The 105,792-nt window shown below is 44.3% G+C and overlaps 1 protein-coding gene across 1 annotated transcript; it reads left to right on the forward strand.

Annotated features, from left to right (window-relative positions):
• Positions 1-22,283: 22,283 nt before the first annotated feature.
• Positions 22,284-97,735, forward strand: GALNT10 (polypeptide N-acetylgalactosaminyltransferase 10). Its single transcript, XM_021552285.4, has 12 exons — positions 22,284-22,574; positions 59,760-59,862; positions 60,746-60,884; positions 63,969-64,135; positions 80,191-80,376; positions 81,856-82,039; positions 82,917-83,034; positions 91,053-91,160; positions 92,936-93,157; positions 94,393-94,509; positions 96,222-96,371; positions 97,077-97,735. Exons 1-12 carry the CDS (start codon positions 22,401-22,403, stop codon positions 97,242-97,244), a joined length of 1,836 nt encoding a protein of 611 aa, XP_021407960.1. The 5' UTR covers positions 22,284-22,400; the 3' UTR covers positions 97,245-97,735.
• Positions 97,736-105,792: the final 8,057 nt, after the last annotated feature.

Consider the following 105,792-nt stretch of genomic DNA (forward strand, 5'->3'; position numbering starts at 1 on the left):
TGTGCAGGAGGGGGTAACCCTGCTGCTATGGAGTTTACCAGCTTTTTATGGTGTCTGATTTTTGTCATCTGCAAAGCTATCTGCTGAAAACGTCAAATTAGTGCTGTTAGTCCACTGCACAGCTCTTATCTGCGTCTCTCAGGATGGAAGACACTTCAAGATGATTATTGTTCCCCACTGCTCCTGAAATGAAATTGGCCCTCCCAGAGTGCTAAAAGGGAACCGAGAAATTGTTTGCCTGAATTTGCATGAAAAGCCCTGGAGACGTAATGAAAGCGGGTGACAATCCCAGTGTCACCTTCTGCCAGCCGAATGACAGAGGGAAAATTTCCTTTGTGTTTCTGCTTCACTTCAGGGCCTTGATTCCCTCTCCTGTCCTTTCCCCTGGCCTGTCCCTGAGCCCCTGAGCCCTTTGCATTCACCTGGCTCACATGGGGCTGCTCTTTTGGAGCCTGGGGGATATTTTGCCACCTGAGGAAGGATGGTCTGTCCTACAGGGAGATCTGGACCCTATTCCCAGCACAACAACAGCATCTGTGTGCCCAGAGCACGGCTCCCCCACCTTCACCCCACGCACAGAGTGGGTCCCCCCCTATTCTGGAACATCCCACCCTGCTGTAGCTTTCCCCCACTTTAGGAAGTCCTGCACACTGCAAAGAGGAGCAGTGACACAACTTTGAGTCCCAGCCATTACAGCTGGATATTTTCCTTTTGCCCCACCTAGTTGGCTGTGAGTAAGCAAAGTAACATGGTCCCCCAGGACAGACTGTGTGTTTCCAGAGTTCCTCCTGACTGCCACAGGACCATCAGCCCAAACCTGCTGCACCCTGGATGGGGCAGGAGCATAACGATGGGGCTTTGCTGGTAAAAAACCCACAGCATCAGGCAAGGCAGGGCTGGGCTCAGGGCAGCATTTCAGCAGCCAGCTCAACTCCTGCAGTGCCCAGATGGGGCTCCAGATCCAAGCTTGGCCCAAGCAAGCTCATACTTTTGTGTGTGTGCCTGCCCAGGCTGGGCAGACAGCTGGCTCAGGGGGAGCTGCAGCCAATTTCCAGCAGGGAATTTGCTCACAAGTCACAGTTTGTGAAATTGCTAATTCCCACCAGCCTTGTGATGTCTGCTGCCTTTTCCCTCCAGGGCTGGCTGTTCCTTGCTTTGTGGCTTTCCTTTGTACCAGGAACACCTTTTGAGATTTCGTACACCAGGAGGGGACCTGCAAATAATGATGCAAACAGGCACGAAAGCTCAGAAACCCAAAGGAGAACACTGAGATGACAGAAAACGTGAATAAATGTAGAAAGTCTTGGTGTGTCCAGTTTGGGTTTGCTTTGTCAGGGCAGTGCTGAGCCATCTCCACCCTGAGAACTATGGAAGTTTTCTGAGGAGCTTCATTGGCTTCTCTGCTCCCAAAACTTCATCCCACATGGCTTTTCCCTCTTGTGCCTCCAGCCAAAGGGCTGCTCCAGCACAAGCATCTGCATGGGTGGAAATGCCTGGGGGTTCAGGGACGAGCTCAACTGCAGAGACCTTAATCCACTTTGTTTCTCTTTTAATCCTTATACAAGGAAATGTCCTGGAGGCAGCACCAGTTTAGCTGGGACCTCCTCCTGAGTTTTCTTCCCCTCCCGAGTTTTCTTCCCCTCCCATCAGCAGGGGAAGGCAGACATAAGCCCCTGCTCAGCAGATGGGTGGAGATAACTATTTCAGAGATGGAAAGTCCAGCACTGAACCCCAAAACTGGTGCCAGGGCAATAGTGGGACAGTCCCAGAGGATCTGATACAGGGCTGCCACCACGGGGACCGAGTGGGACGTCACCATACCCATTAGTGTCACACATCTGCCCCAGCAGAGCAGCCCCATCCCCTTTCCAAGGTGACATCTCCCAGGTGGAACTGCAGCAGCCACGAGTCCCACGGGCTGTTTCCCCCAGGGCTCTGTCTGCAGCAGGTCCTGCACATCCCTCCCTGCCCTGCGCTTGGGGCTCCTCACAGGGGAGGGAGCACAGCCAGAGCCTCCTCTGTCCTCCTGCTGAGCCTGGAGAAGCCGTGCTGACACATTTTCCCTCTTCCCCATCCTCCCACCTCCAGCAGTGGGAGTTTTCTCGCTGCTTCACCTCCCACAGCCGAGCGAAGGTGGATGTTGCGTAACAGGAGTCCTCGGGAAGGGAAACTGAGTCACAGCAGGGCGGGCTGGGGGGTAAGGGAGGGCAGTGAGTGAGTCCAGCTCACCTGGGATCCATGTCCAGAGGAGCCCTCTTGGGATGGGGGCTCAGGCACAGCAGGAGCATCCCTGCAGCAGAACTCGTTGCCATGGAGGGGAATAAACGTGCCCGGGGCGAGGCAGGAGGATCTGTAAACAGCCAGCACCGCCCTGGGAAGGCTCCTGTGCCTGGCTGGCTGCGAGGGGAAAAAAAATCAGATGGAAAAATACACAGCTGGGAATTAGGAGGGATTTTTCAGAGTCAACAAGGACTGGTTACAAGGTCAGAGAAGGAAGCTTGTGGGTCAGTGGTGAAATGAAAGCAGCGATTGCAATGGGAAAATGTACATATGTATATATGGCCAAGGAAAAGCAAAGAGTGGTTCTTATGTTATAGAAGATATAAGATGCTAAGAATTCAGAAAACAATGAAAATACCAGGGGAAAAGCATACCCAGAAGGGCTAAGGGCAATAAGAACAGTTTTTTAAATTGCATTTGTATTGTTACAGACAAATGCTTAATAGAGATGGCAAAATTGCTAATGATACATAACAGGCAGAAACAGGCAGCAAATATTTCTGTTTGGTACTTGGAAATGAGCAGGCAGCTATATTTGTCTCACATCAAGCTGCTGAAGCACTTTCTAGTTCATTAATTATGTGGCCTTATTAAATATCATCTGCCAGGAATAAACACTGCAGAAGTGGTAGGCCAGGGTGCCTCAGCTCCATGCCCTGCCTGAGCCAGATCCTGGAGCGAAGCCCAGAGCCAGGGATGCTGCAGGAGGTAAAGGTGAGCTGGAGAGAAAACAGGGGATGACCCAGATCAGTGCTGCCTGCTCAGCCTGGCTTTAATCCTATGCAAGTAAAAGACAAGCTGATGTAAGATTCAATTAATAGAGAATTAAAGGATAGAAATCTAATTAATGCCAGTCCACATGGTTTATGGAAAATAATGTCTTGTCAAACAAAGCTGGCTCGTTCCCTGGTGGGGTGATGTTGAGTGAACAGAGGTGACTGCAATGCTGCACCAACCCACAATTCGTGGGGTCTGGCTTTGGACTGGAGGGTGCCTGGTCCCCCAAAACTGAGGTTGGCAGACTGTCAGCAAAGGGTGTGCATTTGGGGTGAAATGTGGGGCTCACAGCTCGCAGTATTGCAGGGCTCTCCCCCTGCACAGGCTCCCCTGGCAGACTGGGGCTGTGGTGACACCCTCAGGGACCCTGCTGCCACCCCCTCAGCTCCCAGTGGCTGGAGTTTCCCCCGTTAACTGAGGCAGGAGAAGGCTTTTGGTGGCTGCCCCTCCTGCAGGAGGTACTCTGCCTGTCCCCCTTGACAATGTGTGAGCTGAAACAACCTCACCTCCACTCCTGATCTTTGCACAGTCAGCCCACCAGCTGTTTTCCCCCTTTTGGAGGCAAACTAGACCCACAAACAAGGCACAAGGAAGGGGACAGGCACCTGTGTCACGTCCAATAGTGTCCTGCACATCTGGTAATTTGCCTTCACCCCCAGAGCAGTGCCAAGGGCTGTGACAGGTACTGGGCAGGCATCCCCCACATGCCAGGAACAGGGGTTTATCATTCATATTTCTCCCATGCTGCACATCACTCTGCTTTCACTCCTGAGGAGGAATGATCCATAGAAGAAACGCAAAGATGTCCTACAAAGGCAGGTCCCCAAGTACCTGTCACGTCACCTTGAGGTGCAGCACCAGAGGGGGACTGCGAGAGCTGCTTGCAGGGAAGGCTTGGAAAGTCTCTTTTACCAACGAGAAGGAGATGGAGAGAACAGCTTCTGTTCCAGAGAGAAGAGGGAAAGCTCGTGGACATCCCAGCAGCCTGGTGCCGCGTCCCTGTGCAGCTGTCCCCTCCCCGGGCACTGTCCCCAGGTGAGGGGCTCAGAGGTGGCTCTGTGCCGGTTTTATCGGCGCTCCGAGGCTCAGCCCTCGCAGCCTCATTGCGATGCCGCGTCCCCGCGGCGTCTCCTGACACTGGATCATTTACAATGCCCAGGAGGCAAATACAATGACTCATTATTATTAGTTAATGAAGCATCCAAGCACTAAACCCACAGTCTGCCGAACGGATAAAGAGCTCAGGCTGAATCCGATTTAGCTCGCATCTCGCCGGCTCCTCCGGCAGCGATGGAGCTGCAGCCCCTGGCCCCTTCCCAGCCCTGCGGGCAGCGGCCAGGAGCTGGCAGGGAGCGGGGAACTTCCATCTCCTGTCAGAGCCGGGAGCATCCATCCCCTGCCAGAGCCTGGAGCATCCATTCCCTGCCAGAGCCGGGAGCATCCATTCCCTGCCAGAGCCGGGAGCGTCCATCCCCCTGTCAGAGCCTGGAGCATCCATGGCCCTGCCAGAGCCTGGAGCGTCCATCCCCCTGTCAGAGCCTGGAGCATCCATCTCCTGGCAGAGTCTGGAGCATCCATGGCCCTGCCAGAGCCAGGAGCATCCGTCCCCTTCCAGAGCCGGGAGTGTCCTTCCCCCTGGCAGAGCCTGGGGTGCTGCCGGCTGCTCCCGCTGAGCAGAGACCCCAGTGAGGCACTGGGATCCCGCATCCTGCAGGAGCAAATCCCCAGCACTGAGCTGGCTTCAAAGCCACCAGCCACCTTGTCCCCAGGGGACAAGGGATCGTGCTCTGCATTTCAAGCCTGCACCGAGGGGTCAAGGTGGGGTAAGGGCATGAAGGATGTGCCACGTCCTTGGCTGGCAGCATGGATAATGCAGAATTTCTCAGGCTGCATCTCCCTTCCCAGAAGAATAAATATTTGATAACAAATTACTTTGAAGATAATCCACTTAATCCTTTGCCATGTCTCCAGGTTTCAGCTGCAGGGGATGGGCTCAGCCCATGACAGGGATGATGGGGTCCTACCAAAATCACTGCTGGTGGCCAAGTAAAGTCCAAAACTGGGCTTACACACATCCTGCATGGCTCAAAACACCAGCCTTGGAGTGAGGACAGTCAAGCCAGATGTGCTTCTGGCACTGGGAAGGGCTGACACAGGATGCACTTCCCAGGAGCAGCTCACACAGATGTATCCCTGGACTGGGAAGGGGTTTTCAACCCCATATCAGCTTCCTTCCAATTCTCCAGCAGCCTCTCACTTTCATTAGCCTTCGTCCCCCACTCAGGGCTGCTGATGTCCCTCTGGTACCCCAGTTTCAGGCTGTGGTCTGCAGTGCTGGTAAGATGCTCTTCTGCATCTCCCAAGAGCCGATACAGCTCCAAATCAGGACTTTCAGATCCTCAGCCCCTTAACCCCACCTCCATAGAGGCAAAAATACATTATAGTGGTATCCTGGCAGGGATACACACGTGACAGTGCAGAACTGTGTGGGCTGGAGAGCAGCACAGAGGGGAGATGTGTGGGCTGTGCCCTGCTGATGGAGTGGGATCACCTTTCCACTCCTCAAGCACTGAAACCAGGGTTGAGTCAGTTGATTAAAAATAGAGAGTGAGGGGAGGTGTGAAAGCTATGGGGGAAAAAAAGGAGGAAAATAAAGAAAAGCCAACCAACCTAAGACAATCTGCATTTGCCTCCCGAAGGTCCTGGAGCTGGGAGGTGGGGGCCTGGCACTTGGGGCATTTCAGAGCTGAGATACCTCCAGGGAGCCATGGTGACATCTCCCTGGTGCTCCAAGATGTGGCAGCACTGTCCCCATGGGGATGGTGGCAGCCCTGTGGTCACACCTCACAGCACACAGCGAGGGAACTGAGGGATGGGTGGGGGGTGCTGGCAGCAGGTGACACTGCTGGAGCTGGAGGACAGGACCCTCCCCCTGCTCCTCATGCCCCAGCACAGCTACCAGGGACTCAGATGTGCAGAAACACCACGAGGTGCATCCTTCATTCCCAGCAGTGTGCCTTACCCTGGAGCTGTTTGCAGCAAACCTCAGCTGGATTTTCTGGATTTTGCTGGTCAGTGTTGGATGAAGTTCCCTACAGACCATCACCACAATGTATCTGGGGCAGCACAGGCAGAGCTTGTCCCAGCCACAGGGACAAGGTGTGGCTGTGTCCCCTACCATCAGGGAGGAGCAGAGGAGAGGAAAGAGGCAGCCCTGGCTGCTGACACTCAGATATTCCACTTCCCTTGTGGCAAAGCAGCTTTCCCAGCCAGCACTGGGAGGATGGATGCAGCTCTGCTCTTGGTCCTGCACAACTGGTGCCACCACTTTGCCACCCCCAGGGGGTTCCTCAGTTCCGTGCCAGCTCCTTTCAGGGCTGGGTGCCCTGAGGAGTTCCCAGCTCCAGCACAGGCTGAGGGCAGACAGATGAGCAGCCACAGTGGTAGAGCTGGACTGGGGTTCTGGCAGGAGATGATGCTGCCTGGGCACACTGCAGCACACCATGGGCAGGAAGCCTTGGTGCCAGGCGAGCCGAGCTGCCCGTGCCAGCCAGGGAATGTCACGCTTTGCCTGCACCTAACGAGGAGATGGATCCTGGCTAAAATTAACACTGTGCTTTCACTGCTCCTGTCCTGGCAGGGCTTTCCTCGTTGTGTGCCCTAGGATAGTTGTGTCTTCAGGTCAATCCTGTTAAGAGAAGATTTGGAGCTCAGGACCATTCATCATGAAGTTCAAAACTCCCTTAGCTGAGGGTGCGTGGGAGAGCAGCACGGAGCTGTGCTTATCAGACAGTTCAGCCCAATCAATGTTGGCTCTAAGGACACTGATAAAGCTGCAGTATTCAGAATATGAGGTCTAGCTATTGAATGTCAATAGCTGGCCAGTGCTTTTCAGCATCAAACACTGCAGGCATCTCTCTACAAGCCAGGATGCTGCCTGGAGCTGCTTCTGCAGCAGCACACGGGCAGGGACATGAAAATCTGCTGAAGAGAAGGAGCCAGGTGTCGAAGCCTGCCAAACTGTCAATGGAAAAAGAGTTACACTGCTGAAGGATCAGAGATTCAACAGAGATGGCAGTTTCATTGCTGGGATGAATCACAGAGCCGTGGCAGCCGTGGTGGGGGAACTCTGCCCGGCAGAGGCTGTGCAGCCATCAGGGTCCGTGCTGCTGGAAGCTTTTAGTGTCATGCTGGGCACCTAGAGCAGGGTGGGTTTCTGACAAAATACCAGCATTTTTTACATCACATGCTGCAGGGTTTACATTAAATGATAATGATAATGATAAGGAATAAAACTCAGCACATTCCAAATTTTTCTCTCGCAGGTGCTCAGCAGAGTGCAGCCTGCAAGGCAATAGAGCTCTGCTCCTTGTACTTTGCTTTTGCTGTACCCCAGGGTAGCCCCGAGGAAGAGAAGAAACAATTGCTTTCACAAGCTTTCCTCCCTACCTCTTTCCTCCTTCTATTTTCCCCATTGAATTCGGACTCCCAAACAAAACTAGGCAAAGAAGAGGTATTTAGGAGCATCCTTCTGGCCTTTCTCTCTCCTGTTACAGGATCTGGACAGCCATAGTGCTAAAGACCAGTGGTAAAGGGGTTGAAATCAGCCTCAATCAGCACCTCCAAAATCCACTTGGCAGTGCAGGAACCCCAAAGTGCCTTCCCTGGCTGTCCCTCCCCACTGCCTCTGAGCCCTGGGATGCCCCTGAGGGCTGTGCCCACACTGTGGCACGTAAGGGTTCAGCTGGGGCAATGCCAGCAGGCAAGTTTTGTATTTATTTCCCTTGAAAATATGTCCTTAACAGGCAGTTAACATTATGCTTAAGTGACAACGAATTACACATTTCATTTAAGAGCAGGCACAAGGAACAGTGTAATTCCCTATAGACTAATGGTGCATTTCTCCTCACAGACAGTCAATTAAATATTTAATCAGCACAATAGCCAGTTAAGTATTGTATATGGCCATAAATACAACCCAATACATTTCCATGCCACATTAAGCTGAAGCTTGTAGACACTTGTCTCCCCAGCATCAGGCACGACAGCTCGGTCAATGCATCCTTCGAAAGCAGATTCTATTTATTTTCTGTCATATTAAGGAGGCATCATTTCTGCCCTGTCCCAGCCAAGTGTATTCACTCCTCAGCAGCACCATGTGAATAATTTGCATCAAATTGTGGACTAGGAGAACATTCCTGCCTTCCTGCTCAGCAGCTGTTTGTGAGGTGACAGCAAATTTATTGGAATAATTTCTCTTCGGGTCACATGCTGGAGCTGCAGCAGTGGCTGGAGGGCCACTGCTCTCTGTGCTCCTCAGATGCTTTAGAAGAGATGAAAGATTCAGCAATTAAAAACACAAACTACAAAAAGAAAGGCAAAGAAAAGAATTCTGCTTCTCCTCATTTAATAGAGAGGGTTGAGGTTGGAAAAGCATTAAAATTTAGGTTTGAAGACAGAGCACTGCCAAAAGGAGGGAGGGAGGGATGGGGTTTATGAAACCCTCCAAGGACACAGCAGAGCATTGGTTGTGGGTTCTTGGGGGGCACTACGTCCCCCATGGACAAGTGGAGCTGGCCCCAAAGGAGAGCAGTGCTGGATCTGGGCATGCAGGGCCATTCCAGTGCAGTGTCCAGAGAGAGAAACATGAATTCCTCTTTCCCACCATCTGGGAGATGTGTTCATTCTACCAGTGTCTCCTTTCAGCCTTGATTTCTGCTCTGCTTGCTCTCAGTCCTCACTCCCCAAGCTCTTATCGACTCAACTATAACCATAAGAATAAATGTATTTATGGTGCCTTGATGCAAAATGAACCAATAAACCCGATGCAAGCACAAGGCCAAATCCTCAACATCCTGAATGGTTCTGTGTCAGCTGCAGCAGGGGCTGCCTCCCACATCCCCCCTGAGTCTCCCAGGTGAGTGGTGTTTGAAAGCACAGGGGGTCACTCCTGGGACAGAAACTTAAGCATACAGATTATTGACAGATTATTTTCTTTTCTGGCTTCTGAGCAACTTCAGATGCAACTCAAAATCCTCTTTTTAGTTTTGGTAGTCACAGTGATCAGTGCTGGTAAAGCAACAGGAGGAATATGAACCCTTGCTTGTGGGGATAAGCTGTGCTTGGAGAAGGGGTCTTTGCTTGATTTCAAGATTTCAAGCACATATCAAGTGCATAGTGCCTGAATATGTCTCCCAAAAATTTGGGACCATGAAACCAGAGGGATGTACCAGAGTAAATCCTAACAAATGCCACTGTAAATGGCTTTTCAAAGGTTGTGAGCTCAAGACTGTGAAAAGGTGGTGTGTAAGGAAGGGTCAAACTATGGGAGGGACACCAGATTTTGGTCCATTTTGCCTGTTTTAGAATAGTTTCTGGAGAAATCTGTTATATTGAACAAGGATTTGGGAAAGTAAAGACTGTGTAACTCTCTGGAGGCCAATGCACAGACAGGGCACCCCAGGCTGAGTGGCTTTGTGTGGTGGAAAAGTCTCTCCTCCAACCCGTGCTTCCAAAGAAAGGCTCAGCAGTCTCTTGTTGTCCAGTCTCAAGGTTGTTTATTGCAAGTTATCTGAAAGATTTTCTTCTGGGGCTGCTGTGGTTTGCTCACAGCTCAGGCAGAGGCACACACACACCCTGACATCCTCTCTGACTCCAACTGCTTCTTCTCTCCCTGCCCAGGGCTGCTGCTCTCTTTTATATGGTACATTACTTGTTACATATTTACAGTTTTTCTCCAATGCCTATTCCTATATTAAATGGTGCTTTTCTATCTTTTATATGGTACATTACGTGTTACATGGTTACAGTCTTTCCCCAATACCTACTGCCTATATTAAATGGTGCTTTTCTACTCTAAACCAATCTGTGAGTGCCAACATCACCAAGAACATGGAGGTGAGGAAGAAGAAAGAGGGAGGACAGGACAGGCCCAAATCCCTCCATCTTAAAACCTCTGACCCCCATGTACAAAACCAAAACCCCCCTGTAAAGCACTCAAAAATTCTTCCCTTTACTTTGTGACTACTTCTACTCTAATATCTAAGCTTTTGTGACTTCTTGTCCTTCCTGCAAGGTTGGTAACTCATTCCATGGTTCAAACCCAAAATCACAGCTGTTTCCAGCTGCCTGCCAGGGTCTCAAATGCTTCTGACCTGGTCCCGGAACATCCAAAAATGTCTGAGGGACATTTTGAGTTCTGACAAGTGGGTTCACACTTTCCCAGGGAGCTGTGGTGGCCAGCCAGGGCTGTGACAAGCAGCTTCATGATCTCCCAGAGCTTCATTCTGACACACCATTCCAGCCTCAGCCCAGGCACCAGCGTGCTATTGCTGACTGCATCATTGGCTGAAGCACAGTAAGGCTTTAAGCCACAGGAGTGCCCTCAGTTCTGTGCCCCTTGCCTTAATTACAGCCTGAATTTCATCAGAAGTCAGTTTGATCCTAGGCACGGGGAGAAATGGAGCTGGGAACTTGCCCACAGCCACCCCCAGCCACCCCCACAGGCTTCCTACCAATAAATCCCCTTCCCATAGGAAACAGCAGGCAAGCACCAAAGGGTGCTTTACACTTTTCTGTCTCTGTTGTTCTTAGTTCAACCTCTGCAACAGCTGCCAGGAGCCATAAATCACCAAGCACAGTCCTGGAGCTGGGGATCACTGTCTTGTAAAACAAACATCTTCCAGATTTTGTAGCACCTGACGGTGGTTACAAACTATTGGTTGTCAAATTCTTCCTCTCCCATTTATTTCCCAGCCCCTCATCTCTGCTACTCCTTCTCTGCTATATATCTTCTGTTTATTGTTATTTCTTTCCCCCCTTTGTTTTAATAACTCTTTTACTGTGGATTCTTGTAAAAACAGCTGCTCCAGCCGGTAAAAGAAAAAGAAAAAAAAAGAATATCTAGAAACAGATGCCCTGGCATTGCTTCAGCTGTAATCTGTTAGATTTATAATTCCTCTTCAGTTCAATATTGATTCAGAATAAAGCAACTCAAAACACACTGGCAGCTCACATCTTTTTGTAGCCTTCTCCAGTCTTTCTTCTTCTCTGCCACAACATTTCTTTTCTTTTCATCCACGCAACTAAAATATGCAGAGGAGCAATGCAATCCAAGCTGATGAGATATACCCAGGTGACTCTAGAGCAGAGGGTTTATGTCTGTGGAAGCTCAGAGGAATGATGTCAGCTCATTTTTTATTGTTTTTAATTTCTTTCCTCTGGTCCAGCCTCCTGCCAGTACTCCCCTTAAGTCACTGCCCTGTGTTTCAGGGACACCAGAGGACACAGCTGGGGCCATTCCCCTTGGGCTGTGGGTGCAGGAGCCCAGGGATGGGCACTGAGGCTCCTCTCCAGCCTGTCTGCCACTGAACAGCTCCACAGGGATTAGTGAGACCCCTTGGCACCACACTGGGAAGGAAACATTAGAATTTCCCTTCCATAAAGTGCCTTGAGAGCCCCCACAGGACAGGAGAAAGCTGTTAGCACACATCTCAGGTCTGTGGAGGAAAAAGCCCATTTAGGATGCGTGTGTCAGGTAGAAGGCACCAGATGTCCCTGCAGCCTGGCTGTAAGTGGCTCGAGGGCCACACCACCCACCCACCAGCACACAGATTCCTTCTGACTGACCCCACAGCAGTGAGGCTCCACCTAAGTGCTGAGTGGAAGGGTTATCTGAAGCCTAAAAGAGGAATCTGCTCTTTTGAACATTTTCCCACACTTTAGACAATGACACCTTCCTCTTATATCTCAGTTTCTGTCAGGACTGTTTGCTTTGAACATTGGGACTATTTATAACTGGCCAAGTCCAGGGTTCCTTCCTCATTCCTGAGAAAGCTCTGCCAGTCCCACAAGTTGTGTCTTCCCCATGGAGCTCTCATTTGGGTACTGTAAATATATTCATTTCTTCTTTAGGAGAAGTGGCCTGAGCTCTAATTAGATTGCAAAACCTCCACCCAGATATGATACCAGACACATTCTCCAAGCCCAGCAGTTCCCCTTGGGTTTCCCCTCACATTCTCCCTGGTGTTCTCTTCTCCTCTGGCTTTTTTTTCCTTTTCTCTCTGAGGAAATTGGCCCAGCTCAAGGGCAGCACACGAAGCTCAGCAGCCACTCATGTCTGCACTTACCTAAAGCCAGGCTCTAAGAAGCACAAATTTAGGAAGTATCAGTCCTATGATAAGGTAGAAAATGACACTTCTAGCAAAGCCAAGCTGCTGCAGGGAATTTGATTTGGGGAAACAACTCCCAGTCCTCCCAGCCCACAGCCAGGCTGTCTCAGTTGGGAAAGAAGTTCAGTGATTCCCCTGGCTCTGTCACACGTCAGCCCAGAGCTGAGAAACCCTCCAGCAATCATTTGCATCCCTGTGCCTGGAATGGCAGAATGCTTCTAGAAATGCTCCCAGAGGCTCTGCCTCAGCTGAAGAGCTGCTCTCCACGCTGGAGTGTCCTGTTCTCCCCAGCATGGAGCCTCGTGTCAGGGTGGGTGATTTCTCCAGGAAGGGTGGGAAGGCACTTGTTTTTAGCAAGCTCAAAATCCATCTTCACCATGTTGGCCCAACCTGAAACATGTGCTGACCAGGGAAAATGCCAGGCAGGAGCAGCTTTCTGTGCTGAGAGTCCCTGTGGTCCCCAGCTCGATGTCAGGCACAGCCTGCTGCAACCAGACAATGTCCCCTGCACTCTGCTCAGTCTGCATCCCAGCAGAGCACACAGACAATTCTGGAAAGTCACCAGGGAATGGCAACAGTGGAATAACTGCGTGCTTCCAGCACAACAACTTGGAATAATTGTGGGTGGCTGTGGGTCTGGGGGTGCACCAGTGTCAGCACATCCTGAGCAGGTCAGCAGGTGACAGACACCAGGAATGCCTCCCTGCCTCTGTGTTCAGCTCTCCACAGCAGGGGTGGGGTTTGCAGCTTCAGTGGGTCACATTTCCTGTGCTGTTTCCTCCTTCCCATAGGAACAGCACCAGGAATGAGCCCTCATGTGAGATCTCAGGTGTCAGCTGGAGAGCTGGGGCCTGTGACCTGCTGTGAGGTTTGTCACAGCATCCTTGAAGTCTGCTGGTGCAAAACAACTGGGATTTAACAAATTGGCAGTCTCCGAGGGGGGAAAAAAACCCTGTTCTGTTGAAGCATTTCCAAGCAGCTCTGTGGTCACTGTATTTTTCTTTCAGGAACTGATGAGCTGGCAGAGATGCACAACCCACACACAGTCCCCAGGGTGGTCTCTCCCTGCCTTGCACCTCCTGCCTCTCCAGCTCATTTCCAGCACACTCCCCAGTGCTGTCCATCACCACTGTTAGTTACTCTGGCACTCAGCACTTCCAGGAATGTGCAAGTGCACAGCCTTTCCCACTCAGGCACTGGTACCCACGCAGGGACTGGTCCTGTCCAAGCCCAGGAAGGACAGGGTCCCGTGGGCAGCAGGCAGAAACAATAAAAACAATTAAAATTCCTCCCCAGGAGTGGGGAGGGCTTGCTTGCCCTGACAGCCACAGTGCCAGGGGCTGGCAGAGCCATCGCCAGCCAATCTGGGATTGTCCTAATTTGATTATTTGTTGGCTGCCTTCAGGGTGCTAGAGGACAATGCACACAGCCAGGACACGCCCGTGGGTTGGAGATGGAGATTCATTAGGCTTATTGCATACCCCATTACACAGTTATGAGACTCTCTGTGGCTCTGACGCAGCTCTCCAGAAGATTTGCAGTCATACTGCTCTTCCCTGGTCTGTCTGCATTTATGTCAGGGAGGGAAGGGGGAGCTAGGCATGATGGTGGCTGGAGAAACAGCCATGTGAAACTATTCCCATAGGAGAGTCCACACTTTTGCAATCTCTGTGCAAGGAGCAGGGAAATGTGATTTTCCAGATGAGAGCATCTCTTCTCCAGTGCTGGATACATTTACTGTGTTTTCCTTCCCTTCTCCCTCCTCAGACAGCCCAGCAGCAAAGCAAGATGTTGCTCTCTCAACTCTGGTTCACCCAGTTCCTCCCTTGCTTGCTTTCCTGGGCAGATCCATGCGTCAGCTTCAGGCTGAAATCCAAGAGTCCCAGAACTGACTTTGCTGCTTAGTTTCCAACAAATTAAGCAAGCAAACACCAAAAGTGCACAGGAATGTTCTGGGACACAGAAGAACATGAGCCCCTTCCCTTTGTCTCTGCCCTGGTAACAGGGGGACCCCCGATACCACCCCTGTGACCCTCCAACCCCACAGCTCAGCTCAAGGGACTTTCCTGCCTGCTATTTCCCCTCTGTGATGTGGACTGGGTTCAGCCTGAGGTCTTCCTTGGGTGGATGAATTTTCCTGTCTCCTCTGAAACTTTTTGATGTGTTTCCCAGGAGGGAAAGTCTGGGGGAATCCTGTGGGAAGTGCTTTGTCTTACAGAGCTGTGTACTGCAAGATGATGGTTATTAGCACGCTCAAAGCAGCTGTCACTTATCTTTCATCCTGCTGCAGCCCCTGGGAATAAGGCAGAAAGCTCTGCACAGGGCTTTGCTCAGTAGGCTCAAGTCTTTAACACAGGGCTGCTGAATTAACAATCCTCAGCAACAGCAATGGGATGTGACAGCCACAGCCTGGGCTGTCTCTGCTGGCCCTGCAGACTCACCTGCTAAGCAACACGGACGTGGGACATGTGGGATTTTCCTTCCCAGGCTTCCTCCAAAGGCAGCAGCATCCCTCCTCTGCTCCTGCTCCCACCCCAGCCCAACGCTGGTCCTGCCACGTGGTTCTCCCTGCAGAAGGAGCCCAGGGAGCACTGAGAGCCCGTCACAGTGAGTGCTCCTGATGGTCTCAGGTTAATCACTGCCTCTCACACACACAGACACTTAAAGCTGTTGTTTGCTGCCCCAGGAGACTCATTACTGGCTGCCTCACAGGGCAGGAGGAGAGGATGGAGGAGGATGGGAGAGATGAACTGCAGACTACAGAGGGAGGAAAAGAAAGGACATTTGGGATCTTCAGGATGAAGGCAGCACTGAATTTCACCTCTCCAAGTGCAAATATTTGGTCCAAGTAATTCACTGTAGCATCTTCCCAGCCAAAGAAGGGGAAAATTCCTCCAAAGGAGAGGCTGCCTGTTAGAAAGGCCTGTTGGGACAGGGCCTTCCAGGAGAAAACTGCCTCTTCATTGACCTCCAGATAATCTCTGTGTACTTCTGTATATCAGAGTTAAAATATAACAGAATTTTGGTTGAATTACAAGATTCAGCTGATGGGAGCTGTACAATTCAATTCCTTCCACAATGTCTTTGTGTGTCTCAGAGGCCAGAAGCTTTATCAGGCTCTGAAGAAATAGAAAGAACAAGAGCAACCCTGGGGATGTGAATAAGAAAACATGAGGGATCCAAACCTCTGATGTTGAGATACGAATTCATCTCTAAAAGATAAAAAACTGGCAAAATACACTGAGCAGCTGAGCAGCTCCATCCCTGGCTGATGTCTACCTGCAGCCACAGGGCAGCCTGGAGGAGTGAGGCTCCCTGAAGATGCAGAGAGCAGTGACTTTGAGGCACAGCTGAAGGTCTGAGCTGACCCAGTAGGGCCCAAGCAGCGAGCTCCTGGTGCCACAGAGCTGCTGGCTCTCCCTCTTCATCACCAGGATCAACACCACCACTCCAGGGAGCACCTGCCCTCCCAGCCTCATCCTCTCATCCCATCCCACACCATGCCTTCCTTCTCTTCTTCTCAAATGCAGCTTTTTCTGCCTTTCTTTGTAGAGATGGAATATAAAGGACAGAGGTCCTGGTTTCCTTCTAGCTCTTGAACACAAGAGCCCTTGGAGAGGATCTATTTTAAGAGAGGAGAGCCTTCCCACTGCTGGAAAAGCAGCCCAGCAAGGGCAGGCTCAGTGCTGTGCCCTCCAGTCGGGCTCTTGAGACACCTGCTAACAGCCACTCCAGCTGCCAAATGCTCCTCCAGCATGGCAGAAATCAGTGCCTCCACAACAAGCCCTGGCAGGATCCATGGGGAAGAGGGGGGGAAGGTGAAGCCCTCACTGCTCATGGCATGGGTGGCAGCAATGCCACCTTTTCCCTGGAGTGGGCAAAAGCACCTGCTGGGTGGCTCAGGACCCCTCCAAGGCTGAACATGTTCTGCTTTCAATCCAAAGGGCTGGAAAAGCAAGAGGCTCCCATGGGAAGAGCTGCCCAGGCTCCCCTTGCTGAGGGCAATCTTTTTTTCCCCAATATAAAAAATCCTGAAGCTGATTTTGTGTCAGATGCACACAGCAGGGGAAGATCCCACAGAAGCCGGTTGGCACATTTTGTTCTGTGCTTGGAATCATAGAAGCCTTTAGGTTGGAGGAGACCTTTAGGATGATGGGGTCCAACTGTTAACCCAGCACTGCCAAGCCCACCACCAAAGCAGCCCCACGCTTGTGCTCCAGGGTCACATCTCATCTTGGAAAGCCCCAGTGTGCCCATTCCAGCCTTTCCTGGTAGGTAATTCTCTGCTTTTTTGATTCTTCACTTGGGAAGGTGCTTCTTGACATCTGTTCTGAATTTGATTCTCCTCTATTTAGGTTTTATAGCCCTTTTTCCTCTCCTGTTGGTAATTCAGATGATATTATCCATATCACTTGAGTTTTTAATCACTTCACCTAAATTTTCTTATAATCAGCTTTATTTTTCCCTTTCCATATTTTCTTAGTGGTGGGTTAAACACCTTTATCCTGATTTCCCCTTTCTACATGGTTATTTTTTAGTGGTGCAAACAGAATTTATCACACTTAGCAAATAATCTGTTAAAAGATAGTTTTAGCATATAAGCATTCTGATCCAATATAGATCCACCCTAAAGAAGACTTTGGACCCCAGTGATGTTCCTCTCACCCCAGAATGCATCCAGCAAGCTGGAAGAAGAACAGACCTATCCTCCAGGTTCAGCTCAGTGATGTAGAAATTAATCCTGCTCACAGAAAAGCTGCAAACCTCCATTGAAATCAGCTCTTTGTTGCTCTCACATATGCATTGGAGAGTGTCTTTAAATTCCTCCTTGTCAAAACCATGCAAGCCCTTGGCGTGCCCAATTTAAGAGCTGGTACCTGTTCCAAGCTCTAATGGCTGCTTCAGGGAACAGAAAAGCGAGGCTGAAGGCTACGATGTTCAAAACTGCCTTAATTATTAGAGCGTGAGCTTCCAAATCCCTTGAGAAGCACAGGGAGTGTTGGCCTCAAAATTCACGGCGTGCTCAGAGAAGCCAGGGATCCAGGGAGTTTTGGGGACATCTTGACTGCAGTCTGTCTGCCTGGCTCCACCGGCCTTGGAATGAGTCCGATTCATTGCAGCAGCTCTGAATTCAGAGCAGAGGGAGCAGACAAGGCTCATTGCCTATTCCAGCCAGAGAGACTGCAACAACATTTGTGGTTTTCGTTTTTTTCTTTAAAATAAGGTTGCTTGAGTAGACAGCCAGGAATAGACACTCTGTCTCCTCGTTCCTATACTGAGCCCCGCTGATTATTATGCACAAACTGTCAGGGCTGCTTTGGAAAAGCAGTTCTAGGACTAAAGCAGCCTGACATGCAGAGCTCTGCCTGGAGAAGTGGTGTCCTCGATGACCACCAAAGTCCAGCAGGGAGAGCTGGGACTATTCAGACCCTGCACAGTGCAAAAACAACTTTTTCTCTCGGCCACTCATGTTCCTGAAGGTTGGACAGCCTGGCCAAGAGGGGCATGGATTCATATTGCTCATGAGGAAAAATATATTCCTGTGCAAAGGAAATCTCTGGATGTGTAGCTGCATCTGTTTGCAATGTGGAATGTGTGAGGCTCCCTCCTTGCTTCATACTCTGCTCTGGTATTTATCCTCCCAGCAAGCCATCACTGCCTCATCTTCCAGGACTGTGCTTCAGCTTAGACATCAGCAATTTCCCCTGTCACAGGCAATCAGTGAAATTACCTGATTTAAGGCCAGAGGAGTCAAAAATGTTACACTTTGGGAAACTCTTTCCACAGCTTCATTGCTTTTGCACGTCTCCAAGCTGCAGATGGACCCAGTCACTTCTTCCATTTTGCACCAGACTGGAGGAGTGACCACTGGTGATGGCACCACTTTCCCTGGACCCTGATGCAGGACCCTGAGCATCTTCCCCCAGCATCCAGCTTCAGCCACCCTCTCCTGACCTGCACTGCCAGGCTCTGTTTGTCCAAAGTAAATTCAGGCAGATTTCCCTGTTGACCATGGGGATTTTGCTTGCTCAGGTGGATCACCATTTTTATTTTATTTATTTTTCTGCTGAAAGTCTGTTTTATGCCAATAAAACCCCAGGTCAGTCACACCACAGGTAAGTCCCAACCAGGGCACAAGGATTCATGGATGTTGGTGCTGTCTCTTCATTTCTTGGGAGGGATGGGGAGAGGGTTGGATGCTCTCCCGCAGTGACAAGGTTTGCAATTTCTTTCTAAAAGCCTGTAATCATCTCAATTCTGTGAGCTATTCAGGCATTTACATTGTTTTTCAGCATCTTGAGTGCTGGCTGGAAGCAGCTCCAGGGTTTGGGGAGTGCAGCAGGATTGCTGTGGGGGGCTGTGCTGACAGGCACCCCCATACTGAGCAGAAGAGGGCTGTGCTCCTGCCCACAGGTGAGCAGGTTCCTCAGCATTGTCTTTTATCAGGAAAGAAAAAAGGGGGGAAAAAACCCCAACAAATCAATTCTGTTCACATGAAATATGAGCTGAACTTGAACTAATAAACACCGAAGGATAAAGAAATGCCACGAAAACAAAAGTCCTGTTGTGACACAGCCACGGCTGAAGTTCATTCATTTTTTAGAGATTGTTTTTTCTTTTCTCCTCCTGCCTAAAAATGAGATTTTCAGAAGAGAGAAAGCATCACCAGCATACAAACACATCAAAAAAGGAGCTGACTTTCCCTACGGATGCAGCCATCTGACACAGGACACAGTGTGGACACAGAGACCAGGATGGGAGCTCCCTAACTCCATCCCCCATAATGGCAATGTGTATCTGCAGCATCTGGGAACCCCAGGAAAAAAACCTAATAGGCTCTTGGGTGATATTTTTCCCCATTTCCTCCTTGACGATATGCCATCCTCTGGCAGTGTTTTCTCCCCCTAACCCATGCTGGCACAGCAGTGGGAGCATGGAAAGTGTGAGACTGGCACAGCAGTGGGAACATGGAAAGCCAACTCTTGTCTCACTCATGACCACTTAGCAGGAGAGGAGGTATCCCATTGTGGTATTCACATACCCTCTGAACAGAGAGAGACTTGGCTTTCTCAGAATTTCTCCTGAGAGAAGCTGTGAGAGAAGCAGAGAAAAGAGAATCAAAACAATTCTTATCTCACTTGCTGTTCCTGGTTATTGTGCACACTAGAATGTGTTACAGAGATTGTTTACAGAAGGTGATTGCTTGATTGGATTCTGATGATGATGTTTTGGATTGACCAATTAGGTCACAGCTAATTGTGAAAGAGTTGGGCAGAGAGTCATGAGTTTTCCTAGTTAGTGATATTTCTTGTTAGTGTAATATAGTTATAGTATAATATAGTATAATGAAGTAATTAATTTGCCTTCTGATATCATTGGAGTCAGAGCTCATTCTTCCCACCAGTTGGACACAGCATTTTTCTATATCCCATAACCATTCACCTCACTTACAGGCATCAAAGGACTCCCTGCTTCCCATCAGCCAGCCCTACAGAAGTTGCAAGGTTGAGATGCAGCCCTTCACAGGAGTCAGCCCTTGCCCTGAGGAGCTGCAGTCGGAGGAGAGCAGAAGGCAGGAGAACACTGATTCCCTCAGTCCATCAGTGCCATCTCATCTCCATCCTGTCATGCCATCTGTGGGCTTTATCCCAGGAACTCCTGTCACATCCACTCCCATTAGCATTTTTCAATGCTCTCCTGCCCTTTCCCAGCATCTGCTGACCAAGTCCCTCTGGTCAGCCCTGCTCATCACCCTTCATCAAGGCTTTTCATTTTCATGATGCTGTTACCCACTTTTGCTGCACTCTGCCCTGCAGCAGCTCAGCACATGAGCTGCAAACCAGGCAACCCAGCTCGCTAGCAAAGAGAGCTTCCAGAGAGGGATTGAGCTGCTATTAATTTATCCTATATTTGTTTTGAAAAGATGCCTGGGGAAGGTACACCATTTCCCTTTCCAGTTAGAGCTTAACAGCCACAGGCTTTCTCCTTTCTCAGAAATGTAAATCCATGTTTATTTTGCATGTACTCGATCAATCCCCAAGGCATTGCATCCAACAGGCCAAAATCAGAGCTCTGTCTCCACCAAAACACTTCAGGAGAAAGAGGAGAGGGAGACATGCTCTACCTTTACTAGAAGAAACATCTATTTATTTGGGACCAAGGCAGCTGCATGGAGTATAAATTATTTTAATTGGTAAGCCCAACAGGACTCAGTCTCTCTTAAAGCATAGGGAAGACCTGGAACATCCATTTCCAGAGTGATCACTGAGGAGCAGCCAGACTTCAATTCCTACGAGGCTCTTCAGAGGGTTTGATCATTCAGGATGGTCTCACATATACAAAATACTAATCTACCTGCAGCACCAGCCATAATCTGCTCTCAGTTAAAACTTGTGCAACTCAACTGAAGTCAATTTGTGAAGCAAACATTTAATTTAGCGAGCAGGCTCACAATCCTAAATTTAAACATATGTCAAGCCAGCTAGTGGCTTTGTTTTAATTAACTCTCAAACTTTGTGGCTGTCATTTCTTTATATAAATGAGGATGTTCTGCCAAGGGCAGCCTGTGAGCCTGTGTGCATCCCTACGAAACCTCCTGCTATTTCACAGCCACTTATCAAAGAGCTCTTGCAGAGGTAAGGGGATGTGGATGTTATTATAAGGGTCCATATGGCAGTACACTGGCACTGCAGCATTAAATCAGAGGTATTGTAGCTTTCCCGCCTGGATTCTCGCAGTACCAGGTAATGTATATGTAGCTTTATTGTTGTACAATTTTAGTGGCTATGCATTATTCAGGAGCAGCCTAAGTCTCTGCACTGCCGGAGGTGATTCAGCGATGATAAAGGGAATACGCTTTGCTCTAAAGGCAGGAGTGAAGGGATTTCACGGGTCGCTATCTCCTCCACCCACGGAGAAACAATGGAAGCGTTAACACTTCTGGTAAAGAAATCAGCTGGCGACAAATTCTCATCGATAATTAAAATGAAAGTGCAAGCTGCCTTAACATGTAGTTAGACTTAGGAACTCTAACCTGTTCTCTAAATTAAATGCTTTCCTTGATAATTTGCCTCTCGCAGCAGGCACTGAAATCTGCTAGAAGATGCCATCTAGTGGGTTATGGAAGTTTACTTAAGTTTAAATCCACTTGCTGTGTGGGGCGAGGATGGCAAGAGCTGCAGATGCTGGGGTGCGGAATGGTTCCGGTAGACTTTTTGTTGTCGCTCCAGGAAATTTCCCTGCGGGGGTTTGCATTGGAAGAGAACTAATATTTATTTTACCAGCGCCCAGCAGGGCAGCGGGTTGTCGCAGCTTTGCTGTTGACACAGCCGAGCCTCACGGCTGCTGTGCTGGCAGAGCATCTTCCGAGCGCCGGGGCTGCGGGCTCTTCATCGAGGAAACGGATCCGCTCCCCATCCTTGGGAAAGCTCTGCCGCCATTGCTTTTTTCCTAAAAAGACCCTTCCAACTCTATCCTGTGCCTCTAAATTATGTCGTTTTCGTTGTAGGTGAAGCTACTTAAATGCTGCCCGACTACACAGCGTGTTGTTTAACGCGAAGCGGGGATGGGGATGGATTTGGAGCGATGCTCTCTGTCGGTGTCCCGGCGATCCATCTCCATCCCTGCTGGACACCGGCTGGTCCCCGGGCCGATGCGTGCCCGTGGGGCGAACCCCAGCCCTTTGGGGGCCACCCGGACCCTTTGGGGGAGCATTTGCAGCCCTGAACCTTCAGGCAGCTGCCAACCCTTGTCCCCGCTCCCGTCTAAAGGGTCCCTCTCTGATTAAGGCGTTTTAAGCCAATTAACCACCGCGACTCCCCGCCACCGACGGCCGGCGCAAATCCCGCTCCGGCGGCGCCCGCCCGCACCCCCCGCCGTGCCGCGGCCTCCCCGGAGCGCCGTTCTTGGAGAGTCATTAGCGGGGAGTCATTAGCGCGGGGTCATTAGCGCGGGGTAATGAGCGGGGCTGTGGGCGGGCTGTGGGCGGGCTGTGGCGGCCCCGCCCCGCGCGAGCGGAGCGGAAGTGCCGGAGTTGCCGCCCGGCGCCGCCGCCGAGCGCGGGCCAAAGTTGCGCCGAGGGAGCGCGGCGGGGCGGCCGGAGCGCGCTCCCCCTGCTCACCGCCGGCCCCCCGGCCCCATCCGCTGCTCAGCCCGCGCCCGGCAGCCGCTCCCATGCGGCGGAAGCAGAAGCGGCTGCTGCAGGCGGTGGGGCTGGCGCTGGCCGCCCTCGTCTTCTTGCCCAACGTGGGGCTCTGGTCCCTGTACCGCGAGCGGCAGCTGGAGGGCGGCGGCGCGGCCGGCGGGGACGGGGCGGCCGCCGCGGGGGCAGCGGCCGGCGAGGCGCCGGTGAGTGAGGGGGCTGGGAGGGCTGAGCGGCCCCGGGTGTGCCGGGGAGGTCGGGGGGCTCCGGTGGGAGTCGGGGGGCTCCGGTGGCAGCCGCTGTCGCACGGGGCGTGTGCGGGGCTGGCGCGACCCCTCCCATCACGGAGAGGGGCGAGAAGCGGCAGCCGCCCCCATCAGAGGAGGGGGCGAGGGAGGGAAGCCGGGTGGGCTGCGGTGGTCCCCGGGAAGGAGCTGGTTTGCGTATCCTGTGCCTGCGGTGGAGCGGGAGCGCGAGTACTTTTTTGGCAGGGGACGGGAGGGTCTCCGTGCCTTTTTTTGTCAGAGCGTGGTAAGGGAATAAAGCAAGGTGTTTGCATCTTGCGCCAAAGAGTGAGGAAGGGGAGCTCGTCCCAGCCGCGCACAGGAAAGAACGGCAGCTCCGTTTCCCAAGGCTGTGCCTCCGTGCCATCTCCCTTTACCTGCCTTGGAAGGGTGCGGGAAGCAAACATCACCTGTTACTCTGCGTCCCCGCAGAGCTCCGGGCGAGGGCTCGCAGAGAGTACCAGGTGGAGCTTGAGGATTATGTCAGCGGAGTGATGCTCCTTTGGGAAAAGAGAAGCGGATAACTCGTCCCGAGAGGCAAGGGATGCCCGCCGGATATGTGGCCTGAGGATGTTGCAACACATGGCTGCATTCCTTTCTTGTCCCACGGGTGTAGTAGTAAATTTAACAGCCAAACCTGTCTGTCTAGTGTGTGAGTTAGGAAGGCTTGATCGCCCAAATTAGACGTTTGGAAGCACAGTTTAGCTGCACTTACTTTTGGCTGTGTAATAGCTTTGTCCCCTTCTGGGCTTAGCTTTGTGCCATTAAGAATGATTGGGACTTGAAAGCTTGAAATGTCATTGTGTAACTATCAGTTCAGCTGCCACTCTAAAAGGCTCCACTTGTTCAAAACCACTTAAAACTCTTAGTAGTCTAAATCTTTCCTTCCTTGGAGACTTCCTGCTGTAACTGCACCGTAAAGGTGGAGAAACCTGCTGTGACAATTTCTGCTCCGAGGGAGAGAAAGCTCTCAAAGAACTGTATTCAAACTGGGATTGAGCTCTTCTTTCCCCCAAGAAACGCTTTTTCAAACTCAAGCTTTTTTGTGTAAGTCTGGATAAAATCATGCTTGTATCCCATGCTGTTGGGGAAAGGGATCAGCTGTTTCCTGTCATAAAACATAAATTTGCAGCAGATCCTCAAATCTGTGCAGAAGTCCTTTTGACTTGATCACACAGTGATCATTACATGCCTGGAGTTCCTGATGTTACTGCCTTATGCTTGTATTGCTGTGGGATGCAGGGAATCTATTTTGCATGATTGGTAGAAATCAAGCCCTGCTCCATAGCTTCACATGTTAGAGCGAAATAAAGACCTTTGTAAAATCATGTGTCCTCCAGAGGAAACGAGGAGAAAGTTGGTCATTATTCTTAGGAGGTTTCAAAGTGGAAAGTTGGCTTTTGTGGTTTTGGTCTTCCAGAATTGCCCTTGTACTGTAGGCTTTGGGTAGGTGTAAGCCAGGCAGTATCTCTGCTGATTTCTGTGTCCTTGCAGTGTTCTCGGTGTTCAGCTATCCTGAGCTGCCCGTGTTGTACACAATGCCTGCTCCATTTTTCTTTATGTCTCTGTAAAGTATGGCAGCTGTCAGTGATTTGAGATCTGCTTTTGTTTTGATGGTGTGTGGAGCTGGGCAGGAAACGCCTGTGCAGCTTGCAGGAAAATTCACAGTAAAACCTCTCTGCGCTTGTGTAAATCAGAGTTGCTGGGTTTTAGGCTGAAGGCTTCATCTTCCAGTCTAATTACCATGGAGTTATGGGCTGCAGGGGGTCTGTGAGTGAAGATATATTTGTGTTATGTGCTTATTTTTTGAATGATTTGGCCCTGCAATGATAGCTCCAGTTACACTGAGCAGGGGAAAACATAGCCTTAAGGACAACAGGCTGTCTTGGTAAAAATAATTTCAGATGAAGCAGAATAAAAACAACTCAAATGTGATTTTGTTTTTCTGTTTAGTTGTGTGGTTTGTTTTACTGTTGTCATAGAGGTATCTGCCAGCTGACTGCAGAGAGTTGTTTGGGCATCCTCACAATCAATGGTTCCAGCCTCCCTTCCTTGGTCCCGACAAACATTCATGGGTTTTGTACTTAATAATCAACTTCAGCTTGAAAATGAATATGCTATTTGTCTGCTTGTTCCTGAAGCTGTTCGAAAGAGCTGACTTCTTAATACAAAAACTCCAGATGATAGGAGAGAATATAATGAAAAAATATATTCAGAGCAGTCAGAAAAGATTTTATTCTGTTTCTGGCTTTAATTTGCCTTTTTGTGCAGGCTAGTCTTTGAATTGAGGACATTTCCTATGTGCTTCAGAATTGAGCTTTTCAATGAAATCTCTGTCCAGGCTCATTCTTTCTCTTTAAATGGTGTCTGCTGTTTCAGTCAGTAGTTTTATCCCTCAGAGTAAAAGCAGAAGAAGGGGGAAGGTTTTAAGAAACAGCTGAATTAAAGCTGTAAAACAATTCCTAGAACCTTGTCTTATTGCTAAAATTATGAAGTTTGAAACCACCCAGGAGTTTTTGTTGTCTGTCTGTGCTGCGTGTTGCCTTCAGTAACATGGCAATATACATCACTATAGGTGATTTGGCTTTATTTAATCTTTCTAGAGCCCGAAACAAATGTGTCAGAAAATTAAGCAATCAGAAATGATGTAAATATATTCTAGGGAAGATTATTCTAAACGGTTTCTGCGGAAGTGCCTAGGCAGCTAATTGCTTCTGTATTTACATGTTCAGGGGAAACATTATGGTGGCTGAAAATAGTGTCTTGCTTTAATAAGGTGGGTGACTTATCTGCTCTTTCCTTCTGCTTTTGGGTTTGTTCTTTTGCAGCTCTGTGGGTGCTTCTCCCTCCACAGAGGAGAGATGGAGAGAAGTCATCAAGGTCTTGGCCTCAAGGTCATGCTGCAGATCTCCTTAGAAAAGCTGAAGCTCTGAGTTAGTCCTCACTTCACTGCTGTGTGCTCAGGAGTGGCCTCTGTCACTCTGTGCAGTGGCTCAGCAGAGGAGATGATCTGGGAAGTCCCTTTTTCCTGGGGTGTGTAACAGGTCTGGCATTAAATGGGGACGGTTGCATCGTGGTACTGAAGTGTTTCTGCTGACAGCTTAGAATCTGCTTTGACTTCGTGACTGTGCTGTTTGCTCATCACTACGCGTGTCTCAGTGTGCTCACGGAATGCAGATTGACTTTTCTGTAGATTCATCTTTTTCTTTTTTTAACAACTATTCAATAAGTAAAAACATACGATCTGTGGGTGTGGGGGTAGGCAGAAGCAAAAGGAATGCAGCTATTCTTTTGTCTCTTGGATCTCTGCTGTCTGCTTCAGAGGCTGCTGAGCATCCTCAGCCCAAATGTTTAATTGATGTGGAGGTAGCTTTGCAGTGTGTAAACCCTGGATGAGTTAGGCTGTGGGCTGGTGGCTTATGTTTGGGCTAATGCAAGTGTTTATGTGGCTTTCAATGCTCTGCAGAGCTGCTGCTCTGCTCTTCTGTGGTCAGGCTGGAGATCTGCACTGTGTGAAACCTGCTGTTCTGGGAATGTGGCTTTGAGCTCGGAGAGATACTGAGCTTAAAGGTTTTTCTTTGAATTGCTGGCTGAAAGCACTGTAGCAAATTAGCTGCCTTTCGTGGCAGTGCGTTTTTATCTGATATGATGAATGCTTTATGGAGTCGCCCTGTAGCTTGTTGTAGCAGTAATTTGTGCTCAATAAATTAACTCGGGAGCATGATGGAAGTGTATAAATCACATCGGTGATTGTGTGGTGCCCTCTGCTGCCGGCCGGCCAGAGTGATGTGGGGTACACCCTCCTGCTGCTTCCTTGGCAATGAGAAACCAACTGAGAATTTGGGATTGAAAAATGCCTTGGGATGGTGCTGCTGTTGGAAAGTTTGAGGTGATAAACTTTGGCTTTAGTGCCATTGAGCCTAAAGTTTCCAGCCAGCATGGCTGAAAATGCAGCCCTGGTGATGACTGAGTGGGGAGTGATGCTGCTCTGCCTTCCAGGGCTGGTGTCCTCCTCAGCTGAGCAAGGGGATGGGCTTTGCTCTTCTGACCTGGGGCAGCTGTGAGCTTGTCAAGGTTTGCCAGCATTGTGTGTGGTTGGCAAAAGCTAATAAGGAAGAGGGAGCCTGTTAAACCTGGGGAGGGAGGACAAGGGTTTGGGAAAAATTAGAGCAATGCCTGTTCTGCTCTCTGCCAGCCAGAAGGGAATTGGACAACCAGCTTGCTGTGCTTCACAGCTTCCTCTGGCAGGTAGACTGGTTGTGTCCTAAACCTTGCTGCTGCTCCTGTCTGAGGCTCTGCTGTGTTGGCAGCTGTGTTTGCCAGGCACTCACCGGCTGATGTAAAGGGAAACTTTGAAAAGCTTGTTTTTGTAAGTGTAGTGTAAAACAATTGGCGTCTAAGGACTGGAGTGTAAGTGCTACAGCTGAACAAGCCTGTTTTAATTTAAGAGTGACTGATTGAATGTGGGCTACTCTGAAGTTTATCGCTTCAATGAGTGCACTTGTGAAACAAGCAGGGTTTTCTGAGCTAGGTAAGCGTGTCCTGCAGTTGTGTTTGGCAAAGGGAGCTGAAGTGAAGTGTCTAAACCATCTCACAACTGTAAAGTGAGAAATAAAACTTGAAAATAAATTTGTAAAGAAACTGAAGCTTTCAGTGGCCTTCACTCAAGGTCTCGTTGTGGTGATCTTTGTTGTAATGGCAACACAGAGCTGAATGAACAAAATGGGCTGTATTGTAGGTCTTCATCATCAAGCAGGTCCTTCTGTTATTGGAAAAGTGGTTCTATTTCACTCTTCAAACATGCTCCATATGCACTTAATTGCTGCAATGGTGACCTTTCTTCATGCTAGGAAGATTTCTACTGCAAAACTTTTTGGCTGCTGGCATCTGGACTGTGCTTTAGGTGACTGGTGAAAACCAAAATCATGTGGTGATCTCCATAGCTGTGTGTTTTTCCTGAAAGAATATGAATCAAATTGCAAGAGACAACTGATGTAAGAGCAACCACAGTTACAGATTTCCTGGCAGATAACTACCAGGTATTTGACTTGCAAGGACTGAAAAACTAACAGCAAGTTACTTATTACCAGTGAGGAGGGTTGGTGAAATTAGGCAGAAAAATGTTATCAACCAGACTTTGTTATATAGTTCCACCTTTCACTCCCTGTTTGAATACAGGTGCAGACGTCACTAGAAGAAGATGAGCTGCAGTTTCCCTTCCTGTCACTCTGTATTTGCTTCCTTGTGGAGGCAGCTGTAACCTTGCTTACACTGTGCAGGAGCAGACCCTGTCTAACTCTGAGGAAATTGTATCCAGGTGTTAAAACAAATCTGCATGCTGCTCCTGTTTGTTGCAGCCTTTTCCAGTGCCAGGTGAAGGCAGGCAGCCTTCAGCTTCCTTCTGGGAAGTGCAGAGCTGGTGAGGCGCTTCGGAGATGGTAGGAGGGATTCTGCTGTCTGCTGGAAATATAAGTAGAAGAAAAATTGTGCTGCAGGAATTTGTTTTGATTGCCCATGAAAGCAGCTGTTTCAACCTGTGAGCTTGTTATCGGGTGGGTTTTAGTGGAGCTGTCAGTGGTAGGTTTTTCTGGAGTGCACCTCAACCAGAGTGCAGTGTGCTGAGTTCCCTGGTGCTTCAGCACGGTGTAAATGCTCCTGTAAACAAAGCTGCCATCGTATTTGCCATCTTTCTCTAGTGTCCATCCTGCTTCATGCTTCCATCCTGTTAACTCTGTGGAGTAACCCGAGTTAACAGTACTTCTGTTCAGTAGTAGCATGAATAATGCACAATTCTGTGTACACTCAGGGAGAGAGGTGGCTGCAGTGACTTTGTGCATCTGAAATTTTTTATTAGTAATAGGTCCCCTCAGGTCAAGTGACCTGAATGTGTGTGTAGATTTTTTTTTTTTTTTTTTCTGGATCACCGTGTATAGAAGACTGGAAAGGCTGAATAGATTAAAAACTGTCTGCTGTGATGGCAAACAGACATTAATAATTATTTTAGTACTCATTCATTAAAATATTTTTTAAATGTTGCTTAGTCAGACTGAGCTAGATTGGGAATAGTTACTTTCTGTTAATTTAATTTGCCCTCTGTTCTTATTCTGAAATCAAATCAGGAATAGCCTTTCTGCCTGACATTTGTACTTTGTCTTAACCTGATCTCCTCTCCCTGGACAGAAGGATTTTGGTCAGTCCTAATGCAGTTTGGCCACTTGGATATTCCTTCCAGAAGGATTCCTCTGCTTCTAGGGAGTTGTATAAATGACATTCTATCTTGCCTTCATGCCCCAGGTTGTTTGCAGAACCAAAAGCTGTCGGTGGGGATTTTTAGCAGTTCAGGGATAGTGTGAATCTGTTTATTGTGTTTCACAGACTCCTGAACAAATTCTGGTGCCTGAGTCACTTTCAAGAGTGCAACAGTGTGATGCTTAATTTCTAAATCCAGGGATAATAGTCCCCATTTTCTAATTTTAAAAATTCATGTTCTGCTTTCAGACTGCTTTTTGTCTTGGTGAAAAAACTTTCATATTCTCTGTTATCTCTTGAAGAGTGTGCTTGTGGTTTTCCCTTCAGGTCATGACTTCTTACAGCTCAGGGAGCCAGTAAGTGCTGCTGGTCCTGCTTTATTCCTCATGAAACCTGGCCTCTCAGTGGCAATGGTATCTTTTTTATCAGTGTAACCAACACCCGTGGTGGTATTTCCTGCATTTGTGTTATCCTGCATGGGTGATGGATAGGCAACAAGAAATGGAGTGTTTATCTACACAGCTTTGTTAAGAGTATAAGTAGTAGTGGATATCAAATTATGGCTGACTTGTCAGACTCTGCCTCTTTTGTTAGATTTACAAGGTCTGGCAAACGATTGGAGAAAGCTACAGATCAGTAAATCAATATGAGCACAAAGAGTTGCCAGGCAGCCCTCCTTTTCAAATGCCTGGGTAGAAGAGTAACTTCTACCGTGTCTGAGATCTGCTGGCAGCTCTGCACCCCCTAAAATACAAGAAATTAGTTGTTTGACATGTCTCCTTATTGTTCTTTGTATAAACTTGATAAAGCTTTAACTTGCAGCTTCAAAGAAGGGACGTCTACCATTTTTTGGTCCTTAAGTTTGCTTTTCTTTCTAAATAATTACCTCTCTTCCCTTTTGCAGTTCCTCCATTTTCTCTAATCTTAGCTCTAGGTTATAAGAGAGCTCCCTAGAGCATGTATCTATAATTAAGGCTTTTAAACCACAATTACAGTGGAGCATCAGCGGTGCTCTGGTGTGACCAATATCCAAGGGAGAAACTTGCTTCTGTAGAAAAGTTGTTGATTTCATTAGAAACAAAATCTCTCCCACTCACAGAGTTTCCTCTGATACTGCTTCATGCCTTTCCCACTTTGCCAAGTTACCTTCCTAAAGCTGCTGACCATTCATGGCATGTCTTCTGCAGCTCACAAGAATGAAAAGGTTTTATTTAGTCCCCCTGTCATTTGCTGGAAACACAGGCTGCCAGCTTTACTGCAAATCATGTCCCGCATGAGTACATTCAGAGGGTTTAAAATGGAAACCCTGTTTTAAGCAAACTCATGTAACTCATGTGGATATTTTGATTTTTTCTTTGGCCAGAAATAGAAAGCAAAGGAAGGGAAGGAAGATGGAGTCTGTGAAGGCTTGACTTGTGTTGTGCTGCCCAGCTTGGTGGAGAAGCTCACTCTTAATGCCACTAAATAAGATGACTGTGTCTTCCAGTCTCAACTTCTTATTAATTTTTCAGCTTTAATACCTTTTTCTTTCACAGTTAGCACAAGTAGCAGAAAGCAATTTCTAAAAACTGTCTTTCAAAACAGTGAATGCTGACATCCTTCCCTGTTAGGCTGCAAATTGCTTCTGCCCAGAGGTAACTAATTTCTGATCACAGCATCTCCCCTCACCACTAATGAGTATTTCTCATGTGTGTGCCATGTGTAGTTGATCCAGTGGTGACACCTTTCCCTGATGTAGCTTTCAAAGAAGAACTTGTCCTGGTCTTTGTGGTTGCAGATCACAAAGCATCTGCTGAAGTGGAACTTCCAAAAGGCACATCAAAATATATATTTTTTTAAATACACAGAAAATGCAGCTGTTTACTGAAATAATGGCCAGCAAAGGGGTTAAATTTCAAACAAAAAGAACTCGTGTCTTAAACTTGGATGCCTGTAAATGAATCCTGTTTTCCTGCTGCAGAACTATTTGGTCATAAAAATAAAACATTCACAGAATAACAGTAAATCAGTTTGTCTTCTGCAAGAATTTTAATTTTCTGGATGCGTGAAATTTCTTATTTGAATACTCTCCCTTCCAAAAACTCTGGTTAGATTTTGTCTTTGTTAGTCAAGGCCTTGTGATGTTTTGGGACTTCACCAGATCTTATCTGCAAACACTGTCAGCTGTCCCTCCTCCACACAGAGCTGCCTTGCTGCAGCCCTCCTGAACAACTGGGGTTTTTTACAAGCTTAAGTTCTATGAAAAGTTCTGCTCTGCTTGATCCCTAAAGCCTGAAATCCTTTGCTTGCAGCTATGTGTGCAAGCTAAGGTGACTTTTCAAAGGAAAGTAATTTTGTTCTCTCTCTGCTTATGACTATTCAGAAGATCTAATATTTTAAATCCCCTAGTAGCCAGTCTTGTTTTTTTCTCAGTGCAAGATCACATAGGCTTGTTTTTCTATAAGTTGCCTTTACTTGTGTTCAGATTCATTTGGGAGGTTACTTTTACCTATTGATCACACTAGCAAGGAAACCATTTTTCTCCATGATAGCAAAGAACTAGGGTTTTTTTCCCTTTCTTGAGCTTCTCTAATGTTTCCCAGGCTTCAGATGAAGTCCAAAGGAGAAATGTTCACAGGGATTAGTAAGCATGAGCTGTTTCTTAATAAATAAAACAGGTGAGACAGAGTTTGAGTGTTCTTAACACTTAGACCAAAGTTTTCAAAGATGTCTTAGAGTATGATGTGCCTTTGAAAAATAAGAGTCTTAGTGACTTTGATCTAGAGTATAGTATAAAAATAACCACAACCAGGACTGGCATCCCATAAGATTTCTTTTTGTTTGTTTTCTGGGGGTTTTAATAATATCTTTAAAAGAGTAAGCAGCTTCTTCACTTCTGGTCAGACTGACTTTAATCTTAACTCTGCTTCCTTGGAAGTGGCTCTCTTTAGAGACTGTAATTTCAGCTCAGATAAATACAAGCAAAATACATTCTATCACTGAAGAAAATCAGAACACCAAAAATGAGATAAATACAAACATAATGATGTTGTAAAAGGCTTTCATTGGGCAAGTAATTTTCTGTAACATTACAGAAGGTCACTTAAATTTAGCCTGTCCATCCATATTAGCCGCTGTGTAACAGGCTTATTCAGGATCTCAAAAAGAAGGGGACCTTGTGATTATCTTCTGTTTTCTCATTTATCTCCCTGGTGGCCTGTTGCCAGTGTTTTATGTGTGATAGCCAAGTAAGAAGGAATAACTCCTTTTTTCCACTCCTGCGCATGTTGGTTTTGCTGATCCACCAAATACACTCTGGGCTGTCACTTCCCTTTGATTCTCAGGCTGTGGCTTACTGTGTCAGAAATATTTAAAACTCCTATGGATATCTTGCTGTTGCATGCTTCCTGGTTTTTTTTTTTATGTGTGTGTTTTGGAAACTGATTCAAAGTACTAATTTAGAAAAAAAAGTCTCCCTTCAGAAAAGCAGCATCTGCTCACAGGTCTTATTTGCAGCAGTGAAGAAGTTATATTGGTACAGTTAAAGTGTTTGGAGTGAGATTTCTCAAGATTATTTTGCTTGCTTGGTACTGAGGGCATGGAAGTAAACTGCAAAAATATCTGCCAAGTATTGGAAGACCTGGGATTTTTATGTAGAAACTGGCAGAATTGTATCTGGTTATGTGTATGGAAACCAGAGAACTATTCAGGTTACCATTGTTGCTGTTGCAGTTGATTTTTGGAAATGTGATTCTTGACCCATTGTGCCCCAGATTGTTACTGATCATCAGATGTGAATTGTGTGCTCTGCTGATGGGGATGTGGAAGATGGGATAAGTCTCATCTGCAATGTATGAAGGTCCTACTTGTGTTGTCTTTGATTTTGACTGCTGCAGAGAATCTGTGTAAAATCTGTATAAAACATAACAAGTTTTCATTCATTGTACTGTCATATTTTCTGCAAATAGGAACTTGGGTCTGCTGATTACAGAAAGAGAGTCTTTGGCAAAGCAATTGCAAACTAACAAGAAAGTGTCTTGAACCTCAATCTGTGCCAACATCCTTTTTTGTGCATCTTGGCCAAAGCTGTTATCAGCATAAACTGATACTGGTCACCCTGGGTGAAAGGCCTAAGCTGTGGAAACAACTGATGGTTTATGGCTTTTCAAGTGCTGATATTTTTATAAGTGGCTGCTCCTGGTAGAAATGTATCTGAGAAGCTATGAATTGTCATGAATGCGTGAGCAGAGAGCACTGGCATTGCTGATAAATTAGCTGGGAATTGTCAGCTGTGTAGTGGAACTCAAATATTGGCTTAACCTGAAAATGTGAAATTAAATAGAAAAGAACAGATTTTCTCTCTGGATACTTGAAAACAATAACAAGTCATGTGAAAACTTGTTTTAGAAATTATTTCTAGAGGGTATGAGTTTTCAAGCCTAATGCAGTGAAGTCTATTTTTATAGTCCTTGAAAACAAAACCTGACAGACCATATTTGCCAGCACTTATATTGCTCTGGTGACAGTGCTTCTTTTTAGAGAATGCCAGAGGAAATACTCTGTACTGGAGCATATGTCAGTGATTAGTGGGACCAGTGCTGCAGGATGAAGTGGAAGAAATATGGTTGTGTGAAGAAAAAGCTGAATGGACAGAACGTGAGAAATGTAGCGGTTTATGGGTCAGGTTTAGGATTGGAATGGAAAATAGTTATTTTTAGGGATGTCTGTATGTAGCTGACATGCTGCCTTCCAAATCACTGAGGTTTAACTGAGAGGATGACTGCTGTCTTTCCCTGTGTGTTTCCCTTAATTTCTTCTTCATGTAGAAAACTGTTTTCCCTTTGAATTGATCACTGTTTGTGTTTTGCAGGTGTTACATAATGCAGGTATTTGTATGCTCAGGGTGAATTGAAAACCTCAGGAAGTGAGAGACTTTGGTACCCAACTGTTTTTGTGAATTTGTGGATTTAAGGGTGAGGCAGAGATTGATCCTCAGAAACCAGCGGAGTGTCTCCAGACCTGACATCCTGGGTCGAGAATTCTTGCCAGTCAAGCCCATGAGGTGTGTGCTCGTATTTGGGTTTGGGGTGGGATTTGTCAGCTCCTTCTCCCCCCAGAGCCATCCTTGGCATCGACCACCTTGTGAAGGATGCTGAGGTCAGAGCACAGCCCTCAGCCCCAAGCTGTGCCAGCCATGTGGGACTCTGGGCACTTGTGTTCCAGGCCCTGGGCTGGAGGGAAGAAGAGGAGGATGGATGGAACCCTGCTGCTCTTCTCCAGGATTTCTGACAGCTTTCACTCAAGTGCTGCAGTGCTGTAGCCACAGCCCTCAGTTGATTTTGCCTCCCTTCTTTGACCATCTAAAATAACAAATATCTTTGTTCTTTGCAGGCACCAAAGCATGCAAACAGGTACAAGTGATTTGTGTGCAATATAGAGGCACCACTGTACATAAGCCATGTACCAAAACCTGTAGAAACCAGGTGAAAAGCCTGTCACACCCATTTGTTTTAATTAGATCCTGAAAGTGCCCACAGACCCCACTGTGGGAGCACAAAGCTGGAAGCTGAGCTGCAAGATGCACAACCTTGTGACTTGCGAGTTTCTTGTATATTTAGCCCTTGACATCATGGGTTAGTCATCAGTCAAGCGCTGTAAAAATGTTCTGCTGCCTCACCCTGTTTTTCATATCTTGTCACTTACACTGGAGTGCTCCAAAATTTTTCTTATTCAACATAAATGGGAACAAAATGAAAATGGTCTTTTCCCTTTATCACAATTGATGCCTGTACTTGAACTTTGCCAGTATTTGTTTATGAAAACTGCTTGTTTTCCCCTCTGAAATGTATTTGTCAGAGCAGCTCAGTACAACTTGTATTAGGGGAAGTCAGAAGATGTTAGAGAAGCCCTGAAAACTAGAAAAAGGATAGATTAGATTGCTACATAGAATTACCTAACTGGTTTAAAAATTAGACTACTGCTGCAAATTAGACATTTGGCTATTAATATTTAAAGAAATAACGCAAGAAGCCAAGCAATATTCAGTTAAATGCAAGTTATAAAGTAACTGTCTTCAGCTTGCTATGCTTGTGATTTACCTGATTTAGACTTTTTTTGGCAGAGTTTTCCCTCATATTTAAGTGTTTTTAAAGCTATTTTAGGTTTGGTTTTTGCTATCCTATAAAGTTCTTGCTTTTGAATAATGATTGAGATAACTGGAAAAACAGAATTAAATTATTTGGGCCCTTTAGGGAAAAGTGAAGGCTTCATGAGATTTGATTTGTATTTCTATAGCACACAGGAGTCCTAGTCAGAAGTCTACAAGGAGAAAGTAAAACACCCAAAGGCAGACTGTTTCCCATAAGTAACCCAAACTGAATGTATATATTTATTTTCCTTTCCTAAATTTGCTCTGTAGAAAATATCTTAAAAATTGGATTGTTTGCTGGTACTTTTACCAAAAAAAAGGAGCTTCTCAGCAGTGCAATAATGAGATTTTGTACTGTGTCACCAGTACTGCATGGATTTCTGAAAGGGACATCTGGATTTACACTGGTGACTGAATCCAGTGTTTAAAGATCTTGGTGCTTTCAGTCTTATATGTGGGGTCTCTATGTTCTGTAATTGTTTCATTCTTGAATCTGCTGGCTCAGGCATGAGATTTATGGATCCTTTCCTCTTCCTTAGTTTGTCAGAGCTGCGAAAGGAACTGACTTTGAAGCCTTGATTATAGTTAATCTTTTTGCTTCCTAACAATTGTTAAAGGTCTAAACATTTAAGAAGAGCACCAGCTTACCTCATTTGGGAGTCACAGCTTCACAATGACGTGGTGTCTTCAGCAAAATGTTTTCAAGCTCGTGGAAGCAGGATCCATTTGAAATGGATTCTCATTGTGTCTGCAGAGACCGTCTGGGCTTTTTCTCTTCTGCTGGAGAGTGGTGAAAGCTGTAGGTCTTGGTGAAGTGTTGTGATATTATTGTGGACTTGTTCATCATCTGCAGTGATCTCTGCTCAGGAGGTAGAAGAGAATACCAAAGGAAATTTCCTTCCATCCTGCTTAGGAACTTTGTCAGCTTAACGTGATTGAGTTTGGGCTTGTGCTCAGTGCTGCTGGATTATGCAGTCAGGATTCTCTTCTGGCTTCCTAAACAAGAGCAGCATGTAACACATCACCATTCAGTGTGTGTGCAACCTGCTTTGGCTCTGTGCTGTGTGCAGTCAGCAAGAAGGGTCAGGATTTAAATAATGAGATCAGATCGTGCACCTGGATCTTGTTTGAAATCACAGGGTGAAAAGCTTCTAAAGCCTCTAAAACCTCTCAGCAGCTCCTCAGAAGAGGAGACTGGTGGGCAGACAAGACCTGAAAACTGATTGGTTATAGTGTACTCTTAAAATTTAATGACATTTAATCCAAGGTTTTAATTGTATGTCTGGGTTTATGCATTTAATGTTGACTTTAGCAATTCTGCTTAGTACCTAATGAGGCTGAACTCTTTGTGTAACAATGAACCTCTTCCAAAAGGTCTTAAGATTAAGAAATACTTGAAAAAGCAGGGAGGGAGAGACAGCAGTTGCAAAGATATCACCTAGTTTCTTGAAGCTCCTTGAGTTTTAAGTGTCCTTTGTGGTTCAAAGTAATCTTGGCTTCAGTTTGTTATGAAAATTTCCTCCTTGCTGGTCTGCAGAATGGCTTGGGTGATCCATGGCAAGTGTGTAAGATATTTCTGTGATCTGCAGCCAGAAGAGTGGAATCATCAAACAGGCTCTTTAGCAAACATACTGCAGAACAGCTTTCCAGAGGGATTTAGAAACATCCATTTCTTCATCTGCTCCTCAGGCAGCATCCTAATCCCAAACCCAGCAGACAGAGTGGGCTGCAATGGGCGAACACTTGGCTCTAACTCTAGGAAAGCTGATGGGCTGAGTGCTGGAATCTGGCATGCCATGGACCTGACACAGTGCATGACATAACTCCTAATCTGTGCTGATGGAATTGCCTGGGTGGCCTTATTTTTTTCCCTGTGGAGTCAGCAGGGGGGATGTTTCATGTCTGTGGGGTTGAATATTTGCTCCCAAGGCTCCCACGCAGCTTCAAGGTGGGAACTGCATTCTGGCTCAGCAGATCCGTGTGCAGCTGGTGCAGAAGGTGGCTGCACTAAAGCAGCACTCCGAGGTGATGATTGTGTGTCCTCTCTCTTACTTTCATGTGTCAGAATAGCTCTGCTTTCCCTCCTGGTCTGCAGCTTGAAAGGAAATGTCTGTCATGTAAACATTTTTGTGTATGTATAACAAACTGTAAACACTGAGGTGTTTTGGTATCTTTCAGTGTAAGGCATCATCTAGAAACAGTGGCATGGGTTGGATGGGCAGCTTTCAGAAAGAGGAAGGTGTCTCTGCTGTAGCTTTTGCTGCTCCATCTTTTTCTGTCATCATTTCTAGAAGAGGACTGGCTGTACTTTGGAAAGGTTATAGTTGGAAGAAGCTGCAAAACAGCACCCAGCAGTGTATAATCTCCTCTAAATAAGTACTTGATAAGGCATTTCGAGACATAAACCTTCTTTAAAGAGTAAATGAAAGTTCATTGGTATCCAAAGACCCTCTGGCCATCTGGACTTGACTTACTGTTGTCTGCTCTTGCTCATGGGTGAGGAAGTGCTGTCTGAGCTGTGGATATAAGGTGCTATGCAACACTTAAGCTCCCTTGACCTAATTCACTTGCTTTTTTACTGGAGCATGGATTAGCAGTGGCTTGCTGGTGTAAAAGTAAGCAGCAGTTAATTCTTGTAAGTCAAGTCCTGTGTGACTGTGATTTGGGTAATGCCATCTTTGTGGAAAAAGCAGGGCAAATTCCTCAAATGAAGTGATAAGAGTGGCAGGGGCGATTCTGGAGGCAAATACCAACACAACAGGTGAGCTGTGTGTTCAGGTTTGGATGATGCTGCCTGCTTCTGACTGCTGCTTTCCCTAAGTCATGACTGACTTCAGCTCAGGCAGAACAGGTTTCCGTGGAGGCCTTAACACATTCCACAGGATTCCAGATTGTTCTGAAAATGCTTTCTAAATGCTCTGTTAATTAAAGATTTCTCTAAGTCAGAATTAAGTTATTAAAATGTTCCAGGCATTTTGTAGAAGTCTTTTGAAAGCTGGCTGTACATTCCTTTCAAAGTTGATCTACTGCCTGTTACGAGTTACAAAGTAATATTGTTCTGCTTGTAGGTTACAGATAAGTTCAAATAAACAAATGGTTAGGGTTTTTTTGCAGTAGTTTGCCTTTTTGCAAACTGACGCTGCTACTGAGTGACTCTTCAGGATTTTGCAGTTGTGTAGTTGTGGTTCTTCAGCAGTAATGGGAGCAGATACTTCTAGGGCATTTCTAAAATCCCTGGGTATGTCAGAGCAGTAGTGCTGCATAGGACAATAGACTAACAGCCATCTAAAACGCTTTTGTTTTGTTTTGCAGAACCTGGGTCTGCTTCTCAAAGACTGGGCGATCAGAAATGATAGATTTTGTATCACACAGAAAAATTGCACTGTGTGACAAGCTTGCTCACTGAGCTGTGCTGCTGCAAGTATTCAGTGTGCCAACAAAGACAGAGAAGCTGTGCTGTCCTGGGTCTGTCCCTGCCAAGCTCTGTGAGAAGAGATGGTTCTCTGCCACCAAAATAGTGCTTAGAGCCCCAAAGCCAAACCCTGTCCTGACTTTGGATGTATGTACTGACAGGGATTGAGTGCTGTTCCTCTGGGTTTTAATCGGGCTTTTAGTGCTTTAAAGGCACACTGCAACCAGAAATACTTAGTATATCAAATTGAAAAGGCTGTGTATTGGAGGGAACTGAATTTCTGTAGCAGTAAAGTGAAGTTCTTAGCTTAAAATGCATGTTTGTACGGGAGTTTGTGAGCTCTGGTTCTGCTTCCTTTGCAAATCCAAGCAGAGATTATGTTCTTGCATTTTGCAGGTATTTTGGAGGAGCTTCAGTGGAGTTGTCACCTTTTCCTGGCTGGTGTAGTTGGCTTCTGCAGGAAAGTGATAATCGGTGTCCCCTTGACTCAGCCAGTGTTAGGAAACCTTGACTGCTGGTTCCAAGATAAAGTCAGTGCACTGGTGCCTTCCTGAGCTTGCCATTGGCTTTGGCATTTTGCTGCTCAGCTCTGTGAAGTTGCAAAAGGTTAAAAAAAAATGAATGAGAACCTTGTCAGTTTATGTTGCTTTTGCCGAGACCTGTGAGCAGCTGTGAGAGCTGATAAAGTTGATGTTCCAATTCTGACTGGAATTTGGAAGAGCATTTCAGGTTAGAACTTGGCCTGAAAACAAATTGTTATAGAGAGCACTGTTGTCATGTACATCATCTCAAAATCTTTTACAGTAAGTGAAATATTAACTGTTTTCTGTTTGCTCTGCAATCTTCTGGTGTATCAAAAGCTGTGTAATTATCTTTCCTTATTAAAAGTTCAGCAGTGGGAATAGATGACTGTGTCCATGTTTGCTGTGCAATTACAGTTAAGTAATGGGAAAGCCTGCTGAGGGGTCAGTCAGCAAAACCATTACTGGGAAACTGCATCTATGGAGCACGTGGGAGCAGAAGACATATCTTTAAATGTCTTTTGTGTTCTGAAAGAAGGATGGGAGGCAGCTCTTACAAACTTTGCACCGAGATCAGAGTCTAAGCAGTGAAGGCAGTGAGTCCATTAATCCATGGTGCTGAGAAAAAATGTTTCTTTTCCTAAGATAACAAAGTTTGACAGGGCTGTTTATCTCCCTTAAGTTTCACAGGAGGTAAGAAGTCAAAATACTTTGTGCTCAGTCTCTTCCATCACTGTGCTAGATAATTCCTTCGTAAAACATCTTGCCCAGAGAGGTCAGGTTTTTAGCATAAGCCTTGCTCCTCTGTTCCTGCTCTGGTTTTCAGAGTGTTTTGCAGATGTGCCTGGTTTGTGAGAGGTGCTTTTTTCAGGGCAGTAGAGGTAAAATGAAGTTTAGAGCTGCTTGCATTTAAAAGAAAAGGCAGCATCATGGCTGTGGGAATAGTTGCTGCTCTCTGACCCACAAAACAGCAATTATTGGGAAGATGGAATTTTTGGGGAAGGTTTACATAGTTTTCAGAACAGTTCTCTGCAATCTGGAGCACAAGTTGTATGTTTGTTTAGAGGATTTCCATTTGCAGTACGTCACTCTCCCAGTGCTCTTGGTCTGGATCTGGCTGGTGGGGTGTCCTTAGTGATGCTGAGCTGTGCACAGAGGCCACAAAATTGTGCTGAACATTTGCTATTTAAATTGAACATTTTTACCTATGTGTAGCACAAGTTTTTAAAGCTGACTTTAGCCTTTACATTCAGGAGTGCCTGTTTGGGCCATAGGAACAGCAGCTCAAGAAACTTTGCAGTAGGAAAATCCCATCACCTTGTTTGAATGGCTTTCATTCAGAGGGAATGGAAGACCTGGGTCAGCACTGAGTTCCTGATTGATTTAAAATCCCTGCTCTCATGTACTTCTTTTGAAGCAGTAAGCCACTATTTATTTGAGATGAAGTTTAAATTTAAAACCCACAATGTAAATTACTTGGGAAGGGATGTCATTTTGTGCACCCGTAATGGTGATAAGCTGAATAAAACAATTGCAGGAAACTTATTTCTGGGGGAGAAGCCAAGGGAGGTATTTTAGCCGTGGCACTTTTATGATAACTTCTGGAGCTTGCTCCTCTTACCAGAAAGATTATGGATGTTTGACTGGTACAATCAAAACCAGATGGATTTGGGGTATTTTAAGGAGTTGTTTTTTAAAGCATTTTTAGAAAAACCCAAGAAGTCCAATTAGTAGAATTCAATTCATAGGAGTTTAAAAATTAATGGTAACTTACCTTATGAAATATGGATCACTTGAGACTAAACTAAGAGCAGACATATGGTTTTGATTTTTTTTTTTCCTTTAAACATGGGCACGGTGCTAAGGCCAGACAACTTTATTTTCCTGATGCATTATAACCAGCTGCAGATGTTTTAGATGTTATCGCTTCTAAATGGGCTCTGACAAATGTCTCCTGGAAGCCAGCAGCTCTAAATATTACATATGCTGTATTCCGAGGAAATGTTGAAAATAAAGTTTTAGGAATTAAATGTTCAGTGTCTGAATCAAGAAAATTTACTTTCTGCCTTTCTCAGGGGGATTTGCTAGCTGAAAACATTCTTTTGTGAGACAGGCACAGATGTTAGTCAAGACGCACATGGAGACTGGAACAAATATTGCCACAGATGGTCTTGCATGGTGTTATTTACTGGCCCTCTACTGCTAATGCTATAAGGTGGACTCTTGAAAAGGCACCTTAACATATAACTAAATGCTGACCTGGAATTTGTAACAGGTGTACAGCTATTCAGCATCAAGGCAAAAAAAAAAAAATGGAAGTATTTATTAAAACATATGGAAGCGTGTTTTGTGCATCAGTGAGCAGGGCATAGCCCTCTGTTACAGAAACTTTTGTGATATTTCACTTACTCTGTTCAAGATTAAAGTAAATAGTTTTAACTAAAGGGGGTTTTTGGTGCTTTTTCTCTTTTCTGCTTAGCTTTGAATCCTTTGAATCACCCAGAAAGACATTTCCACATATACATGAGATGCAAAATGTTGCTTGTGTATCAGATGTGTGGCTTTGTGGGGGGAGAGGGACCACATGAATATTGACATGGGAATTGCATCTGATGTCCTTGACTTGCAAAATTCAGACAGCTTGATCCATCACTGCATAAAGCATTCACATTCATTTTTCCATATCCTGAGAGAGAGTGGGAAAATATCTGTGTTTTGCTGTAGACACCTCATTAACATGTGATTCCATATGCAGCTCTCAGAGTTCTCAGGTCAACAGGGGAGGAAGGAGGTGTCCTGAGGGGACAGGCTGAATGACTAAAGGCTGCAGGCTGAAAACTGGGTAGTGGAAATACCTCTTCAGTCAGGGATGTGCCAAACAGGCACTGCATCTGAGAGGTCTTGTTCATATCTTAGCAGTTCACTGAGTAATGGTGGTCCTGGAAATTTTGTTGGGAGTCTTGCCAAAAGTCTTTGTGGATTTTTAAAGGAAAATGGGGATTGCTGAAGTGTTATCAATAACTTTTTCTGTGTGTGTGTGTGTGAGAGCTGTTTTGGTAAAAAGGTATATCAGAACATGGTATGTACTTATTTTATGTATAAAAGGCTAATGTGGCATCTAGTTTGTACCACACAGGGTGACCAAAAGGCATCCCCTTGCTGTGTTACCCCTAAAGAGCCTTGCTCCAGCTTTGGTCTGGTTTAAATATAAGCCAGCTTGTGCTCACTGGAATCCCTGGAGTCTGCCTGGCACTGGGGAGCAATTCCCAGAGCAGATTAGGGCTGGAAGCATCAATGGGTAAGTGCTTGAGCAGGGACCTGCATGCTTTGCTGGGAGGGACGTGGCACAGTGCCCTGGGCAGGAGCAGAGCCCAGCAAATGCAGGTCTAATGATTTGGATTTTGCTATTTCACATTAGTGTTTAAAACTGCTTAGATATAATCCCCCCAGCAAATCTCTCCATGCTCTGGGATGGTGGACATTGGCTGCTGCACGCTGATTTTTAAGTATGAACTGGTTACACTGAATTCTTGTGCAGCTGAACAAAGGCTCTCTCTGGTGCCTGGCAAAGAGGAGAAGTTTTCATGTCTGATTCTGTTTGTACAGGAGCATAAAATGGGTCTTTGTGTAGACACGCTATAACAAATGAAACATTCAGGCAGAGGTTTGGTTTGATGCTTGCCAGTTGTGGGGTGGCTCTGGAAAAATCACAGAATGTATGTATAAAGTCTTGGCAAGGAGGAGAACTTCTACTGAGTTCCAGAGCTACTGGTTGCATGTGTTGAGTTGGATATTTTTTCTTGGCTTACAAATCATTACTAAGAAAGCTTAAAACTGAAGGTTGATGTTTGTAATATTAATATTTTCTTAGTGTTTGCTCACCTGAGCCTCCAGTCACCCAGGATATTTCCACTATCACTTGAGCTTGCTCTGGTGTCATGCCATAACTCCATCAGAAAAAAAATCTCAAGAGATAGTATGTGCTCCTCAGCTGCAGCTGTCTCAACATAATTATGCTCAGAGGTCCTTTTTCTCTACTGTGTATGGAACCTGAATCCCTCACATTCCAGATTAAAAGACAAGCCACAATTCATTTTCTGAAATATCAGTTAAAAGCACATGGTATTTTTATGCAGCTCTCAGAAGATTGATCTGAATACTCTGAAATCCATAGAAGCTATGAACTTTGCCTTGCATCTTCTTAAGGAAAAGAAAATGATCCTACCTTTGATGGAATCTAGCAGAAAGTTGGCTTCCATTTAACTTGAAGGAATTTGGGGTGGTTTCTCATCTCTGTGGTCTAAGTGGAATATCTTGGCTTGTTCGAAGAAACTGCTGCTTTTTAAAAATGCATTTAAAGGAATTTTGGAGGTTAAAGTATTTGATTTTCCCATGTCACTCATCATGTACTGTAGTTTCTTCAGACTTTCCCCCTCTTGGAGGACATGTTCAGCTTACTGCAGTGAGAACTCTGCTGCAGAATGAGTTCCAGTCAGTCAGGAGAGTTCTTACAGAAGAGAGGATTAAGTGATGAAAGCTTTTATAACTACATGAGCATTGGGTTGGTTTTGGTGTTTTGGGTTTGTTTTTTTGTTTTTGTTTTGTTCTTTTTTTTTATGCAAAGGTCTTTCTGAAGCTTGAAAAGAAGATTAAATAGAACTGTGGAGTTGTTGTTTAATCAGTCTCTTCTTTGGCTGTCACTGAGATTAAAATGCTAACAGGCTTGATGCAGTTCTAGAAACTAAAGCAAGTGCCTGTTTAAGGTTTCATATAGGGAAGGTGGCTTAAATTGCAGACTAATTAGATTCAGCTGTTTGGAGATATAAAAATAGGTGTACTAAGCAGACAAAAATGTGTTGAATTTCTCACCTACTAATAATTATTTATTGATTACTTTATGGCTGGCACTGAGGTTTCCCTTCTCTTTTGAGAAAAGCAACTTTCTGCTTGAAGAGGTTTTTAACCTCTTTGGTTTGATAAGCCTAAACTATAGGGGGAGGTGGACATTGATACATGTTCCTGTGTGAGGAAGCCTGAAAGAGTTTGACTTTTTTGGAGTGGTAGAGATGGCAGAAGAATAGTAAATTAATTGCCTGCTGCTCTGCTGCCTGAAAAATGAGGATCCAGTAACCAGGGCCTGTTAAGGAGGACTTTGACAGGGGTTGTCTCAGTAATAGAAGCAATTTGATGATCTTGCCCCCATCTTCCAGTTTACTTTCCCCTCCGCTGTGCTGGCATGGCTCTGGATGGGGACTGCAATCAGATCGATGAGAGAACCTGGATTTGAGACCAGAAAAAAACCTTTAAACTGAGCTCTGCTTCCAAAGATGATGAGTGTAGAACAGCAGTGTAATTCAGCAAACTGTTTCTGCTCAGCTGTGTAGAGTAAAAAGACTGTTGGTCTCACCCCTTCAAAGAATTTGCAAGGATTTACTTCAGACCATGGACAAAAGTGTCAGGATTTATCAATCTAAGATTAGCTTTACTTGAAAGTACAGAACAGCCTTGATTTTTGTTTTGTTATGCAAATTGGACACTAATTCCACTGAATTGCATGTACTAAGAATCTTCCTTTTTACTTTTTGGCAAAATTGACATCTCATCATTACAGTAAGTGTTATGGTCCTCCCTCCTCTTAATGTAATTTGTGAAAATCCAGCCCTACAACGGCTCTTCTGAGCAGCTGTCCTAAATGGGATTACTGAAACATAGACATTTATCTGAGCTTTATACTTTTATAATTCATAATAGTCAACTACTCTGGCTTAGGCTTTTTGGAATGGTGAACTTGTCTTGCCTCTTGCAGAGTGGTAAATTTATGGAAATACATAAATATTTCCTAATCTGGGAGTATCATGTGGGCACTTAAATCTTGAAGTCTCTTTGCTTACTTCAAGTTTCAGAAGCTGTTCTTAGAAATAAAAAAGACTAATTCACTTTATATGTGGCCTCTGGAGTGTTTTGTAACATGAGGCATGGGAAAATAGATCTGGTTGAAGTCATCTGTGAAGAAGTGGCACTTCTCTCTGAAGTAGATACCGAGGAGGGGTGAAAGTGTTTCCTTGCTCTGTCTGCATGGTGAAGTGAATTTAGATGCATCTGAAAGACCACTCTGGTTGGCATCTTGCTGTGAAATGCCAAGGCTGACTTTTAGTATGTGTTAGATATGAATTATGAAGTAATCTGGGTCCATATTCAGTGTGCATATTCAGTGTGCATCTCTTAATAGCATAAAATTATTCAAAGTTGACTTGTTTCCATGCATTAAATGTCTGGCATATTTATGATTCTCTTGCCTTTCTAGAAAAGGTAGCAACTTCCACGTTGAACATTTATCTTATGTTTTGGGAAGACAGTTGCTTTTCTTTCTTTCTTTCTTTCTTTCTTTTTTATATTACCTTAGAATATGCGGCTTTTCTCCCAATGGTCTTGCATGTGCTGACACCCAAAACTGGCACTGTATGATGGATTTGGGATTCAAACTAATGTTCTTGGGCAAAACACACTTGCAATGTAGCATCATTTTTCATGATCTCATGGGTAGAGACTGCTCACAGGATTAGGTGTGGCTGTTTGTGGTTTGGGCTAAATAATCTGCCTGCTTATTACTGCTAGTTTTGGTAACCAGTGTGGTGCATTTTTCCCCTGAAACTTGACAACCACCCATCCAGTTGCAGTTCCACCTTTACTTAAAAAGCCATCTTTCCTACCACAGCCTGTCTCATCCATGAATCCTTACCCTGAGAGCAGCACTGCAGAGGGGATGTTTTCCACAAGCGGTTAGTTGATTAAATGCTATGACAAATTATTACAGCTACTTGAAAGCAGTTGCTTCTGTCTTTAATTTTACAGTGTCAAGTTACTCTGTCTTAAGTGCCAACCCTTTCCAGCTGGCTTTTGTCAAGGTCATTGTACATGGCTCACCTGTAAGCATGTTCTCTTCTCTGGGAGGGGAGAACAGATGTTTCTGCCTCCAAAAGATGCTCCAGGCACTTGCTGCAGGAGATGGTCAGCAGGCTGTCAGAAGCAATCTTTATGGGCAGGCTGGTCTTTCACAAGGAGATGTGTTTACAGAGCATGAAATGAACATTTTTGCACAGGAGCAAATAATTGCTTACAACGGAGACTTTAGTAGCAGATTTGAAGCTTGAATGATCATTAGTAAGGTCAGCTGGAGCACATACGATGTCCATCTCCTGAGCAAAGTCATTCAGGACTTTTTAGCTGTTCTTTTGTGCTGAAAGGTTTTAAGACATTGTAATGTTCATGCCATGAACTTGTCACTTTTGATAAAAACTTGTGATAGGCTGTGTTGCTACATGTGTATATGTAATATAGTTTCTTCAAAATCATTCTTGGATGGAAAACTAATTTTTGACTTGCAGGAAGAGAGGAAGGAACCCCCATGCCCATTATCCTAGTCTTGAATTAATATTTAATAGTATTCCGGCATTGGCAGGGTTTTTAAGATTCTCTGCATGAAGTGTGTGTGAAACAGGCTGTTGTTGCAAGCAAAAGGGATCTCTGTGAAAGCTTTCTGTGGTCAGGAGATGGGCTGAAGGGCAACAGCTCTCAGGCAGTGTTGGCTGCCCCCAAATGCTTTGGTTAATGCTCTCACTCCTCAGGTCAGAGCTCTTTCTTGGGTAGTAATGAAAAATGGTTTCCGTAGAATGGCTATTGGCAAAATTAACCAGATTGATTCTTCACTTATGACACAGATCAAGTCTTGAACTTCAGTCTTCTATGGTAATAAGACCAGTTCATCATCAGTAATTGCATCTCTTTGTTCCCTGCAGTTTCTTCAGCCTCCTTACTCTCCTCCAAGGTCACTTCCTCACTCAACAGATGTGCAAGTCTGGCAGAGCATTTAACAGCCACAGAGCTTGAAGGAGATGAAGTTTTTGTTAAAGCAGTTCTGTTTGATTGCAGTTCACCACATCAGAGGATTGAGGAAGTCTGACTGATGTTAACTGTGAGTGCAGACAAACGTCAGAGCAGAGGGAGCCTCTCCTCTCTGCACACCACAGGCTTGGAGTGCTCCATTTTCAAAACATCTGCGCTGCTTCAGGGGGGAAAAAATTGCCAGTGTCACAAGGGCTGTTCTGAAAACCTTTTTAAAATGCTGTGTGCTGCACCCATGATCTTCCCATTGCTTTTCTGTAGGACATCATTCTCCAGAGGGCAGTGGCCCGTCTTCCTTCATTCACATTGCAGAACAGCATTAACCATAACCCCTTCCAGCAGAGTTATCCTTGTCTGTGCTGAAAGCCAATGAATGTGGCTCTTAAAAGGAACATCAGAGCATTGCCTGAATACTCCCAGAACAACTGTCCTTGAGTCCAGAGAACACACAAAATCTAGGATACAAGTTGTGTCTCACACCCTGTTCCCATTAAAAGGAGGCTTTAAAATCGTTTATGCTGCTCTGTACAAGGCTGAACAGAGATTCACCTTCAGAATTCCTCCAAAGAGCTGAAGTGGAGCTCCCTGTGTGAGCTGAGCAGCCAGCACTGTTTTGCCAGTGCTGTTTTTGCCATGAGGTGTTACACCATAAATTTTCAGAGGACTCCAGAGAGATGAACACACAATGAATTAGTCAGATGCTCTCTAACACGACCTGCTAATAGCCTGCCCTCTCTGAAACAGTCCCAGCAGGGGGAACTTAATTCTTTTTTCCTGTTTAATGAGACTTGGTAGAACAAACACCTAAGCAAATCTGAGGGGTTTGTTGCTGTCATTCTCTGCTGCATCTCATGTATAACCATGCGTTTTATCTCTTTATTGATTTTTTTTTTCCATTTTTATCGATACTTAAGCAGTATTCTTTCAATATGGAGCAAGACTCATAAAAATACCATCTATAACACATTTGAGTCAAATTGGGTGCTTCTTTATTCTGGTATGAGAAGCTACAAAAACTGTATTTCAGAGAATGTCCTGCTGTACAGCAATTTTTCTCAGTCCCATGGAGCTTCATTATAGCGAGGTCAGACTATGCCGTAGAGAAGAAAATTTATATTTTATCATAGGGCTAACTTCTGTGCTCTTGTAATGACCCTGAAGGACAGTAGATGCTCTAAATAATTCAGCTTTTTTGGAATTTAGTTCTACTGTGCTAAAGGAGCTAGAATAGTCTAGGAAAATAGAAAATATTGTGGTATGTTTTAATGTGATGCCTAAAGGATGCTTATGAGGATGTTTGGCTGCTATAACTCTATTCAGGAAGTGGGCATATAAAATTTTAGGAATTCAGTGTATTCTCAAGGGAAAGACCTCCCTTAAGGTCCTTGTGGTGAAATTAAACTCCTCAAGTCAAATTGCCTCTTGGCCCAGGATGGAATATATTAATTTCTCACATGGTTGAAAAGCCTCTTCCATAATTCCATGTGTGGTACTTCTAATTTCATGTCTTAGCCTTTTCTTTTTTGCAGCAGTGTGGAAAAGTATGAAGGCTGTTTGTAATGCATGCCTTTCCTTTTCTGCCCAGTCATCTCTGCCCTCATCAGCATCCATTATTTTGTATTTTTCTGCGTGTGATGTTTTTGTAAATATCTCAGGATGAAATTAGCTTTTTTCAAACAGCAGGACAGAGTTCCATACAGTCATGATGACAGAACAGCTGCTGAACAGCTGCATAAAAAATCATTGAAGTCTCACATTTGTGCAGCTAATGTCTTTTTTACCCTTTGAATTGTATCCTAAATTTTTGATGCTTTTTTTCTGTGGCCAGGACTGCTTTTGAATTTTAATCCCATTCTCCAGTTAGCGACATCAGCAGATTTAACAAGCCTGTTTTCCATTCCAGTATTGAAATCGATAGATAATTTTACAGGGTCTGGAAAGATTCTGGCAAAGATTGTTTTGACACATGACCTGAATGTTTGCATCAGAATGTGTAAGTTTTGATTAGATTTCAGTGAATTCCAATTTGGATATTAACAATAACAAGACTCAGTGTGCTCAGTTTTGCATCAGTGATGCCTCTCTTTTCTCTCCTGTCTGCCTGGTTGTTATGTGTCCCACAAAGAAGCTGCTTGTTTCTTCCTTTTTAATCCTGACACTGCTGTAGTTAGCAGCAGTTTGTCACTTTTAAGATGACATCCAAAAGTGATTTGTCACCTTTAAGACATATACAACGTTTTGGTGTCTGCATCCCCAGCCCTGCTCTTCCTCAATTCCCCAGAAGTGTTCAGCATCTTTCAGTTATTGAAAATGCTCTGCCTTCCACAGGCAGCCTAACACTGTCAACCAGCTTCTTCCCAGACCAAATTAATTTGTTGTTCCAGCCTCTATTTTCCCCTTGTGCACCCAAACCAGGCTCAGTGGTCACTACTGGAGGGCATCTCTAGAAGGGACTTGATCCTTTCCTGTCCTTGGGTCAGCCTCACCTCACCCCAGGGTGCAGGCGTGGACAGTAAAGTCTTGGGGTGGCATAAAGATGTTGTGATATTCACAATTCCATGTGCTGTTGGAAAGGGGGTGCAGGGAAGCCTCGTGAGCAGATTCAGGAGTGAGAGGAGTATGAAACTTGGGAAGTGTGAGGAGATGATGCACATACAGGAATGCTGCAGGGAGCTCAGCCAGTGCTTTCCCTGTGGAGGGAGGAGTGGGGAAAGGGTGCCAGACGCTCTCCCTGTGCTTGGCACCTCAGCTTTTAACTCCTGAGAGGCCTCTAAACATTACTGAAATGCAAGTTATTTTTAAGGTACACAGAACTCATCCATGGGATAACCTTCACTGAGTGGTTCCTGGTGGGTTTTTTAGTCCATAATGTGTGTTCTCTGAGTCACTTTTGCCACCCATCAGTGGTGACCTGGTCTCCTAGAAGAGGTTGATGACTGAATTTGGGATTTTTGTGCATTTGCTGGGTGCAACATGCTAGTTGTGTGAGCAACAGTTATTTAAGTTCTTGGGAAGAAGAGCCCTGTTAAATGTTTCTTTTCAGTGCTGGTGTTTCCAGTTTAAAACTGTCAAGAAGCATCAAGTTTGCCAGGAAGGTGGTATGGAATTCACTTTAAAATCTTTAAATAGCTAAAAGGGAAATAGGAATATTCTGTTGATGAGAGCCAGAAAATTGTGGTTTTTCTGCTTTGCTGCTAAGAAAAAGCTGTGCTGAGAGTGATGCTGTTGGTGAGAATCAGGCAGCAAAGCTGTTTTGGAGCACCACCTGAAGTAATAGTAAAAGTTTATTGGAAAAAATGATTTTTTTTTTTCCCTAAACTAAAGCTGTCAGAGTGGTTGTTGATTTCCCAATGTCTGCAAGGCAAGTGAGCAGTGTCAGCACTAAAGGTACTGCCAGAAGAGTGTGGAAAATAAAACTGAAAAATGCTTTTTGCTTCTTTTTGCTTTCCTGGAATTAGCAGGAACGATGTGGTTCAAGATTTGTGTGTTATGTAGGCAGGCTAATTCTTCCTGGCAGCAGGAGATAAATGGGGGAAGAGTGCACTCTGAAAATATCTGTAGGCCTCTTGATGCCTTAAGTTCTCCCTAAAATCCTTTTGGCCAAGTACTTATTGAGCCACCTGTCTGCATTTCCAGGGTGCTTTAGGGTTGAGCTGCAGTTGTGGTCTGCTGAGCAAGGTGAGCTGGCAGAGCAGGTCTGGGGGTCATTCCCTGTGTTGGTGGATGCTGTCCATAGAGGTTCTGCCATCCTCTGGTTTTGGGTCTGACTTTTCCACAGATGACAGTCAGATTGTGTCTCCTCTCAAATATCTGACTAGAGACACTTCATTAATTTTATATGTAACTCCTAATGATGGGTAAAGGCTCAAGGAAAAAAACCTAGAATACAGATATTTTTTTTTTTCTAGTAGCTTTCAAAATTCAGGAAAGAAACAGTTTCTAATCATGGTATGCAACTTGCTGTGGGAAGCACTGTGCTGACATAAAACACATTCTCAGTACCTGGCACACAGCAAAGTGGCAGCTACAGTTCTTATTCCAGTTTTTGAGTCATATCTGTCACGTAGGTTTTATATGGATTGAATATATTTTTCCTTAGTGCTGAACGTTGGGTCTTTTTTTTACCTTTTTGGAGATTTCAGAAGAGCAGTATTAACCTTTCTGAAGCCAGTGCACTGTGTGCTTGCTGCCAAATCTCTGCCCCTCACCAGGCATCAAACCTTCTATAACATGCCCTTGAATTTTGTTTGTGTAAGTTTGGCAGCAGCCCAATTTCCATGAGGAAAGGTAAATATCTGATCTACACTGTCAGCTCTTGCAGTCTGCAAGCAGCTCTTTCAGACTTATGGATGCCTTATGGTGCTCTTCCTGCTTTTTTGGGCAAAATCCTGAACATTTCTGTTTACTATTATGAACTATAACTGTTGGCAAGCTTTCAAACTGCCTCGCTCATCTTACCTCAGAAAACATGTTCTAGTGCAGTCTTGCTTGTGCCTTTATCACAAAGTGCAGAGTGTCCTGGTAGTATACTTTGCACATTGGTAAATCCCCAAAATTTAAATATTTTTCTCTTGAAATGTCTGTCTCTGTGGAAAGTACTTAGAATTTTTCTTTTGTCTGTCTAGCAGCTAGATTTTGTCTTGTCCTTGCTTCAGACATGAGTGGAACATTAACAGCTTATCTTTTTTTATCATTTGATTTCTGTTTTTGTAGCAGTTATGCCAGTTTATACCCAGACTTATACCAGGGTTTCCCAAGGACTCAATTCCACTGAATGAAAGGCACAAATTGCCATGTTTTATCATTCAAATATTTATAAATGCTGTATATTTTTTCCTGTAAACTGAACAAGTCAAATTTGCAGTCACACATTTGCCAGGTCCACCTACCTGCAGCTTCACCTGAGTTGTCATCTTGTATTGGTTGAATGCTGGGAAATTCACCTTTGTGTAGTATTTCTGTGTTGAGGGTATTCAGGATGCTCATTGTGATGTATTTTTAATGAGATTTCTGCTAATTTTATACAATGTTTGCTTCTATGCTTGTGTATAACATATTTGGAAGTTGTGTTCATCTGAGCAGTCCTCGATTGGCTTAACATTCCTATAATCTGATCTGCAGTTTATAGCTCGAATACAGGGATTTCACCAAAATGGTGGAATTAATAGGTTTTGTGTCCTGCATTTTTATTAAATCATAATACAGATCATTCAACTATTTTTGCATATACAGCATAATCTGTAAGTTTTACTGGAAAGTCAGATTTCAGAAACAGTGTTCCAGAGTTTACCCTTGTTGGAAGCCACTACACCTTGTGGGCTGTTCAGTTGAGTTAAATGGAGTGTGGGTATCTCCAGACACATGCCAGGTTCTGCTTTAAATGGTCACTTCTCAAGCTGATCTCCAAACCAGCTTGCTCCCTTCTGTGAACATAAGGCTGTATTTAAGACAGTTTCAGCTAGCACTAGATTCTGTGGAAAACAAAGTGCATCTCTCTGGATTACAGCTTCTGCCAGGAGTTGCAGTCCAAAACCAGCTCTTGGACGTGTGATAAAACACTAAATGTGCCCTGGTTCCTTGGGAAAGCTCATCTAGTTTTATGTTACTAGCAAGCTGTAAAGCAGAAAGGGAAGGTGGGAGGGGTGGGAAGTCTAATCTTATTTGGAATGGCAGTTCAGAGATTACTTTTGTCTGCATCTTCATTTTGTTTGTTGTCCGAGCCCCTCGTGGCCGTTGTAGCTCAGGCAGGGTGAGGAGGGGGTTGTCTCCATCTCAACCACAGGCTAGCCAGGGCATGAGATGTTCTTTGGGAATTTTATAGGGTGTTGCTGTATCTTAGAGCAAGGTCAAAGAAATGTTCCTATTGCTTGAGGGAAAAACAAGGTGGTTTACCCCAGCTAAATGCCTGCAGGAGCTTATTCCACGGTGTTCAGCCGATTCCTGAGACAGGCTCAGTGTGGGAGGTGGAGCAGTTCTGTAGATGGAAAGGGCTGTAAACATTTTAGTGAACAGAAAAGATGAGAAAGCTGTTGTGGGCAAATGAATTCTAAAACTAGGCCAGCTGGGGTTTTAGCAGCTGAAAGGAAAGTCTGAGAGTGAAACTGCTGTGCTATCAGAAGATGTGCTTAAATTCAGGGAGGAAAATGCTGCTGGGTGCTCTGTGCTGACCTTGGAAGGTGCTGTGTTTCTGCAGGCCTGGGCTGAATTAGTCAAACAGTAAGTTCAGAACATCACAAAACCATAATATTATATCTACAGGTAAGCAAAGAACAAATTGTGAGGTGTTTGGCAGCGATAGATGACTAAGCTGGATGTCTTGTCACTGTCCTCAGCTGATGTCTGCAGACTTTAATCCACTGGTGATCCAGGACTTTTTGCTAAATGAATATTTTTTTGTGCTAAGGGGTTTTCAGCAATTGATGTTGAATAAAACTTGTTAACTGAAGGAATTTAAGGGGTGGGGGTGGAAGTTTCATTTCAAACAAGTACTGTTCTAGCACTTGATCCAAAAAACTTACTGCATTAAAAAGCAGAGTCAGCTGAAAGCAGCAGGCTGTCCCATCCACCGAGGAGTTGGTGTTCTGCAAGGAACATATTCTTTAATAATTCTACAGCTCCCAAATGTTCTGCACAAAAGGCTCTGCTTTTTGCCTTTCTGCACTGATCCCTTCAGCTGGTTCTGGTCCAGCTGTGGTTTTATTCTCTGACACAGGGTAAGGACTGATCCAGGAGTGCCCACAGTTATCTGGGGCTCTACTGCTGAAGGAATCAGATAGGATATTTCCATGCTTCAAAGCCTGGCCTCCTCAAAAACAAAGGAGAAATCTGAATTTCAGTATTACTGGTGTTGCAGGTGGGAAAGAAAATTATGGCCAAGGTATAGCATTCTGCAGGAAAAATTAAAGTCTGGTTCAAACCTGTTGCTTGGATGTGAGTCCCAGCAAGCTGTAAAGATGAACTTGGCTTTTTTGTCTTTGAGAGCACTTAAAAATTCTGCATGATGGGGTACCATTTAGTCCTGCATTGCTTATAATAGTTCCTGAAATGTTGAAGGTATGAATTATGTTAATGTACCTTTTAAATTTTTTATGGACTGAAATAGCTTCAAAAATTAACCTTTTGAAAACACTTGGGTAGATCACACAACAGGCTTTTAGCAGCCTTTTTTTCCAGTAGTGTGCTGCCTCCTGTTCCAGTAATCGAGGAGCTTTGATTGACTGAGGTTGTGCTCAGCTTCCTGACCCAGGAGCAGCCTCCAGCTGATGTTGGTGATATTTTTATTTTTCATTAGCTCATCTGAAAGTCTCAGCTGTTTTTCTGCCAGTAAAAAGGATGGAGTCTGTTTGTGCTGCATGAGTGCTGCACCAGTTTGTTGTTCCACACTTGCTAATAGAGCTCTGACAAACCAAATAAGGAATTGCATTTCTTCATGGTGCAATAACACTTGCTATCTGTTTATTAATGAAAGGGTTACTTACATTTGGCATGGATGCTGCCACAATCATTAAAACCTGAGTTTGCTGCAGTGAGAGGGATTCTTCCTCCTGTTTTCTGCTAGACCTGGCTTCCCTCACATTTTGCTTCCTGAAACACCTCAGGTACTGCAGGTTTTGGAAGACTGGAAAGAATCTGCCTGTAAATGTTTTCTCTTTCTGCTTTGCCATGTCACACAATGTGACAACTGGGTTGTTCCCAAGTGTGTGCTCTTGAGTATTCCACCAAGTTCACCTCAGGTTGAAAATTCCTTTAATAAATAGAGGAAACGTTCTAATTTGCTGCTTTCCTTTTCCCTGTTGTTTTTCTTGAATTATTTTGGCATCTTCAACATCTTGTTGTAGGATATAAGTGCAAGACAGACTTGCTGAGGTGCTGGGATAAATGAAGAGGTCTGGAGTGAAGCAGATGCCCTGTTTGACACTATCTTCAAAAATCATGTGTCTGATTATGGCTCCTTGATTTGAAAGAAAATACTAAATCAGCAAAACAAATGTTTGAAGAGGGTTTGAGATCTGTACAGCATTATGGTTAACATATATGCTTCAGCAAATCCCCATGTGTAGAAAACTCTTGGCTTATGTCTCCATCTGCACTTTTTTTTTTATTTTGGCTGCAGCCAGGCACACTAAATAGTGATTAAACAAAAAATTAAAATTCTGTTTTTGTGCATTTGGCGTTTGAACGCTGATCAATTGCTTTGGCGGCGTGTTAAGTAACAGTGTGGTAGACAACAGAAGGGGCTTATTTACAGCAATCTGTCTAAATCCATTTTCAATGTATTGCTTAATATGCCTTTCTACTTTAGTTCATTTTCAGTTTTTTAAAAATGAAGGCTGGAAACAGGCAGGAGAACAGTTTAAGATATTGCTGGAGAAGTAATCACTCCTTAGTGGTAAACAACTTTCAGTTCTTAAGGGAAAGAAAATGTGCTTGAGCTGAAATAGGACTTATGGGCTTGTTGGAGGAGATACTGGATGGAATTCAATGGCTGGTGCACTTACATAGCCTGACTAGATAATCATAATGAAACCTTCACGCTTTGAAATCTGCTTTTTACGTGTTATTTACAAGTGACCATTTAAAAAAGCAGCTGTATTTTTGCAAAATGGGAAGCTAACACAGAGCAAAAGTGTGATTTCTATCCCTCTTTTGTAGGGATAGAAATCCACATCCATAATGTGAATTTACCCTAACCATGCAGAATTGACAGCTCCAGTGTTCAAACAATGGTCACTGCATTCCACAGTTAAAATGCACATAAGGGGGGAATAATGGTTCTACCTCCTGCTCTGCAGTTAGAGTTAATGAGAAATTAGGATGAGAGTGGAAATTGAGATGAAATACAGCATTACATGTATGACATAACTCTCCATAAATGAGATGCTTGTTTAAGAGTTAAAGAAAAAGTCAGTCCTAGGAAACTTGCTGTTTTGCAGATTGCTCTGATACCACAGTCTAGAGCATTTGTTGAAGGAGTAGCATCAACTTACATAATTTGCATAATTGAGTCAAATCCCATGCAGCATCCCTGAAGTAAACCACTAAAAAAAGCAACATTCTGGTCCTTGTATGCTGTGTCTGGATTTCTAGAGCCTCAGACATCTTTTACAAAGAAGGAGGGGAAAGCAAGAAAGAAGGAAAAGAGCTTCCAAAATTACATCAATGTCAGCAACCTGCCCATTTTCCCAGTGCAAGGGACTATGGGGACATATGTGCACATCCTTCCTCTGCCCCTGGTGGCATCGTGCCCGTAACCTTACACACAGCTCTTCTGGTAGTGATGGCATGAGATAAGAACTGCAGTCGAGGAGGGGGAAGGCAAATGTTTTATGGTTCACACTGATGTTTTTTGGTGGTCTGCTGAAATTAGCTTGGTGTTGAAAGTGTGGTTTTTAACCCAAAATATGACACTGATCAGGCTGCTGCAGCTGCACCTTCCCTCCAGGGCTGTGTGGATGGTGAGGGCTGGCAAGGTCACCGAGGCAAAGACACTGATATTCCTTTTCTAGCACTGAAAGTCACTTCAAAATTAATGTTTAGACACTGTTGACAGAACTTGTCAGTGACTCACAGCAGACTTTTCAGTTATGGTGTTTTAACAGCGACCTGCAAAACCAGTGTAAGCATTGTATGTTTGCTTGCAAGGGATACAGTAAGAAATATTCTAACCTCTTAACATTTACCCAAGTTGAATTAAATGTAATGGAGGACTCCAGTGTTGGATGAACTCTGCCAAAGACCAAAAAAAGCTCCAGAATGCAGCATGTCTGCCATGACCTGGAACTGTGTGAATCCTTCAGGATTCTAAAAGCCACTTGGTGGCTTATGTTGATCCAACAGAGGTTCATGTTGTGCTTGTCCTGTGTGAATAGAACAGTTTGGTGTTAGCTGTACAGGGCAGAAACACCATAAGCAGTGCAGAGGAGCTGCTAATGACTCACCCTGCCCAGTCCTCGTTTCATTTTGTCAGTGCCAACATGAAGAAGTGTTGATTCTTGTAAGTCTCCAGACTGAGAGCTGTGCAGAGCCTGTTCCCAGGACTTCAGGATCAATAACTCTCACTCTGTGCACCTCTCAAGTCCCACACTGCAGAGAGGTCTGAATAACTGATGCGTTTGCTTTATAGTTTTCCCTCTTGTTTAATTTAAAGTTTACAAATTACTGACATGTGTGGCCCTGACAGGGTTAGCTTAACCAGCTACAGATGCTTTTATGTGTAAATTTATCTGCGACTGAGAGAAATAAATCAGTGTGCTTGACTTTCTACTGTCCATGTGTCTGGTTGGTGCAGTGGGTAATGCAGTGGCATTCTCTGACTTGTTTTTTCTGTTTTTGTTTTCCTTTATTTTAACAGCATTGGAGGATGGTGTGCTGCTGCCTGCTTTCCCTCTATCTCAGGGTTTAAATTGCTTGCATTAGGTTGTTGCTTGCTCTGAGGATGTTTACATGCACATTGCTGACCCCTCTGAAGAATGGCTTGAAGCTGTGCAGAAAATTTACTTCCCTGTACACATTATCCTACACTGAGTTCACAAAGACAAGGATCAGCCCAGCCCAGAGCCTGGGGCTGCACACGCTGAGCAGGGATGGCACAAGTGCTTTTTAATGGCTTTTAGGCTGCTGTGTGGTGGGACAGCTGTGTAATGGTGAGAGATGCCCCTCCTGAACCAGCCCAGAGCTGTGGCTTCCCTCAGAGGGGTCTGGAGATGTTGGTGTGAATCTTTTGGGGTGTAGTTCAAATTTCTCTCCCGTCTCCCTGTTGTGGATGGAGGACAGCTCCAGATCCATCCCGTTTGTGCATTTCAGTGTGTTTGAGGAGGAATTTGTCCTGGTTGTGTCCCAGCTGGCAGCTCACCCCTGCCGTGGGGTGGGGGTGAGAATTGGCAGAGTTAGAAGTGAGAAAACTCATGGGTTGAGAGAAAGAGTTTAAAAAGTAAAGCAAAAACCCCACAAAGCAAAACAAGCCAGGGAATCCATTCCCTGCTTACCAAGGGCAGGCAGGTGTTCAGCCTTCTCCAGGAAAGCAGGGAAGAGAAATGTCATCACTCAAAATCCTGCTTCCTTCTCCTTCCCCAGCTCTATGTACTGAGCATGACACCACATGGTCTGGGATGTCCCTGGGCTCAGCTGTCCTGGCTGTGTCCCCTCCCAGCTTCCCATGCACCTTCCTCTCTGCGGGCAAAGCCAAAAAGCATTGACTGCCCAGCAGCAACAAAAACATCCCTGTTTTATCAACACTTTCCAGCTCAAAGCCAAGTCACAGCCCCATACCAGCTCCTGTGAAGAAAATTAACTCTACCCCAGCCAAAACCAGCACAGGGAGCAGTCCCCATGGGTACCTGCAGCAATGGACCACTGTTTGCCAAGGGTTGTTTTCAGAGGGAAGGGAGGTGCTTTTGCAGTTCTAGTTTTAAGTTGCCCAAGTCCCAGAAAGAGAGGAGATTTAAGCCCCCTTAGTAATGCTGTGTTAGACAGATTGGATGTCTGTTTGCTGGTTGGTCTGAGTTTTCCTGGTTTTCTCCATGTTGCCTGAATTCCCTGCTCACTGTGTATGGGTTTGGCTTGGGGTGCTGGGCTCCCACAAGCCCAGGGGGTGATGTGGGGTTCAGGGCTGCACTGTGTATTCTTCTTTCTGGATCAAGTCCCTGGACATTCTGGCCATGCTTTCCTCTGCAGTGGTGGGTGGGGTTTCCAGAGCAACTTCTTTTAAGGGATTTTCTTAGGTTTAATCCCAGCAAATGGCAGGAGGAACAGTGGCATTGTCAGATTCTCCTGGTGTGTGCATTCAGTCCTGAACACTATAAACAAGAGACAAAAGAGATCTGAAATACAGATATTTCAGACCTGCCAGTAGTTCCTGTGCCCATTATGATACTTATGCAGAAGGCTAGTGCTCAGAAAGTTGGCAAAATTCTCCTGGCAAGGAGGTGCTCTGCTCTGTGAGAGCTTTCCAGGACTTTTCCTGGCAGAGGAGGAGACTGGTCAGTGAGCTGGCCTGGCAAAGAATTGTTCTTGTAAAACGGAAGAAAAAGTTTCACAGGATGGTAGTGTGCTCTAATGTGGTTTATTTAGTGGGAATGATTAGAAGGGGTGGCATTATCACCAGGTAGGAATTTGCAGGTGCTGTTTAAGGACAGCTGGAAAACCACGAGGCAGGTTAAACAAATTAGTTTGATATTTATGTTTGGTGAGTTCAGGTGAGCCTTTTCATGACAGGAGTGTGTGGTTTTTCACCAGCTCAGCTCCTCTGGGGCTGCACTTGCCTTCTCCTGCATGACGTGAATCAATCAGGCTTTTGCAGCCTCTCATGACTCCTCTTTCCTTCAGAAATGTGAGTCTCCATCCAGTGGAGTCAGGGGTGAGCAGGAGACATTGGATTACTGGGGATTTTCATTTGCTGACTTGTTTTCAAAGCACCCGTGGCTTGAATTTCAGGAACAACATAATGAAATAGAATCTCTAATTGGGTTCAGCAGCAAGAGTCTTAATAAATGACCTTTTAAATCTTATTTTGATTTTATTCAGGTGTGGTAGTGTCTCATTAATAATGATCCTGCAGTAGGTCTTCCAGTACATCCTATTTAATTAACAAAAAGGCTGTAAGATGTATTGGATGTTTTCAAAATGAAAATGGGAGTTTTTAATAGATTCTCTGATTAAGAAATAATGTTCTGCATACGTGATGGTGCCCTGGAAAAATATCACTTAACAGACTCAGATAAAGTTCTGAAACAAGCAGAACTCACTTCCTCCCTCAGCCCTTTCGGGCTAAAAGCCATTTACTTGTGATGTCTTACCTTAAGGGAGATGTTTAATTTCCTCTTACAGGAAGGGGAGGCTGCTGAGGAAGGGTTTCATTTGTTGTGTATTTATTATATATCCAATTTTTTGTTTAAAAGGCACCATATGTGAGGCAAAAGAAAGACCCTTACTTTGCTGATGGACAAAGGAAAAAGGACTGGCATAACAAAGAAGCCATAAGGAGGGACTCTGAACGTGTAGGTATGTAAGATTGCTATAAAAATGGTTTAATACAGATTGTAACTTTGATTTTATTTGGTAGGCTGAATGTAGAACAACATGTTCAACATTAGGGTCAAGGTGATGTTCTTGACATGATGCAGCATTAAAGCCAGTTCATCTCTTAATCTTTCAACTGTGTTAATCCCACACAAATAAATCCCACAAAGTCAAATTCCTTTTTCGTCAACTCCACAATAACTATTTTGAGGTGCAAATGTATCACTTAGATCTTGGTGGTTTTATGACAGGTGTAAGATTGATTTTTAAAAAACTTACCCCCTCCCTCAAAAAAGTGTGCATGTACCTCTCCCAAAAATGGAAAATCCAGAAAAGAAGAATAAGAAAAATGTTCTGGACGGACTATAACATTCATGCAAGTCCATTCCATAATTCTGGGGTTTCTCTTGCATTGCAAATAAGGCCTATTTTGAATGTCACAGCTTTACACTGATGTGTTTGCAAGGGCTCTGCCCCTCAGTGCGAGAGCACAAATCCATCTGTGCTGAGAATTCCAACAGTGCTGAGATACTCAAACCACATTGATTCTTCCCACTGTGAAACAAAAGGCATTCTGTAGATCTTCCACAGCATTGCCAAAACCCTTTCATCTGTTTCTGGTGTTAAGAGGAAGATTTTTACCTTTGATTTGCACAGCTGAGTGGTTTGTAGCAAAACTGCTTATCAGATAAAATTGTTAAATTGACGTGGTTGACCTGGTGCTAAATGACACAGAGCACAAAACTCATAAAGGAATGTTCAAAGGACTATAAGGTGCTCTTTTCTCTGCTATATGGATTCGTTTCTGGCCCGTTAAGCAGTAATTAGCAGCAATGATCTGTATTTACTTTCTGTCTATCCACAGGAAATGGAGAACAGGGAAAACCTTACCCAATGACTGATGCAGAACGAGTGGACCAGGCATACAGGGAAAATGGCTTTAATATCTTTGTGAGTGATAAAATTTCTCTGAATCGTTCCCTTCCAGACATCAGGCATCCAAAGTGAGTATACAGTTTGCATTTCTAGGAGTGAAGGTTTGCAAGCCCTAAATTACCACCTCTACAGAAATATGTTCTTTTTTATTATGGACTCCTGTACCTTTGTTTATAAAATACAATCCTTGCACAGCTGGGTCCTGGTATTTCCTTAATAAAGGATGGTGTACAGTAATTTCAGTGGGAAATAGAAGAGGTAAAATCTGGGGGAAAAAATCATTTTTTGATTTCAAAAGACTTAAACTTGCAACCCTGCTCAGAAGAAATCTTTAATGTAACCCAGAGGTTCCACTTCTTATATTGGTCACTAGCTGAAATGACTGTGGTATGCTCAGGAGCAGAAAAAGATGTGAGTAGCTTCACTCAGCTATGTGTGAAGAGTTTTACCAGGTTTATGGATTATTTTTGTGGACATCTTCCTCATAAAAGCAGCCTCATCAGAGTTTACAGGTGGAAATGAGTTCCAGTGGAATGCTGATTTTAGGGTTCATCTGGTTTTGGACATTATGCTGTAAGATGCTGTTGAACTGGATTTTGATCAAGCCAGAAGTTTTTCTCATGCAAAGGTGCATCACTTAGGACTTAGCCCTTGTTTATAGAAAGCTGAGAGGTTTTTAAATACTATTTGTGAGGTTCTTAATCTGAAAGCATTGTTAGACATTTAAATCTGAGATTCTTTTGTGTAAAGCTGTATTTATCACAATTTAGTAAATTTGAATTCAACATCTACTTTATTCACAAGTTACAAGTTCCAGAAGTCAGGTTTTATAATTTGCTAACTGCACAAAAGATATTACCTCTTCAGCTGTCACAGCAAACTAATCAAACACACTGGCTTGACACCCTTTCTCAGTATAAACACATAAAAAAATAGTAGTGAGTGTAACACCAGAAATATTTTAGGCATGCAGCTGAAATGTTTAAACATAGAGATAAATCCGGTAACTGAAGATGTCTGTGCATCAGCCCATCCTCAAATTCTAGGAAATTACAGTTTGAGTTTACTAATCTAAATTCTACCTGACCTCCATTTACAGAGTCTGCCTTGGGTTCTGGGAACTTAAACATCAGATAATCAGATAACAAAACACCAGTATTTTGTTATCTGAGGGTTTAATGTGTTGCCTCACATGCTCCAGTGTTTCCCGAAATTGCGACTCGGTGTTCCTAATTCTGCTATTTTAACTTCTGTAAAATGTGAAACTTTTAACTCCAGCCCCAGATAAAGTTAATAAGTGAAGTGTCTGAGACACCAACGACTTAATCTGTGATTAATGGTGCTGCTGCAGTGGTTTTCTTGTTGCTTGACAAATCCTTTCCCCCAGCACAGCAAACTGTAATTGTGGGGGCCTCGAGCAGTGGATACAGAGCATGTGCCTAGTGGGTGCTGGGATTAGCAGGACAGGGAGCAGGGTTGCCCATAGTGGGGATGTGCAGAGAAGGAATTCACAACTGGAAAGATCTGCTTGCATTCTCTGTGCCCATTACAAAAGATATCCATGAAATGGTATGGTTTGTCTAACTGGAGAGGTTGATGAGGGCAGTTTATAACAAAGGTAGGCTGAGACCTAGTCATAAAGTTACAAGTCCATAAAGAGTATTCCAGAAAGAAGGGAGCTGTGTTTTAGAGCCCCTTAGATGCAGTGAGGCAATAGAGAGTTTGGAATCATGCCCACAGACAGCAGGGAGTGTGAGGAGAAGGTGTCCTGGGGAAAAATGCATTGTCTGCCTTGCCCTAAGCTGTGAGGCCACAGCTGGGCTTCTCCCCAGCAGCTGGGGAAGGGCAATGAGGCAGCTGATGTGTGAGATGGTTTGTGTGGACTTTAATGTACCAAACCATGTGTCACCTCTCCTTTCTGTTAATTGTGGGACTCGGGGAGCTGGGGCACAGCATGTACTGGCTCTGCCTGGTGCACACATACAATTGTTTGTTTCAACAGTCATGTCTTCCCCTGATAACATTTCCTTTAAGCGCCTCTAGGGTTTTTAATATTAAATACTAATTTTGCAGGACTTGTAAAGCAATTGTAGATACAGTAGCTGGAGGGAAGCAATTTCTCTCCACGCTTAATGGTTAAACTTAATAGCTAAAGTTTTCCACTTGTTAAAATTAGTCAGAAAATTAGACGATTCCAGTTTAAGAAGAGTTAGAAACAATTCAAGGGCTCTTAGTTCATACTGGAACAGAGCTGTAGCTAGTAGCTGTTGGAAAGGGTGGCAATGCCAAGGGCTGGATGAAAGCAGTCCCTGCAGCTTCAGTTTGCATCTTGCATCTGTGCATTGCAGCCACAGCCTGCAGGCTCTTGGCAGCACCCCAGGACAATTCATTACACCCAGAATAAGTTACTGTCCTCTCACACAGGCACCAGAGTAACTTCCTGTAGGCACAGATGTATTGAGCTTGTATAACATAGGTACATCCTTCTCCATGCCCTGGGAAAGGTACCAGGAAAAAGCTGCCACTGCCAGAGCTGCTTTCATTCCTGTCTGCCCTTCCGGGGGCCAGGGCATGGAATGAGTGCCTGTGTGCATGGAATTGTGCACAGAGTGACAGCCTCCCAGGTCCTGGCAGGGCACAGCAGCATGGGGGCTGTGCAAGGGACAGGGAGCAGCGTGGGACCTCCCTGCCCTGCTCCAGGGCACAGGGCAGCTTGTCCTGCTGGCATTGTCATTGTACTCTCCACACACCTCCATTCACACAGGTTTGTTCTGGACACAGGGGACTCCAGAGATGGAATAGATTTTTGACCCCTACTGAAGAGCTGCTGGGTGTTTTTTAACTACATTGGGTCGCTGTGTGGCCTCAGAGGTTACCTGTTTAACCAGGTGTAAAGTCCACTTATGGCCACACCTGCAGGAAAGTAAACACTGCACTTCATACTGCAGAATTTTATTAATGAAACTGCCCTACAAGGCAAGAGTTCATTACCCCTATTTCAAAAGTAAGAAAATCAATGCACTCTGCATCATTTTGAGGAGTAAAGAACGAACTAAGTTGCTTGCTTGTAATTAATACAGAAGTGCTGGTGTGTTTTTTGGTGTGACTGGTGTGTTCTGGCAGCACCTTCTGACTTGCTCTGTCTGTGCCAGCTGCAAGAACAAGCTGTACCTGGAGAAGCTCCCAAACACCAGCGTGATCATCCCGTTCCACAACGAAGGCTGGTCCTCCCTGCTGCGGACGGTGCACAGCGTCCTGAACCGCTCTCCGCCCGAGCTGGTGGCAGAGATTGTGCTGGTGGATGACTTCAGTGACAGAGGTAGGGGGCTTTCCCCACCAGCCTTCCCTGCCTAAGGGATCACTGCACTTGCAAATATGTGTATGATCACCTGAGGTTTTTTACTCGCCAGCAGCAGAGCTCAGAGCAATCTTGCTCCGGTACATTTGAAAGCAGAAAATTCATGTTTCATGTTCAGGGTGTGATGGTTTAGCTGCTGCTGACATGGACTGTCCTGTGTTCTGGGCAATAGCTGGTTTTAATATTCAGCTAAGGACCAGTGTAGCCCTTAATGTAAAATGCTAAATGTTGACTGTTGAAATAACAAAAAAAAAAAGCCAAGAGCTGGGAATAGATCACTCCTTGCATTCTACTTTTTACTTTTTTTCTTTCTTGCTGCAGAACATGTAAAAAAATCCTTGACAAAAGATTTCCATCCCTCAGATGGGGCTTCTGTCCCAGATGGGACTGTCCATGATTTGACTTGCCTTGCTCATGAATTTTGTGCTCCTGAAAAGTAAATGTGTAGCATCCAAACCTTTTCTCTCCCTTGCTGGGAACTTCCCTCAATATTCTGCACTGCACTACCCAGAGTAGTCACTTTGGATTGGGTTGAAGAGCTGTCTGCAGAGGTGTGGAGTCACTGGCACCGCGAATGGAAGAACCACTTCTCATTGCAGCAGCAATGTGTGCATGTAGCTGCTGAGATATTTTCCTCTGAGCCACTTAAATGGTACCTGATGCAAATTAAGCTGCCCTTTGCCTTGTGCTTTGCACCCTTGCTGTGGTGGAAAAGTCAAGTGAAGGAGGAATCAATGCCCCTGTGATGTAGACACTGCATAGATGGAGAAATCCCCTGGGAAGTCTTCTGACTCATTTTGAAGAGGGCACAGTGACTTTGGGGGTTATGATCAGATCTAGAAACTCTGTTTTCTCATTTAAAATTACTAAGAGTGTTTAGGTTTATGAGCTGCAGATTTCAAGACACTGGTATTACTCAAGTGAGGCAAAAGAGCTTTCTCTACAGCTCCTGAAGGATATATCTCCAGAAACCTGGCATCTATGAAGCTCCTAAATGATCTTGGAAACAAGCTTGTGAATATTTAGTGTTCTGACCTATACTGGCTTCCATATAGGCACTGCCCAGCAGCTGTAGTACTTGGTCTGAAGTTCGTCTCTCATTAGTTTGCAAGCAAGGCATGCTGCATTGAACAAATCAATGTTACATGAAATAAGCATTTCTTTAGAGAATTTTCAGGCTAAGGTGAGGAGAAGGAAAACCCACCTTCCTGACAAGGTCTTTTTATTGCTACTCAGTCTAGAAGCAAATTAGACAAGCTCATGCTGTAACCACAAGTGAATTGTACAAATGGGTTTGTTTTCAGAGAAGTGAAAGAAATGAAATCTAGTTTCCTGTGTATCTGTTTTCCTTGTTCTTTAGATGTGCTTCGACCAGGTGAAAGAGAACCCTCCTGGCTCCACCCCTGCTCCTCAGTCTGCACCTGTGCTGTTTGTCCAGCTTGCTCTTTGTTCCACCTGCCAAAAACAAAAGACAAACTCTTTTCTCCCTTGGTCATCCATCTTTCATACAAAGGTTGCAAGAAGTAGCTGGGATTCATTTGTGTGCAGCATCTATTTATAAATGGATATAAAAGATTCCAGGTGCTGGACAGTAGGCTAAATTGTCGAGGGAAGAGAATAACACTCAGTAAAGAGTGTGTTAATAAAAACTGGTGTGGGGGTTCTCTTTGGGGGGGACTTTTCTTGTTTGGATTTTTTTAAAAGCCAGTATTTTCCTGCTAGCACAGTTGATTTCTGCACACTGGGACAATTACTGGTTAGGATGAAACATCTTTCCTTCAGTGCTGTCAGTTCTGTATCCACACTTTTCTTCCTTAACCACACTGTGGTTGGCTTGCACATCCCTCAATGGGTTTAAATAGATCCTTAGTCTTAGGGGGCTCTTAAATCCTAATCACATGATCTTGACTTGAAAGGCTGATGGTTACAAATTTCTGGTAGTAATTTATCCATTGTTTAAAACAAACAAACAAATGAAAAAAAGCCACCAAAAACCTAAATGGCAAACAATTCAACCTAGTAACAGAACTGATAGTTTAATGCATCAAACTGAAATGTATGAAGGAGCAGAAGTTCCAGGAAAACTTTTACTTGTATGTTATATGTTTGAAAAGAGCATATTCTTGGATTTGGACTGTTAGGCATCTGCTCTGGTTATCTGTTTCTTATTATTAAATTGGGCAGATAATAAGAACTCCACATCCAAGCTGATCATCACAGCTGTGCCACAGAACTGGAGAGCAACAGAAAGAATGAGAAATTTCTTGATTTTTCTTTGCAAATCATAAATGATTGGTCCTCTGCATTGTCTGAAAAGTATTCTGTATTGTCCTCAAGAATTCTGTGCTTCTGTTTAAAATAATAGTCCCCTAAATTTGTAGCAGCATCTTTTAAAGTTACAGAATCACTGTTGGATGTAGTGACAGTAGAGGCCAGGGCTGAGGTCACAGGGGCATAGTAGGAACAGCAAATGTCATCTCCTTTCCCTGAAGAGATCAGTAAATAGTCACCATAAACTCCAGTGAAAAGCCAAGGATGGAAAGGATAATCACTCAATAAAAATCTATTATTAATTATTTTTATGGAGATGTTAGTCTGACAGGATAAAACATTGGATATCTCTGCTGTATCTCATTCTGGCCTTTCACTCGAGAGTTGTCTAAACAGACCTCCAGAACTTTAATAACTCTTTAAAGAATATTCTTCAATAGCTTGACCTTCCCTGGCAAGGAGATTCTCTCTCCTGCCAGCATTTCTTGTGTGCTGACCTGTGCTGGGGTTAAATGTGCTGGGGTTTGCCAGCTGCCTTGAGGTGCTGGAATGTTTCTCTCTTGTTCTGCTGTTTCACTGGTTTTTGGGAATGGTGCTATTGGTGCTGGTCCATCAGCCTCTTCCATCCCTGTATCTCATACACAGAGAGCCTTTGCTGCACATGAAGAAAAGAGGATTTTAGTAATAATAGAAACAGTAAATGTTGAAACCTGGCTACTGCAAACAGTGTTTTTCCTGACAGATGTTATTTTCATAGTTTTTCATCTGGTTTTAAGCTTGAGTATAAGGAATTTTTGGTGTGTCTATGAAGAGGGCTGAGAAGTTGGCTAACAGAGTGACAGGAGAGTGAAGACAGATTTCTGGGTTAGTTGGTGGCTGCTGTGATCTGCAGCAAACCTGAGGGGCAGCTGTGGCTGTGCATTATTGGAGCTCCTGGACAGATGAATCATCATCTGGAAGTGTCAGCAGCCATTTATTTCTCAATTTGTTTGAAAGAGACAACTCTGTGACCTTTAGCAATAAACATTTTTCATCCAAAAAATGCTGTCCCGATGACAGGAAATCTTAACAGGGAGCAGCAAAAGCTTTACAAGTCATGTTTTTTAAATGTTTCCTTTGCTTTGTATTTGGAAAGTCAAAATGTGCTGGAACAACTTCTGTCTGGAATGGTTTGGGTTTTTGGTTTTTTTTTGTATGTCTGCAGTATAATGCAAATGATCCATATTGGCCTTTCCTCACCCAAATTTTGTGCAGAATTCCATGTCACCCAGAGTGCTGTGGGAAAGGCTGCCTGTCAGTGGGGTCAGTGACTGTGGTGGTTCCATCCCCTTTGCCTTGAGCTGCAGACCGCATTGTCACCTCCAGCAGCTCCTTCCTGACACTTAAATCCTCCTCTGCGGGGATTCCCTTGGTAGGTTGGGTTCATTTAGAAGGAGCTGCTTTCCATCACGTGCCATTGGTCACAGCAGAGTGAATATTGCAGGGCTGGTTTTTACGTTCTCTATTTACCAATAGAGAAAGTCTGTGCTGTCAGGGTAGCATTGCATTAAGACTGCTACAATGCTTTATTTCCCTACAGACTTGATTGAGAGTGAGGTAAAAACTTTATCCCCAGTTCAGAACACTTGTAGGGATTTCTGTGCACAAGTAAATAGGTTATATTGAAAAGGGAGACACCAATTCAGCAAACTGTTGTTGGAGAATAAGAATTAACCTGCCCAGCACTGGCTGCTTCTTCCTGCATGGTAGAGAACTGCTAGAGAGCCACAGACTGACCTCCATGGGTTTGATGAACCTCAGCTCTTGCAGGGTGGTCCAAAATAATGCCTCCCCTTCTGGATAAGCAGAATTTGGAATGCAACACATGTGAACTACCACTCTAGAATTCCTGATTATAAAAACTCCTAGCTCTGGCAGTCCTGTGTAGATTTGTGGCTTCACTTTTAATTTCTATAGTTATTCTTTAGGTCTGATAGGGTAAATTAAACCTTTTCATATGCTGGCTTGCAGGGTACTAATTGCATCCCTCCAAGCCTGTTGTTACCAGAATGGCCCTAAGTAAACTAAAATGTTTTTTCCATGTATATCAGTTTTCTCCTGGGGACTGTCACGTGAAATTTATTTGCTTTTTGAATATCTAATTACCATGCTGCTGAGTGGGAATTTGGTTCTATTCTGTCATAGAAATGGGAGGAGGAGAACTGAAGTGGAATTGCAGGTCAGTTTGTAACACTGCAGCTTTTTCTGTCAGCTCTGATGGCATTTTGTTATTGATAGCTGGCCACAAGTAACAGGCACTTCATGGTTCTTCGGGGTCTGCTTAAGTCCCTGGGCCTGCAGCAGAATTGCTGTGGTGAGAAATGGAGCTGTTCAGCTCCAGGGTCTGTCTTGTATTAAATGAATTGTTGGTCTCCACCTAATTCTTGTAGCTCGTGGACACCTCTGCTGTAAAAGCTGTCTCTGTCTGCATGAACAGATGTAAAGCTGTCCTCTGTCTCTCAGTAATAAATGATCAGCCCTGAGCTGGAGGAGCAGGGGGTGGCACATCCCTTTGCAGGATGCTTGTCAGAATGTTCTGTGCTTTTCACCTGGTAGGTATTTGGTAGCCCAGCACAGCAGTGGAGCATCAAACACTCCTGGTGAACTGGAACAGGTGCAGAATTACAATTAGTTGAGTTTGGAAAGGAAATCTGGAGATCATCTAAGCCAACCCCTCTGCTCAGCTGCAGCAGGTTTCTCCAGATCTTATTATTCACCCAAATTTTGAAAATCTCCAAGGATGGAGACTCCATAATGTCTCTGGGGAACCTGTTCTGCTGTTCAGTCAATCTGTCAGTGACCTAGTTTAAAAAAAGTAATTTAAAAAATGCCTTATGCTTAACCAGCATTTCCTGTGCTTCAGTTTGTGCCCAAGGACTCCCAGGTCCTTTTCTGCAGAGCTCTCATAACATATTTAGGAAACACCTGTAAAAGAATACCTTTAAAACAAACTAATTGCTTGCATTTATGTGCTTCTGCAACAAACTGATATAATGGATTTTTCAGCCTTTCCCTTAATGCCAGCCATGGTAGGATTTTTCCTTTTCACCCTTTGCAGCAGTGAAACTTTTAAAATTATTCAAGACATTTGAAGCTTACTGTGTGCAGGAGGCTGTGACTTAATTGCTGAATGTCATTAAAAGAAACATCTTGTGGTGTACTTGGGGCTGGCTGTGTGCACAGAGGAAAGGGTACATACCACACAGGGTTTATCTTATTTTATGGCTGAGCTTGACAAAAATCAGTGATTGTGGCTAAGTGCTTGCATTTCACATAATACTCACGTTTCAGCATTCCATTATTTGCATATTGAGTGACAGCCTGTTCTTACTTGTTTTTAAGATTACTTTGGTATAAATGACAGTGTTTTAGAACAAATGTTGTCCCTTGTTGACGACGAGAACTGCAGCATCAGTCATCTCCAAAGCATGAGGTACATGCAAAGCACTGTGCTGGTACAACAATAAAGCTGGATGTGGCAGCACTGACAATGCTGCAGTCTCCAAACATCAGGATTGTTCTGGAAGTGTTGGCCCAGCTGGGCCCTCTGCCCGTGGTGCTGATGTCTGTACAGTGGCAAGGTGTGAAAACTGAGCATCCTTCTCAGAGCAGCCAGGCAAAACCTGCACCCGTCACTGGGAGGCAACAACAGCTTTCAGCCCAAGTATTTGCATGTATTTGACCCAATATGACAATGAGATTTGCAAAGTGAACCCTCTGGCCCTTGCATGAAGCACAGTCTGGTTTAGGGAGTGGCTATCCAGGAGCTCTGTAAATATATCCTTGGCTGCAGTGGATTTCAAGGAGACAATTTTGTTCTGAGGAATGTATATGGGAACTCATTTTCCCTTGGGTGGTTATTATGGAGATTTTTGATTTCAGCTTCATCTTCCAAGACTACTCTGTTACCTTGAACCTCATCTTAATTTGTGGAAACTTTTTTTTTTTAGGAGTCTATTCTATTTATATCTTCAACCATTATTTTTTTTTTTTTATTCCTTCCACATCAGAGAGGAGAGACAACCAAATCCTTTTTCCCTTGACAGATAAATCCCTGTGACATTTTAAACCCCTCTTCATATTGCAGTGCAGGTAACTCTGAAGGTATGGGATAACCTGAATGGAAAACCAAATGTGAGTGAGGTAATTTGGCTGAACCATGAGCAGTATAATTTGGTATTTGGTCTGGAGGGCAGAAGTCACTGAATAGTGCAGTGAGGGAGAAGGCAAGGGGTGATTAATGTGTCATTTGGTGCAGCAGCAAGTACATAACAAATACAGCTCTGTTCCATTAACCACATCTGCCAGGCCTTAATTGAAAGAAATCATGTTCTTAGTATCTGAAATAGAAAAAGGTTTAATACTTGAATTCTTTTTGATCTTTAAATGGAACAGTAACAGATTTATGCAGCTGAAGAGATTATCTTTTCATCTTTAGGCACATGCACTGTAAAAGTAATTTTTTTTCTCTCTTAAATGCACTGAAGTGCATCTGGTTAGTACATCTCAGACTATGGAGTGACTGTGCTTAGGACAAAGTGATGACAGCCTTTCTTGCTGAATTATCAATATTTTCATCTTAAAGCTTCTTACCAGAAAGTATGGAGAAAATAAGAAAAAGCCAGGCTCTTTTGGGCCAACTGTGCTTTTCCACAAACTTTATAAGTGTTGCTTTCAAGGTCTCTCATAAAAGTTGTGGTAAATATTGTCCCAAACAACTGATAGATTATTTTTTAAATTAGGTCACAGAATGAAGATGGTTTTTTTTCCTTGTTAGAATTCATTGCAAACCATCTCAGGCCTGTTTAGACTCATGAAAAATGTCTTTGAAGTAACAGACAGCGAGACAGATCTCCCTTTGGGTGAGTGGGAGAAGGTTGGTTCTTCTTGGGTGGAGAGATGTGAAATTTCTGTCCCAAACTGCACCATGACTCCCAGGGAGCACAGCAGAGCAGGGACATGAGTGTAGGAGTGAATTTGTGAACTCACCAGCACTCTTTTCCATAGTGAGCGCCAAAGGGAGCAATAAAATAAAAGCTGGTGCAGATGTCCCATTTTTGTACATTTCTGGCAGTGTCTTGTGGGTATGAGATACTTTAGATAACAGTGACAAAGTCTGCTTCGGATAAGAGTGAGATGTGGATTAAATTCAATTTTATGTTTTCCCTTTTTTGAGTATTCATTTTTAATGTGTCTTTAATGTCTGTACTCATGTATTCCCTTCATAAAGGGATGTCTAAAACCTGCACTGTTCATTAGGCAATGGCTGGGGAGCATTAAAAGTTTATTCTCTGGTGTTTTAAGAAGCATGAGGGCCTATTGTAGTTGTTTACTACAGCTTTGTTTGTGACAGCTTAAATTAACTAACCAGTTTACTTTTCATTATCTTGTATTTATTTCTCTAAGATCAGTTGCTATGACTGAAAGATTCTTCCAGAAGGGAAATGAGGTGACTTTAAAAGGTCAAGTGTACTGTGACCTCTTTCTCAGCTAATTATTGTGTAGTGAAGGATGTCTGGCAGTCTAAAGTTTACAAAAAAAAATAAATAATTGAGGAGCAGAGTTTCCATTACAGCTCATTAAGTAAATCTCAGTGCATTGCTTGCTATTAAGAAACCCTACACATGTAGCTTCTGTTAGAGGAACTTTGCAGGAAAACAGCTTTAATATCATTCTCCTCACCTTGAAGTACATGTCCTCATCTGCTAGGAGTCAAAAAAATCTAGATATCTGCCAGCTGCAGTGCAAATCAGCATTTTAATGCTTTACAGCTGCTTCTCTATAGAAGTTAATTAGAAATGTGATTCAAACATCCTCTGCCCATATATGATATCTATTACTGTAATCATAGTTTCTGCTATTTAAACCTGCATTTGGAGTGGTATTAACAAAGCAGCTGTTCCACAGAGGGACTTTGATAAAGGTGGAAACTTTTTCACTTGGAGAAAATCAGAAACTAAATGCTGCTTCAACTGAAAAATAAAAGTGGATAAACCAAGCCACATTCCTTTTTTAGTTTTAATTGCAGTTATATTTACTTAGTGAAGAAATGCCACACAATTCTGAGTGTAGCATCAGTTCCTGAGGAGCACTGTTGCACCCACAACAGGGATGCACTGATGGAGCACAGTAGTTTAACTTTGGGCAGGGGGAGGCCAAAGCTCCAGATTTAAAAGCAGGGAATTTCAGCTATCAGTCCTGCCCTGTGCTCTGACATACAGGTGAAATGAATGTGTCACTTGAGAATGGCATTGCCCACGAGATGGCTTCGTTTTGGTATCAGTGCAGCTCTGAACAAGCCTGGATTTGTGCATTGGGATTTAATAGATTTATTGACCTTTCTAGCACATGTCACCGACTTACTGTGATAGCTGCATTTCTTGCGAGTAAAGTAAACCAGAGTGTTGGGAACTGATGGTGACGAGGCCTAGAAGAAGAGTAAAGTGTGAATTTGTAAATTATACTTCTGGCATGCAGAGTTTTTTACTGCAAGTTGATTGTGTGTGTTCTGCCAGCAGCTATATTGCTAATTTTTTCATTGGCCAGATGCATTGTTTTCTGTCCTCTGACACACAGACTACAGGACAGACCTCCTTCTGCTTTGTCATTCATGATTATTAATGTTTAAGCATCATTGTAGGACTGAAGGATTATCAGTTAGTCTTCCAATACTCGAATTTGGCTGCAACCCCAGAGCAAAAACTTTGTAGCTCTCTGCTATTAATTTTAGGCTTCATAGTTGTTCCTCCTCACTTAGACACTTGAGATCAGAGCCTGTGGGATCCAAAGGGGTGCATTCCTACCAGATCAAAGCCACTTTCAAGTGAGTTACATCTCGGGCCTAATGGACTGTTCTCTAACGAGACAAAAGTCTGGAGCAGATTTCTGTCAATCCTTGTGCTCTTTCTGGAATATTTCCTTTTCTGATGATTTGTACAGAGCAAATACTTTCAGGCCAAGAAACTCTTTGCCTCTATCAGCATTATTCATGTACAAAGCCAACTCTCTGAGGACTGGTTTGTTTTGGTATCTTCTTTTCTTTTTTTCCCCAGCACAACTCAGTGACTTTTAAGGCTTTAATCTCACAGCTTTGATATGTTCCAAAATGTTTCAATAAGGGCTGTCTTAACACTTCATCTGCCTGCATCTCTTCAGATGGTTGCAGTTTTTGCCTTGCTGTTGGTCATAGGCTTTAGGTTCCTGTCATGATACGCTGTGCAGAAATGTTGCTGGCAGCAGTGGCTGTGTCCTGACACGCTCCCTGGGCACAGAGGAGGCTTTGGAACAAACTTCTTGAGATGTTTTTGCACCCCTGCTTGTCTCTCCAGTGCCCAGAAAGTAGTTGATGGTGTAGGTTCAAAGCAATTAAAGATTTTGAGAGTGCAGGCATTCCTTTGGTTAAACAACTGGGTAGACAAAGCTGCTGGTGTGGCCTGAAGATGAGCACAGAGATTGCTCGGGTTGAAGGCAGTAATTTGGGACAATAATGTCCTTCCTTGCCAGTCACCATGACTACATCAAACTTGACCTGAATATTAAGTGTACTGCAAGGAATTCACCCGTTTTGCATCTACAAAGGCTGTGTAGGCCAAAACCTGCATCTCTCCAGTGTGTGTGTGCCAGTACAGCAACTCTGAGGTTGAAAGCAATCAACAGGAAATCACTGACAGCCACAAAATACCCTCTTTAGATGAGATGTAGTCAACAGAAGAGGGAAAAACCTAAGTGGGTGCTTTAATCTTGATACATATTTAATGAAATGGGAGAAGAGTAAACTAATGAGAATGACTTGACTGTTTCCCCTGGGAGAGATGAGTGCTGGCAGAGGGGAAAAACTGATCTTGTGGGTTGGCCAGGAGGTCAGTGTGCAGGAATTAAGAGGTGATGCATTCACCACAGGTTGGCTGCACTGCTCCTAAGGAACAGAAGGTGTTTAAACTTTACAGCTTGATGGAAATATAGGTAAATGGATTTTTCTGGATCCCCTCAGAAAGCAGCAGTTGCAATAGACTCCTTTACAAATTAAACTTTCCTGAGAGATTGAGAAATTGTGCAGTCACTAAAATGATGACTCCCTGTATATTTCCCTGCTTGGAAATGCAGCCTACTAAACTTTCATTGGGTTCTGCGTGTATTTATATACTAATTCCAGTAAGTGTAAATTTTCCCATTTTAAAATTACACCTTTATCTCTGCATTCAGTGCTAGCATCTCCTGAATGATACCTGAGCAGGGTTGGGATGTCTGCTCTAGGCTGGAGGAAGCACTGAGAAAGTTCCCTTTGCAAACAGAAGGGTGAATTGATGGCATGGGCAGGACAGCAGAAGTTTATGCACCTGAGTTTATCACCGCCCAGGCTCTCACCTGGTGGTCTTTTCCTCACTAACTCACAATCTGGCTTATTTCTTGGGCATCATTTTTCCACTTCTGTGCATTTTATTGTGCCTGAAACAGAAGCTTGTTTTGAAACCATTTAGAAAGAGAACAAAACCTGTCAGGTTTTCAGCAAACCCTTTAAATCTTTGTTGAAGTCCAAACCATGCTGTATTATCATGTGGGGTGGTACACATTCAGATATTGTCCCATGCACAGAAACCCTTCCCCCCCTCAGTTTTTGTTTTTAAAATTGTGCTGAGACCCAACACTGGTGCAGAATGGGCAGTGGAAACTGGGCCCCCTTCCCTTTTGGAGTCCACCCCAGAACTGTAATCAGTGAAGCAACAAATATTAATTCTCTCCTTCCTCAAGCCTTTTCCTCTTTGTAAGAAGATTCAGCTTGGAAAGCTGTGATCAGCCTAATCAGTTTTCTATTACTGAGACTGGTGCTCATAGCGCAATTTGTTAAATCAATTTATTATCCTCCCAACCAACTTCAGTGATCAGAGCGTGAAAACACTGAAAGAAAATTAAAACTAGTGGAAGTGTTGCTTGTTTGGATAACAGCACATTTTGCTGTTTCAAAGGATTACTCATCTGCACCAAAACAGGGAGAGAAGTTAATTTCGATGATTTAGAATCTTCTGTTTCAGGGAGGCCTGGCTTGCACATTATGATGGATTCAGGAAGGAGTATAATTCGTTCTTAAATTGTTAAACAGCACGTTAGGGCCAAGTAGCCAAGTAAAAATGAATGGATTCATTTGTAATCTTCAACAAGCGTGTCTGTGTGTGGGAGGGTGGGATGGCAGGCTGGGGTAACCTGTAAACAAATGCCAGATGCATGCTGGCACTTCAGGCTTTGGGTGTTGAAAAGCAGCCAAAATAACCTGCAGAGAAGGGAAACAGTGTTTTTCTGCCTAAAATGGAATTCTGCAGATCCTCCAGTCCTGTCCTCCTGTGCCCTTCAGTGGGAAGGGGAGGTTCCCTGGATTTCCAGAGGGCAGTGGCTCTCCCGTCTTTGCATCTTCAAGCTTCTGAGTGTGAACTAAAGCAAAGCACCTCAGCAGGTGCCAGGATCCTGTAGGGCACAGGGACCTTTGGTGCTACCAGTGGCATCAGAGTAACATGGGAAGGTGTCTGGGAATGTTTCCTGTTTCTGCAGTGCTGTTCTTCTGGATTGGGTTGATGGTGCACATCTGGAAAGGGCACTGGAGCTGCAGATGTGCTGTACAGTGTAAAATTCAGAAACCAAAGCTGATGGTATCATATGAACCATGAAATGTTGCACTGGTAGGACAGGAGAAGTGTTTCACTCATAGTTCTTTCACAGGACATAAATCACTTTAATAGTTTCAAGTCATGGCTGGTGGGTTTTTTTTTCTATTGCAAATACTGGTACTCTCTTCCCTGCCAAAAACTGCAGAGCTGTTACAGGGGCTATAAGCTATTAAAAAAAACCTCCTTGGACTCTTCTGTCTTCCTCCAGTTTCTGCATATGCTTGTGTTTGAATTTCTTAGGTGCCTCTTCAGGTGGCAGAGTACAGTGTTGGAATGAAAAGTCAACTGGATATGAGGAATTCCAGTCTTGGAAGGTCCTTGGCATGGTACAAGTGGTCACCAGACTTGAGGGATCTGAGGGCAGCTCTGCTTGGATGAGGCCAGTAGGAAGAAGTACAGTAAGGCCACCACAGAAATTTGACCTAGGGGGAATAAATGCCTTATTTTGCAAAGTTTAGGGCTGCTTCTGTAAAGCAGGCTGCTTCTAAAACTTCTCTCCTGTTTTCACGCAGCTTTATTTACAGCTCAAAGTACAGAAAGCAGTGGTTCTGGACTGGTACTGTTAATGTATACACTGTACATCAACTTTATTGCAAAGTGTGTTAGCAAACTACCAGAATAGCTTTCAATCTGCAGATAATCTTACTCTCATTTATATTTTTGGGCTGTGTTACTTTGCCCAGCATAGGCATAGCCATTGGAATCCATCCAGTTCACCTAACAACTTTCATTAAAGAAAATTGCCCTTGTAATAAAAATTATTCAGTGTGACAAGATTCCATAATATATTTTTTTAAAGCTTCGTTAAATTTTGTAGTAGTTAACGACTTGTTTGTTTTTTTAAAATTTTCTTTTAAAAGCAAAATTTTGCTTAATTGGGACAATATTTGAAATAGAAGGAAATAACTATTTTCTATCTGGATGCGTAGAAGCCAGGCCGTGTGGCAGGAATAGCATGAGGATAAGGAAACACAGAAATCTCTTTGAAAACCACATTTTACTGAGTTTTGTGTATTGTGAGGTTGCTCAGAGGTCTGTGACTCTTCAATTAGGCAAAGCAGCTGCAATAAGCTCTGCCCACTTGCAGTTCATGATAGAGAACAAAATGCAGTGACCAAAGATGGATTTTTCTGCACGTTTGGGAGGAGCAGCTTACCTGAGCATCATCGTGCAGGACAGCCCTCAGCAGGTGTGTTCCCTGCAGCAGTGTGAGTGCACAGGTGCTGCTGGAACTCCTGCAGCTTTTCCTTGTTCTCCAAACCATCAGGGACATGATTCCTGTCGTGTGAAGCACTTTACCAGTGTGACAAACAGCAGAGTCCTCACTGCAAGCATGCAATGCTTTGGTGTTTTCTTATTATGGAAATGTAGTAAAGAAATGCTGAAGAACCAAGCCCAGCTTTTGGGAATGCAGTGAGAAGTCAATGGATTAGACTTTCTGCTGTCTCTTTGCACAGTACTTGCCTAAGAACACTCCATGGCTCCTGTGCCTTCCTTTCCCCATGACACCATAAAAATGGAGAAATCTCCTTTTTTAGCTGCTTGTTCATCAATAGGTACAAATCACCCTGTCCTCAGTCAGTGTAGCAGAGCAGCCATCATCATCATCACAAGTGATATGGCCAAGTCCAGTGGCTCTGTGCTCCCCTTTTGGGGGGTGTGTGAGACCAGATCCCAGGACATTCTCGTGTTTGGTAGGAGGCTGAGCATGCCATTGTGTCCCTGGAGTGTCCCTGGAGGAGTCACTTCAGCTGCCCCAGGTCACCACAGATGAAATTGTACCACAAATCAAACAGTTCAGAAAGGCTGGTGCTGTTAAAATGGAAATGATGGACACACATGTGGTAGGCAAAACTCTGGGATCTTTCATAGTCTAATTTTTTCATTTTAATCAAAATAAAGAGCTGAAGAAAGGCTCTTTATATTTTCCATTGGTTTGGAGCTGTGGATTTTTTAAAACTTTCCAGTGCTTTATAGGTTTGGCTTGGATAATGTATGTATTATGTAGTCAGATCTTCCAAGTGTCTCCTGCTATTATCAATCTCTGGCTGTTGTTAGGGAAATCAGACTGAGAGTATCTTGTGTGATGGTTCCTTCTTTTATTATAACGAGCACCAGCAGCCACTCTTGTGTTTATCTTGTCTTGGGTACATTAAGTAAAGTCTGCATCCTGGTTTGGGCTTAGCTGATTTATGCTTGAAGTGAGGATTATTTGTTCTCTGCAATGAAACAATCTTTTGTGACAAACTAACAATGGCAAGGGATGAGCTCTGATGTTAAACAGTGGTAGCTTTTCTTTTTTATTTTTTCTCCTCTCGTTTTAAGTCTACCCACTGCCTCAGGAGGAAGGCAGCTGCACTAATAATATGTCTAGTCTCTGTGGAAGGCCCTTATTTGAAAAATCTGTAATTGAGTGGACAAAATTTCTGGTTGCTTGAGAGGATCTATTCAGAAGAGACCTGAAAAGGATGAGGGAAAAGCACACTAGACGTCAAGAAGTCCTAAGGGCTCTATTGAGAGGGAAACCTATGTAGATACTGTGAGACAATTACACTTGTCAGACAAAACACTAAAATGAATCTGTGAGATAAAGTCCTGGGGAATGTTAAACAAAGCTTTGAACAGGGCAGAGAGCTTGCTGGGAATACCTCAAAAGCAAGGAGTTGTATTTGGGTGATGTTTGAAGGGAGGCACATGATGACTGCTTCAAAGAGCAGGCACAGAATGTGTGTTACCACAGGGCTTCTGACCATTCTCACACTTTCCAGGTCAGCTGAGGTGGGGAGAGCTCATAACTAGGTTAAATTTATTTGCTCCTTTGCTCTTTCCAGTGAGCTGTTCCAATACCCAGCCTTCCTGATGCCCTGTTCAGGGCCACTTTCCTGCTGTTGGCCTTTCCAGCCCCTGCCTTTCATGCTTCCTTTGGAAACTGAGGAAGATGTGCGGTACAGAGTGGAGAGGATGTGTTCCCTACAGAAGGCAAATACCCTCAGAGGGTTATTTGTTTTTCAGTGATTGCCTCTAGTCAAGTTTTGTTGTGTGAGATTTTGAGTTGCTTGCTTAGATGTAAGATACGAAGTTTTGTTTAGTGAGGCTTCTTTCCTGCATCAGTTGCTGACTGCAGTGGGTGCTGTGGGGCATTAATGAACAATCTCTGGCACCCTCTGAATGGGCTTTCCTGTCAAAACTTCAGATGCCTGAAAGATCTACCCATTAGTGATGAGGCCAGCATCAGCTCAGCCTATTTTTAGGTTTTTCTTTGCTGCTTCATTCTTTGATGTAAAGACAGCTGTGTTCCCCTCTCTCGTTATGCAGACCAAACTTTTTATCTGCACTTTGGAACAAGCTGTCTATTGTTTTGATCACTCACTGATCTTTCTCTGCAGCTCTCTTGTTTGAATTCTTGTCAATCATGGTGACTGCCACTGTGTTAATTCAGATGTGGCTCCAGTCCATGTTCAGTTGTGTAAATATTTCCATATTTAAATGCAAATCTCCTCTGATAAGCAGTTGAGGAAGCCATCCCCATACACACTGTGGCTGTGCCTGCCTTGCAGCTTGGAGGGGTGTCTGACTAGGCTTTTTCCTGGTTTTTGTTTATGCATGAGTAGATTGCTATGTTGTGTGTTTTGAAGAAACCACACAAAACTTAAATGCCCTGAGTGTGGTTTACTTCTGAATATGAATTCCCCTGTGTCTTTCCTAAGTTAATGTGGTTTTCCACAAGTGTCCAAGAATCCTGGCTCAGGGTCTGCCAGCTGTCTTTATTCCTTTTCCTCCTCCTCTGCTGCTTTCTTTCTCATTCTATACACTTTGTTCCTTTTTTTTTTTCCTCAGCTGTTTAATTGCTTCTAAAGTTTTGGAACATCCTCAAAAGTCTTGCTTAGGCAGTTATTTTTAAACCCTTAAAAGCAGTAAGTTTTACTCCCTTTTTCCTATTGCTGCATTTGTTACCTGTTGAGGCCCTACTTCCAAAGACATCTCCTCCTGGTAAAGACAGAACAGCATTTTTAAGGGATTGCTCGTTCCCAATGTCTCCTTTTCACACAGAGCACCTGAAGAAGCGCCTGGAGGATTACATGGCGCAGTTCCCCAGCGTGCGGATCCTGCGCACCAAGAAGAGGGAGGGGCTGATCAGGACCCGCATGCTGGGGGCCTCGGTGGCCATCGGGGACGTCATCACCTTCCTGGACTCCCACTGCGAGGCCAACGTCAACTGGCTGCCACCTCTGCTCGGTGAGTGGGGGCTGCTGAAATCATTCCCACCTGCTGCTTTCCCCTCGTGCTGTAAGTGGGTAAAAGAGGAAATATCATAGGAGAACAAACCATAAGGCTCAAGTGAATTGTTGGCGATTTGTAGTGTTGAGTACAAGATTTTTTCTGTTCTGGAGTCCTGCACTGTGCAGTAACCCTGCTGTATGCTTTTGTTAATTAAAGAGCAGAAATCATATTCTTCTGTTTCCTCATTAAATGAAATCTTAAATAATTTACAGCTTGCTAGAAGACTAAACATGCGGTCATTCAACAGCTTGCCAAGAGGAATGGCTTGATGATACAGAAAAGATTTTTACATAGAGTTTTTGAGTAGTTTTAAGGGTTTTATCTCCAATATAACTATATTTAACTTCATAGTCTGCAAGGCTGTGAAAAATACTTTTTGTGAATGAGAGCTGGTGGTGTGTATTTGTAGAACATGGGCGCTCCTTTCCAAGGCAGCACTCCATCTTTGAGGAGGTGTCAGTTCCTTTCAAGGATGACTAATTGAAGGAGCAGTGCTCTCTGTTTCTGGTACCTGTCTGCCTCTGGCCGGTACCAAACTCCTTCACATCCTGCTGCCAGTGACCTGTCAGAGCTCTCTGAGGTGTGACTTTCTCAAACAGGCTATGGCAACAATTGTCAAGCAGAGGTTTAAGAAAGAGTGCAGGTTTGATGGATGGTTATCCTGTTGCTTTCACTACAGTTTATATTTGGCAATAGTTTGAAACATTTGCAGCTTTATGAACCCCAGGGAGGGAGGACAGAATTAGCTCCAATGCCATTTAAATGAGAACACTAAGAGGATGCTTTGATTTTTAAAGCACAGAAAGGATTTCTGTGAGATGTGTTCTGGAAACTGAAATGTCATTTTATTGCCTCTGCTCTGAGAGCTAACTTCCAACAAGAGACTGTCTCAGTAACAAAGTATTTAAGAAATTCCAGATGTTTATGCAGGAATTGATCCTGTGTTTGGTGGGAAGAAAAGGTTGACGGAGAGGAGGTAACACTTGCATTTCTTGAGCCTGCTGAGAGTACTTATGCCATTAGTCTGAAATGCTTCCTGCCAGATTCTAGTGTGGCAGGGCTGGGTGGTGCAGTGGGTTATTCCCTGGATCTGGATCTGCACAGATGGGGTTCACATCCTGGTCACTTGTGGAAATGAGGATGGCTCACCGAGTACAAGAAATCTGATTTTAGCCTGGCAGTCATTTCTCTGTGGTAGTGTGGCTGTGTCTTCCCATTCTGCTTTTGGGTGATGGGTGCCTGGTGTTTTTCTCTGTGACTGCAGAACTAGCAGATAAATTGATATAAATTGGAGCATCTGCTCGCTAGAGAAGGAACAGGAAGAAAACTGTGTCATTCTTGGACAACTTCATATTTTGATGCTCTTTTTTAGTAATTTCATGGTGAAAGGAACCAGCTGGTGCAGGTTTTCTAACATGTTTCTCCAATCTTCAGATCGCATTGCCCGAAACCGCAAGACAATCGTCTGCCCAATGATTGATGTTATTGATCACGACCACTTCGGATATGAGACTCAGGCTGGAGATGCAATGCGAGGGGCATTTGACTGGGAGATGTATTACAAGAGGATCCCTATTCCTCCTGAGTTACAGAAACCTGATCCCAGTGATCCCTTTGAGTAAGTTACTGAAATGCAGAGTGCTAAGAGCCAGCTAATGAAATAATACCCTGCTGTAGGGTTGGTTTACACCTCAGCATTGCAAAAGCCAGAAGCTCGTGTTAAGCTGCTTGCTTTTTTGGCAGCTGTTTGCTTTGCTGGTTTAAAAGAAATGCATTGTATAGTAGCTGTGAACACTCTCCTTTTCATTGCTGTTTTTTGCCACGTTAATTCCTGCAGAAGTTAACATTTCATTGAAATCTCTAATGTGTAACAATTAATGCAGTCATTTATTACTGAGATCTTTCAAACATAACTTAGTATCCCTAATGTTCTGCCAAAAACAACGAATCAGTGGTGGGTTATGTGTCATTCCCAGGTGGGGGAAGAAGAAAACTAAGCAGAATAATTACAGCAATTTTGATTATTACAATGCACTGCAGAAGTATATCTGTGATCAAGTTGTGCTCTGCTGTTGCTGTGTTTGCCAACACTGAGGCAGTTTTGCTGTCCATTATACTCTGCAGTGTTAAAAAAAAAAAACAAACCAACAAAACACTTTTTGAGGTCAAACTCAAAGACTCAATCCTGCAACAGAAACAGAGCACCATGTGTGGAGCATACAGGTCCCAGGTCACTTAATGGTCAACTCCCTGCTTGGAGGAGAGGCATTACCAGGTTCTGAAGGGAGCCTGGTCTGGTTCTCCTCGTTTGCAAATGGGAAATCAGTAGATAACCCCAAAACAACTGTTTGATGGGTTGACGGGGCTGTAAAGGCACTAGAAACACTGGGTGGTGAAAAGAATATTTGTCAAATCTTGCTTTGTTTTTTAAATGTTTAGCTAGAGATCTGTGTCTTTGAATGTGTTTGTAATATGGAGTCTGGTTTTTCCTTAAGGTCTCCTGTAATGGCTGGAGGACTGTTTGCAGTCGATAGAAAGTGGTTCTGGGAGCTGGGAGGGTATGATGCAGGTCTGGAGATATGGGGAGGAGAGCAGTATGAAATATCCTTTAAGGTGAGCCATGTTCTCTGGAAATTACTTTTGTTTTGTAAAGTGAGAATTTGTTCTGAGGCGCAGAATGTGAATGATCTGTCTTGTCGTTTTGCGTGTGACTAAAGGTGAAAGAGCTGGGAGTAGTAAGATAGTGCACAGGAGAATCAGCACTGATGTGAGCAGTGACCTGTGAGGGTGAGTTTTGGAGCAGGATTAGCTGGGCTGTCCCCATTCTGTGGTCACAGCTCCAATGCAAGAGCTTTTCCCAGCAAGGGTAAGTCAGCTGGTGTGGAGCTCTCTGCCTCTGGGGCTGCTTTGTGCTCACCCTGGCAACATGATGAAATACTTTCTCCTTGAGGGAAGGAGGATTCCAGTTCCAGGAGGACCTCAGTGCTCAGCTGGAGTTCTCAGAGAGGAGAACAGCTTTGTCTGTAGTCAGTCCAGCTCATCCCTAGCTGTGAGGAACTAAGCCAGGAGGAAATCTTCAACAACTGGAGTCATTACTGTTGCTGGCAATGATTTTGGGTCATTATCTGCCTGGCCTGGGGACAGTTGTGCCACTGATTGACTGAGCTGGTCGATGGAGGGCTTTAAGATTTAGCCAGCTGCCCAAAAATGCATACAAAGAGTAACAAGTCACTGTAACCCACCAAGACTGCTGGTTCCTGTGTTTGGCTGGACTATGGAACTCTGAAATCCAGTTTGGGAAACCCACTAGAATGTCCCAAGCCCCTGAAGGCAGGTAGCAAGTCCATAACCTGGACTAAACTGAGTAAAGATATCTACAGTAAACTCTGTTTGAAGTTTCTTTCAGAGGTTGAATATTTGATTCTACAGCTGTCTGGATGCCACTAATCTAAGCTAGCTGACCTTACATGAGGCTAGAGGATAGCAGGGATGTAATGCACAGTTTGGCTTCAGCAGCTAAAATTCTGTCTCCCCTGGCAAGTCAAGGCTCATACTTTACAAAACAGATTCCAGGATCTCCATGCCTCTGAACAGTTCAGAGGAATGCAGAGTGTGGCACATTGCTGTACACACACCCCATGTGCTACTGGGCAGCACACAGTGGGAGAAAAGACACTGATTTTGAGACAGCCTTTTCTTCCATCATTTCCTCATCAAAACCCATAAGTCACCTTGGATGTCCCTTGTCCTCTGTGACATTGGCAGGAGGGGAGGGGTGAGGGCTTCCTCTCTTGGGGTGTCATTGTGCTTAGAGCCATTTCACCTTTGTGTTGTGTGTAATGAAATTGTGTGAGGTGCTCATTCTCTGCAGGAGGGGCAACATTCAGCCTCTTCCTCTCTGACAATGCTGGTTTCCAAGAGTGATGACAGTGGCTGGGCAAACCCTTTGTCTTCAGTGCCACAGCAGACAGTCACACTACTTGATCTGCAGGAAATAAGACTGCCTCATTCATCTGTTTGCTTATCCCCTCTGAAACATGCTGTGTTTTATTTCAGTCCAGAGATGGTAATTTATGGAGGGATAAATTTGCTTTAATTAATCTCTGCAAAGACCCCCTTTTTCTTTCATTGTGCAACAGAAAAAAATGAAGTTTTCACTGAAAGAGGCTCAGTGTATTTTCAGAAATTAAGATAAATTGATACATTCATCTGTGGCTGATAGATTTAATAATTCTGCTGGAATTGCAAGAATAGAAGGTTTGTTCATAGAATTTATGAAGCTATGACATTTCCTGGTGAGCTTAGAGCTATGTTTTTACCTTTAGAAGCAGACTGAAATTTTGTAGTTAAAGGTGCACTGTCAAATAATTTAAAGTTCTGGCTTCAGGTGTGGGGTGCCCACTTTCACATTATTTATTATCTCATGGGAATGCAGATTCTAAGCATGCCAGATTTACAGCCCAGCTTTAACAAAGAAATCTGTTCCTGTCCCTGGGTGCCATGGGTGCAGATTCTCTTCTGTACTGCTGGCCTGTGCTCCATTGCAATGGATCTGGCCTTCTCAAGGCTCACCAGGAGTAAAGGACTTCTGGGGGAGGTTTTTTGTGTTTTGGATTTTTTTTTTTCCTTAAGCATATTCTTCTTTTGGCCATTCATGTACTGTGCTTTGCTGGTTTTGCCTTTATTTTAAAATACAGGGCTCTGTTGCTGAGAGACTGGAAATAAACAAGTTTATTTAGGAACCTCTTGCCTTTCTTTTTGGAAATCATACGTATTTCTGTTATCAGCTGGCTCTGCTTCCTTCTGAACAGAAATTTTCAAGCAAGCCAACAGAGAAAGCATCAATGTTTAACACCTCGGAAAACATTTAGCTAGAGGGTAGATCTAACTCTAGAAACCTTGCACTTTGTATGAAACATGTGCATCAAACATGGTTAGAAAATGTTGCGTGTAGGAGGAACAAAAAAATTGAGGTGAACTTTCAAACCTTAACTGCTGGTTTGTTGTTTTCTGGGTCTTAGCAATCCCTTAAAACAGAAATGTGAGTTTAGAAGTGAAGGAGTTGATCTATCTATTCCATATTCGAGCAGAAAACAGGCAGTGCTTCCTTCTCTTGACCTGTGTGCATGCAGAGCAGCTCGGTGTCTGTGAGCCAGCACTGCTGCAGGTCAGGGTGACCCCAGGCACAACAGGCAGATCACAGTCTGCAGTGGTAGTTACAGGTGAATTCCCAGGTGCTGACCTTGAAGTGTTTCTTGTATTTTGGAGAAAGTGTAAACAAGCATTCACAGCTGCCTGTGGGGCATTTGTCACCTTTCCTTTCTGCTGCCTCCTGGTTCCTCTCTTGCAGTTTTTTCTGGTCTTTTTCTTTATCTTCCTGATTGTGGAAACAAAACTCAATTCTTTACCCAAAGTTATAATGGACCTTTCCTCTCCTGAACACAATTTAACAGCTGCCTACGTAAGCGCTACGTTTTTGTTTTTTTTACATAAATAAGTGCATTTAATTTGGAGCAGTGTGAAGCATTTAAACTGTTCCCTTCTGCAAGTGCTACTTTGTACAGCACTTAGCTATGCTCAGTTTTATTTGAGATGGTGTTGCCTCTTTTCCAGTATTTTTGTGGCTTCTATTCTGTTTGGCTTACATAAATCTTCACTAAACTGCTTCACGCCTCTCTTCCATAAATACATAGTCTGTGATGTTTTTTGGTTATGGGGAAACAGAAGAGTAAAAAGGGATATGTCTGACTTGTGTAGGCATAAATATAGATGTACTTTGTATCTCAGATCTGAGTGGTGTGGTTGTCAGTCCTTTAATTGCACACTGTACTTGAAGAGCAAAGAATGAGAATCCAGAATGTCCCACTCCAGGGGATAAATCATTTCAGTTTTAGAAATGTTTGCCTTGTAATTTGGAGATTGTAAAGCCTTCATGAAAGGCAAAGGGCTCAGTGCAAACAAGCCAAATTGACAGTTGCCCTGAAAAGAACAATTAAAAGGTAGACAAAAGAGCTGGTTAGTACTTGTGGTCTACAATTCTTGCTTCAGCAATAGGAAAAGAGCCATTACACTTATTCTGGTCATTGTAGGTCATTGCATTTTTCCAGATCCTTTTCCCAAACCATCAACAAGGATTGCTTCTGATTTCCACAGCTTAAAACGTGTTACATGTTTTCCAACAAATCCAAGTGCTCTATGCCTTCTGTTCACATGTCTAATGCCTGCCTCTCCCTTGCCCCATGCCAGCAGCACGTTTCTGATTCCCATTTTGCCACTGGGCTCTGGCAGGTGTGTAGTTAGGGTGCAGCTGCCAAGGGATCCCTTCTGACAGCATTTCTACTTGTGTTGCTGAAGTTAGTGCTGATTGTGAGCCTGCACTGCTTATTCCAGGCACACCCTCACTCCACTTTCCAGCAGCTCACGTTTGCCCACACTGGAACAGGCCAGGCATTCTGCTGCTTTTTTTTTGTTTGTTTTGGGGTTTTGTTTGTTTGTTTGTTTTTTAGCCAGCACATGCTGCTTAATTCTGAGGCCCTCAGCTGCACTACAGGGTGGCTTCTTTCCTATCTGGTGATGCACAGAGCAGTTTCAGACCATTGACTTGAATTTTTTGCCTCTGTGCACCTTTTTCTTGGTTCAGGTTCCTGAGCAGCCTCCCAGCAAGCAGCAGCAGGGAAGTGCTCCCCTCCACTCCCTGAAATGTGGTTATTACAAAGTGCTGTTATTACTCTCAAATGCTGCAGATGGTGAGGATGGCTCTGCAGGTGTGTGGTGTGTGAGAAGGTGCTGTGCAAACACATAGATCCCAGTGCCTCACGGGCTGCCTTAATCTCTCAGAGAGCACCAAGTCCCAGCAGCAGGAACAGCTGATGCTTCCAGTATAGAGGATTACAGTTTTCCTGAGTTATTGCCCTTGCTTTCATCCTCTCAGCTACTCTGTTATAAAGAAAACCCCCTTGACTTATCCTCTGTGCCCTTTTCCTCCTACCTTTCAGTGTGTGCTCACACAACCAGCCAGCTGCTCTCTGTAGGTCCATCCCATGGTCTTCATTTCTGTCTCTTGCAGAAGCAGTTTTATTTTCAAGGCTTAACTATCCTTTGTATTTTTTTCCTCTCTTGGGAAGCATTGGCTCATCGTGGTGCAGTCTTTGGAAACCATAAACCTTGTATACCCAGATAATTTGTGTTCACACACCAACTGCAGCATTGTATTGTGTGTTTGAGAGGAGAGGTTCAGCTGTCTTACCTGACATTGTTTTCTGAAATTGCAGAAAGGGAATTGGATCAGCATAACATTCCCATGTAGAGAATAGGTGGCATATTATCTGCTGCTCTCACAGCGTACTGACTGAATCAAAGGCTCTGGAGTCGCTTTATGAATATGGAGTTACAGCTCTCCAGGCTGCTGGGAAGATGGAAGCAATATCACCAGTGTTAGTTTATTTCCCTTGTGTGGTTTTTATTATTAGGGTGAGATTGTGACCTTAGCTAAATCTGCTCAGTGTGCCCGTTGACCTCAGTGTAGCCAGGTTTTCTCTTAATTCTAGCAGATCTGTCAGCTGCTGGATTCCAAGCCCAAAATGAAGATTGGCAAAATTGTGCCTGAGGAGGAAGAGAAATTTCCTGTTCTCTCTTGATGAGATCTGATTAGATTATTGTAAGAAGCACTGTCTGCCTGACCGGCTTTAATTCTTGTTCTTACAGCGTAAATGGCTGTTTGAAATCAGGTGCAAGTTCAGGCTCTGACGTTTTCTGTCATGTCAGCTGAGGAGTGAGGCAAGATGTGTAAAACACCTAGAGGAAACAGGCCTAGAGAAGGCAGTAAGTGCCAGTCAGTGTTGTGGGGAAGGCACAAGGTGCTGCCCCACAGCCCAGAACCATTTCAGCTGTCTGACAGCGCAGTATTTTTAGCAGTGTACATTCTGGTGTGTCATTCCTGGGAACTGTACTCTTGTTTAAAAACAACCAAATATCAGTAACTGAGTGGAAGCATTCCCTCAGCTAGCACACAGCTATTTTGGGTTTGCTTCTCTTGCATTTACTCTTTGACAGACCCCTGGATGCGATTCTCTGACCTTTAGCTCTGGCTTTCTAATGCTTTTGTTAGCTGTGCTTTACCAATGCATATCACGCTCTTTCTCTCTCCCCTTTCTTCCAGTTGTATAGATAAGGACTGGTAATTGTCTTTATGGAGGTTGTAATGAGTTCTGTCACCACACAAAGCAGCTCACTAATAAAATAAATCAAAGCAGCAAGGAATGAATGGAAAGCATGCCTTTAAAATTAGATTTGTACTGCGGGTGCCGTACTGTCACTTGCAGTGTGAGGCAACGTTAAAAAGGCACAGAGGTGGCAAAGTACCTTGAGAGGGTCACTGAGCTCTGCTGGTAGGGATTAGGAAGCCTTCCATTGCCTCCATTGCAGCATCATTTGCAAGTAAATATTTTAAAGCATGAGCAAGAAAAGAGCAAGTCAAATTGATGTTAGGTTTTACTTATTAAGCAACTCAGTTAAGTAGCTTTTCTGATCACATTGCATGTGTTCGTGTGATGTTGTCTTCTATGCCTGGAGTCTTGTACCAGCTTGGAGCTCTTGGCCCATCAGTTCTGTGCAGCTTCCCACTCCTGCTGCCTCTCCAGCTCTGCAGCTCAAGGACAGCTCTATCCTCTCCAGCTGTACCAACTGCAGGGCTCTGCTGCTCAGCTTGCACAAGGACATCGTGTTCCAGAGAATTGCATTTGTAGTGGCCTGGCTGAAAGCTTTTCCTTAGAGACAGGCCAGGTGAGGCATCCTGTGGGCAGGCAGCAAGGAAAGCAGGCTGGTGTTTGCCAGACTTGTGTTACCCCAAAATGCAGCTGCTGTGAGCCCCTTGCTGCAGGGTGCAGTGCAGGGTAGTGCAGGTTGTTGAGGAGTGTGTCTGTGTAACTGAGCTCTGGGCTTCTGCTGCTGCTCCTGAAGGTTTTTATGGTTCCCAGGTCTGTTGCAGCTCTTACAGCCTTGCACAAACCATTTCTGTCCTAGAAACACAAACCATGTCCAAATTCCTGTTTTCTCAGCCTGTTAATTTCCCAGCAGCAAAATCACAGTCTGGCCCTTTGTAGCCAAAAGCACAGTCACTGCAGAATAAAAAGCATTTCTAATTCTATAAGAAACTTCACAGAAGCTGTGTGCTAGTTTCTTTTTCATCTCTTCTGCACCAGCCTCTCAGGACACAGCAGGGACAAAAGGAATGAAATTCTGTAGGAGTGTTTGTCAACTTTCTTCGTGTCTCTCTCACCATAACGACATGTAATTAAGTACCTTGAACTTTAGAAATTGCCCATGAAAAATATTTCTCTAACTGAGAGCAACCAACCTCCATTAGGTTATACACAGTCAGCAAATGACTGTAATTATTAGGGCCAGCAGACAGAGCTGAAACTCCAGAGGACTTTAGTGTCAGAGCTAATAATTATGCAGCAGCCTTGGCCAAATATTTCTCTTCCAAGCTAAGTATTTAATATTGTCACTGTAGAATATTAATGGAATTGCCTGCTATGTGTGAAGCTGTTGACTAAGCTCATTGTACAGTGAACTGTGGTGGCTCAAATTAGCCCCAGTGAGCAGGAAGACCAAGAGCACTGCATCAGCCTGCCTAAAATCCACAGCCTTTGGGGCACTCCCATGGGATCTAGGGACAAACAGAAGAGCAAAGGCAGTGCCTCCCTCCAGGAATTCAGAAAGTAATTTCTTTGGCATTCTAAAGGGTACTTTTTCTTTAAGTATTGATTGGATATTTCTGAGAAACACAGAAATATTTCTTAAACCTAATGAGGTAGATTGGCTGGTTTAGAAAACGTCTCCATTTGTTTCACTTGGACAAAATTACTACATCCATACTATAAATAAAGAATAAAAGAAAGTTGTTGCAGAGTGCTGGCACAAAGTGAAATCTTCCCAGATGGGGGAGGAAGCTTTTGGGCCCGCTCTAGACATTAACCCAGCATCAAGGTAGTCATCTCCAACTAGCAGTGTGTTCTAGTGACTTCCTGAGGGCTTTTTTAAAGCTATTTATGTGTTCAGCAGGCAGAGATTTCCACTTAATTGTAAGGCTGCAAAAGCAATGAATGAATGTCAGCAATGAAACCATAAAAGAGCAGTGATAACCACGGGAAAAAGTAGCAGTTTCTTCTGATTTCTGGCACTTGAACAGGCTCATGAATTCCCTGGAGCCTTTTGCATAACACATGACCACCTGTACTAGGGAGATGGCCTCCCTTTTACAGCCTCGTTACACAACCTACACCCAGGGTTTTTTATGGCAGCCCAGTTTAACTATTGTGGTTACTATTGCTGTAATAACATATATCAGTTTATAGCGAGGTGTGTGCTGTTTTCTCATTGCATGGATTTTTTTTCCCTGCTCTTTTCTGTATAGAAGGCTTGAGAGCCCTTGTGCTAAATCCAGGCTTGCTGAATGGCTCTAAGCAGGTTGTTATAGGATTTGGGACTAAGGCAAGGAGGGGAGGGGATTTGGGAAGAGTGTACTTTAATGTAAAAATCTGGGTTACGTTTTTTTATTACTTGGAAGTATTTTCTTTTTCGTTTTCCTCCATAAAGCCAAGACTAAATGTTTCCCTGCTGTTCCACAGGTATGGATGTGTGGAGGGCGCATGGAGGACATCCCTTGCTCTAGAGTTGGTCATATCTACAGAAAGTATGTTCCATACAAGGTTCCCACAGGAGTCAGCCTGGCAAGAGTAAGTGGCAGTGGCATTCCCCACAGCAGGAGTCTGACTGCAGTGAGACCATGCTGTTGTCTACTCTCACCCCATAATGGGAAGCAAATGTAGGGGTTTTTGTCTGTAATTTGCACTTGTACAGTGCAAGCTGAGCAGTTGTGCAGTGGTGGATGTGTAGCATAAAGGGAAGAGAGCCCAGGGAGCTGCAGATGTGTGTGTGAACAGCTGCCATGCTCCAGACATCAGCCACTGCTGGGTGCTGGGCAGGGACTTTGTGATCAGGAGCTGCCTATAAAAACAAGATATGGCTTTATTTGTATAATAACTTCAGTCATTTTATAGCTGTGCTCTCTAAGAGCAGCAAGCTTCAGCAGGGTGATTGGTTTTGGTGATTGAAAGACCTCTCAGCTTCAAGCATCACAGACCACTGAATGGGCAAGCTGTAATTTTCCACAATGGAATGTTCTGTGCCATCTTACTTCTTAATCTAGTGTATCCCAAAGAAGAAAGAGCTTTCGTCTGTCCTGCACTGGGTTTCTCTAGCTGATTTTCAAATTGAGGAGGGATTGCATTGCCCTCTGGTGGGAGAAAAACATCCTAGGAGCAGGAAGACTGCAAAACGAAAAACATCAGAGAGGTGCCCTGCTGTTCTGAAATCTTAAGGTTTGCACAGTGTTACAGTGCTTTAATGGCATCACCCCAGTTATAGATTTGGATTAATTCCTCAGCCCAGCAATGACCTGTCAGAATGACAGAGCACTCTCCTGTCTGTGCCATCTCTTCAGGAGGGAACTGTACTTATTTTGATTCATAGTACTTTGATTTCAAATATTTGGCTCTTTTGTACTCCCACGGTGCTGGAAGGAGACAGAGAGGTAGGAACAGCTGTTTCTTGGCATCTTAACAGACACCTTGAGGTAAACACCTGCTCCTGTTATGTGCAGGTTGCATTTGGGGCAGGATCAGCACGCTGCTCACTCTTAGCTTGCTCACTTTTTTGGTAGTAAATGATCACTGCCGGACTGAGCTTCAGGTGAAGAGTCACAACTGCACATGCACATTACAAGGAGCACCAAGAATGTGCCTGATGTTGCCAGAGAACAGCCCAAGGTCCAGCACTCTCAAGGGCACTGTGACAAGCAGGTTTTCTTGAGTGGGTGATGTTTGTTGCTGTCTTGGAGGTGCACAGGGGATTAAGCTTTACAGTAATATATGAAATGTGCTGCTGTGACAAGGTAAAGCCCTTTGCTCCGTTCTGAAGGGTCATCACCTGAAAGCTCCATATTCCTGAGGTATCTCAGAGTTTTACCCAAGAAAATGGAAAAATAGTGCTAAGAAAGAGTATTGTGACTAGAGCTTTTCAGAAGGGAGTGCTTCAAATCCCATTCCTAGATGGATATAAAAGATGCAATAAGAAGGATTTAAGAAAGCAGCTTTTTGTCAGAGACCTTTGAATGTCCTGTGGTATTTACCAGCATCATGCTCTGACTAGTTTCCTTACAGAAAAAAAGGATAAAAAAGCAACTTTTGATTAATGTTGTTTTTCTTAGCCACAAGGAACTAGATATAATGGCCAAGTGCCAGCATTCTGTTCTGACCTCAACTGAAAATATCTTTCTAAAAGTCCCTTGGAACTACAGAGTAATAAAAATAATCTTTGTCCTGAAGCTGGAGAGAGAAAGAGTGGATGTGAATGAAAATCCTTTCTGAGCAAAAACACGCGAGCTGCTCTGAATGCTGATGTGGTTTGTGCAGCACTCTCAGGTGGTTTCCCCTCTCGTTCTCTCCCACAGAACCTGAAGAGGGTGGCTGAGGTGTGGATGGATGAATATGCAGAGTTCATTTACCAGCGCAGACCCGAGTACCGGCACCTCTCTGCGGGCGACGTCGCCGCTCAGAAGGAGCTGCGCAACAACCTCAACTGCAAAAGCTTCAAGTGGTTCATGAACGAGGTTGCCTGGGACTTGCCAAAGTTCTACCCACCAGTGGAGCCTCCAGCAGCTGCCTGGGGAGAGGCAAGTTTGTGCTCTGACATCTGCAGTTTGGTTTTGTAAGGCTGCCCATGTGCCTCAGTTGCTGTGAGTAAGGTGCGAGCGAGTGTTTAAAGATCTGCTTGATGTTTCAAAACCCAAAACTCCTCTACCATTGCACTGGCCTGATCAAAGCAGGCAGTTGGGCAGGCAGCTGCTTCTATTAGTGCACAGCTCCAACGAGAATAGAGACTTGGCTTGTTCTGCATGTTGTGTATTTAGCAGAAAGCAGAATACGCCAGAGGGAGGATTAGGGAGAGGTGGCAGCTGAGCAATAATGAAATCTTGTATTTCCAAAGGGCTTCACAACTGTGTTGAGCTACTCTTGTTCTTAGCTTTCCCATGTGAAAGGCAGGAAAACCATCCTTATTTTTGCAAGTCAGCTGTGTTCTAGATATAGAATCACGCCAGGAGCAAGGCTGTGAATTGTTACATGGAACTGTTGTGGCTGAGTGTTTTGGGTCATTTAAAGAATCACTGGCAAAGGTGTTGGCAAAAGTAGGTGTAATATAAAAGTGAAAGCATGACAAAGTTTATTGGTAAGGTTCAGTCTTACTACTTTCTAGAGGGTTAAAGCACACAGAGAAAAAGCAAACTAAAATCTAAAATCAATCTAAAATTGAAAAAAATCAAAAATTACCTGTGTTAAGACTGGGGATGGAAAAGGATAAGGCTAAAAAAGAATAAGAGAGATCCTCCCATGGAGTCACAAGGTTCAGAGTGGACCCCTTACTAGCTCTGAACTTAACTAACAGTTTAAACCTAGCGGTTTAACAGCACTTAAACTTAACAGCACTTAATCTATAGCTTAAGTTAAACAATTCAACAAATAGAATTTACTCTAGCACAAGAGTAACTCACAAATCTAAGGTACTTAAGAATCCAGAAGAGCAATATTCATTGTACATTTGCTATAGCATATTCACACTGGCATAGACTTAAGGGAGGATGTACAAGGTAAAGACCTGTGAAAAATGGCACCACCAGACAGCCCAGCCCACAGTGGGCTCTGCAATCCCGTCACTGCTGGGTTTTGCTGTGTGCTGGGGGTACCACTGGGTCCCATTTTGAGTTCTGTGCTTTCTTCCAGCTGTTACTAGCCAGCTCACACTCAGAGTTAAGAGAGGAATCTTCAAAACTGTCTTCATACAAATACTGCTGCAATTTGAGCTTCTTTCCTGGTAGGAATAGGAGATTCAGTGATTAATTCACTATTTCAGATACGCAATGTGGGAACTGGACTGTGTGTGGACACTAAGCATGGAGCCCTGGGATCCCCACTGAGGCTGGAAAACTGCGTGAAGGACAGAGGAGAGGCAGCATGGAACAACGTGCAGGTAACAACCTGATAAATCATCAGCCCCCAAATCTGGGCAGGGACAGGTTCCAAGGACAATGCCGAAGAAAGGCCATTCAGAGCTGTCAGGTGCACCCCAAGGCTCACATGCTAATCGTACTTTGGTACAGGATGTGGCTTGTGCTTGTGGCACAGGGGGTTTGGAGCCTGGCAGATTGTGCAGAGCTTTTACCTCTGGTTTGAAGTTATCAGAGGGAACAAAAGAAATGACAAGAAAACAGTGTGCCAAAACAATAAACCAGTAACAAGGCAGCTGTAATATGTAACAAAGTGAATATTAACTTCAAAGCTTGTGCTGAAAGAAGTGATAGAAGAGCATCATGCATATTAATGAACCTGCAGGAGCATTCAATAACTGTTCACTATCATCCTTCTGACAGGAGGCAAATGCATTATAAACACCCAACCATTGCTGGAGAGATGAAACCAGCCAGGTTATAGATTCACCCTCTCAACATATGAGGTGCCAGAAACGACAGCTTTATTGTAACAGAAGGGAGGAAAATATTAGTTTGTCTAAACTGTAGCAGCTGAGCTGAGAAGGAATCAAGAAAACAATGCCTCTATTACAGAGCCATGCATAACTCTTCAGGGAATGGTTTCAGTAGTAGGAGACAGAGGGTTGTTGCATATCAATTTGATGCATGAAAAATAGAAACAAAACCAATTTACTCAGGCACAGTCCAAAACTAAGCCTCTGTTGTGTCAGGAGGATCTTGAAAATTAGTTTTGGCTTATGTTTAGGAAGAGAATGCGGTTTGAACTTCTGAGTAGCATTGAGCCTAAATGATTGTGGTAATTTCTCTCTCAAGAGGGATTTAAAAGACAGCCAAGAACAAAGTAGTTTCTTTGTGCAAAAGTTTTTGGCCACACTGCTTCAAATAGCAGCACCCTGATCATTACTTGTCTTTCTGAGTGCACCATGAGAGATCTCTGAGGAGAACTGTTCCTCCAGCTGACTCCAGAGGGGCCTTCAGAACAGCTTTTTCCATAGGGACTGGAAGGGAGGCATGCTGGCTGGCAGCCCTGCAGAAGCACATGGGCTGGTGCTGCCCTTCCATCAGGGCACTGCATTGCCAGGCATAGGTTGTGCTCAGTTACTGGAGTAAAACTCTTCCTCTGCTCTGTCGAGTCCCTCCTTCATTTCACCTGGGAGTGCTGAGAGTTCATTGCAGGGTCAACAGAAGGGAGTTCCAGGAAGCAACGCCCAAGTGTTTGCCCTTCCTGCACTCCTGTGGGTGGGGTGGGAAGCTGTGGCTCCTGGTCTCTTGTCCCAGGAGTGTGGGACAATTTCTCAAGGTGACTGCAGGCTGCCTTTGCAGACTCTGGTGTTCACTGCCAGCGTTAACTCGGAGCTGCTGGAGCTCTCTGGCTTTTTTGCTGGCTGGGAAGGGCTGTAATTGGTCAGCTGCTCACTTAATCCTTGATGTATGTCTGCATTGCAGAGACATCCAGGGCTGCTCTAGTACCCAGGCTGACCAGCAAGGCTGGCTGCAGTAGCACAGTCTCGTTTCACATGCTGTGTGACTGCTGGTACAGAGTCCCCCTGGTCAGGAGTCCCAGGCCCCAGAGACAGGAGGAGTTTTTCCTCTAGAAGATACTGTCCTTCCCTTGAAGCCATCCCCAACCTGTGGGCACAGGGAGCACAAGTATTATGACCAGCCATTGTGAGGGTCCTGTTTGTCCTGGCAGGTATTCACCTTCAGCTGGAGAGAGGACATCCGTCCAGGGGATCCTCAGCACACCAAGAAGTTTTGTTTTGATGCCATTTCCCACAGCAGCCCTGTGACCCTCTATGACTGTCATGGAATGAAGGGGAACCAGCTCTGGAGATACCGAAAAGTGAGTCTGTGTGTGTGGGTGTACTCTCATCTAAGGTGTCAAACTGCCTGAGGCGCTTACATTTCCTGAAAATGTCACCACAATGTTTTATTCCTTCTCTTAATGTAGCTGTAATAAGAGAATCTGCAGAGAGTCTGTTGTCATTGTACCATTGTTTGAAAAGAGGTGACTCCCCTGTTTCACTGGTTAGAAGGGTGAGGACCCCAGGGCTCCTGAGCAGAGGACACTGTGCAGTGTCCCCACAGCTGACAGTGAGGTGAAGCAACGCCCTTCTGTTTGCAGAAAGGTGTTCTGAGAGTGGTTTGTTCTGAGCTGCAATGTCCTGCCAAAAGTAGATAAGGATTTATTCATCCTCCGACTAAGCAATGCTATTGTGGGCCACAGGTAAGTAAATTCTTGTCCAAGTGCCCTGTCCTAGTCCTTGCAATCTGCTGGCACAGTGCCTGAGAGGGATGCTGCAGGATTCCAGCAAGAGCCCCTGGGAAGCTTTAGAGAGTCCCAGTGCAGGTGTGAGGATTGGGCTGCATTTTCTTGGAAGGGGTGGGAATGAACCCAGACACTTGTCAACCAGTTAAGTGTGGAACAATTCAGATACACCCAAGTGACATAATGGCTTGCCTAGGTTTTTAAGACTTCTCTCTGTTGGTTTTAAAACAACTTTTCTTCTCCACTTATGCAACCTCACGTCAAATTTCTCTCCTCCAGGACAAGACCCTCTACCACCCAGTCAGCAGCAGCTGTATGGACTGCAGTGAGAGTGATCGAAAGATCTTTATGAATAGCTGCAATCCTTCATCTCCAACACAGCAGTGGATATTTGAACACACAAACTCAACCATCTTGGAGAAATTTAACAGAAACCTTGATCTTTAAAAGACTGAGATAAAATATATATATATTTTACAATTATAGTTTTTACTGGGGAGGGTTACAAAAAATTTTTTTAATACTTTTTTTTAAACACTTAATGAAGGCAAAAGGGAGAATCTCAGGAGAAGGTTAACTAGCAGGCCAGTCTTTATTGCGAAGATGCTGCATCCTTCTCTTCTGGGAATGGTGGAATTTAAAAGGCTTTGCCAGAGCCACTTCTGTGCTGAGACTGAACAGAAACTCTGTTTTTAGAGGAGTCTGAATGTGTTTCAAATGGCGCTTTTCATTTTTTACCTTTTTTGTTTTATTTCCCACTGGGGTCTAGTGTTAAATGATTTTGTTATCCAGGACCCTGCAGGACTTTTTGTAGCTGCTATACCACCCACTGAAGCATTCCCAGATAGGTGCTTTATCTTCCAAACTCCATATAAGTAAAACATTGAAGACAAGATTTAAGCCTCCAATGAAAAAAAAAAAAAAAAAAAAAAGAAAAAGCCCATTATTGTAAAATGAAATGTGTATTTTTTTGCCCTGAACCAAATATATTTCAAACAGGTTGAGTATTATTACTTTCCAAATCATAGCTCTGATGAAGGAATGAGCTCTAGTGGAAGTGCAGCCAAGTGTTGGGAATATGGCTGTTGTTATTAGCCATGAGGAATCTAGGTTCTGGTCCATTCACTTTGCAGTCAGTTTGTCACTCACTGTTGAATCTTCAAGGTGAAAGATTAGCAGAGGGTTTTTTAATAATCACAGTTCTTACAGATAAAGACTTTATGCTAAAAGCCTTTGGATATCAGATTCCAAATTTGCCTCTTATAACCTTTTTAGCAAACACATCTCTAGGATTTCTGAGTTAAATCTACTGCGTGAAGACAATTTCCATTCTTCCTAGTTTGAAGGCTAAGTTAATTTACAGTTGGTGTGAGCAGATTAATTCAGGATAATAAAGTCAGGGCTGAGATTAGCCATTGGTCTTTATCCATTTGTTTATCAGTCTGTTGTTTCTTGAGTCCTGTGGTCAGTGGTGTTCTAGCCTTGTGGAAACGTGCTATTAATCTCTCCTCATTTCCCAGCACCCACAGCACTGTGCAGTTTACTGTGACTGGAAATCTATTTGCTTTAGCAGACATGTGGGACTGATTGACCCATTTTCCTGGTACCCTCTCTTTTGTGCAGTGAGTGAGCAGTGCAAGGTGTTACCCCTTCTGGTTTGGCTGTGGGATCTGCCAGACAGTGAACCAGGATTGTCTCATCCTAGGACCTGGAATGTACTGACACTAAAGAATGAATGGAGGATCATTGGTTCAAGTCTATCTGAAGCAAGTATTTTTAAAAAATCTGGTTTCAAATGAAGTTGTTGCAAAAACACATTTACTGGTTCCCCTGGCTTAGTCTTGTACTGAAGGGAGCAGTGACATTTTCTGGTAAAAGCTGTGAATGATGACGCAGTGAACAGATGCTGTGTAAATTAATAAACAGGATTCCTTTGCTAGGAATTGCCCAGCTCCTTGGTTTGTCTAGCTGCCCATGCAGGGGTGTTGCAAGAGTCGCTAGCAGGCACCCAGCTCTGGGGTGATGGGGATGGGACCCCTGTGGGATGCTTGATGAGCATTGCCCCTCCTCAGAGGGGCAGGAAAGCTCTGCTCTGGGGTGTTTTTCATGTGAAGGCAAGGAGTTGCTACCCTGGTGTCCCAAAACAAACAGGGTAGCTCCCTCTGCAGAGCTCCAGAAGCAAAAAGCCCTTTTGTTGCCTGTTGTAGGGTTGTGTCCCATGTTTCAGATGTGTTGGAGGCCATGTAGTGCTGTGCCTGGCAGCTGGGAGCAAACAAGGACACAGCTGCCTGCCCCCAAACTCTCCAGGATTGTGTAGGAGTCCCAGAATCATTTCCACCTCTCTGATCCACACCACTGAGGCCACGTCTGACCCTTCCTGCCAACTTAGCTGGTCCATGCAGTCATGGAGAACAGGAAACATGGCCACTGCATTTGCAGCTGGGACCAGGCTTTCCAAATTTTGATGTCTAAGATTTTGGCAATAAAAAAATAAAAAGCAGCCCTAGACTTCCCTTATGACAGTTCTGCAGCAGTATTAGGAGAAAGTGAGACCAGCTTCAAGCAGAGTTGACATCTTATGTTCTCAGTTACTACAGTATGTCTGTCATTAGGATCCCTTTGCATTTCTGTGGGAGCCAGAGTCACCTTCCAGCACTTTGTGTCTGACTGCTGCTTTCCCTAAGTTATTAATGCTCTCATTAGCAGAGCAGTGCTGACTGTGGAGCCACTAGATGGCCTGACTAGATGTCTTTATGAATGTTTTAATACCTGTGGAACAAGAAGCTGTTTGTCCATGAACAGTGCTAGTTTTTTATAACTGGGACACAATCAGCATATTCTATAAATGGACTGTAGGTTGTTCTGCTTGCAGGTTGCAGCTTTGTGTGTCTTAGTTCTCTAATGAGAGGATTAGCTTCTGTTTCTAAACTGCATGGCTTGCTTTGTACTTGGGCTCACCTTGTGAAGGGAGCCCTCGCTTGGCTCACTGGATTCTTCCTTCAGAGCGAGCTGCAGCAATGAACAGGTCTTTTACCACTTGGTGATCTTAATTTGGAGAGAAAGGTCAGCTCTTAGCAGCTTCCACCAACAGATTAGGCAATAATTGAGGCAATTCCATTTGACAACCCACCACCAGTACACAGAAACTGGAGATTTAGTGTCAGTGGTTGTACCAGGTCCATCTCAGTGTGGTTGATTTCTTTTCTGAAGGTTTGGGATCTGAGTGTGGCAAGAGCCTCACAAATTCTGTACACTTCTGACTAGCTCACTGGGTTTTGAGCTATTAATTATTTGCATCAGTTACACTTTTCAGTACCCTAGAGGCTTTGTTGACTAATGCAAAGACTTAATATTAGCCAACCATCCGCTGATTGAGAAATATAAGCTGTATTTTATCATCTGCATCTTTAACTGAGCCTTTGCAGGGCAATCTGGTTAATTACTCCAATTACTTTTGGTTATTTGTAAGCAAAATCACTAAAGCATGAGTACATAATCAAATCCTCACATCTGCATGCAAGTCAAGACTGGAGATTAAATACTGGTGATTATCTAATGCCAAATACATGTTTTCATATTTTCCCCCCAAAGGTATTGAAACACCCCTCTTTTTGTGGCTGCATAAGTTTTGCTGCTTTTAAATATCAGAATCCCAGACAACAGGGTGTGTGTTATGTTGCATAAAAACACTTTGATTTGCTCTTGAAGCTGTTGTTGATCTATACTGGTGCTAATCTCGAAGGCCTACAGACAGTAAATAGGTTTGGGGCTCTCATGTGTGCAAGGTGTCTTTTCTCATACCTAGGAAATTAATTCTTTTTTTCAAACCACAGTAGAAGAAAGCGTGAGCCTTCCTGAAAGGGGAATACAGCATCATTAAAATAAAGATGTGCCTTTTTAAATGTAAATGTACAGCAAATGCTTAAACTTGAACCATTTCCTAGTGCCTTGCTGGACAAGAGAGGAGAGGGAAAAGGGTTGGGGGATAAGGATGTAAAAGAAAGCTTGACTCCTGCAGGGTTTGTGTGTGGGATTTTTTTTTAAATGTCTGATTTTCAGTGCAAAATTTGTGTGAACGACAGTATAATTCAGAAGCTACTGGGTTCCCTCTGTTAAATCGATCTGGTTAATGACTCTGGGGAGGTTTGTCACTCCTAATAGGAAGACTTAGAAAGGCTGGCAGCTTCCTCTGGGTGTGTTGTAACAGCTGAAGCTGTACTGGAAGATATCTTGGTTAGCTTCTGGATGTTTCACCTCATGGTGAAGGCTCATGATTTCACTGGCATGCAGGATCCTGCATTTTATTTTCTAAGTATGCAAAATACATATAGTCCCAAAAGCATATAAAATCTGTAGCAGAAGTGTCTTTCAGAAGAAGTTGATGCCTTCCATCAATAGAAAACTTTTTCAAGAGTGTATTCAAATCTCAAATACAGAAGTAGCAAGAAAGCAATTTCTCAGCCTAACTTTCCTCGTGGTTGGTTTTACAGCAGTCCATTCACAGGGCTTTGCTTTCCTTTAATACTGGAGTGTTCCAGTCAGCAAACTTTCCTTCTCCCTGCTGCACTGAGATTAGTGACCTGAGAGTCAAACAGGCACCAGCAGCATTGCAGCACAGTGCTCTGGGGCTGCTGCAGGGCTGTGACAGCAGCTCTGCTGGCTCACATCACCCAGGGGAGACATCTCCTAATAGTCAGATTGGGCAATCATGGAACTGCCAGGTGAAAAGGGAGAAGATTTTATTCTAAATTGTCTTTCAGGATACAGACAGGGACTTAGAATTGATTGGAGAAAACAGCCAGCCTCTGGCAGTCAGCCTGTCACGCTTGCAGTCACAGGAGCCCTGGTAAAGCCATGTGTGAAACAGCCCAAGTGATGCACGTGTACCTTGTGTCACACATCACTCCCAGCTTGTGTCCCACATCCACTCCCAGCTGCTGGGGTTCATGGATTCACTGGTGGTTTCACAGCAAAGTTGCCTTGTGAGTCAGGACCACTGGGTGCTTCTCCCTGGCTGCCACGACCTGGTACTTCATCTTAAGCAAGGAAAGTCTGTATGCTGCAATTTCCCAGCTTGTGTAGGATTCACCTTTAAGTGCTTTATCTTCTGACCTAATGAGTCTTGAGTCCAGATTTTAAAACAAGTTGGAAATCCTCACCTGGTTCAAGTGGAGAGAGATGCAGTGGGTGGAGAATGGGAAATGAGATCTGAAATTGCCATCAGCATTCAACACAGACTCATCAATTAATTTCATATTCCTCATTAACCAGTCAGATTGATTTATTCACATTATAAATTTGAAGTGTAACCAAAATAAGCTCACCTCCTGCTCTGATTTCTACTTTGTAGTGCCGTGCTTTAGCTTGGAGGATCTGTATAAAACTAGGAATGATAGATCATGGAAACCCTAATGAAAAGCCTGTGTCTGGTTTTGACTCTATCTCTGCTAGCTGAGTACACTCCTTAATTAACTGCATTTGAGCTTTCTTGATGCTTCTGTATGACCCAAAAGGCTTCAATGATTCCAGCAGTTGTGAGTGATTTGGGAGTTTTATATAAAGCCACTGGATCAATGTGGTTTTAAATATACTGGTTCAACGCATGAAGGAAAGTCTTAATCCCTGGTATTGAGCAAACAAATGTGAACTTCAACCACAAAACAAGATAAAAACTGATCAAGCTAACAGCCTGAAACATTAGCCCTCACAATAACAGCAACAAATAGCTTTAGCCTCTAGGGTGGAGAAGGGAATTGGTTTCAAAATGCATTCTCTAGGATCTCGGTGATTAGGTCTAAGTTTGTCTGTACCTTGTACTGCATGCATTTCTCTGTAAAACTGGATGGTGCCTCTTGAATCAGTGTGTATTTATTTTGTGCGTATTAGGAGCAACAGCCTAATATCTGGGGGTGGTAAAGGACTTGTAGCACTTTAATGTAGTAGCTTTCATAAATTGGGAATCATTGATAGAATGCCTAGTGTTTTTAAAGTTGAATGGACTTCCTTTTATAATATATTTAAAATAAATTTTTAATGTGTTTTCTGAAAACTGTGTACGCAGACGTGACTGTCCCCGCCTGTTTTGCTCCAGTGATTGGTTTCTCTTCTACTTGTGAGAATAAACTCAGCTGCCCTGGTGTGGTGTTTCCACAACACAGGTTTCCTGTCACTCCATGCCAATGGTGCAATCCTTAAGGAACCACAACTGTAGTGGATGACTTGTGCCCAGGTAGGACACCCCTGGGGTGGACTGGCCTTGGCAGGGCACACTGGGGAGCCCAGAGGAATGGAGAAAACCCAGCTGTGACTCTTCTTTCTCTGGCTGCTGGCCTTGGGAGTGACTGCTGGGAGATCATCCCCACCCCTTGGTTTGCAGGGGTGGGCTGTAACAGCTCATGGGTTGTTTGTGTTCTGATCTCCAGGTGGGGAGAGCAGGCTCAGCCCAAGATGAGAGAAGTGTATCAGCATTGCTCATGTTCCCACTAGGACCCTCAGCGCTTCCTACTGTCACCACTTCATTTCTTCAGTGGCCTTCTCAATACTCCTATTTACTCAGCTCCATTGGGTGAAGAACACTGGGGGGGAAATGGATGAGAGACGAAGAATGAAATGTGTGAAAATCTGTGTGTGGGAAAAGGAGCTTTTCTGGGGGACCAGCAAGGCATGATCCCCAGGGAAGACTGTGCTGTGATTCTTGGCCATGGGAACATTGCCCAGGGTAAGTATGTGCCAAAAGCTGTGACAGTTTAAGCATTTTAGCAGGTTCAATATGTGCAACCCTAGAAAAGTGCTGAGGAGAGTGGGAGTCTGGGGGAAGGTGCCAGAGCAGTGTTTTCATTGGCCTCCCCAAGGTACTGCAGAAGGAAATGGTCTGATTTCTGATGATGAAAAGTTTAAAAAAACCTTCTTCCCAGGACATCTCAAGCAGCACAGACCATGAGGAGAGAAGTATTTCTGTCCTGAGCCCCCTGAATGACTCTATTAAAATACTAAGTTCCAGATGACAGTCACACCACTGACTTCTCTTCAGAGGGTAGTGCTCCAGGTAAGATTTACAGGCCTGCACAGGCTCCCCTAATTTGATTAGAGGCTGACTGGGATGGCCAGGCTATTACTGCTTCAGAGGTACTAAAGCTGCCTGGGTACTGATGGGTTTATGAAACATTGTTTCTCACTTCATTGCAGCTCCCACAAAGAATTATTGGATCAGGTTAGTGATAGATACCTAATAAAGAATGTCTCGATGAGGCAGTTTATTTTGCAGAAAGCTTGTTCCAGACTAGCAGACTGTGAAATCTGGAGGTTCCCATGAGGATAAATATGCTGAAATAAACTGCAATTATAAAAACACCTCCATTCGTTGTTTTGGGGTTGTGGTTTTTTTTTTTTAAGACTGAAAAAAAGGTGTCATCGTGTTTGCCTGAGAAGGAGGTAATTAGCATCGAATTAGCAAACAGACAGTGACAAAAGCTGTTTTTCCTCATAGTGAGCACTGCAAAAGGACTTAAAACCTTTTTAGCTGCAGAGATGAGCGGTTGCAGCCCAAGACTAAATATAATCTGATGGTCAGTACCAGCCTGTTCTGACACTTAGGGTGCCTGTTTCTTCCCAGAATACAGTCAGGGAGCACCTGCACAATCTCCTCAAGGGGACAGGAAAAAATTCTGCTTGTTCCCTTTTATCTCCTTGCTTGCTGTTATTATCATCTGCCCCTACAGTCTGTGGGTTTGGCTTCCAGAGTGTCAAGATAATCCTGCAAGATTTCCTCAGCCAGCCATTTGATTTTTATTGGTAATATTAAGATAAAGCCAGAAAGGTTGTTATCAGCAGCTCTGAGATCTCTGTCAGCCTCTTGGTGTTTTCCCTTTCCCCAAAACAAGGGACTATCTCTATGGCTTTGCCAGGAGGATATTACTTCAGGCAGGCAGATTCCAATCAGTTTGATCTGGGGCTTTTATAAGCCGTAGTGTTTTACTGTTTTAGATCTCTTGGCTCTTTGCTAACTGCTTGTTTGCTCTGTGGGTAAAGTCATTCGTTTCCACCAGCTTCCCGTGAGAACGGCCGCTGTCCCCAGGAGGGTGCACTGTGGTTCTCCGCTGGTCACATGCACAAACAGAAATTACATATTGCCCGAGGGCACCCGCAGTAAAAACCAAGACAAGAGTCAGAACTGTTGAGGAGTATGAAGTCTCTGCCCTCTAAATCTATTCTGAGGCTTGTTTGGTATTGTAAGGAGTGCCTGGAAAATACAGATTTTGGCTTTTCTCAATCTTGTGCAGAGCTGGTTGGCAGTGTTACTGCATGGAGAGCCTGAGCTGATGGCCAAGGGCTTTAAGGAGTCTCTTTCTTGCAAAGGTATTTTGTGTGATTCAGCACAGCTCACGCACATTGTTCCATGTGCAGGATTTCAGGCTTTGAAGTAATTTTAGTCTACAGAACCTTTCTTCTGTCTGAGCAGAAAGTCCTTTCTTCAGGAAGATGAAATCGTTTTCCTTTCAGAGCTGCTCAGGAACCTCTGAGAATAGCATTTGCTGTCTGGTATTACAGAAGTCACAGCATTTCCAGAAGTTTCATCTTTTCTTCACAAATCAGCAAGAATTCAATTTTTTTACCGCCACCCCACCCCACCCCCACTTTTCGCCTCCTTTTTTCTCCCCTTTTTTATTTTTGGGGAGATTTGGGGGTTAGGGTGGGGGTTTTGTCTTTTTTTTTTTCAGAGTTCTTTTTAGGTTTTTTTTTTTTTTTCTGAAGATGAAAAATGCGAAGTTTAAAGTCACATGGCTTTGAGAAACACTTCTCCAGGTCCCATCTTTTCACTGTCGCTGCCTTGTGATAAGGGGAAGAAAAAAAAAAATTAAAAAAGAGTCTTGTATTTCTTATAAAAAACTACGTTTCAGCCAGGAACTCCAGCCGGGGTGCTGACCCAAGAGCACGCATTTGTGGCTGTGCCGACCCGGGTCGGGTACGAGGGCCGGGGGGAGCCGCAGCCCCGGGC

Source organism: Lonchura striata, chromosome 13, assembly GCF_050655825.1.
Source record: "Lonchura striata isolate lonStrDom1 chromosome 13, ASM5065582v1, whole genome shotgun sequence".
NCBI classification, from domain to species: Eukaryota; Metazoa; Chordata; class Aves; order Passeriformes; family Estrildidae; genus Lonchura; species Lonchura striata.

Bases quoted from the DNA above. Each gene is read 5' to 3' on its own strand.
- GALNT10 (XM_021552285.4), top strand. From the start codon at position 22,401: ATGCGGCGGAAGCAGAAGCGGCTGCTGCAGGCGGTGGGGCTGGCGCTG. The intron at 60,885-63,968 runs GTGAGTATACAG...TGTCTGTGCCAG, and splicing joins CCAGACATCAGGCATCCAAA to CTGCAAGAACAAGCTGTACC. The intron at 82,040-82,916 runs GTAAGTTACTGA...TTTTTCCTTAAG, and splicing joins GATCCCAGTGATCCCTTTGA to GTCTCCTGTAATGGCTGGAG.